The sequence below is a fragment of the Typha latifolia genome, chromosome 13 (genome assembly GCF_019914945.1).
Source record: "Typha latifolia isolate L0001 chromosome 13, TyphaL0001v2, whole genome shotgun sequence".
Taxonomy (NCBI): domain Eukaryota; kingdom Viridiplantae; phylum Streptophyta; class Magnoliopsida; order Poales; family Typhaceae; genus Typha; species Typha latifolia.
Genome location: NC_133098.1, coordinates 4,470,819 through 4,601,878, shown reverse-complemented (window position 1 = coordinate 4,601,878; position 131,060 = coordinate 4,470,819). Strand labels below are relative to the sequence as shown.

Genomic DNA, 131,060 nt, shown 5'->3' with positions numbered 1-131,060 from the left:
ATATATGCACAACGAAATATTAATCTCGTAGTATTTTCTTCTACTTCCCCCAACTCGGTCATTTGATGATCATTAATTACTACTACTTGACTGTCATCCGGCAAAACGGGCAGTAGGAGCTATTCTGGAGCCAAGGAGCGGCGCAGCTCCAATGGAACCGGTGATCGCACGGCAGGTGGACGAGGATGTCGCCCAGCTTGAACTCCTCCAAGCACACCGCGCACTCCGCTTGTTCCACTTCCTTCCATCCCCATCCCAATTTACTCCAGCTGAACTTTCTCATACTCTTCTTGGAGGAGAACACTTCTCTCCTTAAATTGTTGCAATGATCTCCTCCCTCACTTCCACTTCCACTTCCACTTCCACTTCCACTTTCACGTCCATTTTTGCTCCCTCCTAAGCTCCCGGAGGTGCTGTGATGCCTTTTTAATTACCACCAAAGAGATTAAGAAACTCAAACAAGCGGTAGTGCAAAAGATTGATCAGAGAAAGGTATATATAGTTATATATATACATCATGCATCTGAATTTATTGCTACCTCTTGAACTTCTCATCCAACCTCTCCTTTGCCTCGCGAGCAATGCTTCCCAGATCCCAATCACGGAGTTCTTTGTACAAGTTGTTCCTTTGCTAATAAGAGAAATTAACCACAGTTAGAGCTAAGCTATATAGAATTTCTTTTCTTCTTCTTCTTCTTTTGAAAGTGGTCGAATAACTGGATTCTCCTTACCATTGTCCTCGAGCTAGTCATTGCCTCCGTCGAGCCGTCCTGACACAGGCGGCGGCGGCGCCGTTTGCCTTTGACGCCGGCGAGCATCCCCGCCAGGATAGCCATGAGCAGCGATCTTCTTTGTTACTAAGAGTAGAAGATAGGGTTCAAGTCTTGCATCTTAAAATTATGAGACAGTGAACATGAGGAAGAGGAAGAGATGCGTAAGTGCTTGATCAACTACCCAAATGGTGGGTTTTTCTTTTCTTGGGTTTTGGAATTGGAATTTATCTGATCCATTCAAGGGAGTAGATAGGAGGTGGATGGTTTCTTGTGGCCAATTCATGGCCGACAATACCCGGTCCTTTTCTTTGCAGGACCCTGAGACCCTGACTTGAAAATTAACTACTCTTAAGCCTTAGAAACTTAATTTCCACAACAATATTCTTTAATTAATCATAATTAGTCCTAAGATTAGATCTGGCGTGAAGTGTTAGAAGCGCTAAGTTGATATCTTGTTATATATAAATAATTTTTATATAATTGTAACTTAAACAACCTTTTTTTAAATATTAAAATTACTGCTAAAATCTTTAACTCTTCATAAATACAGTTATGGTTAAAATTTAGCATAATATTTCTAACAGATTATTATTAAAGTCAATAAATAAATATAAATGACTTAGTACAATGCTCCATTATAGCCAAAGGATAGGATATAAATGCCATTGGAAAATTTTAAAATATCATAATTGCCACTATATTTTTAGAATATCAAAGTTACGATTAAAATCTTTTGAGTGTCAAGCACTTACCACAATGGTTAAATTTTAATATTTTCCTATAAATTATTATTAAAGTTAATAAATACATATAAATGATTAAAATATCTTATTTAATTTAGTTTAAAGTGTAAAATACGTATTAATAGTTTTGTACTATAGTGTTAGATAGAATTTAAATTATTTTTAATAATTTATGCAAGGGCTAAATAGTCTTTTTATATCTAAATTTATATTTCTATTATGATTAACTAGATTTAGTAATTATGATATTTTTTAAAGAATATAACGACAACTATAATATTTAAAAAGTTTTCGATGGCAATTATATAAAATTTCTATCTATAATTATTTTTTCTCTAATTACATATACTTATGTCGATAATACACTCTATTTTTGATAGCAAGAACACGAGACAAAATAATAGAGGAGAGAAAAATTGTTTGGATGTAATCTTGAAAAGAGAAAAATAAGTTTACTTCATTCAGACAAAAAAAATGAAGAGAAGAGAAGAGAAAATAGCATAATTATTGTTATACCTCTCATATAATATTTAATTATTAAAATGAACTAACACAAGCTATTATATCTATAAGATTACTCTTTAAAATATATACTATCCGACACAAAATATAATATCTAGTATTTGATTATTCTCTTTTAAATTTAATAGAATTCTATAAAATCAAGTAAATAGAATAATAGAATAAATGCATATTTGAAATATTAAAATATAAAAAATAGTGTTTTCTTTTCCCCACCCCTATTTTGGTGTAGTTAGAAGCTCCCAAATTAGTTTAGAAATATCTACCCTCTCGTTCTAGAGTTTAACTTCCCCAACTTCCAAGATATCTAGCTATGCTTTTAATATTTGTACCTAAATATATTATACTAAGTGTCACTAATGTTTATCTTCAAGCATTATGATAGTTTAGAGTTATATTTTTTACTTTCAAGATAAAGTGGTATAGTTTGGTGTTTAGGGATGAAAATTAATCGACTAATATCCAATTTGATTTGATCCGATTTGGTATTCGGAAATGTAGGATATGAGTTGCATAACTTCTATATAGATAGAAATTCTAAAAAAAATAACGGATTACGGATATGGATATATGAATCTCATTCGGATATGGATTAGAATTTAGACAAACATATAAACTTGAAGTCACAAGTATTCAATAAATATTGATATTTTCTAACTCTTATAATGGGATTTAGTTATAATTTATTTTGTGCTTCCATTTTTCATAATCTAAATTCTAGTATTAAATATGGATTATTCAAATATTTGTTTATTATTAAATAAATAAATTAGTATATTACATATCTTTAAATCATCTAGCTCAATCCTTAAAATTAAGAAATATTTAAAATCATTTATTTTTCAAATATATCTAAATCTCTATCTTATTTTTATTTTTATTTGTTTAAGGCCTCAATTGGATTTTAATTTGTATCAAAATCCACTTGAAATCTAGCTTGTTTTGAGAATCCAGCTCATGGTGGTATCCGTTTAAAATTTGATATAGATCTGATTATTTTTCTTATCTGTTTTATTTGGATATAGTTTTACATATTATTATTCATTTAATATCGGTGTCTAAATTTATATCTAGAGTAAAAATATGGATTCGAAAGTTGATTGACTAATATCCGATCTGTATTCGATCCATTTTTATTAAAGTACTAATAAAAGACTTAATTGTTTCTATACCATTAATTATGTATATCAGGAGATTAAAACAATGCTTGATTGAGTCGTCAATCAAGCAAAACATACTATTAGAGCACCAAAAATTTTCATTCAAGTTTATCTTTAATGGTTGCAGTTTATATTTTTCTCTATGTCGTACTAGATGTCAATATTAGTTTAATAGATTAAATCATGTTTGGTTTGAGTCTAAATCCGGAACGTAATTACTTGACGCTATTTCTTAGTCATGGTTTAGCTAGTTTAGCGGTGCTAAAATAATATGGTGTTTAGCTGTGAATTAGGCTAACAATATAATTATTACCTTTGATTTCATATAAAATATTTAAAATAAGTTTTAAGTTCGAATAAAAATAAATAATATATAAAATTAATGGATCAAAATACTATTTGACTTTGATGATATTAGATAAAAATATTATTATTAAATAAAATGAATTAGTTAAAGTTTTAAAAAATATATTAAAAAATCTATATTCTCACTTGAAACCCTGCAAATGCAATTGGATTTGCGGCCTTACATGCTTGTACAAATATTATTTTTTGTTAGATTTTTAGTGTTAGCAATTATGCACAAAATAAGCTAAGTGTTTTTATACATGTACATGAACATTTATACAAGTCTAGAAAGTATTTGAATTGAAAAATTGCAAGATCAAAGGAAAAAGGTTTTCGCGTTCACACCGCGTTCGAACACGCTCTCAGGAGTTCACATATACAAAGGGAACGCGTTCGGGCCGTTCGAATGCAAGTACAAGCGTTCACACATACAAAGAACGCGTTCGGGCCGTTCGAACGCGTGTCCAGGAGTTTGCACATACAGAGAATGTTATTTCTACTGTTTGAACGCAGTCAAGGGTCGTTCGAACACACCCTGCATACCTTCACAGCACGTTCACACATACAGAGGAGTGTTTTTGCACGTTCGAACATAACCTATGAAAATCAAGCCACTACGTTCGAACGTACTTTAGCCCATTCGAACGCACTTGAGAACAAGTTAGGCCGTTCGAATGCACTTAGGTCGCGTTCAAACACACCTACGTAATATGAAAATTTTTGGACTTTCGTGATTATGGATATGACTTGGATTTGGCTCTATCTTGACTACATATATAAGCATCGTGATGCCCTAACTCTAGGGTGGTTGGTGAAGGCAATTGAAGGAAAATTCTTGAGGCTACATCGTTTCTTCAACCAACAAGGTCCGACTCTTCTACAAGGCATTAAATTTTCGTCTTAAGGGCTATCTAGACGAAAGATCAATCTCGAGGGCTACTGAGGTTAAATATTAATCACGAGAAGCAGTAAAATCATGGGTTCTAGCGAGTAAGATTGAGAGGAACAAAGTCGTGGGGATCAATGGGTTGTTTTGTGAGTTAGTCTTGTAATTGTCATTATTCTAGTGATTGATTTTAATCCGAGTTTGAATCCGTAGTTTTTTCTCGTTTTGGTTTTTTCATGTTAAAATCTTGACGTTCATCTTTGCTTTTATTTTTTAATATTTCTTTCGCTTTTTATTGAAGCAAAAGGAGTGATATCATTGGCTAAGGTTTAGATACATACGTGTGTCTAGGTGTTTTTCATTTTTCATATTTTTTTTCTTTTATCCTACTAAGTTTGAGGACTTATAAATTCATTGTTGTTTTATAAGCTCACAATCATACTATAAATAAGGTCGCGGTTGCAAACTACGTCTATTGCTCGCTTACAAGCATTAAGTAATAATACAATTAAAATGTATTGGTCTAGTACGGTCTTATGATTATATCTGAATTAAAATTGTTACTCTTTTATCACACTTGATTAATTCTGGGATAAATTTGAAGATATTCATTAGAGATAGTAAAAAATAATATAGACAAATATACTAAAAAAAACATACATCTATTAAATATCTATTGGTTCTTTGTATCAGAAATTCGATTAATACTATTTTAAATACATTGGAAAGTTTATACCTCTAGTCTTGGCTGTACAAAAGCTTGGTTGGGTTCTCAGGTCAAATCCTTTTGTAACTCTGATCATGATCATGAATGAATTCGATCCATCCACAGACTTTTATTGAAAAAAATATTGTAAGGGTTCAGTCACAATTGGATTGTAATCTGGTTATTCTAGTTGTACTTTTGGGCCGAGCAATGAAGTTGGAGAGCATAACTAGGCCTCATAGAATTGGCTTTGGCCCAACTTCACTTCTTTTTTTGTTGAGGAATATCCGGAGACTTTTAATTTGCATTCCAAAAACTTGTTACATCCACTCGTAGGTGGATCAGTCCATGCTATAGAGTTACAATCTTAGGTAGCTAGACTGGCTAACCTATGAGCCAACTCATTGTTAGTTCGGCTTGCGAAACAAACCCTAACGTTAGGGCAAATTGATCCTCCCACCCGTTAACTGCTTTGATCACTTTGAGCGCTTCACATTGACAATGCTAAAATAATTAGATTCAGGACTTCTAATCGGTAACCAAAACATATTTTTATTTATTTTTATATCTAACTAAGTTTAATTTTTAAAAAATTAAGACTAAAAAATAAGATAAACTAATTAAGTTCGAGACTTAGCCTCAAACCAAATAAGACTTAGAAGCTTGCTAGGGATAGCAATGGACGGCTAGATTGTTTTGCTTACCCATGAAATAGACTCGAATAGTAGGATAAAGAGACATCATCCTATTACATTCCTAGACTATATAGGAGATGACCCAATGACCCAGATAGAGGAGTTGCCAAAGCCATTTACTAATTTGACTAAAACGAGAGAGTGGATAAAGAGCCAAGATTGTCCTTCAAGCAAAGCAAGGGTTTGAAGGAGTCAAGATAGAAATCAACACAAATAGATAACCCTCTATAATCCCCAACCTAGAATGATAATAAAAGGGAAAACTTAGGGTGTTTTTAATAAATTTCTCTTATTTAAAATAAAAGATGGAGTTAGTAATGGTGACCTAAGACTTGCCGACATGAAATAATAATTACAAGCTCGGTCAAGATAGAGTGGTCTTTATCCCTTCTCGAAGGAATTCCAACTTCTATCTTTATCCTTGGAAGCAAGAACAGTGGTGTGATAGTCCAAGGAAGATAGAATGTGCCGAGAGTCATTTTTTGGCAAAGCATAGATTTCCTTATCTTTACCCTGAGGAGGAAAGGGAAATAAAAAGCCTAATTGACTAACAAGTGAAGTCGGTGCTTGGTCGGCAAAACAGAAAGAAAGGAAAAAGCAAAAGAGATTTTTTGAGGAAGAAAGAGACAAATATATATATTATTAATTTTATGATAAAAACTAATTAGATTCCACCTTGGGTTTCACTTTTCATTCACTTTGTAGAATAATAATAGAATAAATATAACCCCGGTCAAAGAAAAGGGTTGGCACGTGCAGCGCATATGCTACCATCTTCCTTTTGCCCCCTCCCACTTGCTTAATAGAGGATCAGGCCAGCAGGCCGCCTTGCACACACCACCGACGTCGTGTGTCTGGAGGCTAGCCTCGGGGAAAAGGTAGGAGACCCCCACTTTCCTCTCTCTCTCCCCTTCTCGCTTATCCTCTCTCCTTATATCTCTTTCTTGGCAATCTATGCTCGAGGGCTCGTCTCATCGGTTGGAGTCGTCGCTGCTGTGGCCAGAGCAAGTGACATTCCCCCTTCACTGGTGATTAGGTTTTATCTATACTTATATTTTTATATAATCATTTTTATATAAACTTTGATAATCATTACCAAACTTTGATAATCATTTTTATATGACCGGATAATAATTATTTTACCAATATTTAGTGATTATTAAAGTAAAGAATAATAACCGCAAAGATTAACTATAATTAGGTTTTATCTATACTTATATTTTTATAATTATATATATAAGCCTCTTATTATTATTTGATAATTATATACTTAGAATACTTTTATATAAAAAGAACAAACCTTTTATTCTTATTCCATAAATAGCATTTTATAATAATAGCATATTTATATTACCATAATTTTATTTATAATTAAATCTAAATATTTGATAAAATATAAAAATAGGAATTCTAAACCTAATAAATCATCATATTTTATATAAATTAATTATAATTGGATAAACGGCTAACATCATACTACTTAAATATTTTCAGATTCTGAACCCTTTATTTGAAACCCCGTGGACCTTGCTAGCGATAAGTTGTAACTCAGTTAATTAGAGGATATGAAGGATACGTGGTTTGCGTCTTCTAATCAAGAGTAAGTAGTATTATCCCCTAGACGTATTTTTCAAATTATGATATATTATGTACATGCATATTTTGGCCTCTAGCGTGATTATATGACTTTATCTAGAGATAATTTCAGTCAAGCATATTTTATCATGTATTTGATTAGGCTAATCTGAGATATGAATACATTGGTGATATATAGAGATGATTAGAGATGATTATACTGTTATGATTTTATACCGAGATGATCTCTAGCATAAGTGTGCATGTGATAGACTAGCAGGAGTATGCATATGTTAGATATATGGTTGAAGTCTGCATTACCTCATTTTCTCTTGGCTTCTTTACCACCTAAATTCCTGAGTTACATTGATCTATTATAATGCTTGATATATGCATATGATCTATCATATATAGAAAATCATAAAAACACTTGTGTATATGATGTGATGGATGGAACAGTATCTGGTCCAGACTAGTACTGGACATACTCTTAGCGTATGGCAGAGTATGGTGATGGCGGATGGTTATACTCTTAGCGTATGATAGGGCACAACTACTATTAATATACCCTTAGCATATGACAATGTATGATTATTTTATTCTGAGATACCATTAGCATATGGCAGGGTATCATTTATCTATAGAGATACTCTTAGCGTATGACAGGATATGCTCTGAGCTTGTGGCATGATGAGTATCGAGTTTGGGGCCGAGTACTATAGTGCATAATGGTGAATGATATTCAGAGTTGAGACGGATGATTGTGATAGTGAGAGATATGTTGATTATATCTAGCTCTGACATATATGGTTATCTAGTGGTTGGCATGTATCATGCATCATCATCGATGTGACTAGTATTATTGGATCATGATTGTTATATATGATATGTTGTTATATTCGATGATGTTATATTATAATTTCATCATGAGATATAATTTTGGTTGAGAATATAATATACTCGTTCATGAGAATTAATTTTATTTATATATACGTCATTGATGATATATATATACATGCTCATACATGGCATTATGCTTTTTTTGATTCATATTATCAAGTACATGATTTACTCTCTATTTGGCATCACTGATTTGGGGTAAGGTTTATTCACAGAGTCTTTTGCTCATGACTCTTTTTATTTTTTTTTCTAACCCTCTAAAATATGTGGTATATGATAGTGACTTGATATATCCTAATAATATATTTTAGATTGATGAGGTGAGCTATATGTGCGAGACAGTATAGATGATAGTTTGTATAGAAATTGAGTTATATCATTGATTGTTATATTTGTACTTTATTGTATTAGACAATAATTTGTATAGTACATGTCAGATTATAGTGTACTCATTTATTAGTTGTATCTTGATGGTTTGTCGTGGCATGTGTGGGTCCTGCCAAATTATGTAGTGGTCTAGTGTATATTATTATGGATTTGAATATTCATATGTTAACATGTTTATTTGGTTGATAATATAATTTATTTGGTGTTGGATTATGTGAGCATAGATATGCTAGCAGGTATTATTTGATGATGTCATAATTGTATGTGCACATGAGTATATCTGTGCGTGACGGACCCGTCTGACCTGGCCGCTGGTTAGATGTCCCTATCACGGGGTGCTCGCGAGGGAAGGAAGGGGACGAAAACCCCTTTCTTTGGTCTGACCAAGTTCAATTGAGCTAGTTGGGATTCAACTAGATTAAGTTGGCCCAACCCAACTAGATTAGGCTAGGTGGTGAGATTTTCAGGTCGGGATGGGCCAACCCAGGGTCCAGGCTTAAGCCTCTCGTTAGCCTTTTTTCTATTTTCATTTATATATGAAAATGTAGGTTTTTACTTAGCCTTTTTCCTTAGAGCTCCCTACAAGCAGTGCTCGCCCCAAAGTAGACCGAGAAAAGTTGTAGCACAGTTGACACTGGTTAGGCAAGTGGACTATCAACCCTTGCTTTTATTGCTTGGTGTGTAGTAGTACATATTTACTTAACTTGTTATCTAATATAATTGTTTTTAATATAATTACTATGCATATCCAGCATGCTTAGGTATGATAGTGCACACACTATTCCATGATAATGGTGCTAGTTCATTTTGTTTATTTGTGATGTATGATATCATGCCACTAGTACACATGCACTACCATAAAAGGGTGACTTCTACATCTCGATAGTACACCACAATTCTCTAGCGAGGATAAAAAGCAAGCAAATTATATTATTATTATATAACAGGCTCATGCTTTAGGTCTTAGTGTAATAACCCAAGCCCAAGTAAAAAAAAAAATTGCACTGCATGGCACAACAGCTCGTGCCATGCAGTGGCAGCAGAGAGGGGCGCCACGCGCCCCAAGCGTCGGCCCGGCCAACCTGGCCAAGCCAGCTGGCGCGGTGGGCCCCTGCCGCCGCCGCAGCCCCCTCCCCACCGCTTCTCTCTCTCTCTCTCTTTCTCTCTCTTTCTCTTTCTCTCTGTCTCTCTTCCGGATTCATTTTCATCTCCCTCTCTTTCTCTCTCTTTCTCTATCAAACACCCCTTCTCTCTCAATCTACCCATTGCCGCCGCCACCTCCACTAACGCCGGTGAGCTTCTCTCTCTCTTTCTCTCCTTTTCTATTTCTCTCTCTCCCTCTACCTCTCTCTCTCTACCTCTCTCTCTATCTCTCTTTCTCTCTTTGTCGGCTTTCTCTCGGACCGCCGGAAGATTGAGCCATCGGCGAGAGGCCGGCCGCTGAGTGGCCACCAGCGGCTGCACCCCTCCCCCATGGCCCAATCTTCTTCTTCTTCTTCTTCTTCTTCTTCTTCTTCTTCTTCTTCTTCTTCTTCTTCTTCTTCTTCTTCTTCTTCTTCTTCTTCTTCTTCTTCTTCTTCTTCTTTCTTTCTTCTTCCTCTCCTCCTTCTTCCCTCTCTCTCTCGGGCCGCACCGCAAGGGTGCTAGGCTCGACCCGCGCGCCCTTGTAGCATTAGGCGCTGGGCTTGGCCCAGCGCCTTACTGTGCATGGTGCTGGGCTGAGCCCAACACTATATATAATTATATAATTATATATATATATATATACATATATGCACAATTAATTTAGCTTAGTTAATTTAATGTATTTAGGTTATACAAATTAAATATAATTATATCATAGTTAGTAAATAATTCTAATTATACCATGTTTAGCAAAACACCTGCAATATACATTACTATTATTATCCTAGGTAGGTAATAGTAATTATTAGGGTTATGTACGTATATTCTTACGTAATTATTTGTAGTAACTTAATTCTTATTTTCTTAATTATCAAGGAGAATAATAGGTAGATAATTGTGTTTTAAATACACTATTAGATAACATAATTATGGTTAATAAATAGCAAAACAATTATATAAATGAAGAGTACATAATTACAACAAGAAACTATCTTTTTGTCGAGTTAATTTTAATTATTAGAAAAATTGACATATTTGTTATAAATAATTTCAGCTCCCGACCCCCCTATTCAAGACCCCGTGGACTTAACTATCGAGGTTTGATCGTTATCGTAGCAACGTGAACAAGTGGTTGTTTGGTATTTTTAGTGGTGGTGAGTAGTCTTATCCCTTAGACGCCTTTCTCAAATTAGGTTATATTATATATTTATGTACATGCATGTTTTGGCCTCTAGCATGATTATATGATTTTATCTATAGATGATTACAGTTGAGCATATTTTATTATGCATTCGATTATGCTGATTTGGGATATGAGTACATTGGTGATATATATAGAGATGATTAGAGATAATTCTACTGTTATAATTATATACTGAGTTGATCTGTAACATGAGTATGCATGTAATAGATTAGCATGAGTATGCATGTGTTGACGATATAGTTGGAGACTACATTGCATCATTTTCTCTTGATTCCTATTCCACCTAAATTTCTGTTATGCATTGACTTGTTATCGTACTGGATATATGCATTTGATCTGACATTTAGAAGGAAAACATGAAATGTGATTGATAAGATAGCTGATAGAAAGCATGAGGATACCCGAGTAGGCGCCAGGGTTAGGGGTTGCCTGGAGTGATGATTATGGTTGTTGATATGCGATATCTCGTGGCCCATGTCCGAGGTCAGTTGAGTCTGTGCGCACAGACAATCGGACACATGTCGTTCGCCATGACATATGTGGCGAGTTATCCTCACAAGGTTTCTATCAACTATGTGGGGTGCCTAGTCTGGATGGAGGTTGATACCCTTAACGGATGGCAGGGTATGGTTTTATTTGAGATACTCCTTGCCGATGACAGAGTATGTTCGGAGCCTTCAGGCATGATGTTGAGACCGGGTACCGGGTGTTGACTGTGCACAGTAGTCTAGTATGATGATATTATACCGGGATGTCGGTGATGATCGTGATGTTAAGAAATGCATATGATTTCATTATTATCTGACATACCTAATTATCGAGTGGTCAATATACATCATATATGATTGCATTTGATATCATAACGTGGTCATGGTCGGCATGCATCATGTGTCATATTAGAAAGAGAGTTATGATGATCATATGACGTGGTGACCTACTTATTCATTGTCGAGGATTATGTATTCTTATCAGTTATGACATGTTATATATATTTCATTTATGTATTATCGAGGACACATTCATTTACTCATTCATGACATGATACTCTTTCTGATTCATATTATCCAGTACTTGATTTATTCTCTATTTGATATCACCGAGTCGAGGTAAGGTCTATTCACTGAGCTTTTAGCTCGTGACTCTCTTTGTTTTCTCCTTTCTCAAAAACCCAAGTGAACGAGAGGAGCATGATTCTCCCTTAGAGGTCTTGCCGGTGAGTGAGGAGTAGAGTGTGATTAGTGTTATATGCCAGATGAGTTATCTTATCTAATGTATCAGTAGACCTTCTCCAAAGTGTATCTGTATCATTATCTTATATTTTAGTAGGTGACTTTGTACTTGTATAATTATGCATATACCTCTGTTGTGTATATGTAGTTGTGAAAAGCTCTTGATGATGTGTTGTGGCCTGTGTGGGGCCCAGGTAGGGTTATCTGTATGATGTTAACAATTAGACTTGAGTTATTCTCGGTCTAGATATTATGGATAAAATTATGATGTTGCTACAGGTTTATTTGATTGTTAGTATCCAACCAAATGGTCTGGTGCTACGCACGTGCCGTATGGGCTCGTGCCATGCATGTGTTTAGGGTTTGAGTGTTACACTTAGTCTATGGATCCTAGCATGCTTCATGGAACAATAAACGATATACTATCGATTGATGAGAGTCAAATTCTTTAGGGTAAATAAGTAAGAGAGCGAATGGTAGAATTTGATAGACCTAGCGATACCCAATGGTGTGGGGGTTAGGGTGTCCATTCAGAGCTGTGTGCTCATGATCCCAATATGTCTGATAATGTTGTTGTGTGCGATGATTCTGTTATAAGCAACGATTCTGCTGTATGCGATGATATTGCTTGAGAGGTATGGTGTGAGCGATTTTACTACTAGGGTATACCTTCCCTTAGGGCTTTCGCATTGTATGTGTATTAGTGATGGCTAGTGGGCCTAGTGGTAGGTGTATTGAGTAGTCATAAGGCGGGTAGATAGAGTTAGCCTGAGTTAGGTTGAACCACACTAACCACATATATGTGTGTGCATTACTTATAATATTTATCATAATGATCAACTATTTATATGTTCGTACACTTTCTATGATAGTGTGCTTATACTCTATATGAACTTCCTTTGAAGCAGCTTGATCTGATCCACAATAATTTTTGTACAAAATTTAGGGCAAAATTATTCGAAATCTCTTAAAATTTGGATATGTTGTCACACTAGAAGAGAGCTTTTCAACAAATCTTTAATGTCGAGGTTTGTTGGCTAGATTTGGAGATATTATTTGAAAAGTGATTGAAGGTCGGAGAGAGTAGGCCTACGATTTGGAGATCTAAAGCTATATTTGTAGATTCTGTGGGTGGAGGTATGGATTCTCAGGTTTTGATGGAGTGATATGGTGGCATCAGTAGTGATGGTGGAATGTTAGGGAAAGTAGAAATGGATAGGATGTCAATCGAGCGAAGAGAAGAATGGAAAGAAAAGGGCTGCCCCTAAGAGATTAGGGTGGTTCGTCGGTCAACAGAGTTAGAGGCGGTGAAGCCGGCTACTACCGTAGGTCAAGAGAATCAGAGGGGAGAAGGAAAGGAAGAGAGTAAGGACAAAAGGAGATCAATTCATTCCATTCATGCCTAACTTGGTTACACTCCATAATATTTATAGGAGGTAACCAACTTAACCCATCCAGCTAATTAAATAAAACCAAACTAATTAATTAAACAACTTAATTCATAACAAACTGAAATTGAAATTAACTCAACTAAGCTAAGATAACTAATTTGATCAGAAGAATTCAATGCCCCTAGATGTGATCCGACCTGACTCGGTTCACATCACACTCATGTTATATAGTGCTAGTTGCTGAGTATTATGCTCATTTATAGTTGATATGTGGTGTAAATTTATTGCCATCATGACATAAACTTAGTAGCAGCTTTATCCATTAGGGCATTAGCCCATCTTTTTCTCTTTTTTTTATGTTGTACTATTTTTTTTTGCGAGGAGATATGTTACCCCACGTTGTATCTTTCTTTTCAGCATACACTCTTATATTTGAGGACACCACCTTTATTATTTTATTCTGGATAGATTTATTGTGTCCTATGGGTCTCTCTTTGCTTCCGTTATCTTGGTATTATTTGGTATTGATGGTATGTTGCTAGTAGACCTCTAGACTCCACATGAACCTTATGTGGGAGGCACATAACGGTTTGAGGTTGTTTCAATAACTATTTTAATTTCTTACACTAAAAGAAGAGAGCTTATATTTAGTATAAGTTATTCTAGTGTTTAGTTATATACTAATATAGTATGTAATAATTATAATTGATGTGATATAAAGTTAATCTTAAAGTAATTGAGAGTAGTAAACTTGTATTACAAATTGGTACCTGTCCCCAAATATCCGATAGTCCTCCTCTTTGCCCCCTCTCCCCTCCATTTTTCTTCTATTATTTTCTCTCCCAATCGTCCTTCAATGTACTCGTCCTTGTTGCCCACTCCGATTATCCGGTCGCTGCTCTAGTTGCCAACTCACTCCACTCATTTTTGTCTTCATTAGCCACAGTTAGACATCTTTCTCTTCCTCGTCGCCCACATCGTTCGCTTTCTCCACCCTATCTCAATCAAGTAATTCTTGGCTAGATCTAGCCGAGAGGGCGATGGTGATCAGTGCATGCCTTTGTTGGAGTCAATGTGGGTAAAGAAGTTATGCCCATTTGGTCCTTTGGCCATTATTTTTCTCTTTTTTTATTTTATATTTTTGTGTAGTGGTCGATATTGTTGGTTGGAGATTCTCCTCTAGCTTTTGGGGATTTGCAGGGCCATGCACTTATAACTATTAGATTGTGATGGAGTCCTAAGCTGATTTTAGTTTTTTTGCGCTTGTGAACTTCTAAGGCTGTTTTTCTTGTTGTATATTGTATAGGGCATAAGGCTTGATACCTTGATTTTTTTTTTGGTTGAGATATTTTACTTATATAACAAGTGTGGGTGGGAGTGACAATTGGGTCGGGTTAGTCGAGTTCGAATCGGGTCGGGTGATAATAATACAAACACGAATATGACCATTTATTAAACAAGTCAAAATTTCTAAATACAAACATAATCTGTGTCAAAATAGGTTACATAGGTCATAAATGGATTATCAGGTGGCACAAATTATTTAGTTTCATATAAATTATTTGGGTTATAAACAGTTTTTAAGTTATAAAACAAGGTTTTTTGAGTTATAAACATTTTTTTTTCGAGTTATAAATGGGATAGTCAAATCATTAATAGGTTATTATGTTATAAACTAGTTATCAGGTCATAATATAGATTAAACAAGTTGAGGTGATAAACACAAATCCGACTCATTTAATAATCGAGTTAAATAGATTAACTAATTTATGACTTGAACTCGATCAAACTAAATCCAAACTCATTTAAATATTGAGTTAAGAGGTTGGCGCTCTATTTCCCCATCTTATATTATATATTAAGTTGTCTTAAAGAGAAAATCTCTGTGTATATGCTTTCCCTTACAAAAGAAATTCAGAATTTCACTATTTTTTTATAAGATATAATTTCACTATTTCTTGTGAAGATTTGGGATGCATAAATTCTCTCTCTTTCTCTTCAAAAAAGAAAAAAGAAGACATAGTACTTGATAAAAAAAGTTTGAGGTAGAGAGCCCATTTTTATTCTATAGATAGGTCAAATGAGTCAGCAAAACTCACTTTTACTTCCTTTTTTTTTGTGAAATAGAGAGCTATATTTAGCCCTCACCCAACTATGTTAGAGGGGAGTCCAAAAGAAGAATATCAGGGTCGATTGGGTCATCCAGCCCAATGAAAGTAAAATTTGATCCAAGAGTCCCCTGGCTAGCTGCTCGATTTGCCTCTCAAAACACATGCACAATACGAACCTTCCTGAATCCTCTCAGGAGGCCAATACATTCCTCCACTAAATTCCTAATTTTCCAAGGACAAGTTTCTTCCTCTCGAAGTATTCTTGCCAGCCCAACGAAGTCCAATTCCAGGATGACGTCCGTATTTGGCTCTCTGGCATGAAGACCCATTCTAATAGTCCAAATTTTTGAAAAGATGGCAGACTCCTTTGGGCATGGTTCCCAAGCTGCCCACATTAGGCCCCCCTTGTCATTCTAGCGACCATGCTTGAACCACCTTGGTATACTTCAATTGAGAATGCCCCATCCGTGTTAATTTTGGTCCAATCCGAACCCGGCGCCACCCACTGTTGCACCTGCATCACAATTGTTCTCGTGATCGCCAGAGTCTCGCTAAAAATCATTGCATTACGTTGCTTCCACACTTGCCAAAGAGTTGCTGCAATGACACCCCTCAACCACCTTGCATGGCCCGCTTCCCCAGGCCATGCAAAGGTATCCATTCGTGTTCTACTACTAGCTCAGACATGTGCAAAGTCTAACATTGCACAGTCTAACATAGGCATTGCCAGACTTATTTTTTGAACTTGCATCGAAAAAATAAATGGCTGTAGGTCTCACTAAAGAGCCCACACAATGCGCAGCTCTCCTTCGGCCTTGTGCACTTTGCTTGGAGGTAGCTTCTTCTTGGTAGCCGGTTCCAAGCAAGTTTCCAGCATAAGGTTCTCACTGTTGGCGTCGTCGAAAGCCGCCACCCCTCCCATCTACTCCATTGCAATGGTGCAAGAGACGCATAGATTGACCTAGCAATCGGTTCCCCCTTTGGGTGCAACCACTAGATCCAAATGTCAGGAGTGGTGGCAGCACCCATAGGGAGTGAGAGGATATTAAAAGCTAGGTCGGGCCCCCTGTCTAGAGTAGTCGATCTAGTGACTAGCTACAACCATCGAGGAGGTCAGCCACGACTAGTTCTTCCTCTAGAAGCGCCAGATGCATGGCTTGGGGTTGTCTGCACCATAGAACCGTAGACAGCTAAGGGGTAGTAGCTACCTTCGTTGTCCAGCTGTTGTCGATGAGCATGCGACATCCTAGTTTCAAGGTCGTTGTAGTCCTGGCTAGGGTTTGCCACACCCAAGAGGTGGCCCTCTGTGCCCTCAGCTCCCGGGGGTCCAAGGGTCATAGTTAGCCAACAAAAGTTGCACCCACAGGATTTTGGTCTGGTTTAATACTTTGAAGACGAGCTTTCTCATCACCGTTGATCCGACCATCCTAACCCTGCGGATGCCCAAGCCCCTATCCTCTTTTGCGCTAGCGATGGTATCCCAATTAGTCGGTGCATGTTAGGGCTGTTGACATTATCCTAGAGAAAAGCTCTTGTCTTGCTCATCGAGGATTTGCTTTTTGTTTTTTTTTTTATTTGAACATTGAGGACTTTTAAGACCAGAATTATTTCAATGCCTAAAATAAGAAAATCGCCGATTGTTTGCTTGCCTAAAATATAGGAAGTTTCTGCATCAACACATTTGGCAGCAACCAATTGCTGCCAACTAATGGTCTGTAGAAATGTTCTACAACCTCGTTTGCAGACGATCTTTTCCCACGGATAAGCAGAGCCGACCCTTCTAAAGCAACTCACCGATAACACTCTGCATGCCATCGTCCACGTGTCCTCCCCCCCCTTATCCTCGTCCTCCCCTATCTTTCCTTAAAGCCCAAGTATTCTTTTTTATATTTATTTTGTGTTTACGGGGGTCCTACCTGCTAAATTCCAAAACGCCATCTCAGCAAATTTGGCAGTAATTTCTCCAAACCTTCGGGCCCAGTGGATACTGGAACTCCTTACCATTCATACGTGCCGGGATTTTATTCGATATCCGGTAAATAGATACTGGTGAGAACAGGGATGGAGAAATTTCCTACATTTCAAAAATGTGTTTGATCCCATTTCAACTGAAACAATTTCTATAACCGTGGGGGTAGGACCGTGGGGGAAACTTCTGTCACGCCATCTTCGTACTTCTTTTTGGACTCTTCACGAGTTAGTGAGAGGAGAAGGAGAGGAATTAGAGAACGAAAAGCACCACCTTCTCCTACTTTGCTGTAATTGTGGAATTCTGGGTTTATTGGCGAAAAAGGTCTCTCCTTCGAGGTTTTCTCCAGGGTCAAAACCCTAGCTTCCTCTTACAATGGCGGTCGATCCCGGCTCCCTTCCCAAAGATCTCCGGCCGCTAACCCTAAATCGGACGTCGCACCCACTCATGCCGGAGACGCTGAGCCCCTCTCTCGCTCCGCCTCCGTGGGCCCCATTTCCATGCGGAGGCGGTGAGTCGACGGAGAAGGTGAAGCTCCTCTGTAGCTTCGGCGGCCGGATCCTTCCGCGGCCAAAGGATGGCGCCCTACGCTACGTGTGCGGCCACATCCGCCTCGTCTCCGTGCCCCGAGACATCTCTTTCGCCGGCCTGATGAAGAAGATGGCCGACGTCGTCAATGGCGACGCCGTCGTCTTCAAGTACCAGCTCCCCGGTGAGGATTTGGACGCGCTCGTCTCCGTAGCATGCCCCGAGGACTTCGATAACATGATGGAGGAGTACGATAAGATGGTTGCGGCGTCCCCCGGTGGCTCTGCTAAGCTTCGCGTCTTCCTCTTCACGCAATCCGATCTCGCCGACCAGAGCCTCGATCTCGGCGCCGAGGACGCCGGGCAGAGGTATATCGAGGCGGTGAATGGGGTGGAAGGTGATGGGATTGGAGGAATCATCCGGAGAAAGGAAAGCGTGGAGAGTGCGGCGTCTTCGACTCAGAATTCGGAGAGTACAGTTGGAGAAGCCGTAGATTGCATAAATGAAGGTATGTCACCACAAATTATTTCTAGTGATGCTGGTTACATGGGTGTATGTTATCCTGTGGGTGGTAATTTTTCGGAATTGGGGTTGAATTATGGTCTTCAAAATCCAAACTTGGTTAGGCCGGAGCAGACCCCGGTGGCTCCATGTATGCCGCAGGCTTATATAGATCCTTACAGAGTTCAGTATATTAATTATCCACAAATGGGGTTGGCCGGTGGCAACCAATTTGTAAATGTAGTTCCTTTATCAGTGAATTCATATGTGCCTGGCGTTCCTATCTCGACCACAGCCGCTATGCCAGCATCTCAAGTTGATTTACATATGGATCCTAATTTAGACAAAGCATATTTTGGGAGGCCATCACAGCTTCCCGGTGATCAGAACCAAAAGGTTTTGCAGCCTCTGACACAGCTCCCACCTTTGGCTCCTGCGAACATCCAAGAACAGAATGGTGAAAGATATGGAATGGGCTCAATGTTGCCTCCTCCAGCAAATGCCCCAGGGTTCAGATACGACGATTGCATAATGTGTCAGAAAGCTCTGCCTCATGCTCACTCGGATACATTAATGCAGGGAAATGCCAGTGCATCTCCAGGCAATTCTGTAGCCAGCCCAGTGTTTTGCAGTCAACATTCAGAGTGTCTGATTGAGCAACCGAGTCGTACTTCACACAGCAGAGCTTCAGGTGACAGTGTGGCAGAAGAGAAAGTTGAGAGCCCCATAACCACCGCTCAGTCAGGGGGGTACGGATTTTCTCATATTCCAGAGGCACGACAGGCCAGCAGAAGACCGGTTACCATTGATCCCCCAAGAGTTTTGCTTCACAAAGATGTTATGGGCCTATCAGGTGATGCACCACTATCAAATGGAGTGGTTCTGGGGAATCTTCCAGGGTCTCATGTTGAGGACCCTTTTCGACAACAACAACAGGGTTGGCAGAACTTGCAACTGTCACAATATCCAGTAAAGCAGGTAGTAGTTTGCAAAACGATTGGTAATGATGCTAGTCCAGTAACAAATTTAAATTCGCAGACAGTGGATCTGATACAAGATTATGTTCCTGGATTTGCACATGACTATGCAAGAGCTGTTGATGCAAGAATGCAGGCGCTTCATGTGCATCCTTCTGTTAATCCTGAATTAAATGGGCAGCAGAAACCCATCGGTTCTCACATTGGTGCCGTTAGTCAAGTGAATGTTGATAGCCCTTCTCTGCTTGTACAGAGTGGCCATAAAGTATTACCTCAAGTTGGAGGGCATTTATATGGTAACACGTTCGCAAGTTCAGTGTTCATCCCTGAAGAAAATCGTGCTAAACCTATCGAACAAGTGCCATCTGCTTGTCCTAATGTTGCTGTGGTGCACAAAGTTCATCCTGACAGAACCCAGGAAGCAATCACGATAAGAAATTATAACCCATTTCCACACAGTTTTGACTTTGAATATGAATCATCTGATCCTAACGAGAGTTTTCCTGTAGGGCCTGTTTATTCTGGTGGTGCAATTCCTGTCTACAGTGGTGGCTCTACAGCCCCTAATGTGGGTAAAAAGGATGAAGCTTCCCAGTTACGTCCAGGGGAGATGCTTGACAACTTATGTGCCCCACCTAGTGCCAATGCTCAATTTCTATTAACAACTATTACTAGTCCCACTCAGCCTATAGAGACTTCTCAGGAACCGGTTTCATCAGACTCTCTTTTCTCCAACCATGATCCATGGAAAGTTCTAGAGAATAAACACTTACTGCCTGCAATGCCCAGCAGATTGGCTAATAAGGAGTCAGCTGTCACAGTGGACTCAATTATAGATCATTCGGGAGCTACCAATAGATCAACTATTGTTGCACTGTTAGAGGAAGGCAATCTTCCCCGCATGCCAGACTTTCCTAGCAAGGAGACTATTTCAGATCCAGTTCAAGTCACAGACGGTTGGTTGACTTTCTTATTTATTTATTTACGACATGGTAATGTGAATTACAATTAAATGCATTCATGCAATTGTAAATAAAATGAACTCTTCAATTAAATATTTGCAAGCTGTATCTTTTCTAAATTCTTTGCTGAATGACTCAGGAGAGGACAGTGTTAAGTTGCAAGCTGTTGCTGAGGGTGTAGCAGCTTCAGTTCTTCAGCCATCTGTGTCACCTGATTCTAGTTTCTTTTCTCATGAAGCTAGTCAAGATACTTCTCTATTTGATAAAGAAGCAGGTCTTCTTGAAGATAACGTATCTTCAAAAGTGGCTTTTGTTGATCCTAAAGTTGAGGTGAATCAAATTGTTCTTTCTTCTTCTATTATCACATTCATTAGTTCTGATAGGTAGTGGCATTTGTTTTAATTTAGGACATAAAGAGCAATCCATCAGACAAGACAAGCCTTGGCATTCAGATGGTGGATGACATTGGGCACCTTCAGGTTGTTAACTAGCTAATTTGAGGATTGCTGGCCCTACTCCTCGTTTGTAATCTATAAGGACTTATCTTCTTCACTTGTTCTGGCTAATTTTGTAGATTATAAAGAACAGTGATCTTGAAGAGTTGCGAGAACTGGGTTCTGGAACTTTTGGCACAGTTTATCATGGGAAATGGAGGGGTTCAGAGGTTGCAATTAAAAGAATAAATGATCGATGCTTTGCTGGGAAGCCATCAGAGCAAGAACGCATGGTTTGCCTCTGCCATTAACTTCTTTTCCTGAATTCTTATGTTCTTAATTTTTATAATTGTGCCAATAAACATTTTAGAGGACCGACTTTTGGAATGAGGCCTGCAAGCTCGCTGTTTTGCACCATCCAAATGTTGTAGCATTTTATGGTGTCGTTCTTGATGGCCCTGGTGGATCTGTTGCAACAGTAACAGAATACATGGTTAATGGTTCTCTTCGACAGGCCTTGCAAAGAAATGACAAGTAAATATTTTATTCTCATGCCCCTTAGACCTGTAACCATTTTGGGCAACTATTAGATGCTGATTTCTTCTGCCAGCAGGGTACTTGATTGTCGTAAGCGACTCGTTATTGCAATGGATGTGGCTTTCGGAATGGAATACTTGCATGGGAAGAATATCGTACACTTTGACCTGAAAAGTGACAATTTACTTGTCAATTTACGGGATCCTCAACGCCCTATTTGCAAGGTACTTTATTCTTGGAAAATGTTAGCTATGAAATATCTGTTTTTGCCATTGAGGGGCTGATATTCTGGATATTTTTTCTGCCATCGTGAAACTATTAGTTCTGGCTTTAGCGGAGGTAGCATTTTGGTAATTGTCAAAAATGCTATGATGAATGTCATGGAGCTTTCAAGTCATCTAAAATGGAGTCAAAACTATTATGCGGTCTTCTTTGATACGCTATCCTACATTATATTGACAAGATTTAACCTTTCTGTATTTGATTAATTGCTGCATACTTGGATAAGTTAGCACCAGAAGTTTTATCAGTTCAGTATGAATAGTAGCAGTCCTTCTAAACTTTAACGATCCACTAGTTTTGACTTTTGTCAAGGTAAAGTTGTTCTTATTCAATTTTTCGTTATTGAGCACGTTTGGTTAACACCAAGAGGTTTGCTACTCATTAAAAAGTGGGAGTCAGTTAGGATGTCTATCATGTGTGTCTCTCCTTTTTTATCCCATATGTTCTCATAAGATGTAAAAGAAAATCACAAATGTGATCAGTTGCTTTATGTTTGGATGGGATAATTATTAGTTGAAGTGACTAACCTTCCTTTTTTTCGAGATTCTGTCTTATCCCTTTGGTCTTATACTGACTACTTGTGTCCTTTTCCTTTTTGCCTGCCTGATAGGGGTATATATTCTGAATAAGGAAATACTACGTGCTTGAGCACAATTCTGCACATTGTGCTTTCCCTTGCAGTATCCTTTATCAAAAGTGTTGAACGGATGGGGTTGATGTTATGTTCTTCTAGACTTCTCAAAAATCTGTTTTTAGGTTTTACTCCTAGGATGAATGTCCAGCTCAACAGATGCCAACATTATTAATGGACCACACTATTTGCACCTACTTATACAGAAAATGTAGTAGAAGAATTAGAGATTTTCCTTCGTGAGAATCCATCAAAGTTTATAGGAAATGTGTTCTACATTTACTCTTTACATGTATCTTTTGCGTATTTAGCGGTTGGTGAGGGATATACCATGGTTATATCCTATTACAACACATGATGGAATGAGCAAAGTTGCATGGCTTCTGATGTAACCATCTCATTTCACTTCTGTAGGTTGGTGATTTGGGCCTATCAAAGGTCAAGTGTCAGACCCTTATCTCTGGTGGAGTGCGAGGAACTCTCCCTTGGATGGCCCCAGAGCTTCTCAATGGCAGCAGTAGTCTTGTATCTGAAAAGGTTGGCTTAGCTAACTTACATGAATGTTCCTTTTTCTTCTATTTTGTTTTCTTAGTCTACTCCGTGTATTTGTAGGTTGACGTTTTCTCCTTCGGAATTGTGATGTGGGAACTTCTTACCAGAGAAGAACCATATGCTGATTTGCATTATGGAGCCATCATAGGTCTTACTTGTTTGTGATGATTTTTTATGTATTTTTAATGCCTTCTTCCCCATATCCGTCTGTGCTGGATCTGATTGATTCCCAAACAGGTGGAATCGTGAGCAATACATTGCGACCTCCGGTGCCCGAGTCATGTGATCCTGAATGGAGATCATTGATGGAGCACTGTTGGTCATCCGAACCGTCAGAGAGGCCAAGCTTCACAGAAATCGCTAACAGGTTGCGGTCCATGGCAGCTTCTGTTTCCCAAAAAGTACAAACTCAAGCACAGAAATGATATATAGGAGTCATTCTGTCTTTGCAAAGGTGTTCTATGACCTGTTTCCTCTTAAATTTTTAAGATGAATCACAGGTCCAGTAAGAAATTGGATACAAAATAATTCCTATCTGGCTATAGTGTCTAACACGGTATGTTGTTTTTAGCTTTGCTAGGGGGAATTTAGAAAAGCCTGTTCTATATGTGAAGCGTCTGGAAAGCTTAATATGTACATGGGGCATCTTGGTAATCTGATAGCACTAGCTTGGAAGCTCATACCTGGGACTACATTGTAAATTTTAATACCCCCCATTACTTGAGCAATAATATTCTGAAGTCTTTATGATAGAATATGACTGAAAATTCTACTAGTGTTCTTGAAGAAAATGCTACTTTCTTAATCATAATCATGTAGGGGATGAAATCTAACGATGTCCTAATTAAATCAACTTAAAGCATCTCTTATACAGTATGAGCTTCTTTACTCATTTGAGCACTATTTTCCTATTCTCCCAATTGGGCTTTGTAGTTCTCTCTACATGTAAGTAAATCTGGTGGAATTATCTTCCTATTTTCCCTATTGTAAAGCTTCTAATCTTTGCTAAGCTATAAAAACCATCTCTCTTCCTCTCTAGATGGTTTCTTTTGCTACCCAAATTGTAAGTGATGCAGAGTCTCAATCTGAATTTTTTTTTTATTTACAAAAAAAAATATACAAAAGAATATTTATACCAAATAAAAGAATGAATCAAATAAATAATTAATTCACTCCCAAGACTTGAATGCTAATTTCATCTCTCTCGGCTGCCAAATCCTTCCCCTCATCAAAATTCAATGCATAGCTCCTGAAGCTATAACTGAAGACCACTTTCCTCCTCTTCAAATGTTCTCCGTCCACCGCCGTCGCCGTCGCCGCCGCCTTCCACCATCTCAGCCGCGCTACCGACTCCGAGAGCTGCTCTTTTGCTCTCTGGCTTCTTTGCTTCCACCATTTCTCGTCGTTGGTATCTTCATGCACTAAAGACCGATAACCCGAACGCCTCGGATTTTCAAGTTGGCATCCGAAGCACAAGAAAGTAATGCAACGAGGCTTCGATGCAAAAGTTTCTTCGAGCTCGTCGTCGTGGAACGCTGCTTCTAGTGTTGTTTCATGAAGATTAGCCATTGGAAAGAGAGAGATATATCGCTTGATGAAGAATGCTTATGGAGAGTAGTGGGTTTTATATATATATATAGAGAGAGAGAGAGAGAGAGAGAGAGGAGAACGAGGAATGACGAGAGATTCAACTAACCGCGTAGACAAATTTAACGCCCATTTGCCGGCCTACTTCCAAGAGTTTTCGTAGACATTAAAACTAAAAGAAAAATTTGTATATATCACCTTATTTTTATGAAATTATTATGTGATTTATATTATACCTTTACTATTTATAAATTAAGCCCTATAATTTAAAAAATATGTGCAGAAAATACTCTGAGTTAGATTTAAACTAACACCGTAAGAATATTCTATTAAGTATAAATATTTTACTTCTAAAATGACTAAAATACTTTCGTAATTTTTGCATTATAGTTTAATTTAATTTTAACTAACAAATCTAACAGCAAAATATTTTCTACACATAATCACTAAATTATATGACTGAATTTATAAATAGTAAAAATATAAGATATAAACCATAATTTTAGTAAAAGATCTACGTGAGTTTGAATTGTCTTATTGCCGTGGCCGATTGATCAACTTGGGAATTATTTTTTTTTTTTTCCTTGGTCAAGAAAAGGCAGTCTCATTCGTTGTTTGGAGGAGGAATTAGTCTATTTGCTAAAATGTTGTTGCCTTGTTGGCAAATAGTTTACGATTGGCATCAAATTTTGGAGTGTTTGACCCAACTTCCCAATCTTCCAAACTTTTTCTTTGTCCAAATAGATCACTACTAAATTTAATACCAAAAATAGTTAATTTTATCCTAATAAAATGCTGAATTTTATTAATATTTTATCTAAGAAAAAAAAATGCTCAACGGTGATTTGATCGGACAACTAAAAAGGAATTAAGATCGACTCAATTAAATTCATCTGTTGTTTATTTAAAAAAATTAATAAATTATATAAAATGCGGATATGATTAGTATTTTATTTCGTTAACTTGTAAATATAAGCAATGAATTTATTAATATTTCTATCTAAAAGTAAAATAATAATTTTATCGGTATTTTACTGATAGCTATAATAGAATAAACTTTTTTAGTATTAAATTTAGAGAATAGTCTATTTCGATAAAGAATAATCTGTGATATAACCTAGTTTGAACAAAAACTCTGTAATTTTGTTCTAGTTTTATAATAATAAGCGAGTCGATCATGAGTCAGCATTTTGAATTCAAACAACATCAGCAGCTACCTAGAAAATAGATAATAATATTGATGATGACCTTTGACTTGATATGAATCTTCTAGATCATGTGCTTTTATAGAGTTTTTTTTTTTTTTGACTATTTTAAGTCTGCCAATTTTTTTTAATTAAAATAGCCTAAATCACTGTAAAATTTCAATACAAAACTAGGCGAGTTAAAATAATTACTAATAAATTATTGCCTTGAAAGTTGCTAAAATTGAAAACTACTTATATAAAATATTTTCTCTCGTAGTAATATTCTGAGTAGTTTTTAAATATCCACGTAAGTTTTCAATCGATGACTTATATTTAAAAATTATAGTTCTAATTAGTAATCTTTTAACTCACCGAGTCTTGTATTTAAGTTTGCTAGATATATAAAAAATAGTTCGGGATGGCTAATTTGGTTAAATACTTGCTTTTTTTTACTATGATACAAATAAATCAATTTAAACTCACCGTTCAAATCGAATTAGCCAAAACCCTACCTCCTTCCAATGACTTGAATTTATAAAAACGGGTTAAATTAAATTCGACGTACCTATTATATATTCATGTTTTGTAAGATATAGGTTAAGATTTCTTTTCCATCTTAATATTTGAATTTATGTATGTATCTCAAAAGTATATATGAATATGGATATAAATACATCTATACTTGACATCTTAACAAATATGGTAATTAAGTTTAGTATTCATATGTTTTATGATTAGTAAATTGCTATTTATTCTTCATTCTAATTCATAGTGTTTAGTTGTAATAGTTGGAATGAGGAACAAAAATGATTAAATTGATCTTATATTGTCTTTTTCTTAGTTTAATATAAATAGATATTTATTATTTCGTCTATTTTTTAGAAAGATAGGAAATATGTTTAAAATTAAATATTAAATTATTATTTTATTTTACAACTATCATATAATTTTATCATGGTTATTTTTACAATTCTTGGACAAAAATTAACTTAACTTAATTCATTATAATTTACACAGTATAAATATCATCCCAAATAGCGTCACAAATTGACATTTCATATCAAAATATTTTTCACTACAAACATATCCTAAGCGATGGGTTTTATATAGAAAAGTGTAATTTGCGTCTTGAAATAAGTGGGGATTCCATAAATTTTATCCCAACCAAAACCTAAATAAAGATATCCGAATAAGGGGTTTTATGCTATTTTTTTTATTCCAAACTCTTATTCTGTAGTTGCCATAAATTTTATGAAAAATGTATTACAAAATGTTTTGTTAGTTTTTATTTCTAAAATTTAACACATAAAATTTATGCAACAGAGTAAGTCTAATTTTGTATTTAGAAAAATAAAGAATAAATATTACTTAATATAAATAATAATAAAAAATTAAAAATTCTAGCTTGTGAAGCATACTAAAGCACAATTATTTTAAAGAAAAATGATGCCCTCTACGTAGAACCACACTTCCTCCAATCAAAATAATATATAGAGAAAAATATTAAAAAAAACTAAGGAAGAGAACCAAAGAAAACTTTGATATTGTTGTTAACTTTTCAGGCAAAGAGAGTATATATAAGTGTTTGAGACTTTCAAACTTCTTCAAACACTTGTAACTCCTAAAATTTATTCAGCTCATTAACCATTATAAATTAACCGTTACAAATCTATTAAAATTCTTGTAACGTTTGAGTTTGAAATTCTTTAATTACTAATTTTAAATTGATTTTAAGTCTGAAATTAACAACATATGTCATAAATGAAAAGCAAACAAAAGTAAGCTCTAAACAGTGTGTATGAACCAATTTCACCAACATAGAAGAATATAAAGTCATATTACATCAATTACATAGTAAGCAGCAAGTAGTAAATAGCTATGTTGCAACATACGCATCCACCTTTTCTATGCAATAATATGTTACTGTAGTCATACAACTTTGATGTTTTCACTTTCACTTTAACACTGAGGCTTCTTACAATTGGATGCTTACATACCTGTAAGACTGCTACAAGACTAGAAACAACTCTACAGCTATGCTGCAAACTTATATGGATCAGAAACTTATACATTATAGTTTCTCCAGATCTGCGGCAATCTTTACTGAACTATCAAGTGCACAGCAATAAAGCTTTCAATGTTGAGTGCTTTAAACCACAAGTCATCATCTACATAGCACATTCACTGTTGATATCACCTGCATTACTTCTCGTTCAGATTTATATATGAATGAAGCTCTTTTACTGTGCATATTTCCTGGAAACAAATATATGTTTTGGTTTACCCTTTTCTTTTACTTTTTAATGCAACGGAGGATGAGGGGTTGCTGTTCCAGTTCCTCTTCCTTTGATTAATGAACCAATTGTTTATCTGCTTCAGCTGCAATCCGGTTTCTTGCACTAATCTCGCTTTGTCATCTTCCTGATTAAACCAAAAAGAATGGCACAACACAAGAATGATAATAAATAAAAGGGAAAAAGACATCAGCCCTAAAATCCAGGAAAGAAAATATAAAGACAAATTGACTATTAGAAGGCAAATGCTCACTGTTGGATAAGGCCATTTAGAGTGAGATTGCCACCAAGCTTTCAGTAGAGATGCTGTGTCACCAGGGAGTTTTCCTGCCCTTCTTTTCCGTAAGATCTCTTCTCTAATGTCCACAATCTTTTCTTTGTAACCCTACATATCGAAAACGTAATTGGTAAATTCTACATGGATAAAGAGCTATAACATATTTCTTCCAAACCTGCTTCAGCTCATGCTTCAGCTCTTGTCTGACGCGCTCTATCAAGGAACGCTCAGTTTCAGTGGGAATAAGAGGACCATATCCCATGCTGTCAGATCCATCAAAACCTTGATCAGAAAAGTTGGTATCACTATCTGCCTGTTCATCCTCATCATCAGACATTGTAGCACCTGTGCCTTCACCAGGAGAGACACCTAAGCATTCATGTTCAAGAATGACGACTTATTAATCCCCCATTCGAATCACAATATCTCACTATGAAGAGTGCACAATTGTATGTTAAGTTGTTAACAGTTCAAATCTATCAATGAAGCAGTTACTCCTCATTAGTCTGCCTAGAGCATAAACTAAATCCTTATTAAGCTACTCAAAATACCATAAAATTGAGAAGGCTTAAGATTTGAAGGCAGAAAATTCTGAAGTACTTATGTCTGTAAGTCATATATCAAGAGCCAGGTAAATTATGCACTATAAGCCATGTAAATTATGTAGTGTTGTGATGCCAAAACTAAGTCTGTACAGGGTTCACAAAGTAGAGTCCTGAGTTGTCTAGGTAAGAAAAGGATAAATGATTCCAGAAAAAAAAAAAAAATCATTGCAATGATGTAATAACTAAACCAAAATTGCTACATGGAGAAACAGAAGATCATCGCAACTAATTGCTTAAGCTTTTAAGTTAATAAATGAATCAAGACTTCTTTTACTGAGATCAGATTCCATTTCCTCGGTAGGACGCTACCAGCATATTAGTACGACCAGAAAAGCAGTGGTAGTATTGACTATTGACAGTAAATAGATATTAGAGTGGCATTAAAATGCATACAGCCATAAAACCAATAGAAAATTTGTTAGAAATATAGACCAATATGTGAACAGTCAAAATCGAAGTCCCAATAATAGAGAGACAAAACTCACCTGTCAGGCTCTGCAGGGATTGCTCAATTTCCCAACAAGCCATCACAGCTTCCATTGCATGAATACGAACATGCTGCTGTAATTGCTCTTTAAAGGAACAAAGGAGCAAGACATAATGCGTCTATAAACAAGGAAACAGACTTCAGTGACTACATTATCCAAATGGACTGCAGCAAATATCAAGAGTCTCTACTTTCTATAATGACAGCATAAATGAAATAACAACAACATTATCTATGACGCAACGGGAAGAGAAAAGAATAACCTATATAGTATGAAATACAAGAAAGCCAAGCAACTTTATTATACTTGGAAGTCACTTAGAGTTGTTGCATATAACTTGAGGATATGCTCAATCATAGTAAAGTTCCTACAAAATATCTTCCATTCAGCTATATAAGATGGCAAGAGCTATAACAAGACTAAATGCGACCCATTCCATAAGAAATGTAGTCAATCACCATATTGCATAAAGTGGAGCACCAAAAAAAAAAAAAAAACTTTTGACTTGTCGCTAGTTATTCATTTAAATCAGGTTCTTATAGTTTACCAGTTGTAAACAGAGTAGGTTTTAGTGTAAGCAACTTGGCTGTTTCGTATAATTAACAAATTCCTACCATGCCATGAGATCTTACGCACTAGTCTTTGTTATCAATTCAACATTCTTCTCCAGACCTCAAATAAATCTGTTTACTTGTATACAATGAAATAAGGCAAAATCTCAAACTATGTGCATGATAAATAGCAGCTTAGCCCTTCAATAATTACATAATTAGGAAAATAATTTGACGATCTCCTCAAGGGTAGCTCATTTCTTGCTCTACTGTGTATAGTTTCTTCACATTACCGTTATTTAGCAGATCTAGAACCAAAACCCTCACCCAATTCCCAAATTAACCCTTTTTCTTGGCAAAATGACAACGAATCGACCTTAATATCTAACTAAATCGTGTTTAATTACGAGCATATAGACAGCGAGGTTGGGATCTAACCATGAATTGGTCGAGCTCCTCATCGCCGGCAGCCCCCGCCGCGAGGGCCGCGTACTTGGCGACGACGTGGTGCGACTGCGCCAGCTGCGCGTCGATCCTCGGGAGCTGGTCCACCGGCGTGGCGATGCGGAGGCACGCCACGTGCGCCGACAACAGCTGCTCGTAGAGCGGGTGACGCAGCACCGCCGCCTTCTCCCGCGCAGCCTCCCCGGGGCGCCAAGCTGCACCGGCAGAGCCGGTTCCGAGCACCGCCGGGTCATCGTCCGACACTTGTTGCTGGTCCGCGTAGTGGTGGGGGTGGTTGTGGAAGGACATCGCGGTCAGTTTACCGCCACCGGTTTTCCCGACTCCGAGGTCGGATTGGGTGTTGTGAGGGAAGAAGAAGAAGAAGAGAGAGAGAGAGAGAGAGAGAGAGAGAGAGAGAGAGAGAGAGAGAGAGAGAGAGAGCTTTAAAAGTTCGATAGCACGAACAGCGTCGTAATAGTATAAGAATAGAAGTCACAAAGTCGAAAGAGAGGAGAGGAGTCTCTATATATATAAAATCTTCTTTCTTTTTTTATGTATAGCCTTCTAAATATCTATCTAATTATTCTAAAAATTTTATTGTTTACAGTTTACACCCTCTTCTTTAGGATATTACAGCTATAATATTTTTAATAAGCTATAAATATAAAATACGCTCTAAATCAAAAGTTATATATAACTCCCTATATTTGGAAGATATTACAAACAACTCCAAGTTTCTACAAGACGTGACGAGAATTAGAATAATAAATAATTCTATATTTATGATCTCCTACCCCAAAAAAGAAAACGAACAAGAAAATGAGACCTTATTATTATTTATAATTTATCTAAGAAATAACTTAGGTTGTTAGGTGGAGTTTGGAATGATATTTGATTGAAGTGATGTTTTTTAATGGTAAAATAATAATTAAATTTTGTCGATAAATATAATATTTGTTTTGCATATATATTCTTAAAAGTTTTCGTATTTATTTATATGTCCTCCTAAAGTTAATTTTCCAATTAAGTCACAATAATTTAGGTTTTCACACATGCATTGTTTTTAAAATAGATTATTTACAGCAGATATTATAAGAGGATTAAGAAGAAATATTTTAGACTCAAGTCTTAAAATAGAGTCTAGCTTTTTTTCACAGGAGAGTTTTACAAACTAGACTGTTATTTAAAATTGGCTATCTAGAACACTTGAGATTGATGGTAGAAAATTGAAGTTTTGGACTAACATCTGAGCGGGGATTGTTCTTTGGCAACTAGATTTCGTAATTTATTTGATGTGGTATGAGATAATGATATTGGAATTAATGATGCATGGATTGGGAGCAACTTGACATCTTTCTTATCGTAGAACCTTAATTGATAGTTTATTGGTTGAGGAGCAATTTTTTATTTTTATGATTGTCTAATTATCAAGTTCAGATAGGTGTTGGCGTCGGCTTGGCTCTTTGCTAGGGTTCGGTCGCCGCCGTCTTCCCATCGATAGAGGGGTTTTTTTATCAGCCTTCACCCCTCTCTAGCTGGGTGCTAGGGGATGGGACGAGCTTCTTCTTCTACTTCTCCCCATAGAGTTTTTTTTCCTTCTCTTCTTTCTTATCTCGCCGGTCTCAAGGTTTGTCAACCCTTGTGCAGCCGGTGATGAGTAGTGGAGACAAGCCACTTAGGCCAAGCCTCATCATCGCTTTCTCCTATGACTCCAGCCCTCTTTTGCCTCCAACTCTGTCAGAATATCATTTCATCCCTCCTTCGCCTTAGTCTTCGATGGCACCTTCCTCCGCCTCTTTTTCGCATCCTTCTCCCTCCGAATCCTTCTCCTTCCTCTCAGCGGCATAGCCTCTTACTCGACCGCCCCTCTCTGGTCATCATCTCTAGTAATGGTTGAGCCCATGTTCACTCATTCCAAATCTTCCTCCTTCGACCTCACTCTCCACCGCCGCATCCGACCCCTTGTGCCGTGGTAACCGTTGGCCTCTCCGGTACCTCAAAAATCCTTGCAACAACTATTGTTTGCCTTCTTCCGCCATTGTTGTCTTCCGTAGCCGCCCACCCCTTTGCTAGGACTCTAATATTGCGGCTGCTACCTAGTAAGAAAGCTACCATGGCTATCAAAGGTGGGTTGCCCTACCGCCTGGTAGTGGTCCACTAGTCGCATAGCTAGTTGTCGTATAGATGCTGACTTGGATTTCTCAGTTAATTATTCGAGCATGATTTGGTGAGTTGTTTGGCCGGTGTTGTCAAGTTGTTTGGCTTCTATGCATGTTGGGTCTATTTTGGACGGGATGAGCCATAGGATGCCGACCGTTTGATGAGAAGCGTTTTGTGTGCAAGTCTTTTCCAACTGTTCTTATTTGCAAGGCAGCATCTCAAAACCAAGAAGGAGGTTTGTTTTAGAGTCGATGTCCTATTCCCTCCGAAAACTTTATTTGCATAAGTACTAAAATTGTTACAAGCTAATGCTCTGAGTTTTTATGTTGATCAGTCTGTCTTTCAGCTAAGAGTGAGCTTTGTTTTAGGATTTCATCCTACATCCTTTTTCATTTGTGTATCAAACTGTAACCGCTTCTTTGAGCTTAATGAAACATTTATCTACAAACTTTCGTCAAAAAAAAAAAAAGTTCAGATAGGTGCCCAGGATTATCATAGAAGCCCAAGATTGTTAAATCCCTGTAAAGTTTTCTAAACAATGGAGGAATCCTGATTTATTGAAGTTGTCTATCTGGTCCTTTGAGAGTGAAAGCCTTCTAATAATAAGGTTTTTGATAAAAGACAATCTTGTGAAGAGAAACTGGGGTGGCAATATGAAGTGCTGCTATTGTGTGAATAATGAAAATATGTCTCATATGTTCTTGAGATCTGCTAATGTTAAAAGGATATCAAGGAGGCTAAAAGTTATTTGGGAAATTTTGCTATCCCAAAGGCTTTTAGTGACATTTAAGTTATTGATTGAAATAGAAGAATGGGTATGAAGAAAACACAATGGTGGAAGATGTGGAGGGCTCCCAATATCTAGTGTATCTATCTGGCTTGACAGAAACATTAGAATTTTTAATTCTACAAATCAAAGGAGGAGCAGTGAGGAGCTTATACATAGAATTAACTCTATGTTTCTATACTGGATAATGATAACTTGTGTGGTGGCTCAAAAGAGATCTAAACTGATGTTGCTTGGGGGCAAAAACTACAAAAATTAAGGGATTTATTTATGCCTAGCTTTTGAGAAGTTGTTATTTATACTTTTAGGGGTTGATTGGTTTTCTTGTATTCGAAAAAAAATATATGTCGTAATAAATATATGTTTCTCTAGACGTTGTATCAGGAGAAACAAAAAACATTGAATGAATTAGTGCTTAAGTTATTACAATCAAATAAACTGAAAGATATATCTATTATAATCGAGTTATGCTGCAATTGGATAAATGAGAGCGAGAGATAAATATAAATTAATAAATGGTTAGTAATTCTGAGAGTATTTAACTTTTTTAAACCTACATTATCAAAAATTCTTATTAAGGTGTATTTTATAAAAAGTCTAAAATATAGGTGGCAACATATAAAAAAATAATTAATTGTATTTTTGACCTCCTCTCTGTATTATATTTCGCCCTCTCAAAAACAAAATGGGACACAAACACCTCCAAAATTATCTAATTGTATAAAAAAAATATTAAAAAAATTGACTAACTAATTTGATGGATAGAAATACTCTTACTTTCTTTTCCCCCTTCCTATTAGAAGTGGATTTTTTTTTTAAAAAATTTAGAGCTAAATAATTAGAAAAGTTGACATAGAATCCATTATTAACTTAGTGGACTAAAGGAAAAAAATAATAGAAGAATATGGAAGAAAGATGAGTACATTTTATGTCCATCTATTAAGTTAGTAAAAGTTTTAAGACCATTTCTATCAGAATCTCTAAGGCATATTGACAAAGGGGGACTTAGTGATATATTTAAATAGTTTAAGAGTGTATCTATCTTACTTTTTTCTTAATTACATGTTTTGTTGAGTGGAATAAGTCCCTTTTATCTAGAATAAACTTGTTTTATTCTGGAATAAGTATGCACCAAACATGGAATACAGTTTTGAAATAAGTAAAATGAATTAAACCTCATGTTTTGGAATCTCTCTATTTTATATTTTGGTTGGAATAAAATTCTTGGCACAAATAACTTATTTATTCTAATACCCAAATGACTCATTTCTCCACTCTGTCGTTTAGATTCAGATTGAATAATGTAATAGGACTATAATATACCTGGTAGTATATTAAAATATATTTGTAGTAAAAAAAAGACTAATATGGGTTGTCCATTTGTAATGCTATTTATAATGGTATTTATACTGTGTAAATTATGATGAATTAATCAAATTATTCCTTGGCAAAGAATTATAAAAATAACCATGAGAATATAATATAAAAATTATAAAATAAAATAATAATTTTATATCTAATTTTAGACCTAATTCTGATCTTCCTAAAAAAATAACAAATAATAAATATCCATTTACAATCATCTAGAAAAAGGGCAATAATGTTAATTTAATTAATTTTATCACTTATTCCAACTATCAGAATCAAGCACTATCTTACCTCATATTTTTATTCTGCACTTATCCACCCTTTCATAACCAAACACAAAATTAGAATTGAAATAAAAAAATTTCTTTATTTCAAAATAAGTCCTCATTTTGTCCCAATTCCAATTGTATTTTTTTTTTAATTTTGTAACCAAATTGGTTCTAAGAGGTAAAGTGATACAAATGGATGGTTAAAATAGTTAATACATAATTAAATAAAAGACTAGCTGGTGTTGGAGAATAGGCTAAATCTTGGTTATTAAGTGAACTACTCACTCTTGTTAAACTATTAAACAGTCTTTAGTGACTCTACTCCTTGGATGGTCTATAATCCAAAGAGTGCTCTAGGTGGATTACTCTAACCAAACGCAAAACTAAAACTAGAATAAAAGATTTTTTACTTTTATAATAAGTTTTCATTTTATTCTAATTCTAATTCTAATTCCAATATTTTTTTTATTCTGTAAGTCACTATTCACGTAGAAATAACGTGTTTTTTAATTTTAGAATGCAACTAGTTATTCGAGAATAACAACTAAACGTCATAATATCTTTTAATTTTAGAATGCAACTAGTTATTCGAGAATAACAACTAAACGTCATAATATCCATGTTCAGGAATGCAAATACTTTTCATAAAAGTTATATTTTATATCACACACTAACATAATTATCAATTTACCCTTGATATATATCTCATCAATATATTTTATATTCAATTAAAAAAAAATATTTATCATAATTTATAAAAAAAATAAAATATTTTTCATCTTTATTGTCACTTTGTATCACATCAAATATAAGTATTACACTATTTTCAGAATAATTTTTTTAGTTTGATTATATAAATAAAAATTATTATTCTTATTTCAACCCTATTCAATATGTGAACGAAACCTAACCAAAGCAAGGCCTTATTTATCTTAGGAATAAAGTCAATTCTACAATAAGCATTCATCTTTATTACTCCTTAAATAATATCTTTATTCTAGAAATAAATAAGAGTATAATAATTATTCTTCATGTGATATAAAATAAAAGAAAAAGATAAAAAAAAGTATATTAATTTTTATAAATTTACCATAAATACCCTAATTTGATATAAAGTAAAAGAAAAAAAAGTGTGTAATAACTATTCGAATGTTTACCTGTTGAACCTAAAATAAGGTCTTTATTTTAGAATAATTATTCATGTGTTCACTTGTATTATCAAATAACTCTTTGATTTAATATAAAGTAGATTAATAGACAGATATTAAGAATAAATTAATAATTAAATTAGTTAATGATATAAAATATAATTTTAATAAATAGTATTCGTATTCGAGAAACGAGGGTATTATGATGTTTTGAAATAAGAAAAAAAAGTTATTCCGTAGAGTGATTCAAAAGGATGTCTCCGCGCATAATAAAAAATAAAGTAGGGACCAGAAAGTAATGGAAAGACAAAAAAAAAAGGAGAGAAACGGAAAAAGGAATACAAGGCGAGCAGCGTGGTCCATTCCGGAAGGGTCACGAGGACGACCGGTGTCAGGACAAGGCGGGGGCCACCAGGACTCGACCCGAGCGAGTCAAGTTGTATGAGCGGAGGTAGGCCCAGACCGAAGCGAGTCAATAAGGAAACTCCCCCCGAGGGGGAAGCGAAGAAGGTGGTACGACACCAGAGAGTGACGTGGCGTTACGCCATGGGTGGGTGTCTGTGTGGGGTTGGGGATGGGGGGGGACCAGAGAGAGAGAGACAGACAGAGAGCGAGCACTAGACGAGTGACAGTGATAAAAAGAGAAAATAATAAAACTTAAATAATAAAAATAAATAAATAGGGCGGTGGTCCCTCACCCTCTCCGGCTACTACGCAGCAGGTGCGGGGCCCACGCCAATTATTCCACCTCTGCCCAAGAAGTCCATCAAAAGATACTCCAAAAGGACAACTACTGTAACCGGCAAAGAGGGGGAGTACCCGAAACAGTACCCTAATCAAACAACTCGTACCTGCCACGTCGATGAAAGGTGACCTTGTCTTCAGGTAATTCTTATTAAGAGTACCTCTGATGCCTTACCAAAATACCGTTGGAAAAGAAATCTTTTCAAAAACACCCTACCATTTACTTTTATTACCGTTTAACACCTACCGTATAGATATTTATTATTGGGCCCCTACATTAATACCTATATTACACTCTAAAATGACCGCAATACCCTTGAATATATTTTTTTTTAATATTAAGGTAAAAATTAATTGAAAATTAGATTTTTAAATCAAATGAAGGATATTTTTAGGCATTTTAAATTTTAATTTTTATAAGTAACAAAATACTTTTGGGAGTGTTTTGAGACATTTAAAGTAAAATATAGAGAGGTGTAATGATAAATATTCATACGATGGATTATAGTTGGACGAAGAATCCTATGTAGGTAGGTCGTTGGATGCACCCAATCATATTCCGTCACAATCAAAGGTGAAGGCAAGCTTTACTTCTAGAGGGGTCATATAGCATATCGAAAATATAATTTTTAATAGATAAATTTGTATACAACACCTTGCTTTATAATATAATTATAATTTGCACCCTATATTTTTACTATTTATAAATTGAGCTCTATGATTTAGTAAATATATGCAAAAACACACTGTGGGGTTAGATTTGAATTAATACCATAAAAATATTCCGTTAAGTAGAGATATTTTATTTCTAAAATAAAATGACTAAAATGACTTCAATATGACTTGGTTGATGGTATTTTAGTAATTTTTTTAGTATAATTAACTTAACTCAAATATTTAGTTAAGTTTAACTAACTGATCTAACACTAGGTGTTTTTTTACACATATTCATTAAATCATAGGGCTCAATTTATAAATAGTAAAAATATAGGGTGTAAACTACAATTTTATTAAAAGACAGGGTGTTATATATAAATTTTCTTTTTAAATAATAATAGGTCTCAACTAAAAAAATATAAAATAATGATTTCAAATAAGATAATTTATAAATATATTGGTTTGAAGTTAACAGGCCGCACTAATTGATACATAATTTTATTTGGTCACCAAGATTAAGAGATTCGTGTGAAAGGATTCCTAATCTAGAAGCTTAATTTTTTTTGGATTAAATTGGGCTTATATTAATATACTTAGATATAGTGAAGCCCTCCTTTGGGGATTCTAAACGTGCCCAAAAGATTTAAAAAATAAATAAATTCCCCATTTTAATAGCAACTTGTCCCCCTGTAGCATAGCCAATCTGAGAGAAGATCTGATAATATAGATATATTTTTTAATTTGAGGCACTAAGAATTTCTCCCTATTATCTTTTCCTCTCTCCATCTCTTAGGAATTTTGCATTTATACCCTACTAAAATCTATTATTCGCATGTTAAAATTTGATCGATTTAATATATAAAAGATAAAAAGAATTTTGAGGGATGAAATATCTTTAAAGTTAAAGGTAGCATTGACTTTCCAATCATTAAAAAATTGTTGAGATTTTAATTTCTAATTCGAAAAAAATAATCTGAAAGATATCCCAGCAAATATAAATTTTATTTTATTTAAACTCCTTTTTGTACGATTTTTCTTTTGCATCTCTTATATTTTTTTCAATCTTAAATGGCATATTAAACCCCTTAATATTAATTTCTTCACAAAGACTAATCGGCAATCAAAGTTAACTATCCAACGATCTGCATCTATTACTATTTCAAAATCAAATGTTAAAAAAAAATAGAATATATATATATATATATATTGAAATTTAATAAAAGAATAAGAATAAGGGGCGATTTAGAGCAGAGAAAAGAAGGGTCAAAATGAAAATAAGACCCAACTAAAAGTAGGAATTTAAATAATTTTTTTAATTTTAAAAAAGAAATTAATTTGAAGTACTTTTAGTGGCAACTACTGGTAGCCAGTAAATATGTACCTGTGTGATGAACAGTCCCTGCATTTAGCTTTAGATGAAAAGGACAATTCCATGTCTCCCTGACATGAGATGCAAAATAACAATAGAAGCACCAAGATTCCTCCTCAACCTATGTCACTGGACCACGTGTCCACCAGGAGTAGTACCATGTTCTATTGGCGGTGGAGTAACCAAAATGTGAGAGAGAAAGAGACAGGGAGGAGGAATGATGGTGGTCCTGCAGACGAGTCGGCAGCAGATCCTGCAGCAGTAGCTGCAGGAATTTCTTACAACCTGTGGTCCTCTTCTACAAATCATGCATCTTGTACAAAAGTAAAATAAAAAATAAAAAAACTAATTAATTAAATTTGACAATGAAAGTGTTTCCACTCTTATGCGGGAATTGGTAAAATATTAAACGGTTAGGTATCAAACTAATAATGTATATCATATTTTTAATGCATCTCTCACGTGCAATTGTGGTTAATTAACTTTAGTAGAGTTGATAAGTACATTTTTCATGACCAAGGAGATTATGAGTTCAACTCTAATCTCAAATAATATTGTTAAAAAATTGTTTGGTGGTTTAGTGGCTTGATTTAACGGTTCGACTCAGTTGATGGCTCAGCGGTGCGGTTGGCTTGGAGGAGCAGCTTAGCAGCGCGACGGTTTGAAGCAGGTCTCTACAGCATTTAGTTCAAAGTAATTATTTGGCAGCGCACATAGGTTGAAGCCTAGACAAGGCAACCTATTATATTAGTTAAATCTTAGTGGGACTTAAGTGCATAAGTATTTAGAGAGGGTTGGTCATTTGTCTAGCCAATATCTAGTTTTTAAACTTGTGTATGACAAAAAAAATAAACTTTAGTATTAGATAATAAAGTAACAATATATATCGTATTATATTTTGATAGTGGTAATCTATTTGACTATTGCTCATTTGCACACTACATAATATATCCAACTATATGAATTACAAACTTCTAGTCTATATGGATGCCACAAATACATATTAAAGATAATCTCTTTGCATGATAGAGATTTTGTCTAATAAAATATTTCTAACTTTATGAAGTGCTTTTTGATATGCAATTTTATTGGTTGAGCAATATAGCCATGGTAATGTTGTCTTATTTATGAGTAACTTGCAGAAATAACGATTATAAATAAAGCTAATAACTTAAATGATAAATTTTCTTAACAGAAGTGACTAAGTTTGCAACTCACAGAGCTTTTGAGCAAACCCTAGCAAAGCACCCTGCTAAGTTTTGGCCTTTTTCCTCTCGCCAAGAGGGCCGCAGCCTTTGGTGACTTGTGGAGGAGAGGGGGTTTTTCTCCCCCTAGTGGGTGCTGCTTCTCTCCTCCCTTTCTCTCTCTCCCTCTCTCTCTTCCTTTCTCTTTTTAATCCCTCGCTCTCCTATTTTGCCACCCATCCCACATCTTTTCTCTTATCCGCGTTGTCGTCGTCCATTGTTGCTGCTTGGGTTGAGTGTCGTGGTACTCACACTATCCCTTCCTCGGCCTCCAGGTCGCTATGGTCTGAGCCGAGGGCTATGGATCTCACCGGTTTCGTTCTCTACCTATCTACACCAGTCGTCGATCCCAATCTCAACCCACTTGCACCTTGCTACCTTTTCGGTGTGCCTCATCTCGACTCGCATAGATTCCAACTCCAATGGTTACTAGGATCAACCATACCTCGCCTATCTTGGGCTATCTTTTTTTGAGAAGTAAATATCTATGTGGATGTAATAGGATGTAATAGGTAGATCTTTGCTCTCTCACCCTCCGTGTTTGTCTTTCTTTCTTCTTCTTTGTTTGTTCTTTTTTTCTGTTCTTAGATTCACAAGTCTACTCAAATTGGGTATTCAGGTGTTTTGTTAAATTTACTAAACTCCGTCACTGGCATGCTTGTATCATGTTTAAGCTTGCTCCTTCGTTGGGTGCTTAGCTATTCAAGACTCATGTTGTTCTAACCTGTAAAGCTGCTATAGTGTTGCTCTATCTCATCTATTTATATTGTGCTTGGGATACTTGCATTAATTGTTGTTCAGTCTGTGTTGTAGCCATGTGTGGGGATTGTTCTTTGGGCTCTTGCCTATTCCCTTTCATATTTTGTATCAAATAATTTTGATCGGTTGATTAAAATGAATGCTATAATCAGTCTATAAACTTTCTTTAAAATAAAATAAAAAAAATTTCTTACCAATTTTTTTTATATTAAAGGGGATTTGTTTTGGCCTGGTCAACTAAATTGATTTTTTTAGTGATTTATATAAAAGATAAAATAGCCCGCTAACAGTTTAGCATTTCTATGAACAGTGAAACTATTGAATTGTATTCATTTTTTCTCATATCGCCTAAGGATAGCATTTCTATTTTAGTTACTTAAGAGTTAAATATTTTGTTAGGCACTTTCATGAACAGTAAAATTATTAAACCGTTCAGCATTTTATCTTCTATATAAACCATCGAATAGTTTCAGCTCTGATTGAGTGACAAATCAGAATGATAAATAATTTACTCAGAAGGCCATTTCATTTATTAAAAGATTTAAAAAAAAAAGACTCAGCAACTCACCTATCTATCTGTCTGAGTATTTTTGTTTGGTTGCAATTCTACATTGCTCTGAAACCCTGCTTCAATTAAAACAAGAGAGAGAGAGAGAGAGAGAGAAAGAGAAAAGAAAAAGGAAACAGAATACTATAACTGGCTTGACAGTGAATCATGGCTTTGCAAGTACCCAAACTGCAGTAAAATTCCTGCAGCTGGTGCTGCAGTGAATTAACATACCCTCCTCTCAAAAGGAATAGCATTTGCAATGATAAAGATTTGATGGTTTCGTTAGTTGATGGGAAGCTTTTATCCCCTCCCTTAGTACCTTGCCTTTGGATCCACGCCTTAAAAGCTCTCTCTCTCTCTCACTCTCAACAATAAAGGACGAATAGTGCAAAACCTAACTGTGTCTCAAAGAGGAGGGAATACTTCGCTGTTCATATGCTTTTTTGCAAAGTCCCTTGGTTTCATACTGAGACTGGGTTCACTGTTTGGTACTCTGGGCGACCCAATTGGGTCCCCCCCTCTCCTTTCTTGAGTTAAGAGCTAAGGCTCTCAAGTCTATGTCAAGGTGACCCAGATCTGGGACAAGGGCCCATGAAATAGAGGCCATGGGCATAATTTTGGCTTGATGTATATCTCTCTTTCTCTCTCTCTCTCTCTCTCTCTCTGTCTTTGTGCTTGTTGTGTCTTTCTCAACATGGGTGGAATATATTAGGGGTGCATGTTGATGGGAATTATTGAACTCTTTCAAAAATATCATTGTCTCAAGGGTTAAAAACTCTACTTAAGAAAAAGAATATATTATCTATAATAGTATTGAAAAGTGAGAGGCCACATTGATACCACCAAGTCACACCTCTATTACTTCTCTCACATTTAATCGGCCCATGTTTCGACCATCGACGGCAAGGTCTATGGGCTGGGCCTGTGATCCGATTGGCATGTTCGGATCCAGCTTGGCCCAAATTAAAAGCTCCAAAGCTTGTCGGATCGGGTTGGGCTTGACCTCATAAAAACTTATCGGGTTTGGAGTTCGGCCCGACTAGAATCCGGCAAAATCCAATTTTCTTTTTACCGCCTAAGCTAATATTATACCAGAAATTAACAATCTTAATTAACTAAATTTTATTTGAAGTTTATGTAGAGTAATTAGATATTAAAAGATTGATTTATTATTATTACTATGCAATTTTATATTAACTTTATTCTATTATTTCTAATACTTTTGGTTTTAGTTCTGATTATTTTAAATTAAACATGACTAATTTGATAATTAATATTTGTTGAAAATTAGTATTTAATATTATTTTTTATATTAAAATACAAAAAAAAATCTATCTTAATGATGCAATTAATTCGAGATAATCAACAATGGTTTAAATAATAATTAATATTTCTGGTTTTCTTTAACGATGATAATAATGTAATTTTATTTTAGTTGCCACATTCATAATCATAATAAACCAAATAGTGAGTCAAAATTGGAACGCGAGATTAATAATCCAAAGAATACGTTATTGGGATAAGCTTAAACATTTCTTATTCCTTCTTATCTAATCCTACAACCAAACCACCATGGAAAAAACGAGAAAAATGAGAAGATTTCTTTACGTTTATGTTTCAGATTCCAAGTTGGCAGGCACAAAAGCGAGAGAGAGAGAGAGAAGATGAGATTAAAAAAAAAAAAGAAGTAACTTTATAACATTTCAGTTGAATTAGAACTTTGTTAGGTGTCTGAAGTACTAGGATTAAAATTAATGGCGAAATAGCTGCAGGAGAGTAAGATTACATCGTGTCCTAAAATCCAGCACATTAAATTAAGTGGGCACCTCACTGTTCCTTTAGAAGTCAGATTAGAGACAAAGATATTGAAACTCAATTAACAATTCTCAGGATTCTTCAAACTTCGACAATAACTGTATATATCGTCATCAATTGAATAAGAATGGACTCATTAATCATCACATACAATTCAGAGAACTCTAATCCCTCAGTTTAGCAGTACTTAGCATTTAAGATTAGACATAGAAATGATGGAATAAGAATGGACTCATTAATCATCACATAACAACTGTAATCCCTCAGTTTAGCAGTACTTAGCATTCAAAATAGACATAGAAGTGATGGAAGTCCCCCATGCTCTCCTTAAGGGGAAGGATATCTTTGCATGCTTGCATGACAACTCCAATGGATATCCCCAGGATTGATGCAAAGCACAGCCGCAGTTTCGATGATACGGCCGACGCCTGATCCCCGAGTCGGCGGCGGCGATGCATCCGTCGAAGACCAAGTGAAGCAGTACATCAACTGCTGCACTGGCCATTGCTAGATCTCTCTCCCCCCCTCTCTCTCTCTCTTTCTATTCTCTATGTTCATCTCTCTTCTTCTCTTATATATGTAGGAGTAGAGATGTGAATATAGACTGACTGTAGAATCGCTTGATAACTAATTAGTCAATAAGGAGGGCTATAAAGAAGGAAAAGAACGAGTCTGGCGTTCAAAACGAGCAAACTGCTGTTCTTTTTTTTTGGGGAGGGGGGAGGAGAATCTACTGCGTATTTGACACTGCAAAGAAAGAATGTGATCTGGAGTTGCTTACGCGGAATGGATTGATAGGCTAAGAATTCTGGTGCGATTTCTCTAGAAGTTACGAACTTGACCAATATCGTCCGGAGAGAAGGACGTGATTGGCGGAGCAAGATTTTTCGTTAGTTAAAAAAAAGGGGGGTAATTAGTATATAACAGCTGCTTTGTAACCTAATTATATAAAATTATGGTTTATACCCTATATTTTTACTATTTATAAATTGAACCTTATGATTTAGCGAATATGTGCAGAAAACATCATGTCGTTAGATCAGTTAGTTAAACTTAATTAAATCTCTGAGTTAAGTTAACTATACTAACAAAATTATAAAAATACTCTCAACTAAGTCATACTAAGGGCATTTTAGTTATTTTAGAAATAAGAGCATTTTAGCTATTTTTAGAAATAAAATATCACTACTTAACGAAATATTCTCACAGTGTTAGTTTAAATCTAACTTAGAATATTTTCTACTCATATTGGCTAAATTATAAAGCTCAATTTACAAATAGTAAAAATATAGGTATAAACCTTGTATATAAATGTTCATAGATAAATTTGAACCCATTTTCACCCAAAGCTCTTAGATTTATAAGAAATGGTATCATCAATAGCATATTTCACTTTATTTGTGAGTTTGAGTGGGGATTATCGAAATAGCCCCTTGAGCTATTATCAGTATCACATTAGACCCTAAAGAATAAAAACATGTAATCTTACATGAGCTATCTAAATTGTAGAAGTTAATTGAAGAAAAATGTGAATTTCCAAACCATTTAGAATAATAATGCTTTCTTTTGGCCAAGAAAGAGAACCAATGATTGGTTATAGGCCCAAATTGAACGTTTGGCCGATGGGGAGAAGGCTCCAAAATCTCTTAACCATCCAGTTAAGTTTTTTCTTTTTCTTTTTCTTTATTTTAAAAATAAAATAAAATTTGTAGACTAATCATATCATTCATTTTAAGTAATCAATTACAATGTGATATAATAGACGAAGGAAAAAAAATAGGATAAGAGACTTAAAAACAAGTCTCACACTTAGCTGTATTACAGACCGTACAATAATTAAAGCATGTATCTAAACAAAGTTGATGATTATCTCATTCTTTCTCTCACTGCCGATTGTGTTCACTCTCTCTCTCCTCCATCCTGCCATAGTGGCTTATTAGAAGGGAGCCTCTATACTTTCTTATCTTTGATAGGTTGCTCTTGGGTATAATGTGATGAGCCTTATGAAAAGAAAAGAAACCAGAACCAAAAAAAGAAAAAAAAAAGAAAGGAGGGGTATGTGGCACTGTAGCTCTTTGTAAAAGTTAGTATTTTACTTTTAAATAAAAATAGCAAAATATTTCTTTTGTCAACTCTTCCGCGGTTTTGTGTTTAGAAAATGCAAATTGAACTTGTATGGAAAGAACTTTATAAAAAAAAATTCATTTTTTGTTTTTTATAATTCTGAGTGCAATAGACTTTAGGGAATTATCATGTCATTCCAACTTATAGAATTATTCCAAATCTCGACATATTTTATGACTAAAATGGACAATCGAGTATAAAGTTTTGATATTATAAACTTCTTTTTATATATTTTTATTTTATTTTTCTCCTTTAGCATTTTTAATAATAAAAAATACTTAACTTTTTAGTATATATGTGTATTTTTTATTTCTAGTAAACAGTTGAAATGTTTGTTTTTTCTTCCAATAAAAACACTGATCAAATCAGTGTTTTATTTTCGAGTCAGATAAAACGCTTAACATTTTAGCTTTTTATTTAGGCTTAATTACACTTTACCCCCCTATACTTTGACTCGGTATCACTTTACCTTCATGTACTATAAAAGCATATAAATACCTCTCTAGATTTTTGAAAAGGTACAACTACACCCATCTGCTAGCCTTCCGTGAGTTAAAAATCATGTGCCAAGCACGTGAAAAGTCTTTTTTTTTTAAATAGACTAAATTACCTCCATGAAGGTAAAAAAATAATATAATTTTTGCCCTCATCTCCTTTCTTATGTTGCCCCTCTTTTTTTCCAACCCATCTCTTTCCCAAACATATTTTAGTTAGATCTACACCTTTGAATTTATCTCTTGTTATAATGATCCAAATAATCCAATCAAGCTTCGTAGGTGTCCTCGTGTATAATTTAATTTTGAATTTATAGCCAATAGAATTGAGCAATAGTATCATCATCTACTAATTGATATACACAGAGCAAGGATTAAAAGTAAAATGATTATTATACCCTCTTCTACTCTATTAAATCATATGAGGGCATTTTTGTCATTTTGAAATGATTTCTCATTACGTAACTAATATTTGTAATAAAAAAATTAAGTGATAATTGGTGGGTAACATATTAAGTGATTATAATTTTTAAAGGTGCATTCAAATATTTGCCAACATATTAACATCCGATACCTCGCCATCTACTTTCTACTCTTCATCTCAGATCTCAAATCGGTTAAGCTCCATTGCCGAGAGCTCCAAATCGAAGGAAATCCCTGTCATCGTGGCCAAAGGTTAGTTCTTCTCCTTTTTCTCTAAAATTTTATGCATTCCAGTGTCTTTTACTACTACTCTAGATCTGCGAACCAACTTGACGTCCAAACCCCAAAGATTTGAACTTTTTTTGATCGGTTTCCTCTCTGGGTTCCCTCCAGATCTGGCCAAGATGGGATTCTTCCGGGGTTTTACGATGTGGGTCTTGCTCGTCTCCTTGTTGCTCCGCTCCGGAGATGGATTCTATCTCCCTGGGAGCTACCCCCACAAGTACCAAGTCGGCGATACCTTGTCGGTGAAGGTCAACTCCCTCACCTCCATCGAAACCGAGATGCCCTTTAGCTACTATAGCCTTCCCCTTTGCAAGCCCAAGGAAGGTATCAAGGACAGCGCCGAGAATCTCGGCGAGCTCCTCATGGGCGACCGCATCGAGAACTCCCCGTATCAGTTCAAGATGCATAGGAATGTATCCGATATCCTCCTCTGCCGATCCGGACCATTGACCCCTCAAGATTTCAATCTTCTCAAGAAGAGGATCGATGAGTGGTATCAGGTGAATTTGATGCTCGATAACCTCCCGGCGATCCGGTATACCAAGAAAGATGATTACTTTCTCCGGTGGACGGGTTATCCGATCGGAATAAAGGTTGGGGATGACTACTATGTGTTCAACCATTTAAAGTTTAGTGTTTTGGTGCACAAGTATGAGGAGACTAATGTCGCGAGGGCGATGGGTACTGGGGATGCCGCCGATGTTATCCCCACTTTGGACAAGTCAGGTTCCGGCTCCACGGGTTGGATGGTCGTTGGATTCGAGGTCGTACCTTGTAGCATCCGGCACGATTCAGAGTCGGTAAAGAACCTCAATATCTATGACAAATTTCCGGCAAAGATACAGTGCGATCCCACGGTTGTCTCGATGATCATCAAGGAAAACGAGCCAATTGTCTACACCTATGAGGTCTCATTCGTGGAGAGCGATATCAAGTGGCCTTCTCGATGGGATGCTTATTTGAAGATGGATGGGGCAAAGGTCCACTGGTTCTCGATACTAAATTCACTCATGGTGATTGCTTTCCTTGCCGGAATCGTTCTCGTGATCTTGCTGAGAACCGTGCGAAGGGATCTGACCCGGTATGAGGAGCTGGACAGGGAGGCGCAGGCACAGATGAACGAGGAGCTTTCAGGGTGGAAGCTTGTGGTTAGTGATGTTTTCAGGGCTCCGAGCCATCCAATGCTGCTTTGCGTAATGGTGGGAGATGGGGTTCAGATTCTTGGTATGGCGTTTGGGACCATTTTGTTTGCTGCACTCGGATTTATGTCCCCCGCCTCTAGAGGAGCTCTTATCAGTGGTATGCTCTTCTTCTACCTGGTTCTAGGAATCGCAGCAGGATATGTTGCTGGTAGAGTTTGGAAGACAATTAAGTGCGGGGATCACTCTGGATGGGTATCTGTCTCATGGCGTGTTGCTTGTTTCTTCCCCGGTATTGCCTTTCTGATCTTAACTACACTAAATTTCCTGCTATGGGGTAGTCACAGCACAGGGGCCATCCCCATTTCTTTGTTCATTGTCCTCCTCTTGCTTTGGTTCTGCATCTCAGTCCCTCTTACTCTTGCTGGTGGATTTCTTGGTGTCAAGGCACCTCACATAGAGTACCCTGTTAGGACTAATCAGATACCTCGTGAGATCCCTCCGCAGAAATACCCGTCGTGGTTGTTGGTTCTTGGTGCAGGGACATTGCCCTTTGGCACTCTTTTTATTGAGCTTTTCTTCATCATGTCAAGCATATCGCGAGGTGGTGTCTACTATGTCTTTGGATTCCTCTTCATAGTATTGATACTCCTCGTTGTTGTGTGTGCCGAGGTTTCTCTCGTTCTCACTTACATGCATCTATGTGTGGAAGATTGGAAGTGGTGGTGGAAATCATTCTTCTCATCAGGGTCAGTAGCTATTTACATCTTTTTGTACTCGATCAACTATCTCATCTTTGATCTCAAGAGCTTAAGCGGGCCGGTCTCTGCTACCCTCTACCTTGGATACTCACTCTTCATGGTCATCGCTGTCATGCTTGCTACCGGCACAGTTGGCTTCATGTCATCTTTCTGGTTCGTTCACTACCTCTTCTCATCTGTGAAGTTTGATTGAGCAAAATCTGTGACAAGGAGCTTCCTTCACCCAAATCATAGTATGAAAATGCTGTCATGAAATATTTGAGACTGATCATCTTCATTAAGCTGCTATAGTTTGGTATATACAGGAACAAATTATGCTCACTAACGAGAAATAGCACATAGGGCTGCTAGGATTCTTTATTGATCATATTGCTAAACTTAACTTCCATGTACCTGCTTTTGAGCAGCTACTAAGGTGTAATAGTATAAATCGAATCAAGCTGTATTCTTATTTTTCCCTTTTTATTTTATTTGTCTATTGTGCTGTAATTGCGCTACTGCTTACGGTTCAAGTTTATATTGATGCTAGGGTTTACATTTTGTTTGTTTTTGGCATGAATAATGATGTAAGTCATGAGATAATATCTACAGCTGAGATTGATTATTATTGATCGTGCAAAGTTTCTAGTTTCTTTCTCTTAATTTTTATTAAATTGCAAGCTAGGAAACGCGGATATTTTTACTCTTGTCCTATCCGTTTTAGGTACCAAATTAGATACAATACTTACTAGATACTTCAGGATATGTATCAAATACTTCCTCAGAAGTATTTGAATTTTAAAAAGTAAAATTAGTATTGTGGATACTTCTCAGAGTGTCGGATACTTTCCAAATATTTCTGAGATTCCTATGAATATGAGTCTAGTTGAAGGAAATTATTACTTTTATTTCTTATCGGGTCTAGAAAGTTTCTCTTTATGAAGAGATTGAGTTTTCTTATTTACTTCATGACCTGTATTAAGAAATCATGTTACTGTGCCCAATGCCTTTTGATTTTGACATTGAATTGCTTATATATCTTACATCTTACTTAGTAATGTACTATGTAATACTAGTTTTTTATGACGAATGGTAGTTCTTTTAATGAAATTAAGATCCCCTTGTGTAAAACTAACATGCAAAACAATAATATAAAGGTTCCTCAACCAAGAGAATGAATGTACACAAGTTCACTAATTTATATATGTTCTATATATATATGATATATGTATTCTTGGCATATCATATTATTTTTGTTAAGATTCATCTTATCAGCATGCTTGTCTCATATCATATTGTATCTGTATACGTGCTTTGCATATTGCAAGTTCCTTTTTATATAAAAGCTTAGATGATCTGAATATCTTCTACGATTTTAAGTATTCGATATCTTATCTTACTTCACATATAACACAAAATAGAGAATTATCAGCTGTATCAAAGCTATCAAACTGAAAGTTCTATATGATGTTAGGACATTGTTACTATTAGCTTCAATCACAATTTGATTCAATATTGCAGAAATAGGATTTTTGAAAAAGTTTCTTCCGCATGAATGTTTAGCAATAGCCTCTAGGTCATTCCTATGGGTGTTCAGCTGCTCCTTTACCAGACAGATCTAAATGTGCATGAGTCACAGAGAACCTTTTGTTTTTCTCTCTGATAGATCGCATATGAGATAATTGAAGATTACGATTGCGCCCGGAATATCCATATAGCACTGCTCCAATCCAGTTTTTAGGTGTTCCATAAACGTAATTGCCCTCATCCATTGTATGGCCTTTTAATCAATGGATTTCAGGTCATTTGCATCTTTTTTAGCTTCTGTTTGTTTTCTCAGCATGTCCCTTAATTCTGCTTTTGTTTGGTTATGGCTGGGAAAGATGGTTTAATTTGGCATGTCCTCCTCTTGAAAATGATAGCAGAATACTATCAAGAAATACAAGTAAGCTGTCAATTTGTTTAAACCCATATGTATGTCAGAAAGATGTCCTACAATCCTCAGCTTCTGAAACCTATTATTCTTGGAAGAAATCATATGGAACCCCTCATATAATCTCTTGTTGCTTATAATTTGATAGAAGTTTCTTTGCCTAATTTGCTGGATTACTCATACATGGGAACCAATTTAGAGCAAGCAATATGCGGCGGAGTAAGTACAAGAAGACGCATATAAAGCTTTGTTTGTGCATTCTTCAACTTGCAAAGTACTCTGATCTTAATTAGTTTGTGCATTCTTCAGCTGAATAATGTTCTGATCTTAACGTTTCCCAGTTCTTTCATGAGTTCTTGTATGTGTTACAATACCTTTCTGTTAATTATTGAGGTTTGAGTATGCTTGAACTCTTCCAGAATGGCCTTAAGGTCATAAACTAGGAGTAGTTAGAGGACTGTAAAAAATAAAAGCTCGGGAGCTCAGATCGTTTAGAGCTCGACTTTGAGCCAAGCCAAATTGAGCTTTTTAGGTCAAAATACTAATCGAGCAGAGCCAAGCTAGACTATACTCAGCTTGAGGTCGGCTCAAATTAGCTTGATATATATAATATTGTCTTGTTTATAAATTTAGAGTAATATATTATTGCATAGTTGGTAATGGACTTTAATGTCAAATACAATGACCAGTTCAAATTATAGATTTTATACGAAAATATTAATTTTTTAAATTGGTTTGATGACAAAGCACTGGTACCAAAGCAACCATGACTATAATTTTTAAAGCCCCATACACACGTAGAATTCTAAATTTTTTTTCCTTAATTTTTAATGAAAGAGTTAATACCACTATAAATTATTCTAATATTTTAATTAAATATTAGTTTAAAAAATAATATTTATATTTGATGCGATATAAAATTAATATCAAAGTAATAAAAAATAGTTCACTTGGCTGGAATAGGGAAGAATAGAGAAAAAGCTCGGGCCAACTACTTCAAATTATTTTGCCGATCTACATGTCTTTTATTTTAGTTCAAAGTGAAGCCTATAGGCCAACTCATTTGACTACCCAACTTACCATTCAGATTGACGATTAAGATATGGGAAGAGTAGTTTTTTTTTTTGTTGATATAAAAAGGCAAATTACCAAAAGAAAAGGTCGAATTTTATTTAGAACAGATTATATCTCTGTGGTGGTTTTACCCATCTATGACCCCTTTCCTGGAAAAGAATAGCCCATATTTCAATTTATATATTAAAAAGGATCCTATATCTAGTTAGGATTAAATTTATGAACTCTATCAATCAACTATTAAAAAAAATCTCAGAAAGATATAATTTTAAGCAACATATTATAAAATAAAAAATAAATAAAAAAAGAGAAGATACAATATTACTAATAACAAGACAAATTTATTCACTAGTATTAATTCAAACACAGATACAGACCTAATTTCCCAACCAAAAGCTAATAATAAGTAGAAACAGAGCCCCTAAAAGACTTGAAACAAACCGCGATCTACGAACCAACTACTTAGAATTGAAACCACAGAGAAGATATCCCTAAAAGAAACAACCTTTTAATACCCTAAATTACAATCATCCATCTATCTTAAAACTCTTTTTTTTTTCCCTTTTTTTGTTGACCATTAAATTCACAAGATACCGTACCGTACCATGACAACTCCTCCGGTTTCTCCACCGATCTCACACCTTCCTTTTGAAAAAATAGAGGATGGATCTGAGAAAAACATAACCGGAGACAAATCGTCGAACACAGAAGAGGGGGGAAGAGAGAGCCAACAAATCTCCGTTCTTCCTCTTCCAGATTCCCACCGAGATCTGATATTCTTCACGCCATCATCGCTTGCGGATCTGGCAGATCCAAACCCTAGCGGATCAAGCCAGATCGCCGAGTCGCAGGAGGCATCGGAGACCCCTGGTCGCGTCCTCGCTCTCGCTCTTTAACCCCAAGCCGCCTGCCTTTCTGAGGAAAGAAGTAGGGAAGGGGAGCGAGCTCGGCTCCGGCGACGAGCCGCAAAACGCCGGACCAGCGTAGATCGGAGCCGAATAGACCGGGAAACTGATTTTCCTCGGCACAACCTCGGGATCCGGCCCGATCGGGTTCGTCGAGCATAGCGGCGAGGCGAAACCCTCGCGCCGCTTTAGGATCGTGACTTCCTCCATCACGAGGGGGCGGCGCTGTTGGTTATCCTTCTCAGGCGACGGTGATTTCCTCCGGCCAGATCGCACCGGGTTGGAACGGCCAGGCTTGGCAGCAGTGGGAGGGGAGGACCGGTTCGGATGGACCGGCCCGGGCTTAGGAGGGGAGGAGGAAGGGGAAGGGGAAGTAGAAGGTGAGGGGCGAGAAGGTCTTCTCCTATGAGATTTCGTCGGAGGTGGAGGGCGGGATCCGAAGGCATCGAGATGGAACTTGCCTTTGAGGCAGTCGTGGGATCGGAGCACCGCCGTCGCCATTGCAAAGGCGAGGTTACCTAGAAGGTTAGTAAATGGAAGGATAAAGAACGAGAGAGAGAGGAGAGGCTGGCATCGCATTATATAGGGAAGGGGGCCATAGAATTTAATATACGCGGACTCCTGATCAGCCGTCCATACGTCAAATCTTGAGTCGGTGAAGAATTGGACGGCTTATGATCGTGTTGCATAACAAATCGTACGCGGTCGGTCGTTGGAATAAGTCGGTGCGCGTTTGGTATTCGGGGGCGACCCCTGAGGTGGCAAGTAAACCGCCGAGGGACGCAATTATCTTCGAACAAAAGTATATGCCCTCGTGATTCCATTAAACTACGGTCCAGCCATCAACTGGAGCACATGTTGTGGGCCCGCTCTATGATGGTGTTGACGTGGACGTTGAATCAACGATTGGATGGCATTTCCGTTATTAATAAAACGTCGAGTGGTAGTTGCCGCTCGGGGGGGGGGGGGCGGTATTATAAATGTATAATAATGAGCATGAGAGATTGGACCAGGTTAAAGCGCGGGACACGAGTCGTCGCCCGTGTGGGGTGACGTGCACGTCAACAACCGACAGCTATGGGTCGGCCCACCGGCCCGAGTGGCGGTTTCGGAGGGGAAACCGATAAGCGCCACGATCCGGTATTGCCGGTGGCCGATCCGGTTCCGTTCCGATACGAACGCGACGTGGTCGCCAATGGAAGCGGGGAAGGCCGGTTGAGAATGAGAGCGGACGCCACGATGGACCGGAGCACGTATCTTTCACGTGCCAAGCACGTGCACGAGCAATGCGCGTAGCAAGCACGCCAAAGGGTGCTTTGGTTATTCTTTAGACCCATCACTTTTTATATACATCTTTTGAAGAAAATTTATTTTTTACACATAGACTCCTAAATTATAATGTATTTTGATATATTTAAATTTCTCGCTCTTCTTTTCTTCTCCAAAATACAAGAAAAAAATACGTCGTATATTACCGTGAACTATCATAAATATCAAAATTCAACAAATCCGGATAAATGTATTTTAATATATTAAAATTCTTTTATTTTCTTTTTTCTAAAATACCTAACTTATGTGTGATAATTTATGGATAAAAAATTATAACAGAAACCTAACGGAAAGAGGTGTTTTTAGATATTTTTAATAATTCAGGGATTTATGTGTCAACAAAAATTTAGGATGGTACAAAAATAATTTGAAACATTATATTCTACCCTTAGTTAATATGATAAGATATCGAGAATAAAAAGTTTATTTCTGTTATATTCAAATTTAGTTGCGTTGAATTTAGTATTAAGAAAACCGTCTCTTATTTTTCAAATGAGGATCCCTTCTAATTTTAAGAGATAATTACACTTAGACTTTTAAGTTATTATTTATATTTAAAAAAGTTTTTTTAATTATTATAAATATTTATTTTCTTAATTATTGCATAAAATTATTTTTAACTTTTGAGGATCATTTTACTCTTATTTTAGTAGAATACAAAAGAGAATAATTGAGAATACTCTTCATAAGTGTCTCAAAAGTTAAATAAGAGACGTTAGATTTTATTTATACTTATGTAGTTAGCAAATTATATTTTTAAATATAATTTATATTCATGTAATGTATCTAAATTTTATGTATGAGCACATGTATAAGTTATGAGATATTTGATGAAGAATATTGAAGTGGAAGATTGATTTTGAAGTTAAAGTGTTATTGAAGTGCTCAACCATTTTGCTATAACGGTGTGTGACGCCCCGTCAAAATTTTAGTCAAAACAAAAGTGTCAAGGATATCCAAAGGTCTAAACCAACATCGTAATAAAACTAGACTCGATGAACACTATCATAAATAGGCAAGACTAATACTTATTTGTTGATGTATTATTAAACAGATAAGTGGTAATCACTTTTGTTAAGGAGCTGTATTGTTAAATAGATAAGTGGTAACCACTTTTGTTAACTTTGAATGGAACCAAAACCTAACTTGTGTCATTATCTAGTTAGGTGAGATATTTAAGACTATTGGTTTTTATCTCCGACCTCCTAGAGAAAATATATTTAGGAATTTTAATAGCTAAGTTTCTTTTTACAGCTTAAAAATTTTATTTGTTAAAAAAAATTAAAAAATAGTGAATTAAAATAAAAGTGAGAATCACAAAGAAATATTATCATCTCTAACTTATTGAATTTTTTTTTTATTTTCTTACATCTACACTATTTTTACTTTGAATTTATTTTATTTTGTAAAGAATGACCAAAGCATCCTTTTGGTTTAAAGTCTAGGGTGTAAATTATTTATCCCTGAATCTTCTTAAGAAAAACTACTAGGTTACATTTCAATCTCAATTGTGACTAGTTATTTAAAACTAATAAAATAATATTTTTGAAGGAGCTTAACGATCTCAGTGGCAATTAGTCGAAGAATATTTTGACAAATACGATCTGTTAAAACTTTACGGTGCCAATTATGTAAGGCCTTGTTTGTTTTGAGTTTAGGGACCCTCCTGAACTGATTCAGAGGATCCGAATAATTGTGTTAGGTCATGAGTCCCATCTTCCTTTTGCTTCTTTTCTCTATCAAAAAACTTCCATTTGGAGATGTCAAATTAAGCCAATTCCTGTCAAATCTGACTTCCCAACTAGGAGGACCCATTGGTTTGATGAAGAATGTTGTCTCCAATTTTATACGATGGAACTCTTGAACATCTAGTTCTTGATTGTGATATCTCTTAAAGCTATTTGGTTTGCAAGCACCTTTCAATTAGTTGTGTTTCACTTGACTAAATGTTTTAATTTTCAAAACTATGTAAAAGATCTTCTTTTTTCTTCTTTTTTTAAATTGCTCCACGGATCATTTGTAATAGGGTCGATATCTAGTATAGCTATTCTAATTTTTTTTATATTAATATAAGAGAGTTTATATTAATATAAGCTACTCTAATATTTAATTATATAAAAGTATAATGCGTAATAATTATAATTAATGTGACAAATTTTTAATAATATTTTAACAAATAACTAACCCCTATTCACTTGTAGAATACGGATAGAATAAGCATAAGTATTCTAATTTTTAATACCAGAAGAAGAGACTAATACTAGTATAAGCTATTGTAGTGTTTAGTTCAATACTAGTATAATGTGTAATAATTTTTAATGCGAGGTTATAAGCCCGCACTACGGTGTAATGCGAGGTTATAAGCCCGCAGTGAGGTATAATGCAAGATTATAAGCCTGCATTGCGAGAAAAGTGTGCGGGCTTAATATTTTTTATTTTTATTTTTACAAAATTTACTAGTTAAAAAAAATCTCAACTATAGGTGAAATGTCTAAAATTTGAAAAAAGAAGAGATAAATAAGAAAGAAAATATAAACTGTAGCTAAGATAACTGATATTTAATAGAAGAGATAGTGAATAGAAATCTCAACTGTAGCTGAGGTGATTTGTAATTAAATATTATATAATCTAGAGACTAAATAGTAATTATAGATTATTATTAAATTATTTTTTAAAAGTTGTATAAAATAAGATGAGAGAGAATGATAAATTAATATACTAGAATAAGATAAAATATTGTTTAATTACTACACCAGAATAAGGAGGCTTATTCTAGAATAAGCTTATTCTTATTTAACAAGTAAAAAGGGCTAAAATACTATTTATTAACAAAGAGAGGAGATAAAAGAGAAAGTCGAAAGAGAGTGGCTAAAATACTATTTATTAACAAAGAGAGGAGAGAAAAGAGAGTCGAAAGAGAGTGATCTTTATGCTTGATGTGACCTAAAGTTGAAACAGCAATTTAACAAATGATTAAAATATTATTTATAATAGATGAACGAAGAGATAAGAGAGAATAATTAAAATAATAATATAAAAATATTGAATAAAAGAGAAGATCAGATAAATAAGCATTACAATACTAACATTGAATTACTTCTTATACTAGTAGAAAGAGACTTATATCTAGATAAGATTTTTCGTATTCTTCTTATTCCACAATAGAACTATCTTTCAGGCATAAGCTAAGAAAAAAATTTCTCCACTCCATCTTTACCTGCTTCATTACAGAAATTACTTATATTTGATCTTACCAAGAAATCAAACATACATATCTCACAAAGCAAACAAGCTCACTACATAAGCACTGCAAAAATTATCACCAACATGCAATCTTGCAGTTACTATTGTAGCTTAAATGTCACAAATAGTGAGATGAAATATGCTTATTTTTAACTATACTATTACACAATGGCTGCAGTTGAAGAAACTTGATTTAGGAAAATAAAGTTTTCCAACTTTACTCAAGGTGGGAAATGATTGGAAAAATTCCCAGCATAGCAATTTAGACAGAACTAAAGCTCAAAGTTTAAAAATCTTCTAGCTGACATTGTGGAATGAATCAATGATAGCATCAGCAAGATATTCACATTTAGACAGAGATAGTCCAGCCAAAGATATTCTTCCATCCTTGGTCATGTACACATGCCATTTGTTTGTCATATTATCACTCTGAGAGAACAAAATACACGATATGAGAGAATATGGAAGAAAAGGTAAAAATCATTGTTTGCAATGGGATGATCTTTGTTGCATCTTGAGAAATAAATACTAAAGCAGAAGATCAGATAATAGAAATAGCAGTACCTGTGCTTTGTTCAATCCAGTAAAGGAAAACATGCCGATCTGTCTCAGAATGAAAGACCAATCCTTTCCACTTTTGTCTTTCTGAGAAAGGCTATCATAGAGTCTCTGCCTGACATTCTTAATACGCCCAGCCATTTCTTCCATCTCATCTTTCCATTCACTGAAGAGAGTTGGATCACCAACAACATTGGCCACTATCCTAGCACCATGAACAGGAGGGTTCGAATACATTGGACGTGCCAACCTTTTCAGCTGGCTCTTTACCCTAATCATGAAAAAGCATGAAGTAATGTTAAATCAACAATTTTGAATGTGTTATGTAAATCACATACAGAAGAAAGCCAGAACAGCACCTGTCTGCAACATCCGGGGATGAGCAAACAACGTTTATTGCTCCAATCCTTTCTGCATATAACCCTAAGTTCTTGCTATAAGACTGAGCAACCAATACTTCCAAACCACGTTGGACAAACATCCTGACAGAGAATGCATCTGCATCAAGGTTTCCGCTGGCAAATCCCTATAAAATTTCAATGTTCAGGAACAAATAATGTAAAAGACAAAGAAAGATATTACTCACTTAGAGAAATATTTTACCTGATATGCGACATCAAAAAACGGGATGTGATTCTTTTCCTGAATGATGTCTGCAAGTTCTTCCCACTGTTCAGGAGTAGGATCTATTCCTGTTGGGTTGTGAGCACAGCCATGTAGCACAACAAAAGAACCATCTGGTGCTGCCTAATTGTGGAATAATTAAATGAATAAATGACAATCAGTAAACTGAAATAAGAAAAGTAATTATTCTATTTTTCAACAAGAAAGAACAGCTTGCCATATGAAGTTACGACGAAGTAACAAATTTATGGACATAAAAGGAAGAAAATGCTCATTAGATACTACCATACTACTGAAAGTGGGCTGCGTATCTCTTAGTTCAGCAAATTCTATTATTATGCTAGTTTCAGTTGCAAATAGGTTGCCAAAAGATTTGAAGATTTGGAACTTGTTAAGGGTTCAAAAGACTAAAATAATAGCCCTTGTTTGCTTTGAGTTGAAAGGGGAGGGGGCCCTTGAACATGGCCAGGGACCCCTAGGCCCTAGCCAAGTTTACTAACAAAATATCTTTTTATCTTTTTTATCTCTAACCAAGTTCACTCCCTAATAAATAAAATAAAAGTTTTAATATATATTCAAATTGATTTTAATTTTAGCCTTGACATGATTTAAATCTATCACTTTTTATATAAAAATCAAAAAGTTTTTTTGGTCCATTAATTTTATATATTACAAAATCAATACATTTTTCACTTTTTTGCATCACATCAAAAGTAATAATTATAGTTTTTCTAGTTTGCAACCAAACACCATATTTCTTAGCCCAGTTCAATATATCTAAATCAAAATTAAAAAGTAGGCTAGCTAATCATGTTCGGGGCTTAACCTCAAATCAAATACAACCATAGTGACTATAGGCTCCTTTTCATTTTTGAGATTTGGAAAAGTTCTTAAACATTTCTATTGATGAATAAAATATAATGCATGTTAGAATATAAATTATAAAGGACTAAAAAACTATGGTTATCTGACAACTTAAAGTTTTAGTGAAGATAGTAAGTTAACATTGTATCAGAACGGGAGATCCTAAGTTTCAATTCTGCCATGCCTGTCTGCCAATTAAATATAAAACCTCCAACGATTAATTCAGAATCCAGGCATTGGGTCTATTAAAAAATCCCAAACCCAAATGTGAGGAGTGTTTAATATAAAGATTAAAAACATGACGCCTTCAAAGAGCTTAAATTTTTAGAGAAGATTGTAAGTTAATAGTGCACAAGGAGAAATTAGTCAATACAGGAGGAAGGTGCCCAAGTAAAAACTGACCAAAAGGAAGAGAGTGGATATGGCAAACCTTTTATTCACAAAGGACAAGAGCTAAATAAGTAGAAATAATTGGGGCCTGTTAGATGTAGAAATAGTCAACATACCTAACAAGAAAGCTAAAAACAGATATGATTCAACCAATCTGGTTTCTTCATGGACTATAATCAGACATGGATAAGGTTTGTCTGTGTTGCTATAGAATCTGGATCGGGTTAAGTTTCCCTATATCCATACACTTAACAAGATAAAGATAACCTAGACTTCCTAGTTTAGCTTCCTAGCATTACAGTTTGTAATTGGATCCTCAATATATTTGTTCTACATACTTCTCTATATGTATTTGATATCTATTCAATCCTGTATCCACCATAAACAAATATTCTTACAAGCTATATTATCCATTTAATATATAAATTCCTACTTGTATTCAGGAAAGATACATGGACATAGACATTGATAAGGGTATGACAATATCCTAGACCTATCTTATCTAGTTCATTCTCACCCAATGGTTTTCTTTTGGTGTAACAATATAAGAACAGTCAAAAACTGTTCATGGCTATTAAAATCTGTGCCTTCTCATTAAAGTGCAACTAGTGATGATTGTGCATAAATCCAAACTAAATTACCTTTATGTCTGCTATCATTCCATCAAAATCCAACCCCACAGTTCTTGGATCATAGTATCGGTATTCAGACCAAGGAACCCTAGCGTCATTGAAAATGTTCTTGTGATTTCCTGTTAAAGTATAGAGATTAGTATCACAGATGCAAGAAACTCTAGCTGCACAGGAGAACATCTTCCACAAATATGTATACCCCAAGTTGGAGATGATATTAAAGCTTTTGCTGCAGGGAAATATCTCTGTATAAATGCCGCAGCAAGGCGCAGAGATCCAGTCCCTGAAAGACCTTGAACAGTAGCAACCTAGATGAGGAAGGTAGCACTCATTAATCATTAGCAGACTGCAAATAAAGAAACAAATTCATATTCATTGTGAAATATTATAAAATGTCAATTATACTAAAACAAGAAAAGACTACATACTTTTCCTTGTTGGATGACTGGATTATCTGCTCCTAACAGTAGCTCTGCAGTCACCTTATTAAATGCGGCCAGACCTTCAATGGGCAGATACTGCATCAGAAACCGTAAACAAAGCTTGTAAACATCAGATGACTGAGAGGAATGACTGCATGATCCATTCAATCGAATGCTTTACTTTCATTGTACCTCCTTGTTTTCTCCTTTCTCCAGCATAAGATTCTCTGCCTACAACATAAATTAAAAACATATTATGCCCTAAGTAACATAGTCAGGATCTGATTGGTTTTTCCTATTTGAGTTTTAGATGGTATAAAAGGAACAAAAGAAACGAACGGTTCGAGAAAATTATAGAATATTGGTATATTCATGGTGCCTTCCTTTGCCTAATATCATGACTTTATTTAATATTAAGTATGTGGCAAAAATCTGTACCTTTTTAACTACATTTAATACATAAGGTTGGAGTTCTTCTGTTCTGTAGGCACCAACACCAAGATTGAGTTTCAAGTCATTAGTATCTGCTTTGAATGCTTCTGATACCCCAAGAATTGGGTCTGGAGGAGCCATAGTCACACTCTCAAAACGAGAAAAATTTAGTGCAACAGCCATGCCAACACGAATAAAAGCCTGTATTAAGAGATAACAAACAAAGAGACTTGAAGCATAAATATGTTGTATGTGTATTTCTTGAGCTAATAGATATAAAAAAGTTGGTGAAACTATTAAAATCAGTTTTAATGGATGCATGGCAACTGACATAAAAACCAAAAGGCAGAAATAATTTTATCAATAGTTTTGTGCACAGGGAGGCTTATGGTTAATTTGAGGATAACACGTATGTCCTTGATCCATCTACAATTAGATTATCTTCTGTGCAACTCATTCCTAACAACGAGATTCCCTCTAGGTCACCAATTTTATTATACTGAGAAATGTCCAGAACTTTGCTCTTTATTTCCTCACTCTTCCTCACCTTAATTCCTTTAGCCATTTAACTTTCCCTAGAAACTTGCCACAAATATTTGCACATCTTGATTATTCTCATTTAATTCTTTCCATCATTTTCACCTATCAAACTGTGGCAGAACCTGATCCTTAATTCTTGAGAATGGTAGTGTTGGTCATTAATAAGACATAGTGTACCCAACTGGTTGTGAACTTGTGATATCAACACTGCTACTGGAAATTGATATAGTAATGATAAATTCAAGTAACAAAAGTTGGTTGATGAAACTAGACATGCTTAGGGCTAAAACATCTCCAAGCTACAATGACAATTACAAAAAAAAAAAAAATCCCTTGGAAAACACCTCAACTGACTGAAAATCATATAAGAATACTTTATGTGAGTTATAAAATGCTAATCTCTTCAGCATTTTATACCAAACACAAGACATTGATCAAATCAATACTTTATATGAGAATTACATACTAATATAAGGATATGCGAAGAGAGGGAAGATTTGATTTGAATTTATCTTATCAAGATTTGAATCCGATATTCTTTTTTCTAGTTTATCCAATTGTAACATGATAAACCTCTATGGTTTATCTCTAGTTTATTTAAATTAACAGTTAAATGCAAATTAAGAAATAATTTTCTCCTTCTCCGTACATATTCCTAATAGGAATAAAGTGCCGAAGATATCAACGTTTTACATTTAGGATAAAATGTTGAACTATTCAACACTTTACAACTTACAAAGAATGTTGATAAGTTCAGCTTTTTCATCCAACACCATGAATTACGGGGGTGGACTATTTGAATAAGTAAATTTATTGATTCACTCCATCTTCAAAACTCAGATTGCCCATTATGCCTTTTTGTTCAAGTCCTGACTTTCAGACCATCTGTTTCCCAAGGATCAATATATGCAAGTCCAAAGGAAACTTGATTTAGTTGAATAGTCCATTTCAGGTGGTATTGTCAACATAGTGCTAGTTACATTTATAGTTTATTTTCCATTGAAACCATAATAACCTTGATAAAAGTTTCATAGCAGCAACAAGTGGAAAACCGAAACAAAGGATAATTACCAGTTAACTCTACACACTAAAGCACTCTACCCAACATTTCTACCATTTCCAACATATCTATAAGATATTATCCTACTACATAATTAAATCACAAATACTAGAATACTAATTCCGTTAACAACCTGTTCATTACCAAAACAAATAAGAAAATGAGCTACCTTTCTCTTCAGAAAGAGATCGCTGCCTCCATTCTTGGCGAATCCAACCGTCTGCTGAATCACGGAGTTCGGATCCAAAATCTCAGCAAGCGATTTGAGAACGTAAAGCATCAAATGAGAAGATAAAAAGAGGGAATGGAGAAATCGTAAAACCTTAGTGTTTAGCCGGAGAGTCACCACAGATCGCGAGGGCAATGAGACGGGAGCAGAAGACAAACTCAAAGCCATTCGTTAGATCTCAGATGACCACCTGGAACGAATCGAAGCAAGATTGCTCTTTGAGATATATAGAGACAGAGAAGATAGGGGTATGATGACCGGCGAGGTCAGCGCTCTGGTGTTTGGTTGCATGTAAGGAAGGAAAGTGAATTAACTAGTTTAAGACATTTGCCATTTTTTATTGTTCGGTTGGAAGAAATTAAAATAGGAAGCGACTTGTTTGACTTTCGACATTGATGAAAAAAAAGTAAACAAATGTTACAATCAGACCACCAGCATGTCGAATTTTGTAGAATTAGTTAATTAGATTTATTTATTATTTTAAATTTAAATAAAGCGAATAATTCGTATAATTTTATTGGGTGGATATGAGATTATTAACGAGGAATTTAGAATTGGGTTTAATTATTTTTATTATTTTGTATTTATCATTCTATTGTAGCGGTTAGATAGTCTTTATCTTTCTAGGAGTAGATCATAATGGTAGAATTCTTCCAAGCTATTAAACCATATATATTCTCTTCAACCATGAGTCACCCAACTATACAGTCGTTCACCACTACCCTTGCCATCCGTCACCCTCTCACAATCGTCACAATGTAGATATTTACCAATCGATCTCATTCTAACATATTTTTACTATTTTATTTTTAACTTTTCACTTCGATCTCAAATTTCCGTGAAACCAAAGCCATTAGATCTCTCTCCCCTTCTCTCCATTTTCACCTCCAAAATGGATCAGAAAACCCTAGGTCACTCACAAACAAGTGCCTATATGGGAGAGGATATGACCACCTATAAAAAGCATAGTGTGCGACATCGTCATAGGTTACAGGAAGGGGGTGCTCATGGGCGAGGCGATATTCAAGTAAGACGACGAAGATGTTGGTTTTGGAGACAAGAGAGTTGAGGTAGGTTGAAGAGGAGGACTCGGCAAAGAAGCCACCATCATGAAAAGTAGACAAGGATGGTGTGACACCCACACTCTGAACACGTGCATAGCACGAGCCCACACGACACGTGCATAGCACCTGACCAATCGGTTTGTTACTGACAATCAAATAAACACGTAGTACATCATAATTTTCTCCACAATATCTAAACTAAGAATAACCCAAGTCTAAGCTGTCAACAAAGCATACGAGATAACCTTACTTGGGCCCCACACAGCCACAATACATCATCAAGAGCTCTTCACAACTACATATACACAACAGAGGTATATACATAATTATACAAGTACAAAGTCACCGCTAAGGTATAAGACAAGGATACAGATACACTTTGGAGGATGTCTACTATTACATCAGATAAGATAACTCAACTGGCATACAACACTAACCACACCCTACTTTTCACGCACCAGCAAGACATCTAAGGGAGTATCCTGTTCTTCTCAATCACCTGGGTTTTTGGAAAGTAGAAAACAAGAGAGTCATGAGCTAAAGGCTCAGTGAATAGACCTTACCCCGAATCAGTGATGCTAAGCAGAGAGTAAATCAAGTACTAGATAATATGAATCAGAAATAGTATCATGTCATGAATGAGTAAATGAATGCATCCTCAATAATACATAATTGAAAAGTAGATAATATGTCATACTGATAAAAGTATACAATCCTCGACAATGAATAAATAAATCTCCATGTCATATGATTATCATAACTCTCTATCAAATATGATATATGATGCATGCCGACCATGAACATACGATGATATATCAAATGCAACCATATATGATATATATTGACCACTCAATAATCAGGTATGTCAGATAAAAATGAAATCATATGTATTTCTCAACATCACGATCATCACTGACATCTCGATATAATATCATCATACTAGACCATTGTGCACAATCAATACCCGGTACCCGGTCTCAACATCATGCCCGAAGGCTCAGAGCATACTCTGCCATCCGCAAGGAGTATCTCAAATATAATCATACCCCGCCACCTACTAGGGTATCAACATCCATCCAGACCGGGCACACACATAGTTGATAGAAACCTCGTGAGGATAACTCGCCACATATGCCCTAGCGAACGGCATGTGTCCGAATGTCTGCTGCGCACACAGACTAACGACCTCAGACGTAAGGCCAATAGGATCGCGACCATGTCGAGCGATCAATCATCCACCAAGTGCGTCCTAACCCTCGCGCCCACTCGGGTATCCTCACGCTTTCTATCAACTATCTTATCAATCACATTTCATGCTTTCCTTCTAAATGACAAATCATATGCATATATCCAGTATGATAACAAGTCAATGCATAATAGGAATTTAGGTGGAATAGGAATCAAGAGAAAATGATGCAATGTAGTCTCCAACTGTATCGTCAACACATGCATACTCATGCTAATCTATTACATGCATACTCATGCTACAGATCAACTCGGTAAACAATCATAATAGTAGAATCATCTCTGATTATCTCTATATATATCACCAATGTACTCTTATTCCAAATCAGCGTAATCGAATGCATGATAAAATATGCTCGACTATAATCATCTCTAGATAAAATCATATAATCATGCTGGAGGCCAAAACATGCATATACACAAATATATAATGTAACCTAATTTGAGAAAGGCGTCTAAGGGATAAGACTACTCACACCACTACAAATACCAAACCACCACTCGTTCACGCTATTACGATATTGATCACGCCTCAATAGCTAAGTCCACGGAATCTTGAACAGGGGGGTCGGGATCTGAAATTATTTATAGCAAATATGTCAGTCTTTCTATTAATTTAAAATTAACCAGACAAAAGAATAGTTTCTTATTGTAATTATGTACTCTTCAAATATTTGTTTTTGTTACTTATCAATCATAATTATATTATTTATTTGTGTATTTAGAATATATTTTATCTGTCTATTATTCTCTTTGATAATTAAGAAAATAAGAATTAAGTTGCTTCAATTAATTACGTAAAAATATACGTACATAACCCTAAAATTCCTTAGGATTAAAATAGTAATTTATATTGCAGGCATTTTGTTAAACATGGTATAATTAGAACTATATACTAGCTATGATATAATTATATTTAATTTGTATAACTTAATTATATTAAATTAACTAAGCTAACCTAATTGCATATATATATATAGAAAGAGAGGAGAGAGAAAACAAAAAAAAACAGAAAATAGAATTGCATTTAGTGCTGGGCTCAGCCCAGCGCCACTTGCAGAGTGCAGATAGAGGAGAGGAGGAAAGAAGGAGGAGGAGGAGAGGAAGAAGGAAGAGAAGAAGAAGGAGAAGAAGAAAGAAAAAGAAGAAAAAAGAGGGTTGGGCCATGGGGGAGGGGTGCGGCCGCTGGTGGCCACTCAGCGGCCGGCCTCTCGTCGACGGCTCAATCCTCCGGCTAGCTCCGAGAGGAAGCCGACAAGGAGAAAAAGAGAAAGAGAGAGAGAGAGGTAGAGAGAGAGAGAGGGAGGGAGGAGAGAGAGAGAGAGAGGGAGGCTCACCAGGAGCTAGAGGAGGTGGCGGCGGCGGTGGGTAAAGAGAGAGTGTTTGGGAGAGAGAGAGGAAGAGAGAAAGGTCGGCGAGAGCTCGAAAGAGAGAGAGAGAGAGAGAGAGAGAGAGAGAGAGAGAGAGAGAGAGAGAGAGCGGTGGGGAAGAGAGGCTGGGGGGAGGCGGTGGGGGCCCATCGTGCCGGGGCTCGGCCGGGTTGGCGGGCCGGTTGGCGGGGCGCGTGGCGCGTGGTCTCATCTGCCTGCACCGCATGGCACGAGTTGTCGTGCCATGCGGTGTGAAATTTTTTTTTTTTTTTAACCTTGGGTTATTACAGATGGGGAGTAGTTTAGGTGGAGGAACATGGTAACCTTTTGTTTTGGCATTTTTCTAGACGATGATTAAGAGCCAATGAGGCACTAGATATTAATATTAATTAGGCGATGATTGAGGGGCTTAATCTCATTCTTTAGTGAGGGTATTAAGTTTAGTTTAGCATCTTGACTTATGCGATATATTTGTCATTCCTTAGTTGTTGCTAGATTTCTTCTTTCTTATCAGCTATGCAAGTGTCTGAAGCTGTATCAAAGAAAAAAAATCTCACTAGGAATGGAACCAACAATGTTAGATGAATATGCTTTTTGGGGGAGGTAGAGGTGAGCGGGAAATTGTGAGATCGATGACAACCTCCTTGGAGGTGACGTGGGTGGTGGGGCCAAGGTCGACAAGAAGGACGAAGGTACCGAGGGGGCACGCGACGCAATCGAACGAAGACGAAAGATTTCAAATGGGTGGAGGAGGAAGAAGAAAGAAATGAAGGAATGAAGTAAGATAAAATAAGAAGGTAGAATAAGGGTATTTATGTACTAATCTAAAATATTTTATATTCTAATGGCATATTTGTCATAAATTCTACCCGCGACTATTTTTAGTTAAAAAATGGGATGACGATATAACAGAAGGGCAACACTATAATGCTAATTAGTTTACGTTATCTAGTTGTAGCGTTTTAAATATTAGGGGATGACTTCGATAATTACCCTGTAAGGGGGTAGGGTTATTAAACCTATTTCTTTTTAAACTTTGGTAGTGATCTTAAACTTCGCTTAGGTACTAGAAAGAGCGACATGCTTTTGAAACCTTGATTGTCATAATATAGTTCTCCACTCTAAAAGTAGATATAGATCTTAAAATAAATTATATAATATCGACATCACTAGCCATAATAGAGTTCTTGTAGCTTACCGGTTGAGATTTTGCACATCTAAAACATAGACATAAATGAGAAGTGTTTATCTCATTATCTATTTCGTAATTACTCAATGCTCTTTTCTTAGGTTTGAGAGAAATATACTAATCACACCAACCACATATATTATATTCGATCTTGTGTTAACCATGCGTTAGAGAAATAAAGGAATATTCTTTATTTCATTTCTTCTTATTTGAAGGGCATTGTCTTGGATTCAACTTGAAATGACCTATAAACGATGTCCTAATTATCGCGGTAATTTTCATATTGAACACCTCCATAACTTATTCAATTAATATTTTTAGGATAGCAACAACTTCTTCGCTTTTCTATCACGCTTCATATTCATGCTTAATATTTTCTTTGACGGTCTCAAATCTTTCATGCCAAAGGATTTGCTTAAATATTTTTTTCTTAATAAAACACCCGTCTTCAACTACATGTGCCCTTCATATGGGTTGAAACTCACCTCAATATATAAGATAAAAACTCAATATAAATACCCACTAAAAGGCTACAATTCATCTAGCTTATTTTACAAGAATAAAATAAATAAAAGAATTATAAAATTAATCTTCGCCAACTTCTTTACGGACTCGAGATCATCTACTAATCTAAAAAAAATTTCATTAAAAGTTGGTGAGCATAAAACTCAATAAGTATATATATCTATAATTTAAAAGTAATGTAAAGAAAGATATAACATGATATACATATGTATATACCAACCATGATCACAATATGCATTACCCCAATTCTCTAAGCAATATCAAACGTCCATAAAACAACACCCATCAATGAGGGAAGACAACTAACGATGATATCGTCATGCTCATTATTCGGCGAATTGCCTAATTGATAGTCTACCACCGTAGACTAAGGACCTCAGTTATAAGCCTATCACTATGAGTTAGCATCATACATTGATATAATTCATCTGAGCCATCAACCTAATATCATCATACCACGTGCAAAAAATATGAGTCACCGCTCAAAGACGCCATGACCTCATGTCGTCAAGTATCACTAGGTTTATCTCTTAATCATAGTTTAAAGATCACTCAATGTTTAGTCTTCGTACTCAATAATGTTACACTTGTTCAAACAAGCGTACGTAATATGTGATAGTTCTGTCTTGACCAAATAACCTTAGACATTGGCTGATATAACTATAGATACTATATGCACTTTGGCCCCAAATCCTAGATTGAATAAGTAAATGGGCACTACCGAGACAGAACTTAACTACATGGAGAAGTGTAAGTTGTGTAGTGATGCAACATCATCAATCACACAATATGCATATAGAAGTTATTATACTCCTAAGAATGCACTAATAATCCATGTAATTATAAAGCTATAAAATAAATATAATTATGCTGAATAGTAAATAAATATATACATATGATATAATATGAATGTGGTAAAACCATAAAGTAAAACATCACTTTAATATTACACTACTTTAAGACTATAAAAAATTTACTTACTTGAAATTGCTTCCTAGTTAATTTGAACGTGAATCATACCTCGTGAAATAAATTTGAACCATTTTAATTAGTGAACCCCAACAAGCCGTACTTTTGCCGAGCTTGAGCTTAAGCTTGAGCTTAATTTTTCTAATCTCGAGTCGAGCCGAGCTGAGTCGAGCAGAGCCGAGGTAAGCGCAGGATCTCGGCTCGTTTACGCGCCTGCCGCGAACGAATTCTTGCAACATGATAGACGTTGGATTACGTCAAGAGAAACCCGAAGCTTTTTTATTATTAAATTTTCCTTTCTCCTTTTTCTTATGTCAGGTCATGTCAAAAAGCATTATGCCATAAATCTTTCAGTGGAGCACGGTCGGGCAAAGTCACTCGTATAGTATAAGTCATTTCCCCCGAACCCAATTGACTCGCGACGACTCCATTTGATTCCTTCTCCAAGTTCTTTGCTTCGCGAGCAAGGCAAGTACCTTTGCATTGTGCTCTCTCCCTCTCTCTATAGACATAGAACGGAAAGAACCAATAAGCTAGCACAGTACTGAGGTGAGAAATGATCTGATCTTTACTCTCTTTTGCAATACTTAGCTTGGATCTTCCGAGCATTCGGAAAATTTCTTCTGTTCTTGTGTTGTTGTTGTTGTTGTCTTCATTAAGTCACTAGTGCCTGTTCTTGAGGGAAATCTTACAGTCTTGATTCGCTCAGAGTAAATGCTAATTGTATTCGAGTCCTATAGCAGACTCATTTAAAATATATAAGATCTCCATCTATTTAAATCAAGCTCGTTTCTTGGGTCTATCAAATGTCTCTGCCTCAAAACTGAAAGAAGTGTTAGAATATAAAATATAAAAATTACCGTTCTCTAACATTTTAAACTTTTTAGAGCAGTTGGTGAGTTAACAGGCACCAACAGGAGCTGCTAATTATGCTGCTAACAAAGGAATTAGTGGTAATATGGCAGCAAAAATAACAGCTCATGGAATGACAAAAGATGGTTGACTAGATTGATGGTTCGGGTAATATAAACTAGGTATAGAAGAGTCTGAAAAGATCATTCAAAATTCAGAACTCTGTCAGGTTACTGTGATCAGTTATCTTGTGACCGTTATTTTGTAGAGAGCAAGAGAGCAAGTACTAATGAAGGATTTTCCGTCGAGTTTTAAGGTTGATGAAATAATAGGTCAAGAAAAGTTCACGAGGCATGATAACATCTTAGTCCAGGGTTATTCAATGTCAAACTCTTGTAGCAGAGATCCTTTACACACTTAAGAATGGTGTCTCAGTGCATGAGGCTTCATGCAGGGTTAGAGGAGGGGGAAGAAGTAAGAAGTCTTTCCCTTGTAACCAAGGCTCTTTCTATGACTCAACCACATGACATCTTTGGACACAAAAGTTGTCTTACTATCACACCAAGTGATGTGCTCTTGATGCACTGATAGGGTGTAAATTGGTACATTGAATTACTCTACTTATTCTGTCGATAAAAATCACCGTTCTCATATAGCTTAAAGCTTTAGAATAGTTGGTGAGTTAACATGTATCTTTTCATGTGTAAATTAACTTCTAATGTTTTAACATTTGTTAACTTATTAAATATTTTAAAGGCTTAAGCAATCGGAGACCGGTGATTTTTATGATTTATATTCAAAAACTTATCTCCACTTTTGAGCTTGAGGTATTTTGATGGGTCTAAGATGTGGACTTGGCTTAAATGGATGTAGGCTTTGAATTTTAAATGACAAATATATCTAGCAGGGATTTGAGCTTAGGATATCTATTCTAATACCATATTAACTTATGAGTTGCTCTAAAAGTTTAAATTGTGGAAGATGGTGGTTTTATCATTTATATTCTAAAAACATTAAAGCCTTAGTTACTCTGGTATGAAAATTTGACACTAAAGTTGGCGGACAAATTGAACTAATAATGCTTTAAAATTAAATGCAGTATCTTTTTTAGTAGATGTGGAAGTTAAAATGCTCACATGACTGTTTTTCTAATTTACTTCTGTATGCTTTTTTGTTTTCTGGAAGTTGGTTCGTCTATCTTTCCTTAATTTATTTGAAGCTGATACACAACCCAATCTGTGAATCTGTTGTTTAATCATATCCTATAACTCGTAGATCTACATCTATAAGGAAGTGCTTTTCTAAAAGAATCTATGGGGGCACAGAGACATCAACAAGGGTGTGCTAGTAAAGGTTAACTTCCTCATCTTATTTAGGAATCTTGCTTTCTCGTTTAGTTCCATAACATTGTTTTCTTTCCTAAAGATTATAGCTTTTATGAAAGTAAACCATTTTTGTTAATTACCCTTTCAGATGAATGCTCAAGGAAAGGAATTCATGAAAAGTTGGTCCCCTCTGCACTTAGAGTACCATGGACAGAAGATGAGAATCCAATTCAGCTATATTTCTATTATCTAAGATTTGTTGCCAACCCAGATGACAGGATGTACCGATTGTTTGGACTATTTCTCAAAGTTCGACTCCCTAAAGAAGCTGAAGAGATGGAAGTTGATCTGCATCTTTCTCATGGTAGGTTTGTCAAGGCAGGAATTGTGCCTTCAGGATCCATAACATTTGACAGACATGAGGTGAGAAACTTCTTCGATTGCTAGATACAACCAAAACTTCATGTGTGCTCTTTGCAACTTAAGCTTTCTGCAGATTGTGCTTGCACAGAACTTTCAGGAGATGTGTCTGAAAGTCATTCTTCACAGATCAGAGTTTTTCGCTGATTTTGTTGATCTAGGTAAGCATGACGGGGCATCTCAACATGGCTTGTCAACTTTTTACCTTTTACTTCCATTAAAGAAGCAGAGCAATGAGGATAACATGGCTATTGATTGGATGACTGTGAGTCTCTGTATGTCATCACCGGTTTTTGGACAGAAAACAGATTCTTCTACAAGCAGTCATGGAACATTTGATACTTTGAAACTTATTAATGGTCTTACTAGCAAATCTCATGTCCTGAACAGTTTAGTTTTTACGCCACACAACCGCAACTTTTATTTCGTGGATGGCATTTATCCTCAAACAAATGGGATCAGCAAATTTAAAGATTCTGCAGATACTACTCATGTGAAGAGCTGCAAAAGAAGGCACGTAATTGTTAGTTCAGTTTTGATGTAGACATGATAAAGCATTTATATCCAAGCTTTAAACATATAAAGATATACAAGAAGAAATGGGCATATTCATGGGTGTGTCTGCATAAATGTATGCATGCATGCTACTTCCGACATGCTATCTCTGGTGTTAATACAAGATTATCGGACCTTTTAGCTGACTTTTGTCAATTTTAGTGCTTTTTGTATCATTTTAGTTTTTGTAAATGAATATTAAAACAATTTCTCCTTTAAGGCTCCTTCAATTTGTTGACTTATTCTCTACACAGCATAACCTCTGTACTGTTTATTGAGCTGATGTATGTGTAGTTAAATATGGGCATGCCTATCTTGTAGGGCCTATCCGGCTACCCTCTCGAGTTATTTTTCCCCAAAAAAACAAGACAAGTGGCTAACAGCTCTGATGTTGGAACCATTGATTTATTGCAACTCAGCTGCATTTCAAACTAGCACCACACCATGTACTCATTGCAACATCTAAATCATACATCTCACTATCTGTTATTGGTTTCTACTTAGACATTAGGTTATATCTGAATCAGACCATTATTGAGATTGCTATGGCACTGAGTATAGGATCTTGATTAGTCAACTTCATATGAAGGATATAGTTGCTATCTGAATACGCAAATATAGCACCTCTTTCCCTAAACATTTGCAAATGATAATTTATCTTCCTGACGTACAACATAGGTTCTTCATATTATGGTGTCTTTGATGCACTTCTATCATATTCTGTCTTGGAATATTACAGCTCTTTTATTTACTCAGCAGATGATATAATCTATTTCTGCAATCATTGTTAATCAGGTATAATTTTCAGCTTTTGTATCCTGAACAGCCTTTTTTAAAGGCAAAACAACTTTTTAAGTTACACAATTTACTTCTCAACCAGATGCCAGTAAACACAGGTAATTCTCTTTCATAGAATGGAAGTTTCTGTCAATTATACTTGTATTTATGGTCCTGGAATATCAATTTGTAGTTTTATACTTTTATTATTCACCATTTGTTTAGCCTAAGGTTATTTATGATGCTAGTTCAAGTATATCCACTACTTATGCAAGATAACATTTAGTATGGAAGAAGCCTCGAGTTTTTAGCAACAAGACAGAAAAGGAACTAATTTCTACATATGACCCTGTTATTCAGTTTAGCTCTCTCTTGGTTCCATAGCTAAAACTTTATGTTTTCACACCCAAGCTTACTTTAGTTGAATGACCAATAGAACTATCTCTAGATCTTTCTCTTAGCATTACATCTAAATTGATAATCTTAGCTGTGTTGGAACTTATATTTTAAGCCTCATGGTCACGTATAATCCAAGGATTGATGTACTAAGGCATGTCCGATACTAGGTCAGCACGGCACGTAGCACAGGGCTTGTCGGCTCGGCATGACACACATTGATATGCCTCTAATATGGTTATTTAGAAAAACATCTTTTATCTCTATTAAAGATTTTAAAGTTTATAGTAGTCTTTTATTCTTATATAATGCTGTAATAACCTATTTTTATTAAAGATATATCAATAATCAATAGTTATATGAATTTCATATTTTGTGAGTGAATTTATGGGGAAAAGCAATAATTTCTAACTTTGCTAAAACTTTGCATTCATATCAACTCATGGAATTAATCTAAATATATTCCTATATCAATTTTGACCCAATTTGAATGAAATTGTCATATTAATTCTAGATTTTTTGAAGTTCAGGAAAACATTTGGGGAAATCAAAATTTTCCTTTGGTTCCTATATTTTAAAGAGTTAATTTTTCATAGATCTAGCACCAAAATGCTAGGTATTATCTAAAAATAATATGAATCAAATCTGGACCCGGTTCACATCAAGAAAAACCCTTATAAATGATCGATATAACAAAATTGAGCTTGATTTATCATTTGTATACTCCAAATTAGTTTTAAAGTGTATAACAAAGAAAATATTTAAGAGAATAAAATAAAAATTTACCTTTTGATGGGATCAATGCGCGCGGTCACCCTAGCGCCTTGGCGGAAGACCGGTGCCAAGGCGGGTGACAAGACGGACTAGTATATTTAATATATAAAAATTAAATTATAATCCCCACACCAAAATAGTAAATAACATGACCACAATTCTCGATCATAATAAAAAGTTAATATCATAGGCATAACAGATTAAAAGTAATTCAACAATCAACAGTTCAAGACAATGAAAAGAGAACTTTTATTTTTCAGGAAACTTAATTCACAAACTAATTAGCAATTATTCACATTTTCAAATAACTACATTTCACAAACTAATTGACAATTGATTCCTCGAATTAATTCCTCTAGCATAATAATAATTCAAGAATCAAGACAGTGAAGAAAAAAATTGAAAAAACTTGGTCTGCCGATGGGATGGGAGAGTGTGAGAGTGATAGAGGGAGAGAAGAGAAAGATTATATCACCATCCGTTTGCTGCTTGTTTAGGAGAGGACGATTGAGAGAGGAAAAAGGGACGATCGAGAGAAGAAGGCCGCCGCTCGCTGCCGTTGGCTATGGAAGAGAGAGAAAGATCAAGAGAGAGATAGGTTTAGGGTTTAGGAGATCGAACGAGAGAGTAGTGCGACTAAGCGAGAAATGAGAGTAAGAGATTTTTTATATAATAGCGAGTTATCAATTTATCAAACCTGATCTGACCCACTTCACCAATCTGACCTGCTTCATTAAGTTAGCATGCTGCCAGGCCTGCATAGTGGTTTTCAGCGCTTAGGCGGCTCACCAAGGCGCCCTCCTGCCTTTCGTCGGTGCCATTTGAGATGGTGGTGCGGCCAATGCATTGCCTAAATCTTCTTGTTTTCTACTTCTCTCACTTCAACGCTTTTTAATCTTTTAGTAAAGTAGATGCCAACGGCCCAAAGAGACCTTAATGGGTTAATGGGTTGGGGTAGCACCCAACCTGTGCTGAATGACACGGTCGACACCCGCCTTTTGCTGAACACACCCGTGCTAGGTGCCAATTCTTCATCGGCACGACCATTCTTGGTACAACCAACATTCTCAAGAACATTATCTCATAGCTTTGTCGACCTCTTACATAGCCCTTGATTCAGGGATCACAATCAAAGAAAAAGAATCCTTTAAGTTGACATAGTTTTATGCTCAATCACTAGCACAAGTGGTTGGGGTTCTAAATCGCCGCTTAGACATAGGAAGAATTTTCTTATGAGGATGATTGGAAGTATTTTGCGATTAGAGTTAGTCCGTTGGACCTATTTTAATGAGAGCATTGACCTAGTTGTTCAACTTAATTATTTGAGAGTGCTGACTTCATTATCCAACTTATAGCCATCGGGCTCTTGAATTATCAAAAAGAAAAAATTGACATAGTGTTGGGTGTGTGCATCCTTATGTGAGATGGGATCCGCCACTTAATTACAATAGAGGAAAGAAAAGTGGAGAGAGAGAAAATAGGGCTTAGAGCTGTATTATAAAAAACAAGGTTCCCAGGCTGATCCCGATCCCAGCCGAAACCCAAACGGCCGATCCCGACCGAAACGGGTGGGAACGGGTCGGATCCGACCTGGGGGACATCAATAATTGACGTCCCCACCCCCCACCTGCCTCTCTCCCTTTTCTCTCTCTCTTTCTCTCTTTTCCTCTCTTTCTCTTTTTCTTTCTTTCTCTCTTTTCTTTCTTTCTCTCTTTCTCACGGATCTCTTACTCTCTTTCTCACCGGCGACTGAGTAGTGAGTAGATCTCCGTCTCTCCGGTGACCTCGACCTCCGACAACCTCGATCTCCGACGACCTTGGGTAAGTTTTTTTTTCCATTGTGTAGCAGCTGCACCTGTAGCAGGTGCTGCAGCAGAGACTTCTCTGCCAGCAGAGCAGCAGCAGACTGCTGCTGCTGCTTCTCAGCACAGCAGCAGAAGCAAAGCAGCAGCAGCAGATGCTTCTCTGCTGCAGCAGCACCTAGTGCTACTTATGTAGTTATACCTCGTAAATTTTAAATTATTTTATATTTTATTTTGATTTTTGTTTATGTTTTTTAGTTGCAGAGCTAAAATATCATGGCTTTAAAAGAGAAGTCATATGATACCGACATTGGGTGGCAACATTGCAACACTATTAGGTGAGATAAAAGACGCGTTAAATGCAACTGGTGTGGAAAGGAAATGAGTGGTGGTGTCAGCCGTTTGAAAGAACATTTAGCTAAAAAATCAATAAAAAAAATGTGGGCCAAAGTTATAGGAAGTGGTAAAAGATGATTGATTCTAGATGGAACAAACAACTACATAGAGATATACACGCCGTATCGGCCGTTCGTATTGGATCGGACTATTTTTTTAATCATATAAAATTATAAATATTATTTAAAAATGCAGAAAAAAACATGGTTACCAGTAGCGTGTATATCTCTATGTAGTTATTTGTTTCATCTAGAATCAATCATCTTCCACCACTTCCTATAACTTTGGCCCACATTTTTTTAATTAATTGTTTAGTTATGTCTATTGCCTCATATAAGAAACCCATCTCAGACTTGTCATCACTGTCTACAAGTCTTAATACCTTGACAAGAGGCTCAAATACTGTGGTGGCAATTGTAATATTATCCAAAAATGTATTTTCAAGAGCCATATTTTTCAAAGTTTCACCTAAAGATTTATCTTTAGGTTTCATATTCTTAATTTTCATAGACCACTCCTGTGATGTAAACATCCGCATAATATCATCCTTATAGCGCATGATACTCTCCAAGGCTAAAAAGTGAGTGACAAATCTAGTGACGCCGGGTCTGATGATTTCCCTACCACCAGTCATCTGCCTGAGTAGAACCCAACCATGGTTATATATAAAATTTGTTAACCTCTGACCTTCACATATGATCATGTCAATTTCAGGCTCTTTTGCAATATCCTCTAACATCAGATCAATACAATGTGCAGCACATGACGTCCAATATAAATGAGGCATTTTAATCATCAGTAAATTTCTAGCAGCTTTATAATTTGCCCCATTATCAGTAACCACTTGGAGTATTTTTTTTTTCACCGATTTCTTGTACCACCTCATCCATCAACTGACAAATATAATCTGCATTTTTGAAATGAGCGTAGCATCTAACAGACTTCAAAAATATGATCCCCATGGCCAGAGTACACTAAGAAATTAATTATATTTTTCTTCTGTTTTGTGTACTCCACCTATCACACATCAGTGTACAACCAAATTCATCTCAATACCGTTTAAATGTCTCAATATAAATATGAAGTTCATCTACCTCTGAGTCAAGATATTTAGTAGCAATATCATTTGAGCTAGGAGGGGGAACACTAGGCCCTACTGATTGTATAGCATCCACCATAGTGTGATAGTAAGGGCTATCAACTACATTAAAAGGAATATGGTTGTAGAAGAAAAATTTAGAGATAGCTCTACCAATGTGTTTCTTTGCATTTTTAATTCTTTTGAGAGCTGTCTTGATGGAAGTCTGTGTACGACCCATTTTTTTCTGAAGATATGTATCCATTGATCTAATATTTTCAGACTCTGCTGTAACACCAGGAGTCCTATGGGTAGAACTGTTGCCCCCATATTCTCTCTCTCATCGTATATTAACTGATCTAGATCTCTGAAAGTTACCATCAGTGCTTCTTCTCATCTCTTCCTCTTCTCTATGCATATTTCTGCTCTCTTTTATTGCCCTCCTCATCTGTCTCTCCTCCTCATCCTCCTTACTTTGCTCACTGCTATCATCATCAATGTGTATAGGATTATGTATCAATTCTTCACGAATCATTGACTCTATTTATTGTGTAGATTGTTTATCCTTCTTTTTGCCAATTAAATGAGCCAACATCTGCTTTCTAACTTCCAAAGACACTTGAGTGCAAGCTGCTATATTTCCTTGTCTTCCAGCTAAATGTTCTTTCAAACGGCTGACACCACCACTCATTTCCTTTCCTCACCAGTTACATTTAACGCGTCTTTTATCTTGCCCAATAGTGCTGCAATGTTGCCACCCAATGTCGGTATCATATGACTTCTTTTTTGGAGCCATTGATATTTTAGCTCTGCAACTAAAAAATATAAAGGAAAAATCAAAATAAAATATAAAATAATTTAAAATTTATGAGGCATAATTGCATAAGTAGCACCAGGTGCTGCTGCCGCTGCTCTGCTGGCAGAGAAGTCTCTGCTGCAGCAACATTGCTGCTGTTGTGCTGTTGCTGCTCACAGCAGCATTGAGCAGCAGCACTGCTGTGAGCAGTAGCAGCTACTGCTGGTTGTGCTGCTGCACTTGCTGGTGCACAGCAGCACTTGCTGCAGGTGCAGCTGCTGCACAATGAAAAAAAAAACTGAAAAAAAAACTTACCCAAGGTCGCCGGAGATCGAGGTTGTCGAATCTTTGTCAGAGAACGTCGCCGGAGGTCGAGGTCACCGGAGAGACGGAGATCTACTCACTACTCAGTCGCCGATGAGAAAGAGAATAAGAGATCCGTGAGAAAGAGAGAAAGAAAGAAAAGAGAGAAAGAGAGGAAAAGAGAGAGAGAGAGAGAGAAAAAGGGAGAGAGGCAGGTGGGGGGTGGGGACATCAATTATTGATGTCCCCCGGGTCGGATCCGACCCATTCCCACCCGTTTCGGCCGAAACGGCCGAAACCCCAGCGAAACCAGCAAACCGACTGGTTTCGACTCGGATCGGGATCAGCCGAAACTGGGAACCTTGCTAATAGCAATAACAAATATCAAAGTCCAACAACAAGTTGGAACTGCTCTAGATATTTCTTTAATCGCACACTAAGTGGGCCCTAATAGCTTAAGCTTTAAGAGTAGTTAGTGAGTTAACATGGTATCGGAGCAAAGGTTATGGATTTAAATTTTGTTAGTCCCATCTAGCATTTAAAATATGAAAACCTCCACCATTTAAATTAAGTCCATTTTTTGGTCCATCAATATATCTTAGCCCCAAAGTGATGGACAGTATTAAATATAAAAATGTAAAAAATCACTGTTATCCAAGAGCTTATGTTTTTGTCGTTGAATTAGCACATATTTTAATACTCTCTCACTTAAGAGGTTGAGACATTTTTGATAGGCTCAAGCAATTAATATGACTTAAATGGGCAGCATTTTTTTTATAATTTAATTGACAAGGTAGGTTTTGGCGAAATTCAAACTCAGGCCCTCCTACTCTAATAGTATATTAACTCACTAAATACTCTTAAAATCTTAAGCTTTTAGAGACTGGCAATTTTCTTATAGTCCAACGATTTTATTCTGATTTCATTTGTACATTGTACAGTTTAAGTTAAAACTATGTCAAGCTATGCTCTTTCCTTTTACACTTCACCTTTGCCTTGATGTTAGAAACTAAGCCATTTAATGCTTACTGGAGGAAAGTTTAGGATAGAACAAAAAAAGAAAACAATGCATTGTTGATGTCATCAGTTCTTTGTTCTCTATATCCACTTAAGAGCCAGCATTCCAGCTCTGATATTGTTCATTTGTATGTGATATACAGCCGTTGCAAAAGAGGAGCACTTTATACCATTGCCTCCAGAGCTCTGCTCGTTAAAAATAATTGGATTTTCTAAAGATATTGGTAGCTCATTGTCTTTGTTGCCTTCGCTGATGCATAGGCTGGAATGTTTACTTGTGGCTATTGAACTGAAGGATAACCTATCTATACATTTTGCAGAGGCCTCTCAAATTAGAGCTAATCGTGTAAGGCCTTCTGTTCTATGTACTGTATAGTAGTTGTGAAGAGATATTTGAGGCTTAAATCAATTAATTACTTATTTCTATACCATCATCATCATCATCACACATGACAAGAAATTACATGCATTGCAGATTCTAGAAGCGCTGACTACAGCGAAATGCTTAGAGAGCTTTTCTCTTGAGAGACTTGAAGTTCTTGGTGATGCTTTCTTGAAATATGCAGTTGGTCGGCACAATTTTCTTTCCTACAGAAACTTGGATGAAGGTGACCTTTCCATGAGGCGTTCTAGTCTCACAAATAATCAATATCTATACGAACTAGCAATCAGGAAAAATTTACAGGTAAAAAGCTATTGATGAAATATTTTTAAAATGAGAGAATCTTTTACTATGTTTCTCAAATCTCTGCAGTAATGATTGTTTTCACATTATCTATGTAAACCACTAGCAAAGCCTTTGATTTATTGCTCTAGTCTAGTGCTTTCACTTATTTTGTGATGGATCTTGGGTGTTGTTGAAGGAAATTACTATTGCCTGTGCTAATATTACCTGCTCTATCAAACTATGATCAGCTCAAAGAAATTTCATGTATTTGACTATTTGTACTTCATAGGTTGAAAAATGCCTTGTTTGATACCAATACCATTTTTATGAGGAAATTATAAATATAGAGAAGCAGCCAATTAGATAGGGTGCAAAGAAAACCAATGATGGCTGTGCCACGGCTGATGCACAGTAAGGCCGGAACGGCTGGCTCTACGGCCGGCCACATACAAGAGAGGGAGAGAAAAAAGAGGAGGGAGAGGTAGCCTCCACCACTGATGATACCCTCCTTGTCAAGCAGTCGTGTCGTTGTAGAGCTCATTTCCTCTCTTGTCAATGCCCTAATGGATGTTGAAAATTATGGGATTAGGCATATAGTAAACAGGCCAAAATTATAAAGGATCTGCTTTGCGGAATCTAAAAGTAGTGTACAATGATGAGAGGAAATGAACTTGGCCGCGATGGGGACGAGGAGAAAGGAGGGATATGGCTTTGCAGCAATGTTCTCCAACATTATTAGGGGGGGTGCCGTGCCATGTGCCAGGACGGCGTCACCATGGCCATCATTGAAGCAAATTGTAGGAAATGTTATTCTTTTTCAACCATACAAATTTCTGTAAACTATAACTAATAAATTATGTATTATTTCTACTTAAAGCATTGTTTAGGAATTAAAATCATTTTGAAAACCTTTGCTAAATAGTACTTAATGCACCCATAAATATAATGTCCTCTTATGGTGTCCATTAGTCCCCAGAAAGTTTTAGTATTAAATGGTAGAATAAGATGACTAACTGATTTCTTTTGGCTTCCTTCTCTCAATGTTGCCTTGACTTAGAATTTTGTTTCCTTGACTTTGAAAGTTTGAATATTGAACATTAGCGGCCAGAATAGGAATCAAATCACATCTTCATTGATGAACCCACCCTATAAATGAGGTAAGGATAGTCAATCAAGATAAGATGTGAGCACTCATTATTATTTTTTTTAGTAAGATGCTTTTGTTTGTCTTACACAATTTTTCTCATAGTTAAAGATGGAAGTTAGGTACTTATTGTCAATTTTTTGGTGATCTTTTTGCACATGTCAAAATCAAATAATGCGAGAAAGGTTATGAAAATAATACAAGTGGTGCATATCATATTCCAGCATGTAGATTATGGATAGGGATACTTATATGACATACCTGCAAATATAAATGTGTTTATATACACAAACATCTGTTTGAAAGAGGGGTTATTTGTGACTGAATACTTGCTACCTTGTCACATGGTTTAACTAGCATCCTCACCATCACAAAAGTAACACCTTTGTATCTCAATATTGGGCTGCTGGAGAAAATGATACATATTGACTTTATCAGTCATTCTTTATTGGGTTATTTTTAAAGCTACAGAAAAGAAAAGAAATTCAGATACCGAGAAAGAGCGTAAATAATCAAGACCATATCGAATCTGAGGTGGATCTTGTAAATATTCCTCATATTCTCATCATTGCTAGAAGCCTAGAAGATAGTGAAAATCTAAAAATATCCTGGGAAAATGATCTACCACAACCTATCAATATAATAATGCAGAAAATAAAGTGTGGAAAACAATCGCGAACATAGATTTTTATGTGAAAAAACTTCTAAAGCCGGAGTAGAAAAAAATCCTATCCAGAATCAAACTTAAAACCAATGTAACAGTTATAAAATGAACACAGACCGCCCATTAATACCTGTGATTATATTTGTAAGGTCTTACTCGCTCAAAGTCATTATGTATATGGTTGGTTCCCAACTTCAGTAACCCTTGAGATTGAATATTTCATCTCAGTAGCCCTTGAGGCAAAGCCCTTCAAGATCTAAAATAGATGGGAAGTGTTGGAAAGCTATTCAGCACGTTCCATCATGAAGCATCCTAAAACCGTGAAGATGATCTCCAAAAGCCTCAACTAAGTCATAGAAGAGATGTCCCAGGGTTAGGTTTAAGTCCTTTTTTATACCTCTATAGTCCATGATGTCTTTTGAAAAGAAAACACATCTTCAAAAGTTTGTTCGAATGTCCCTTGGATTAAAATATTATTGGTCAATTTTCATTCCCAAACTAGTTAGAACCTTTCCTCTTAAAGCTTGGCACTCAAAAAGTCCCAGTCTCTTGATTAGAACCACTTTTTAGTAGTAAGAACCACAATATGAAAGCTTGTCTTTCTCTTTTGAGTTTCTTCCTAAAACCTTAATAAAGCTGTGCATATGCTCATACAAAAATTCCTGATCATCTGTAGAAAGGATAATTTCATAGCCAAGAGTATCATCAGGGGTATCATTACTATTTACTAAGTTAAAGTGCATAGCTACTATCTTTTGCTGTAGAACGGCTAATCCTATCCTCTCCCCTCATCGTCTCCTCTTCTGCCTATATGGCTTGGGCCAACCTCGGGCGTAAGGTTATCTCTCTTAAAGTAATTTTTTTGTCTTTTTACTTTTTACTTTACTTGAAAAGGATCCATTTAGATAAATTCTCGTTTAAGGTTTTGTAGACTATTGATATGTCCATCCATTTATTAATTATTTGAAAAAAAAATTCACTCTGAATATATAACATCAAGACTTATTATGGTAACATCTGATTTTGTTTTGCCTTTATTTTCCTTCTATTGACTATAAAGATACTTCTATTTTGTTTACGGGGTCGGATGTTTCTAAATGAGCAGCATAAATGTTTATATGCAATTTGCATTTTCATTCCACATAAGAGATAACCTTTTGGTATCACTATTCATGACACATGCACTTTCACTAGAAAACAATAGTATGCTAGCTTGTAGGTACAATTGAAACATGTTTTAATGTGTCAAAAAGAGAGAAATGGTCAAGTTTTGGGTCCATGGCATGGAAGAGGAAGGCCTTAAGCCCTCTATTCCCTCTATTCACGTCAGGAATAATTTTTTTTTTATTCTAAAACATAACTCCTTATTCTATAATAATAACTAAACATTATAATAGCTATGACAACCTAAAATCGGAATTATGATTGGCAATATACTTTAATGCACTTAAGATTCACTAAGTATTAATAAATAATTTTCTAAGTCCACCATAATAAGAACTTAATATAAATATTTGACTCCAATAAATGTAATCCAACTTTAATGAAAATGACCAATGTTACCACTTATGTGTCTCCAATCAAACTGAATTAGCTAAAATTTAAAGCATAAAGACTAATAGAATTGAAAAATAAAAGGTGATAGATCCTAAGTGGAGGTGAGGTTTCGGTGCATTACACTTAGTCGCCACATTGACTAGTACTTAAAATGTTAGAAGAGGGATTCTATAAACCAACAACTATAGCTCAATGGGTGAATCCACTCAAGCTAGAAAATCATTCTTTATCTAATATGATATATTAAGTGAAGCTCAATAATTAAAACAATAGCTAATAAACTCATAATATAAATAATAAGCATAAGCCACAAAGCATGCAATTAACAACCTAATATCATACTTTACTTTATTATGTAACCCTTCTCAATTTCATAGTGCTAATTATCTCAACTTAGGACTATACTTGGGGATCCACATCAACTAGAAGTTATCTTGAGATGCGCTCGAGTATTTTTCTATACCTAATCCGGTTAAGGTAACTAGGAGGTGTCACTATATAATAAACACGACCTGTCTTTTCTACTAACTATAGAGAGAGAGAGATTAGAGTCACCTTAGGGAAAATTTTTGTTTATCTTGGGATTGTTCTCTAACAGTGCCACAGTCACCTAAACGGATCACGTGCTAATTATGTATAGGTCTGTTATCTGGACTTCAAGGTAGACTTAATCACGTTAGAGTCACCTAAATAGATCATATGCTGATTAGATATTAGTTTGTTCACAGGACTTTAAAATAGACTTGAGTCATCACAAGGAGATGCACGAAGAATATCTAATCTAGTATGCTCTCAAAGTCATACCAAATATCAATTTAAAATAGACTCAAACTCATTAATATAAAAGGGTTGGCTCGGGTTGAGCCCGAGCCCAACCCTACCTTCTTCCTCGAGGAGATAGACAAGAGAAAGAGAGGGAGCACCGGTGATCACCGTCGCTAGAGATCCTCCGACAACACCGGACGACTCCTCACCATCATAGCCACATGCTTGAGAAGAAAGGAGGTCGGGTCGATTGTTGGCGGTCGATGTCAACACCATGGCCGGTAGGGATCCGAATCACGAGGGCTCTAAAGGAAGTACCCATGACACAAGGCCAACAATGCGGAGCTTCCAGAATAGGAGTGGTGGCAACCCAAAGCCGCTAGCTGACGCACTTCGCTGAATTGTAGACGCCCAAAATATTAGGTATTTATTTTCCACCCTATGATACCTAAATTAATTTCATGGAGCAAGAGAGCACTCACCGGCAGCTTGCTTGGAGAGGAAATTTTACTCCGGCAATGCTCCGACGACCCAACCCCAGCAATGGCGACTTCAGTGGTGAAGGAAAAAGAAATCTTAGGAGAAGAAGAAAAAGATGGAGAAGAAAATCCCAATACCTATGGAGGAGGGGTTTGCTAGGCTTTATAGCTATCGCGTCATGGAAAATCCGATAATCACCCATAACCCGAGTTAGAGAAGGAAAGAAGAGAAGAGAAGGAAAGGAGGAGACCGGTGAGGCACATGCCTTGCATGTGACATACCTTATTTTTTTAATATTACAATAGCCCTATTCTAGGATACAAATATTAATCATTAAAATTATATTTTATACTACACACTAACTCAATTACTAATTTAGCTTTAAAATTTATCTTAGCAATCTAGTTTATATCAAATCGAAGAGTTTCTATTGGAATTTAATAAAAAACAAAAAAATATATTTTTTTATCTTTTTTGTCATTTTATATCACATCAAAGATAATTATTATACTATAATTTCAGAATATTAGTGAACATAGAAATAGTTATTCTTAAAATAAATCCCTTATTTTGATAATAACAAATAAGAGTTGCTATTCCTATTTAACCTTATTCCACATGTGAACGAGGCCTAAAAGTGCTAATACTCGTAGTGGTGGTGTGATGACAGTGAGGTTTATATTTAGGATTTGGATTTGGGAGAAGAGGAGGGCAATACATTGAAGAAAAGGGCATTTGGGCCTATAATAGGGTCATTTGTTAAACATGCGATATATTCTGTTAAAAATATTAATGGTAGACTAATGGAAGGACTTATTCGATCATTTTTAATAGTTAAGCTGGTCAAGTTGTAGAGTTTGAAAGATGAGGAGATAAAAGTGAAAATGACCTATAGTTGAGGGGGTCAAAGTTAATTAATCTTTTTTGTATATGAATCATGTCAAATTGTCTGTTTATTTACCAGGGAACATTAACAAGCTGGTTACTTGATCAACTTATGGCATTGTCTACATTATAAATTGTTAATCTGAAGCAGATGGGTTGCTAGATATGAAACTCCCAAATTTTTAGTTGCACCAGCAAATTCTCTTTTCTTATTGATCTATTGCTATGCAAGTTATCCTCTAAATCATTATCATGATTGGGAGTGGTATACTGTTGACTGTAACCATTTTACTTTCAATTCTACAGGTGTATATACATGATGAATTATTTGACCCATCCCAATTCTTTGGCCTAGGTTATTCCTGTGTTGCCCTTTGCAATGAGAATTCACTAGAAGCTATACAATCTCCACATGGAACCAATGATGTATCAGCCAATAGTGGTAAATGCACTAGATCCTTCCGTTGGCTGCAAAATAAGACAGTCGCAGATGTTGTGGAAGCCCTTATTGGAGTTTTTCTTGTGGAAAGCGGATTCAAAGCCGCTGGCACATTTCTCAGATGGATTGGAATACCATTTGATTATAGCATTTCAGATCTCTATAAAGTTTGTGAGGAAAGCAAAAGTACCATGTCACTCATTGAATATGTGGATGTCGATGCACTTGAGAAATCATTAGGTTATACATTTCAGCATAGAAGTCTTCTTTTACAAGCATTTGTACACCCTTCTGTTGGCAATCTTTCAGGAGTATGCTATCAGGTTTGTATTACACATATGTTGAAATTCTTCTAAGCAGCTTTAATTAATAAATGACAGTAACTGCAGATTCAAAATTGAGATATTATTATATATCAGTATTAGACTATGCCATTTTATTAGTAATGTTTCTCTCTGTTAAACAGAGGTTAGAGTTTCTCGGTGATGCTGCCTTGGACTATTTGATAACGTCATACTTGTATTCAGTTTATCCAGACATAAAGCCGGGCCAACTAACTGACTTGAGATCGGCGGTTGTTGGAAATTATTCCTTTGGGCATATAGCAGTTTCTAACAGCTTTCATTCATATCTAATAAATAATTCAAATGGTCTAAAGGAGGCAGTATCTAAGTTCGAGAATTTTGTGCGATTGCCCGACTCAGAGAGGGACCCAAGTGAGGAGCCGGAATGTCCGAAGGTATGCATTCAATACTTGGTGCTTCTAAATACATTGGATTGATGTACTAGCTATCATACATTCATACTGTTATAAGGATACTACTAAAAGTCTGAAATAATATGGTTAAGAAAACTTTTTGTGATAATTTATAAATTATAGTACTTTTAAAATAGAGTTAAATATATTTTACTCCCTATACTTATGTCCAAAATCACTTTACTCTCCTGTACTTTATAAATTGAAACTATCAGTTTTTCTATCAAAATTAATTGAGTGCACTCAAATGACCAAAATACCCTTATCGTGTTTATTATGCAAAATAGATGAGTTTCTTATCAGAAATTTTTTAATCTAATATTTGTCTTGTTCCTAGATGTGATATAATTATTAAATTTTATAAAAGACCAGATTTTATAAAACTTATTATATATTAAGCACAATTTAGAAAGTAAGAAAAGAAAATATGTGAGTATTTTTTAAAGAGAAAGAATGCTTATATAAGAGGGGAAGGACATTTTTGTCTATAAAAAAATAAAAATGGAGGAAATTCAGCCCACCATTTAATTTTTGAAATTTTCCGGGCATGCTTCGTTAATTTGGATGAAAAAACTAACAGTTTCATTTTAATAAGTATAGGGATTAGTTTGAGACTTTTTGAAGTATACGAGGGTAAAGTAAGTTCGAGCATAACTAAGGGAGGGTAAAATGTATTTAACCCTTTAAAATATTAGGATGGTTCTGGAACTTTTATGTAAATATTTTGTAATTGCTTAAATATTAAATAAGTATCAAAATTGAAGAAGTTTTTTATTTCTAATATGTGTCACTTATTCAATTTGCATGCATCATTAATTTTATACTAGATGTAAGCTTTGATATAAGGCTAATGTTAAAATTTTATTTCTAATATATATCACTATGTGCGCCGTTATTTTATAATATGTGCATTAATTTTTTATAAGTGTGCATCGACTATTCTGATAGAGGACTAGTTTCTACTAAAATTTTATTTCTAATGTGTATATTTTATTTAATATGTGTGCATCATTAATTCAAAATATGTACATTAATTTTTTTATAAGTATGTATCGACTTAATTTGTAGTAGACATAAATTTTGGTAGAAGGTTGACCTCTGTTAAAAATATTTTTATAGCAGACATAAATTTTAGTATAAAGTTGACCTCTATTAAAAATATGTTTAATGTGCATTGCTTATTTAATTTGTGTGTATCGTTAATTCAAAATATATGCATTATTTTTTCAAAAGTGTTCATTGACTTGTTGATATAAGACTAGCATATATTAATATTTTATTTCTAATATGTATCGGTTATTCAAGTTGTGTGCATCATTAGTTCAAAATATGTGCAAACTAGCCAAAATGGTTGTGATGGTGCTTAGGTTGTGAGGTAGTGGTAGTTAAATTGATAATAGTGGTAGTTAAGGTGAACAGGATAGTAGTGATGGTGGGATGGTAGTGAAGCTGACGGTGAAGGTGATAATGGTGATGGTGGTGGTGGTGATCGTGGTGGTGATGGTAGTGATGGGGGTGGTGATGGTAGTTGTGAAGGTAATGATAATGGTGATAATGAAGATGATAATATTGGTGGTAGGGTGGTTGTGAACTTGGTAGAAGAGGTGAAGGTAAAAATTTGGCAGTGGGATAGTAATGAAGATAGTGTTGGTCGTGGTGAAGGTGGTGGTAGTGGTAATATGGCCATGATGAAGGTGGTGTGACGTGTGGTGGTGGTGGGGCCATGCTCTCATTGTGGTAGGTGACAGAGGGTGGTGATGCTGATGCGAGAAGAAAATGAGAAAAGATATAAGTAAGATGATTGTGGTGGTGGGGTGATGGATTTGTGAAGAAGATGGTCATGGTAGTGGTGGTTCTTGATGTTGGCGGAGGTGGCAGTGTTGGTGGTGATGGAAAATGAGAGAGAGAGAAAGAGGTACAGAAATTGAAAGAGAGATGGAGAGGTAAATTTTGAAATTTTAAATTTTTTTGACATGGGATTTAATTTTTTTATGACACGTTGTTACCAATTGTAAAATGAATTACAATTAAGCTGCGAAAAGGCCCCAAATCTGGTGGTAGTTGAGCAGATAAGCATTTGAGCTAATTTTCTTTGCCACCTTACATGTACCAAACATCCTTGACTTGAACTGTCATAAGTTCCTCTGGAAGCCTTGTCATATTAGATGCATGAAACCCTATTGTATTCTTCAAATTCCTTTACTCATTGTAATGGTTTGCTTTTGTGGCATAATTTTATTGCTACTCTGACTCTTGAGTTCATTCCTCACTTCTTCACGTACTTTTGAAATATGGTTAGCAAAGCCTATCCATCATCACTAACTTGCACTTCTTGTGGCAGTTTGACTAAATCCAAGATGTCTATGGTTTTAGCCTATAAAATGCTTCAAATGGTGCTGTTTTGGACCAAATTAGCCCTCCCAATATTTCTTTTACACATCTAATACACTTCAAAACTTAAATACAGAATTTGGTGAGTTTTGCCACATTAGCAAAACTGCTGATTGAGATGGCGACTTCTAAATATAAGTCAATGATCATGGCAGCAATTTATATGGAGATTTGAAAACCCGTTATGAAAATTGCTAACTCTTGGGGAAGAAATTTACATATAAGTCATTTTTCGCTTCAGCGATTTTATATTTGAAAATTGCTGAACCGAAATCTGGAATTTCTCTCATAATACTTAATAATTTTCTTAGTGGTTTTCAAATTTCTATATAAGTCATTGACCCCAATCATTAACTTATATTTGGGAATCACTATCCCAGTCAACGATTTTGTAAGTCACCTAGTCTCGTATTTAAATTTTGAGGTGAGTTTGATATGTGATAAAACAATTTGACAGACTTAAAATAGTCAGTAACTCTCAAATTGTGCTTATTTATGATTTAATTTATTGACTTGTAAGGAAATTCATCGAAGTATGACAAAATCCCAAGTTTTTACATGATTCCCAACAAAGGCATTTGAACATGTTAGCAAAGCTTTGATTAACTACTTCAATTTGTGGATGGCATGTGCTGGGATATTTCAAGTCAGTTCCAAAGTTTTTGGTAACTCTGCAATCATACTCGTCAATAATCTGATGTTATTCTCATTGTGCGGGAAGCTCACTCGTCCCTCTAAAATGTCTTATGGACCTGACATTTCTATTAGAAACAATGGAAGATGGAAGACCATCTAATCTCACCACTTTTGAAAAATAGTTTAGCAATGGGGGTAGCATCTGAAGTCTTTGGGAAAGGAATAAGCTGCACAATTATGGACTAACAATCAACCACAATAGGATCGAATCATACTTTTTGAAGTCTTTGACAGCCCCAACACAAAATCCATACTTAATGGGGCCAAGGTTCATTTGGTTCTGGCAAGGTGGTAATGGTGTATACAAACAATATGTTTTTGAACTTCCCATACAAATTGGCATGCTTTGCAGCACCTTTCCTAACTATACACATCTTTGTACATTTCTGGCCAGAAATAAGGTTATCATTGCCAATGTCTTCTCTCTGCCAAAATGCCTTCCCAATCTATTTAGCATGAAGCTCCCTTATGATCTGCTCATGTAAAGACCTTGCTGGTATCCATAAATGATTTCCTTTGAATAAACAACCTTCATGCAATTTGTATAGGAGAATAACACCTTGTTGGTTTTTTCACTTGGGCGGTGATTTGACCAAAACATGGATCATTTCATACTGAGTTTTCAGATTTTTGAAGCTAATAATTTTTGTTGCCATCACAATTAGGAAGTATAATTCTTCTGCTTAAAGCATCTTAACTTTATTTGAATTGCCAGTTCTATATTTATTTGAAAAGATTCACTCTAGAAAAAATCAGCTTCACTTTACATCATGATCATTCAGCTTCTTTTGAGAAGTCAAATACCTCAGTGTCTGATGATCAGAACAAACTACAAACTCTTCATATGCCAAATTCTGTTGCCAATAATGAATTGCTCACATCAAAGCATAAAATTCCAAGTCATATATTGAATAGCATCACTTGGCATCTATCATTTTCTCCCTAAAGAACTCCACCAGTCTTCTTTCTTGACTAAGAATGAACTTTATTTCCGAGTGTGAAGCATCACGTTTCAGAATAAGTAGATGCTCAATATCTGGTAGTGCAATAATTAAAGCTCTTGTCATCATTTCATTATCTGTTCTAAGGCACTTTGTCACCAGTCATCCTTGCATTTTAGGATCACAAAGCGAACTCTAGCTACAAACATGCTAGGTCTTTCTGCAAATATTTAACATGAAGTTTGTAAGTTCTAGCCCATATATACTTATGGTACATTTATATGCATATGTTTGAAACATTCAATTGCAAGGCATTTGGTACAAGTTCAAAGAGATGAAGCCAAAGTGACAGCCAATCATGGAAATGTCCAAACTTTAACAGACTATGCTTTGTCACCAGGACAACCTCAAGTGGACATTCAATTTCTTCTATAAACATTAGTCATTTAACTACTTATGCTTCAAAACAGAATCGCACTGATGCTGTGACTTTGAAACTTGGAATCAAGGTTCGTAAAATCGGGATCATGATCGGCCTTCCAAAAAGACGATACTTATCGATCGGATTGGCCATATCTGTTGCTCGAATCGGATCAAACTTTTTTTAATTACATAAAATTTTAAATATTATTTAAAAATGCAGAAAAATTTCTAAAAATTTAGAAAATATGACAAAAAAATAAAAAACTAATAATTACTCACATATGAGCTCTAAAATTTAAACAAAAGTACTTGCTCAAAAATCAAAACTTCGATGAATACCTAGCTGGCTCTCGTAAATCCCTATGGTCGTCGTCATCATAATCACACTATAAGTTTGTAAAAAATAACGTCTAAGGTCTGGTGCTCCAAAGAGTGATTGTGTTATATCATTTATATTAAATGGATCTTGTTTTTCTCGAGGTGGATAATAATCAATATGTGAATTCTATGCCTAAGGATACTGAGGAGGATAATAATTAGCATATGGATCATGTGATGATTCCAAACAATGAATACTTGATGAATCATAGTTTGTTGGAGTTTGCCGAAGTTCATAGGAGTTCGCCAGAGTTCGTTGGAGCTAAATCTCTCTATTAGAAAGTGAGAGTGAAATGAAAAGGAGAAAGAAGAATTGAAAGAGAGAGTGAAAGAGTGAGAAGAAAAGAGTAAAGAGAGAAAGAGAAAGAGCCTGGGGACATCAATAATTGATGTCCTCGGGTCGGATCGATCGGCCGATGCTGGCCAATCCAGTCATTTGACTGGGATCGGGTCTGGATCGGCTGATCCGACAAACCTTGCTTTGAATTACATTCAGAAAATCATCATAGAAATGCTTCCCTACTCCTTGCCCTCTAGTTTCATAGTTTATTATGCAACAATTATCTCCACCGAAGTGAATGTTTTTTACCTTTTGAGTATCGAACTACGAAACCTCTCAGATTAGTATGATGATACTGTAAACATATAGAAGACAATACCTTTTTCAGTTTACATCACATTATTATTCAAATATCTTTCCTGCATTTAAATTTGTGAGCTTAATGTTGAATTCGGTGGTCTTAGTAATTTCCATCACGTTATTATTCAATTATGGATCGACATGAGTATTTAGTTTGTCATCTTGTTGTAAATAATCCTTCACAGAACTAGCACATTCTTGTATGCTTCCCTATTATTTTAGATCCATCATCTTTCTAATTTGGATAATCACTTTAATGATGAAATATATTTGTGGTTTCATCAGGTACTTGGAGACATAGTTGAATCTTGTATAGGGTCTGTACTTCTAGACACAGGATTCAACTTGAAAGAACTTTGGAGAGTAATGCTCAAACTATTGGATTCACTTCTGAGTTTCACCAATTTGCAGCTCATTCCAATTAGGGAACTTCGAGAACTATGCCAGAGCAATGGTTTTGAGCTGGTGCTGCCAGATATAATAAAAGATAAGGGAGGTTACTTAGTCAAGGTGGAAATTGACATGAAGGGCGAACCATTATCTTTTAGTGCTATCAACCAAAATTCAAAATCTGGTAGAAGAATGGCTGCAAAAAAAGCACTCTCCAAACTGAAGGTAAGAGAAATTCTCTTCCTTTTGCCTTCTTTTAAGTTGTTATGAATTTATGGTATATCCTTGCATCCTCAGTTGACAACTTATGCTCCCGATTTTTGTTAGCCACAAATTATTAGAATTTGGCTACTTGAAAAGAGGGTCGAATATAAAATATAAGGATCATTGTTCTCTAACAGCTTAAGTTATTAAAATAGTTGGTGATTAATACGGTAATGGAACAGGGCTTTGGGTTCCAATTTTGCCAGATATTTGTTGTTTAAAATATAAATCTCCACCCAATTAATTCAAGTCCATTTTTAGGCCTATCAAAATATTTCAAGTCCAAAATTAAATGGGAGTATTATAATAGAAAATATAAAGATGTTTTTTAAAAGTTTACGCTTTTAGAATAGTTAATGAATTAATAAAAAATAAGGTAAACTGGCCTGAAAATGATAATGCACTCTCTTTTGGCTATGCTGATTCACTGATTTTAGCAACAAATACGGAGCAAGGGCATAGTGGCATACTACATTCAACATTTTGAAGCTTGAGTGTTCTTAAATTTCTTTTGAAGACACTAGAAGCTAATGATCGCATCATATGTAGGCATAGCTTGGGATCAGCCTGAGTTGGATTTCAAGTCAAGAATTTCTTTGCCATTTGCATTGGGTGTGAGACACTTGTCATGGCATGCTATGCTGACTCACGACATGATCCTACCAATGAAATGACAAAGATATGGGATGGGGTGGGGGTGGAGAGATAGAGAACTTATAGTACCACGCAATCTTGTTGTCAAGGCCCACCACCCACTCAATACCTGAGCCGGTATAAAAAACTACCTTAAAAAGGAATGGTTTATTTTTTCATGGGATAACGATACCTAGACTTCGTGTAACTGTTGGCCCATTTTTTATAAGACCCTTTCATTTATTTTTTATGACACATTAATTTTCTTAACTATAAAAAACCTTCGAAATACTCTTTCCATTAGTTATTCGTTAGGCTCTTTATTATGCGAGAATCACATAATCAATTTTAAGCTCTCTAAGGACAAATTTATCCTTATTTTATAGGAAAGAAAGAGAAAAAAAATGAGGGTAAAATGATCCTTTGACATTTTCTGTCATCGTGAGATTTTTTATAATTTAGAAGGTTAATGTGTACCAAAAGAAGATAAAGATGTGTGTGTGTAAATTGACAATAGTTCATGGGGTCTTAGATTCTTGGATTAATTATCCCTTATTTTATTGCCTTTAATATAAATTTCAGGAAGAGATTGATGGCAATATTGTGCATAAAATTACAACAGGATGATTAAAGTGAGAAATACCTTATGTAGTGCAGTACTCATTTACTGTAAAAAGAAGAAACATTATGTAAGGCAGCTAACTTATGCATCTGAATACTGGTCAACTAGGAAATAATCTTTATAAATTGAGTAATGCCTGATGTTATTCATATCGATGAGTTGTTGTAATGCACATTTCCTTTTGAATGTCTGGAATTCCGAATGGAAATTCGCGGGTTCTGTCATTCGGATGCATTTTCAACGATTTATGAATGACTACTCTCTAGACAATCCGTTTGAATGGCTCAAAAGCCTGTTCAAACTTCAAATGCACTATTGTGTTTTTGTAGTTACGGGTTGAGTTCATTCAAATGCCCTCCCAGTCATTTGAAGGCCCATAGCAGTATATGTCCGAATCGGATTTATTTTTGAGAGTTTGTTTTAGATAGGAGTTTGGTTTCATCTCACTAGTAATATTAAAGTATAATGTTATTCTTATTCAATAAAGATCTTTTCTTTCGCATTATGTGAGATTTAAGATGAGCTGCCTTTACTTAGAGTGATTCTAAGTGTGAGATTTGGTGAACATCAAACTCTCGGATTGTTAAGATGCCTTCTAATTATCATATCCTGTTCTTGAAGAGAATCATTCAACGATCCCTTACCGTCTGTGCCATGCTGTTTATACAAGAGATACAATGATTAGCTTTATTCGGACAAGTTAGGAGAAATGCCTTTAGAGAATAATTAGAATGAGAAATTAGTTGATTGGTTCTTAGAAATATCAAACAAAGACCATATAGTTCACCAATATGGAGGATGGACATTTTGAGTACAAAATTTCTTGAGGAAGCATAGTATGATCTGGTATTTAAATGTGAAAGCAAATTACTTAGGTGCCTGTAGCAATCAGTGGTAGCAGTGCAAAGCAATCCATGAGGACTGTATGCATGATTACACTGCTCCAATGAGATGTGTTTGGTAATGGTTCTATTCATTTGGGGCTGCATTACATTGAGGAAGCTATGGATCCAGAACATGCATAGCAGTATCAAAGCCACTGGTTCTCTATAGTTACCATTTGCTTTTCATAAGGTGTGCACTTTTCTGCTATGTGGAACCACACGAGATTGTACATGTTCTAGTTGATAAATATCCTAGGACCCAGTGGTGAAATCTGGAACCATATAGTGAAGTAGAGAAGGTGAACCAAACTTCAACCCTCACTGGCTCCATAGTTTCTTTCATACCCTTTTGTAGGTTGGAATACCTTACCTGCTTAGGCTTCCTTCAAGATTTTCTACCCTTATTCTTTTCCACAATTTGTTGCTTCTGTGAGCATGTAGGCAGTATGTTCTTGCATTTCTGAATTCAACTTTATCTAGGATACATTTTTGTTAGCTTCTTGTTCAGCTCCACCTGATCCTAGAGTCAGCATTATCAGGAGTTCAGGACAATCTTAGGCTTTACTACTGTTCTTGTTTAAGACTTGCATGAAACTGTGCATGCACCTATCCTTTATCTAATGTCTGTACAGGCTCTGGGGTACAAGCATAAAAAATTTGAGTCTCTGGAGAAAATTTTGCGGTCAGCTACAAAGCAGAAGCCGGAATTGATAGGTTTTGACGAAGAGCCTATACTTATGGATTTTGACTCAGAGCAATATGTAAAGTCATCACAATACCCAGAAAAAATCCCTTCTGGATCACATCTCCATAATGTAGAAGAGTCTTCCTTCTCAATCACTATTGAGGATTGCATCGGCTACAATTGCCAAGAGGGTGTTCTTGTAGGTAATCCAATGGGGACCATTGAAGAAGCCAGTTTTAGCAGTCAAAGAGAAGCCAATAGTAAGATTCTGAGATCATGCTGACTTCCTTTTATGCTTACTTCTTGAATAAATAGCTTAAGTGTCAAATTGTTGGATCAACTTTTTGGTGTCTATAGGAATTCTGGTAGAGACGTCAGCAAGGTCAAGGCTGTTTGAGATCTGTGCTACCAACCATTGGGACCCTCCTTCATTTGAATTGTGTGAAGAAGGTCCTGTTCATCAAAGGATGTAAGTTTGTGATTTATTGCAACTGCTCATGCATAAGTTATCAATATTATTGCAAGTCGTTGAATTCCCCAGGATGGTATTATCATGTAACCCCTGCTTTATCATTCATTGCATGAGCCATATATGAACTTTATAGGGCCTGAACAGCTAGTTAGCAGAAGTCCACCACAAAATTTTCTTGGTTTTTCCAGTTCGGTTCAAAGTTCTCTGATCTTAATAGAAGTCTTTGCAACAACTTGGTTGACACTTATAAAACACACAAGAACGGTATAAATAAGACTTAATAAAAGTCTTTGTAACATGGTTGACACTTATGAAACACGCAAGAATGGGGTAAATAAGACTTAATAAAAGTCTTTGTAACATGGTTGACACTTATAAAACATGCAAGAATAGTGTAAATAAGAAACTGTGCAAGCCATTTAAGCTACAAAATCTTACTCTTCTCAGCTTCGACTGATCCTTACATTTCTACAGAGATGATCCACTGAAAGGCACCTTGTATAAGAATCTCCCAGCTCGAAATTAATAGTATTGACTCAGAAATAAAAGTATATTCTTCTATGCTCTAAATTAGGAGACTTGAACTTGTGATTTAGGTAGCTGTTGCATATATTTTCTTTACTTTACTATATGTTTGTTTTGAAACTCTGTAGATTCACCTGCAAAGTTACCATTGTAATGGGTTCAATCACCATTCTTGAATGCCTTAGTGAACGTAAGCCAGAAAAGAATGCTGCAGAAGAGCATGCCGCGGAAGGAGCAATATGGTACCTTAAGCATTCTGGACATTCATCTCGACCTGACTGCAAAGATTTCGTCGGTTTAAGCTTATCTTAGCACGAGGGAGAAGTTATCTCTTGCAGAAACTATCGGTTATCTTTTTGGTTATTATGGTTGTAAATGATCTTATTGGTTTCATTTATACTGATCTTATTGTTTGCATATAGAATTGTTGGAAATGATGCTATTCTTCTCTAGCAAACTGACTTGCAAAGACAAGACAATTGGAGTGCCACATTACCTAGTGATTTGCTTGCTGACTGGGGCTTCTGCCTGCAGAATGTAAACATGAATCAGTGCTAAGGAGTGGATAGAGAAGGCATGGCTCAATAATCTCCTATTGGTTGGACTAGCTTAAGGTAGTTATTCCCCGCCGCTTTGGGAGGGCTTTAGATTATTTTTTATGTATTTTTTTTGTGGTTAATTTGGACGGAGAGGAATAAAAAAAATTTTTAAGTCTGAGACGCCTATGTCTCGCTTTCTCCTCCTTTCTTTTGATGATTCATGAACTCGAATACTAGATATAGATCGGACAAATGGTCAATCCTTTTTAGATATAGAAGTATTTATGCCCTAACAAATTTTTAGTTAATATAGTAAATTGTCTAGTCTAGGCTTTAAAAATATGAAGCCACATCCTACTGTTTGATAGATAGCTATGAATGATCTAACACGATCATTAGATTAACTTAAGTATAAAATAAATCAAGCCTCCAAAAGAGTTTGGAAATAAATTGCAATGAAGATTTATACCTATATCAAGCTTCAAGAACACTAATTGCATTCAAATATCAAATCCAAAATAATAATAATAATCTAAACTGCTATTGTAAGGTTAAACCTTACTCTAGTGTGGCTTGGTATATTCTCAAAAAAAATTTCTACAAAGTAGGAGCTCACTTTGTAGATAATTAAAATTTGGGTTTTATTTATATAGTATTACAAAGGGCTAAATACATGTTACCTTCATATACTTATGTTTAAAATTATTTTACCCTTTTGTACTGCAAAAAATCTTAAACTAATCCTTATATTTATGACTAAAGTAAACTATTAATTTTTTTGTTAAACTTAGCTGAATAACGTCAAAATGATCAAAATGCTCCTACCATGTTTATTAGAGAAAATATACAAAATTTGATATAATACAGCAAAATTACCAAGATAGGCATAGTCCTCAGTTAAATTTAACAAAAAAACTAGCAATTTCAATTTAGTTATGAATACAGGAATTGATGCGATACTTTTATAAAGTAATTTTGAATATAAATATAAGAGGTAAAATATATTTAACCCTATAACAAAATATGAAACTCTTGAATTATTTCTCTCCGTTTGCTTTTTGTTGCACATTGGCCCTAACTATTGTAAAACCTCTAAAGTATCCGTTCCATTCTTTTTAAATTTATTTGTTAAAAATAAATATGTGATCGATCTGAACTATTTATCCTTATTTTAAGGGAAAAAAAGACCAAAAAAAAAAAAAGAGAGAAAGATGTTCATTTGCCGTTTTCTATTAATATATGACAGTAGGTGGGGTCTAGATGTAATTAGCCTATTTATAATATAATCAAAACGTATTTTAGGGTGTTTGTAATTGTCTCTAAAAAAAACGAATTAATTACGATCAAAATTTATTATTTATTCCATCATTTTTTTTTTCAAAATTCACCCCAAATTTCGTGCTGGGTTAGGGCCTGGTTGCTTCTAGGCCCAAATCTAGAACCTAGCCCAAGCCCAAAGCCCTTAATTAATTATTAACATCGTTGCCAGCCGGCCACAACCCTCGTTTCCCGCCAATTCCTTCTCTTTCCCGCTAAAACCCCCGCTACCTTCTCCCTTTCCATTGCGCGCAGAGAGAGAGAGAGAGAGAGAGAGAGAGAGAGAGAGATGTCTGGTTGGGATGAAGGAGCCGTCTTCTACAGTGACCAGGCCCAGTTCCCACGCGGCGGCGGTGACCCCGACCAGTCCTCTCTCACCAACCACACCGCCCTCCGCAAGTTCAAGGAGTTCATCCGTGGCTTCAATGGCGACAAGGGCGACTTTCCCTACCGGTAACTCCTCCTAATTCCTCAAAATATCCTCAGCTCCCCTCGGCCTCCCTAAAATTTCCTCTGTCGCAGAGAAAGCCTCGTCCACAACCCCGAACACCTCACCGTAGCCATGGAGGATCTCGACGCCTTTGACGCCGTGCTGTCCGACAAGATCCGCAAGTCCCCCGCCGATTACTTGCCTCTGGTAGGTGTTTTTGATTGAATTCTCATTTGGGCTTTCTTTTCTACGCGGTTTTGTTTAAAAGGCGTCTCCTTTATCCCTGCGCAGTTCGAAACGGCAGCTGCCGAGGTTCTCGCTAGTATTAGATCTAAAGTTGAGGGCGACATGGGACAGATGGAGGAGCCTGTGACTGGAGAAGTGCAGATCCTTCTGTCTTCTAAGGAGAATTGCGTCTCCATGAGATCTATTGGGGTTTGGTTTCATGATCTCCTGTTGTAGTCCTTATCTCATTTGAAGCTTTCTAACTTAAATCTGTTTGTCTCGGGTGATAGGCCGAGTTCATGTCCAAGCTGGTTAAGATTGCCGGCATTGTGATAGCAGCTTCGAGAGTGAAGGCAAAGGCGACATATGTGACACTTATGTGCAAGAATTGCAAGAGTATTAGAATTGTACCTTGCAGACCGGGGCTCGGCGGTGCCATTGTTCCTCGTTCGTGTGACCATGTTCCTCAGGTAGCTATCAACAGAAATCTTGGTTTTCCCTCTCAACATTTCATCTTCTTTTCCACCTTTCTTCTTGTAGTCTCTTTGATTGTTTTGTTTTCCTTAGCCTGGAGAAGAGCCTTGCCCAGTGGATCCCTGGATTGTGGCTCCTGACAAGAGCAAGTATGTAGATCTGCAAACTCTCAAATTGCAAGAAAATCCTGAGGTAAGTAATTGGAGAGGCATAATTTGATATTTTCAACTTTAGTTGCCTTTTACTTATCTAATTGCTCTGTTGGATTAAAGGACGTTCCAACTGGGGAGCTTCCAAGGAATGTGCTTCTTTCAGTGGATAGACACCTTGTTCAAACCATCGTGCCAGGCACGAGGTTAACTGTCATGGGCATCTATAGTGTGTACCAAGCATCAGCAGCGTAAGAAGACACTAAGCAGTGGTGATTGACTCAGTTCTTATATGCTGGGGTTAACAGTTCGTCTCATCTGTGTTTTCGCAGCCAGAAAAGTTCAGTTGGAGTTAAACAGCCTTATATTAGAGTGGTAGGATTGGAACAAACTCGTGAAACAAATTCGACCGGTCCCTCTACCTTCACACTAGATGAGGCAAGCTTTCTTTATTGGAATATCATTCTAGTGTTGTTTAACACTTTAGCTTGAATGATTTTTGTTTCTCTTCATCCAGGAATTGGAATTCAAAGAATTTGCTCAAAGACCAGATGCATATGTTAAGATATGCTCCATGATTGCTCCTTCGATTTATGGTCATGTTGATGTCAAGAAAGCCCTGGCTTGTTTGTTGTTCGGGGGATCGAAGAAGGTAAAATTTCTAATCCAATTGCTTGTTATGGAAGTGATATCGTCTCCCAATGGTTTAGTGCATCTTCTTTGATATGCAGAGACTGCCAGATGGTGTTCGATTGAGAGGGGATATTCATGTCCTGCTTTTAGGTGATCCATCTACAGCAAAATCACAGGTAAATCTTGTGAATTTCAGATAATCTTCACAAAGCATTGGGATAGTTTGCAATAGCCCAAAAGCAGTATATCTTATCTTTCTCTTGCCCCATAATTGAATCTATGTCCTACAAGGGTCACATGACCTGGATATATATTTTAGCTGGTATGTAAGTATTCCTCACTTTACTTTGATGAAAAAGTAGACATAACAACGGTAATCTAAACTGACAATGCACCGACTTCTACTTTAGATAAATAAGGATGAAATCAAATGGCTTGGTGTCTTTAAATATTCTGAGACATGAGGCTAGATTAATGTAAATCTCTGCAAATCTAGAGAATCACTTCCGTATCGTACTCATTTAAGACTTGAACTTGACATCTGCCTGTTTTTCGCCCATTGGTCAATTGATTTCGTTGAGTACTCTGTAAGAGAATTACTCAGATTCAGTCTATACAGCAATCAAATTCTAAAATATTTGTAATCTGTGATATCAACTTTATAGAATTTGTTTTGATATCAACTTTATAGAATTTGTTTTGTCTTCCTACATGTTTTCATGCACTTTTTCCATTAGTGACTACAAAATATTTTTTATATCTCTAGTTTCTCAAGTTTGTGGAGAAGACAGCACCTATAGCAGTTTATACATCAGGAAAAGGTTCATCGGCTGCTGGTCTTACAGCATCTGTGATACGTGATAGTAGTTCAGTAAGTTTTTCATCTCATCTGATAATTAAGCATTTCATGCTTGATCATGTCTTGTATGAATTTTTTGTTAGTATTAAGAACTTCCTTTCCAGCTTCTAAATAATTAAAATTTGATTCTCAATTCTTTCAGCGTGAATTTTATTTGGAAGGAGGAGCTATGGTTTTGGCCGATGGGGGAGTGGTCTGTATTGATGAATTTGATAAAATGAGGCCTGAAGATAGGTAAATTAATTTAATATTTTGGCTGTTTCTTTGTTTGTCTCATGATACTTGAGCTTTCCTTTCCTTTCTTGAAGGCCGCTCTCTTAGTTCCTTGCTTACCTCCTTTGGTTTTTGGTAGAGTCGCCATTCATGAAGCCATGGAACAACAAACTATCTCCATTGCAAAAGCAGGAATTACAACAGTACTTAACTCAAGAACATCTGTGCTTGCCGCTGCTAATCCTCCTTCAGGGCGCTATGATGATCTTAAGGTCCTTGTGAATAGATTGTTATTCTACTGCCTTCTGACCACTGATCTTTTCCTATAAAAGTCTGAAGGAACAGTTTGGTTGCTAAAATGGAACTTTATTCTTTTCAGACAGCACAGGAGAATATTGATTTGCAGACAACCATCCTTTCCAGGTTTGATCTGATCTTCATTGTCAAAGATATCCGAATGTATGAACAAGACAAGGTATGGATCAACTTGTTTCTTTTTCTTTTTTGTCAGTTCTTACTTTTTAATAGAGTAAGATGCATTTTACCACTTTGGGGTTAGGCTCAAAATCAATGTATGCAAACCGTTGGATTTTGATTTGTTGCAATTAACCCCTAGGATTTCAACAAGCAGTCACTAGTTCCATGAAAGAATGTTCAAAATGACCAAGAACCATTGTTATTATATGTTCAAACGACCAACATGCTAGGAAGCATGGGCACTTCAAATAGCATGTCGTGTTCGTGTTAGACACTTGTCAAATATCGACACTCATCATACACTCGTTAGACATGTGTTAGACACTTCTAAGAAGTATCTAATATTTTTCAAAAATATGAATAAAATATAGGCACTGGTTGAGCATTTGCAAACACTCTCAAGATCATGGATCCTAGTTTCGGCTATATCCGATCCTGATGTGGGCTAAAACCAGCCAGTTTTTAGGTCAGGATTTGCCGATACGGCCGATCCCACTTGAAAATGTTGCTGCTATAGTGGCAATAGGGCAGCCACAGTAGACAACTATTGGAGCCGCCTATTGCAAGAAGAGATAGGGAAAGAAAAAGACTGAGAGTGAGGGAGAAAGAGAGGGAGGCCTACTGCAGCAGGGAGAGAGAGAGAGCAGGAAGAGAAAGTGAGGAGAGAGAAGGATACAATAGACCAGTAAGAGAGAAGGGAAGAAAGAGGAAGGAAGATTTTTAGGCTTTATATATGAGTAATTATTATTATTATTATTATTTTTTATAATTTTCTTAAATTTCTAAAAATTTATGAACATTTTTTGAATAATATTTAGATTTTTATTTAATTAAAAAATAGTTTGATCCAATACTACCGGTCGATATGCTGATATATATCGTTTTTTCGGACGGCCGATCTCGATCCCAATCCCTAGACTGAGTTTTGGAACCTTGCTCGAGATATATTTTAGATATGAGATTTATCATATGCTGCAGAAATTTATAGCATAAATGATCTTTTGCAGGAATTTCCTGCATATATGACAGAAATCACGAATTAGTGCATCAGAGAAAAATAAGTCTTAATAGTGCAAAAATGAAAAAAACATCCGGTATAGTAGTAATTTGCAATCTTACAACTTGTAAATATAATATATGAAGGGAAAAATAATGTTAACCTATAGTTTTTCAAGATTTGCCATGACCGTATCGTATCGGATTAGTATCTTTTGTTCGTTTTTGTGCTTCTTAGCTGACATGTAAACAGTAAAGGATGAGATGCTGGGCCTGCTGTTTCACCCCAAGTAATGTGATGGAAAAGGTGGAAGGTGGTAGGAGTGATGTCTGGGATAAAGTACAATAGAAGAATTGGAGGATGTCTTCAACGGAGAAAACTGAAAAGAGCATTTTGGTCCTTAAATCTGTCTTTTGGAGGGAAAGTAGCCTGCCAAAGCCTCATGGTAGTTGTGGTGTGTCGGTCCGTTTAAGTTGCGAGTACTAACATTTGCATAGAGGTTGAGACTCCACGTGAGGTTAAATGTAACCAATCAAAATTAGGGAGGTTATTTTATTTTGGGCCTAATTACCAGGGGGTAACATGCATTTATAAAAAATTTGCCCATATCTAGCTGCTAAATTTGATTTTTTTCTGCATTTAGCGAATTGCCAGCCATATCATTAAAGTGCATGCCAGTGGTGCTGCAGCCTCCAAGAGCACTGATGTTACTGAAGGAGAGAATTGGCTCAAGAGGTATGTTTTGCAATTCATCTTGTCTACCTACAGAATACAAGTAATACTTTCAAAAATGTGATGCCTAGTTTCAACTTGTCAAGGTACATCGAATACTGCCGCTTGACCTGTCAGCCACGACTATCAGAAAAGGCTTCTGAGATGTTGCAGAACAAGTATGTCGAGATCAGACAGGTAATGCAACCGCATATTTAATTAATTTAGATAATTATCTTACGTTGTCATTGCTAGCTTTATAATTAAAATTTCACTCTAATTTTGTGTTGCTTTCCAGAAAATGAGGCAGCAAGCCCATGAGACAGGCAAATCTGCTGCAGTTCCCATTACTGTGAGGCAGCTTGAAGCTATAATAAGGTTGAGTGAGTCGCTAGCAAAGATGAGACTGTAAGTTCTACAAAACATACCAATAGCTATATGTTGAAATTCATAAGAATTATTATTTAATTCCATTATGTGGCTTATTGCTTAAATAGTTGTAACTGAGCTTTATATCTACCTTTTTTCACCTTGCGTGATAGTGGACATGCTTGTTTTTAGTCTTTATGTTAATGAACTTCTACTTTAGGACCCTTGTTGCAACACAAGAGCATGTTGAAGAGGCATTCAGACTGTTCAACGTATCCACAATGGATGCTGCTCGGTCTGGAATCAACGAGCATTTGAATTTGACCCCTGAGATGGCAAATGAGATCAAGGTAAAAATAGAAAAGTGGATCTCTATCTTCTTTTTCTTTTTTCCCCTTTTGCTTTTACCTAATTAGCTCTCTACTGCTTTTGATTTTCCTAAACAGCAAGCAGAGTCACAGATAAAGAGAAGAATGGGCATAGGAAGCCATATGTCGGAAAGACGGCTCATCGATCAGCTTACTAGAATGGGAATGAATGAGTCCATTGTGAGGAAATATAAACTCAGTACAGTCTCTTAACATTTGTTTCAAACCAAAACAGAAAATCTCACATTTGTTCTCCTCTTGTAGGTGAGAAGAGCTCTGTTGATCATGCACCAAAGGGACGAAGTGGAGTATAAGAGAGAACGTCATGTTATTGTTCGCAAAGCTTGAAGTGGCAAACATATATAAGATTGCCTAATGCCTCCTGGCTTTATAAGTTCAATAATATTCTGGTGCGAGGACTGCAGACAGTAATTTGAATCTGACACCACCTTGCAAAATACTGAAGAGGAAGTTCCTGGGAGGTCTTCAGTTTAGATAAAAATATTACACTAGCTCAAGAACCAGTAGTTTAGCATGGGCTGATGCAGTTAAGCTATGTTTAACCTTTTATTATCATTTGGAATGTGGTTTGTATATGTCTCTTGCCACAAATCTTTTACCAAGAAGGATGTGCTTTAATTTTTTTTCTTGGAATTAGATGTGCAATTTATCTTTTGGATGCTATCCTTTTAGCCTAATGTTAGAGCTTAGTGCTGGTTGTCCACAGGTAGGAGAAAAAGTGTAATACCTTTATAGTTTAGATTAATATAAAACTGCTAATTTATACATCCAAACTTACTAGATAAAGTATAAATTACTATTAATAACCTTATTATTTGAATAAATGAGTATTCTACCCATATTTATAAAATAAATGAAATTTTTAAGTTTAAAGAATAAGATAAGGTTAGTAAATATAACCGAAGGAAAATGATAATCATAATATTTTAATATTATGGTGGGAAAATTCTCTTTAATAATTTTTTAATTTTTTTATAAAATTTGGATTTCAACTAAACTATTTGGCCACATAAACAACGTTATACAAAGGTAACGGACAGTTTGATTTTAGGCAAGCAATTTGTAATTTACCCATTTTAATAATTTAGGAGAAAAGGACAAGAATACCCTTAACTAGGAGAAATATTTGAATAGGAATTTTAAAGGGTATATATGCGAAAAAGAAAAAAAACTCATAAAGAGAAGCAGAGAGCCAAAATCGCATTTTTATCGTCCCGCAGACTCGCATTCCGTCTGTTCCTCTCGGCTGCAATCGTCCTAATCTCATGCCTTCCGCCCTCCACCTTCGTCCTTGCTTTCACTCCCATCCAAATGTCACACCGAGCCCTAACCCTAATCCCAGGAGCCCTCTTCCTCGCAGAGCTCGGCGGTCCCCAAGAGGAAGAGCGACCTTCGCGAGCTCGCTCTCCACTCCCCAGTCGCTTAGAAGTAACCGGTCTTCGAGGTACGCCGTCCTCGGCGCCGGCTTCGCTGGCTTATCTGTCGCTTGGCATCTCCTCAAGGTTGGTAATTTTGCTCTCCGAAGCTCTTGTTTTGTTCTTTTGGTCGAAAGGGAGTCCATTTATGTCCAAATATTGGAACTTGGTATTCTGGAAACATAGTGCGAAGGCCTTCTCTTCGTTCCCTAGAAGAGTTATAATATAGGGGGCACTCAAACTCGTAGAAGATCTTGAATTTGTTTGTTCCATTGAGCCAACCTAAGCTTTCGTTTGATTTGCAAGTCAGTAATTTTCAACTGTTTTCTTGTATTTTATGACTTGAATTTGTACTGTACAGCATAATGCAAAGGAATCCCATATCTGCGTTGATATTTTTGATGAAAATGGAGTAGGTGGAGGTGCTTCTGGCGCTTCAGGAGGGCTTCTTCATCCTTACTCCCCTAAAGGTCCTCATATCCATCTGACAGTTGGCATTCTAACATTGCTTAATTTTGTAAATATCCCATTTTTCCTTATTTGTGTTCTAATACTTCAAAATGATGGTTCCTTTTTTGTAATTTGTTATTGCTGACTGCAGCTAAGCTTCTGTGGAGGGGTGCTGAATGCTGGAAAGAATGTTTACAGCTATTGACCATTGCAGAACAAGTGACTGAAGCCACAGGTCCAAGTAGGATAATTGAAGATTCTACATTCAATTTTGATAAAACGATCGTTTGGAGAAGGCAATTATTTCTCCTCTTAAGTTATACCTTTAGTTTTCGGCAAGTGACTAGTTGTTAAACATATGAGGAACTAAGGACCATGTGGAAGTAGCATTATTGTATTGCATCGTTGTATTTTATACTTTGTCAAAGAAAATAGTCATGCCTATCTCTGTAGATAAATGCTAGCCAGATGTTTATACTTTAGCAAAGAAAATAGTCATACCTATCTCTGTAGATAAATGCTAGCCAGATGTTTAGTTCTCTTATAGCTGTATATAACTGATGCTCTTATAGTTGCTATCTTTCAGGGGAATATTGCGACCTGCAACAAGTGAGAAAAATGCTGAGATTTTGATGGAGGTATATTTCATTTTATTGTGACAGGATACAGTCCTTACTATTTAACTTTCCTTGATGGGTTGTTTGATTGCTTTATTGCTATTCAAGTGATTAGAATGCTCAGAGTTGCCTCCAGAGTTGCAGTTTGGAAGCTTTAAATAAGGAAGCAGTTGAATGTCTAATACCTGGTTTATGTGTTCCATTAAACTTTGCTGTTTATATGCCCCTAGGAATGAACATCCATCCCAAGAGATATCTGCAGGTATCTTACTTTTCATGCTCTTATCTTTTTCTCTGAACCTTCTTTATATGCTTTTTTTGGGGTGAGTAACTAGTCTTCTTTCTTATGTATTTTACAGGCCTTGTTTGTTGCATGCCAAAATCTAGCCGATGAATTATCTGCATCAAGCAGGAAAGAAAGAGAGATCAACTTGTACAGAAAGTCTGTAACCAACCTCCATCAATTAGCAGGTAACTGTCAGTCGTTTGTGTGCATGTTGAACGTAAGAAGGCTTGTCTACAGGCATCTTTTGTATTATATTTGTCAATTTCTTGCAAAAGGAAACAAACCTATGAGTATGCAGTGTCTACTTCAGTTGTATAAGTTGAATCTGTTTACAAAATTTTGATGATGGCTACATCAAATCTTCTTTGTTTGAGACATCTAATTTTGAATAGAGTAGAGAGGTCTACATCAAATCTTCTGTATTTGAGACATCTACATCAATGCTTCTGTACTTGAGATAGCTATAAGTTGAATCCTGTTGTCATTTGTTTTATGATATGGGGCTTCATGGTGAATAATGTTTTTTCTTATTATTTTGCTAAATTTAAGGCCTTCTCATCTTATCTACCTGATACCTTTTCTACCGCCTGATTATGATTATTTACTTGAGCAATTCTCTGTATAAAAAGGGTACTTATGGTCTCCAAAGGATACTTGAGCAATTGTTTAAAGAATAATGGCTATTATCTGAGTATGATGCCACATGATATGTTTCTAGCCATGCTTCCTCTTCAATTTGCTCTTTACTGTAAAGCCACCCCATGATTGACCTAGATCATAGATTAACAGTACTCTCCCTTAGCTATATTTGTCTGTAGATCTGCTATAAGATCCTAAAAACAATCAGAAGGGAATCTACTTAAGATGATCAGTATTCTACTATTCTTGCTTAGATAAAAACAACATGCAGCATCTTCTATAAGATGCTAAAGTAATAGAGGGTGAATCTAATGAACTGCATCTATGGAATTTCCATTACATTATTTATTTACACTGGTTAGACAGAGTGTTGTTACTTTTTGTGAGAAGATTATGGTTGAAAAGTTGATATCCTCATGGATATTTAAATTATGGAGTTAAAAAATTTCTTAGGCTTGTAATAAAGGTGACCAGCTTTGAATATATCCTTCATTTTCATGGTAATTAATAATACAACTTTTTGAATCTCTACATATATCTAATGTAGGCAAACTGCTACAAATTCCTATGATTTTTCCAATTTTTAGGTCTACTTTTAATGTGTTGTTGTGCATGCACATCTACTTTATATAGTTGGAGTCTTTCATATGAATATATCTGTTATGACCCCTTTTTTTCGGCTTTCCCATTTAAGCAACTGTTGCTTGCTAACAACTTTGGAGGTCATATGTATGTTCTTGTTAATATTTTCTTTTCTCTTTTCTTGGAGTGCATCTAGTTCCCCATGTTTTTCCAACAATTATCTTTTCTGTAGTAAGTTCTTAGGTGCAGTGGAGAAAAGAATTCCTGGAAGTTCATAAGAATAGTGACAATGTGCAGGGGAATATGATGCTGTGATCATCTGCCTTGGCGCTAAAGTGGATATGCTTCCAGAGCTTGAAGGAAAGCTCCCTTTAAGAACCTGCAGAGGCGTTGTTGCAGAGCTTCAGTTGCCAACTGATATGGGGTATGATTGTTCAACTCCATAGGCATTTATAAATATATAATTTCTAGCCCACTGTGTGACACAGCAGTTAAACCATGTTCTCACTTATTCCATATATTTAATAGTTTATAAGATTGATTTCCTTGCAGAGGGGAGGTTGGTTACCGAAGCCCTTCAGTTTTATCTGATGCATGGCTTGCATTCCAAGAGCCACGCCGTGTTTTTGTGGGATCAACATGGGAGTGGAAGTCTAGAAACTATAAATCAAGTGTCTCTAAAGAAGAAGCTTCAAGAGCAATGGAAGAACTCCTGCCGAAAGCTGCTGCTGTTTATCCAGAAATAAGAAAATGGACTTTCACTGGAGCGAGGGCAGGTTTAAGGGCGATGCCGCCAGTGACTCCACATGGATCACTGCCACTCTTGGGATGCTTGAACAACACAATAGGGGAGAGGGGGAACTGCATGTATTGGTTGGTTGGTGGCCTTGGTTCCAGGGGACTTCTTTACCATGGTCTGGTAGGGAAGTTGACTGCTCAAGCTGTAATTTCTAGTAATGAAGATGTAATACCCTCTGAATTCACTTCATGGAAGAAGATGAAAGCTTGAACCACAAAAGTTCTCATAAATTCTTACTTTTGTACCAAAAACCGAGCAGTGATAAAGATCCACAATTTGACTCTATTATTACTCAGGTTGTATAAATCTTCTTGCAATAATAGATCAGTTCGGACAAACGTGACAAACTTCTCAGCTTGCAGAAGTAATGCTTATATGTAAATATATGATGGTTAGAAGGTTGAACTAATACTTAAGAGTGGAATCAGGTGATTAGGGCTCATGAACGGTTGTTGTTTGTAGTGCTAAATTGATATTTATTTATATTTTGTGCATATATACCTCTGCAAAGTACTTATTATCGTTCCAAAATTTTCCAGTCTAAATACCTGATCTCTATATATACTGGACAAAATCTTTGAATCCTCAACACCTTAAAATTCATATGAATCCGAGTTTTGAGTACATTTTTTTCAAAGCTAGTTTCTAAGAACTTAAAATTTTAGCTCGGAATAAAATCAACATGCTGTCAGAGCTTTCTTTTATGGCACTTAATCCCCACGTAAATAGTACTTGACAAAAACCACCTTATAATATAACAACCAATCGTCTACTTTAGATGGCCTAGGAGGATCAATTAGGGTACCTCGATCGAAGTCATCAACTAGATTTAGAACCCTTTGTGACACCTTGTGGCTTGGGCCCATTATCTCTATCATCTCTCTCAACTGCCTTATGCTTCAGGGGCTCCTCTTGCCCTGACTGGGTCGTTTAGCCTTTGAAAGGCCTCCCTGGGGACATTGCCTTCCAAGGTGAAGACATTGCTTTGGCTATCCTCTGCAAGGTCCATACTGGGCTTCTTATCAGAAAAGGCTTCTTTAGTCTATTCCCAACCAACTTTGCTGTAGAGTTTTTGAGGTTTCTCACCCGTTGTTAGCATGTGGTTACATTAGAACTTTTTGAGGCTCCTTCCTTCTGCCCTTGAGATTGTCTTCTCTCCCACCATCCCTCCATGTACTCGCTTTAAGATCTGATCTTCTATTTAAAAATTAACTGTATCTATTTAGTTAGAGTAGAAAACTATGGAAAACAGAAGATAAAATGGAGAAGAAAATGTCGGAAAAAATTGTTCTGTAAGTGAAGAAACAACCAGAATAGAATCCATATTCAAATTATCTGTAAGAGTATTTGGGACTTCTCCAATCATAGGAGAGGGTCTGCCATGTACTATTACTACTAGATACCGAAACATGCATTAAGAGCCTTACCAAGGTTACCTGAAGTGGCAATCAAATGTGAGGCTTCCCCTCCCTCGACTCCACCTCTTTTTAGAAGCTTACTCCGTCGTCTCCCAATCCATCACTGTTCGTTGCTGCAGCTGCTTTGCTACCGCTCACTGCCTACCTTCTCCTCCCTCGTCGACGAGGGTGACGACCACAGTTGGTGGCCGCCGAGTCACATTGTTCTCTTGATGATGGTTATTTGATATTTTTGTAGCTTGAAGCTACGTCGCATATTGTTCTCCCAATCCAAGGTTAGCTTGTTTGTTTGCTTGATCGAATGAGTTGGGTGTACTTTATTTAGATCTCGTATGTCTTTAGGGCTTAATGCTTATTTTTTCTTGTAGTGCCGGTAGAGAGGCTATTCAAAATAACTCCCATTTCCTTCATTTATCGGTCCATGGACCTTCTTTGAAAAAAAAAAAAAAAAAGGCAGCCACGGCAACAGATGCATTGTGATTGGGCTTTGAGTTCAGATTGCTAGGTGCCTTGGTAGGATCCCACCAATCTGGAGCTCCTATCTCATAAATGTGATTGGGCTTTGATTTGAAGTCTTGCCTTGCAGCTCCTATCTCATAAATGCGATTCTATGATCGAGATGATCGATTTTAGTCTGTAGCATGGTTTGGTCGCCCTGATGCTTGAGCAAATTTAGAATTGGGATGCCTGATGTTTCGACAGATGAGCAGATGACTACTAGTCTTAGTGGCATTTAGTTTAGAGCAATTGTTCGGCGACTCATATGGCTTAAAGCCTAGACTAAACAGCTAAAAGCTCGGTAGAGCCTAAATGCCTCTGTATCTAGAAATGATTGGCCATTTATCTAGCCCATATCTATCCTTCGAGCTCATAAATAAGAAAAAAAAATTACCATGGTAGATAACTCTACGTGGTCGGGTTCTCCATTTCAGTGTTGTTCTACAAATAGCATCACCACGAACATATATATGCATAAGTTTCTTCAAGATCCAGGACTGGGTCCTTGGTGAGAATCTCACCTCGGAGTTGTTCAAATTCTGTATCAAGCCCATCCAAGAAGATGTGCACACGTAATCGTTCGTTATATGCCCCATAGCATCATCTGGATCTTTCATTACAATCTTATCACGACGATCTAGTTCTTGAAAAACCTCTACAAGATCACCATAATAAGTAGAGAGAGGTTGACCAACCTATTTGATAGAGAATGCAGGTTGATTCAACGCAAAGACTTTCATGATTTCTGGTGACATAAATGTTAGCAACCACCCGTTACCTTCTGATTTTCTGCATATAACCAATCAGATAAATTTTTTAAAAAAAAGTTTTATGTTTGATATATATTATATATACCGTTAGATTTTAGTAATATCAACACATTTAAATTTTTTTTTATAGTAAATGCACATATTTTTATAATAAAATACACACAATTTATATGAAAGACACGGTTACTATATTAAAAATTTTAAAAAAAAAATTTGTAGACGTGCTCTGTATTCCAATACACATACATATCCGAATACAAATGGCCCCAAAGTCCAGTGTGAACGTTTGAGAAGCTAACATGAGAACATTGGTCTTGCCCATGGTGTGGTCATTGGTATTGGTGGATCCCATCATATTGGGAATTTGTATTTATAAGTATCAGTGAAGCTATTAGATATTTAATTTAAAATCCAATTCCCAAGTGAGATAGCATTGACTACAAAATTAACAAAAAAATTAAATCAATTAATAATAGGAAACCAAAAGTGGGGAGCACGATGAAAAGGTGAGAGAAGCAATTGATCCAACCAAATGGAGGGAACGAGGCCATGCATTGAAGGATGTTGGGATTATGCTTAATTCTTATCTAACCCTCCAAATACTTATATATATATATATATATATATATATTTATATTTTAAGTTACATGAATGTTAAATTACTAGTTGTCGGGTATTCGTTTGGTTTTCACAGAGCTACATAACTCTGATCAGGAATTGTATTTGTGCTCTTATAAGAGTTTACTTTGTTAAGATTTTTCGGCCTCTCGAGTCTTTTATTGTGCTCTTTCTATGGTGCTATTGATGATAGCAAATTGAGAGTCATGTTTTCAAGGTTGTTGCTCTACTTCTACTGTTTCAAATTATGTATGTGTATTTATAATTATTATTATATATTTAATGTTATGATTTTATTATGGTCTAATATACTTCTATGTAAATATGAGGCTTATGTTAAGAGATCGCTATATCTCTTGTTTGATTATTTGCATGTCAAATTATAATTGAATGATAAATTAATAAAATAATATGCAGGCTTTTTTTTAAAAAAAAAAAGATAAACCAAGATTTTGAGATTTAGAACTAATCATTGTCACATCACTTTGGAATCTTGTTCTAGGGTGGCATTGTAATCATGAGATTTTGTAGACTTTTTCTTTTGAATGAATTGAAATACGGTGCCGTCAATATAACTGAAATGTATCATCATTTTTTAATCTATTTTTCAAGAAACAGTTGCATGGGTATAACTATAACATGATTTGGGAGCCATCCTTCCAATAGAGTATAAGTGTTGTGATTGGTTAGACTTTGAACAATTTTTTGTTTTTTTTTTTAATCAAAGAGAGCTTACTTAGCTATCATTACCTCAGATGAAGAAAACTCTATCTCAATCAAAACTTATAGATCGAGAGGAAGTGGCTCGCCACTTTCTAGGGCCACAGTCTAGGAGACACACATTCCTCGCTCACTACCCAATCAGCGGTCGCAATCAGCGGTCGCATTACCCTTTCTACCTACATGGGACACACAACACCCATCTAATCCCTTAATTAATGTTTACACTCGTGTATAAGGTTATGGATCTGACATGGGCAAGCACATTCCTCCTTTAAGATCTTCACAAGTTGCTCTGAGTCCGACTCCACCTCCACATGTACATCCAAAGTCAACAGACTTAAGCCCAGTCCCATGGCATACGCTTCAGCGTATCGAGGTGATACCACCTCCAGCAGCACCCATGCAACCGTCAAGACATTCCCCTGCTCATCATCTTGAATAATAGCTCCTACGCCAGCTTGGCATAAACCTTCTTTGTAGGTTCCGTCTATGTTCAGCTTAACCCACCCTCTCTTTGGTCTAGACCATCTTGTCCCTTCAATTGGTACCACTTGTGGCTCCTTCGCAATGACGATGGCGTAGCTTTCGGTCATAGAGACTGCTCGCCAAGCCACCACACATGCAACTTTCTTGTACCCATCAAAAGCATGTCTACTCCATTGCTTCCAAACTTCCCAGCACGTGGTCACTATTAGCGCCTTAGTGAGACCGTCCTCCCCATCATTCGCCCCCCCCCATCTCCCACCCATGATGCTTTGTCATCCAACCCTGTTCAACATTACTCCCCTCACTATAGTTGGTCACATCTTCGCCACTAGCTCCCACACCTCCTTAGCAAAGTGACAGTCGTACATCAGGTGGTCCCTTGTCTCGACGAACAGTCCACAAAAACAGCACCAATCATCACTCCCTATCTAGAAGGAGTGCAACATTACCTTCGTCGGCAGCCTGTTCCAGGTTACTTACTAGCAGAATAGTTGAACTCTTGGTGCTACATGAAGTTTCGAGAGAATTTGCCATTCCCGCCTCTATTCCTTGCACATGGGGTTTAAAAATTTATAGATAGATCCTGCCTTCGGAGTACCCGTTTTATGTTCCCATCAGATCCATTAGTTAGTGCAAGAGGCGTCGGTTAGCCTAATGGCCACAGCGCTATAGGCCAACTCCACCCCCCGACCGAATGATGCCGAGATCATCAACCTCTCTCCTATGTTTTAGCTTAGCCACCGTGAGAATCTCCTCCATAAGGTTTGGATGAATGACCCGCGGTTGCCACCTTCAAGGAACCGACAAGGTCCATGGGTCATCCACTACACTCGTGTCCCTCCCATTGCCAATGAATTTTCGGCAACCCATCATGAGCTCCTCTGCAGTCCGGCATAAGGCTCGCCACAACTGCGACGTGTCTTTCCTTTTGCATTGCTTCCAGGGATGGAGTGCTCCATACTTTGCTTTCAAGATTTGGACCCAAGGAGAACTATCGTTGTTAAGGATTCGGAACACATGTTTCCCCCATTAGGCCCCATCTAGCTGCAACTAGTTTGCACACTCCGAGCCCGCCGGCACTTCGTAGCTGCGTTACGGTGTCCTAGCTCACGAGGTGGAGACCTTTCTCTCTCCTATTATCCTAGAGGAAGGCCCTTGCCCCCTTATTGATAGCCTCAAAAATGGTGCCAGGCACCCACGAGCTGTCGAGCCAATAAGTTGGGATCGCCATTAGAGCTGCATTAAGGAGTGTTAAGCGCCTAACCAGAGAGAGGCAATTTCTTTTCCACCCGATCAGTTTCCTAGCAACCCGCTTGACCAGCCAGCCATACTCTCTCACACTCAAGAGATGGGTACCTCGAGGCACACAAAAGGCATCTTAGCCATACTGAGACCTAGCATCGCACTGAGTTGGCCTGCTAGTCTTGGCTCAATCCAGTCTAGTAGGAATAGCTCCGATTTTGCCGTGTTCACCTTTTGGTTGGTGATCTCTTGATAGGTATGCGGATAGTCTTGGATTACCTGAACATTCCTCTCTGACACTTCCATCGTAACCAGTAGGTCGTCGGCAAATAAGAGGTGTGATAGTTGCACTAGTAGATCGCCTCTAATAGCTTGGAGTTGGGTTTGGAGCTGACTAAGTAACACGGCAAAGGGATCCCCACCGATTTCGACCCCATATCAGCATTTTTAATGGTGCAACTGTCACACCTCTTGTCAGCATTTTTATTAAAAAAAAATACTAAATAATTTAGCACTTTATTAGAAAAAGATGATATATATAAAATGCTGAAAAACTAAGCATTTTATTATTAAAACCACTAAATAAGAAAGATATAGGTAAAAATATAAATGTAACGTCATAACTTTGTGCTCGTTTATCTATTTTAGTCATAAAATATATCGTCATGAAATAAAAAATCGTAGCTCTTCCAAATTTTACTTTTATTTTTTCTAATACAATGCTCAACTCTTCGATATTTTTTAATATAAAATATTGATATGATCAACGTATTACTTTTGTCTGAGTAAAACGCTAAAGTTATAAGTATTTTATGTAGAGATACGGTGGCCAGTGACCCATCTATAGTATTAAGTTTAAGGCCGCATCTATTTGGAGAAATAAGTTTGAAAAGTAGGGCTGGTTTGGTCAGAAACTTGTATACTAACCTCAGGTCAGAAATAGCTGCAGGTGTGTGTGTGTTTGTGAGAGAGGGGAACCCTCACTTAGTTGAACAGTTCATTGCCTTTCAAAATTAGGACGGTTTCTAATTTATTTGTGATTCTTACTTACAGGCTTTTCTATTACTTTGAACTCTTTATAAAAGCCTATAAAATATAAAGGGAGAGTAGGAGAGTTTAAAAATAACACAACAATATAATAAGATAGTATGTGAGATGAGTAGAGGGCAAAATATAGACGGCATTTCTATGGATATAGCTCATATTGGATGAAGTATATAAAATTCTTGTATCTCTTGTATAATTGCTTCTGTATTAATTTTTCTTGACGTTTTTCTCTTTTGAACTCTTGCAGCTCTGTGAGTGAGTAGAGGGTGGCGGTGCAAAATATAGAGGACGTAAGCCTTATGATTTCTTTCTTATATTCTCATTCTTATGATCTATGTAGTAAAACAAACGAAATCTTTATGAATCTAGCCTATATTTGGTGATTTCTTTCTTGACATTCTTTTTCTTAAACTCCTTCACATAAAATAAGGATGAAATATGTATAACTACTCTAATTTTTAATATAAAAAAGAGAGAGCTAATACTAGTATAAGGTAATAATTATATTTGATGTGATATAAAATTGATATTAAAGTATTGAAGTATAATAAAATTTTATTGGGAATTGGTGGTATTTAAATCAAATGACGGAAATATCTTTAAGTATATGTTAAAGTAGTATTAGTAAATATTATTTTTTTTGATATAATATTATTATTTATTATAACTACGAACTTAAAATACTTTATATACCTATAATGTGAGAATATAACTATGCACTGCAAGATTATATGCCTACATTTTAGAAAAATAACTATGCAATAGAGAATACAAAAATGCACTACAGGATAATGCGGTGTTAAGAGCTCACATTCTATGTAAAAATATTATACACTAGAGAAAATAAAGAAGAGAAGATGAGAGAGAATCTTAACTGTAGCTGAACTGATGCATTATTAAGTATTATCAAATTTATAGGCAAAATAATAATTATGGGCTATTATTAAATTATTTTTTAATGGTCGTATAGAATAAGTTACTATACCAAAATAATATAACTTAATGTTTTAATTACTATACCCAAAATAAAAAGAGCTTATTTTAGAATAAAATTATTCCTATCCCATAATAAGTGAGCAGAGGACTTATAACCTTGTGAGAGAGTAGAGGGTGGCAGTGCAAACTACAGAGGGCCTGAGCCTCGGTGATTTCTTTGTTACATTCGCAATCCTCTTACGACGAAATCTCTATAAATATAGCCCAATATCGAGTGGAGTATATGAAACTTTTAATATCTCTTGTGTTGTTGCTTTTGTATTTTTTTTTCTGGACGTTCCTTCTCTTGAACTCTTGCAACACCATACTAGGTGTTTTTTTTTTGAATAGAAAGCTAGATTCAGCTGTGTCTATCCCTTCGCCAGGGATGAGACATTGGCAACAATAAAGTTACATAACTCAAATGGGATGGCATTCGAAGGTCCCAACCTAATCGGACCGAGCTACCCTTACCGTGTTGGCCGCCCAGTCCGCAGCCTTGTTACCATCGCGTCTAACATGTGACACATGATTATTTACAAAAGAGCTCAGTAAGACTTTACACTCGGCAACTACTATCGCACCATATAGTGTAAGGGTAAATTAAAAAGAAAAGCAAACAGAGCTCAAGTCAGAAATAGCTGCAAGTGAGAGAGCTAGGAATCCTCACTCCTTGCCCACTTTCTTTATTTTTTATTCTTTTTATCTCTTTCTTGGGGATTGATTGTTTAAAGGAGAAAGCAGCGTCTCCTCTCACATGGAACGAACAGTTTGTTTCATGCTGCCATTACCTTCCAAAGCTATGAAATCCACATCCCTAGATCTGTCTGCTGATCTAGTCTTAATTCTTTGAATATGCTTGCTTAGGTTTCCTTTCTTCAGGCAGCATGACATGGGCATGCACAAACTCCACATCCCAAGGTTCAAACTTCTAAGTATGCATGGACTTCTGTAGGTTGTGAATTTTATAAAGTTCTTGGGGGCATGGTTCATTGAACTGAGTAGATAGATAGCCCAAAAGGCGAGTATTGCTAATGATAACTCTATTTATATTAAACATATATAGAGTGAAAGAGAGAGTTTACATAGACTTAATTAGTGATGCAAGAAAAAGTCCTAAAAGGGTTAAATGGTTTGTGTTAGAATTACTGCATTGGAGTTAAACCCATGGGAAAGCGAACACCCGTGAAAAATTAATACGGAGATGAAAACAAGGTGGTAAAGAGAGGAATTGGATGAACAAAGAGTCCTTGTGGGACCCAAAACTAAATTTTGGAGTAGAGAATACATTACATTGTGGGCCCACTTCCTCGTTAACAATCTACAAGTATCCAACCTCTCTCTCTCTATCCCTCTCTCTCTCTCTATTCAACCTCGTTAACACTTCCATTTCTTCCCCTTAGACTGAGAAGCTCTCCCTCCTCCCCTTCCTTCCACTCCATTGCCAATACAAAGAAACTTACCATCTTCTTCTTCTTCTTCTTCTTCTTGTTCTAGATCTCATGGCTAGACCGCAGCAGCAGCGATACCGCGGCGTTCGCCAGCGGCACTGGGGATCCTGGGTCTCGGAGATTCGCCATCCTCTCCTGTAAGTCAATTGAACACTCTCTACTCCATTGTCAGTAGTATACCAACTCATATGTACTACTAGTTTCACTTGCAGTAAAAATGATCTTCTATTGCCTCGTTTACATTTTTCAAGCCTTAGAAAAAAAAAAGGAGAAAATTCTGATGTTAATTAGAGTTCGTTTTAATTTAATTATAAATATTATATGCTCAAATTATCCGTGCATTATCTCTGACGAGTATGTTAGGCATTTAATGTTGTCTCCTTTTATAAAGAGGAAATATAATAGGTAGAAAAATTCAAGTTTCTTATTATTTATGATGATATTTTTTTAACAACCAATAACCATCCATGTAATTAAATCAAGAAGGTTCATTCTTACAGGAAGACAAGGATATGGCTGGGAACATTTGACACAGCTGAGGATGCAGCAAGAGCCTACGACGAGGCCGCGAGAATAATGTGCGGCGGCGCCGCCAGAACAAACTTCCCTTCTCCATCGTCGTCGTCGTCGTCGTCATCTTCTACCTTCTTATCCGGCGCTCTCACCGCAAAGCTGCACTACTTCAACATGGTATCACGAAACATTAATGCCATTGACAAGAATAGCTTGGATAGTAGTGCTCGCGATCGCAAGAAGAGGAGCAACGCGGCGGAAGAGAGTGGCAGTGCTAGAGAGGTGCAGTTTCGTTACCTTGAAGACCATCATCACATTGAGCAGATGATAGAAGAGTTGTTTGATTCAAACCTCTCCATGGAGTTCTGCTGATCTCTCTCACACATACTACTCATGTTATGATCTTCTCATACACTTATCCATTCCATGTAAACTGAGTTTCTCTATATTGCTAGTATTAATGATGATGCAGTATCTTTCTAACTAGGAGTTGGATTTAATTAGTTTTTCAAGCTCTTGTTAGCTTTCTTTTTCAGGGTTTATCTTAGAATAAGAGTTTTACTTTTCGAAGCTTAGTTGTTTTAGATTTTTAGAGATATAGAGTTTATAGATAATGTATTAGAGTCTTGTGGTAGGAACAATGCTATCCTTATTCAATAAAATTTTATTTTTCACATATTGTGAAAGATTTGAGATGAAACGTCTCAGACTTAGAGTAACTTTAAGTGTGACTTTTGGTGAGATGTCAAGACTCACGAATTTGTGAGATGGCATTCATCTATCAAATGTGAGTGTTGATGAGACGTTAAACTCTCCCATATCCATCTATTTTATCCCGTTCTTGAAGAGAATCACCTGACGATCTCTTATCGACTATGCTAATTAAGTTGCAAGACTAATTGTTTAATATACTTAGCTATATATATACACAGTAATACATTATAAATAGAATGTATGGAGCTATTATCTTAGAAGTAAAAGTGAGGTTTCAGTTACTTAACGGGCTAACCCTTAGAAAATCTATAAAGAAGATTACTTAATGAGAATCCATAACCTCTACAGTGGCCCATTCAGCACAAATTATAACTAGAAACAATTCCTCTAAGAGTAGGAAAAAATCACATATTTCTTTAATAATTTTGAGAAAAAGAAATTAATTCATAAATACAAGTCAAACATTTCGGCTGCTTTTCTTTTTTCTTGACTTTTGCTTTGCACAAAGCATCCAGGCCAGAAAGAAATTTGGTTTATCTCTGTCTTTTTCTTTTCTTTTGAAAGAGAAAGTCCATTAGACTGGATTTATTCATGCTCAAAAATTACATAAAGCTTCAAGAGGTGGGCCGGACTAGGCTTCTAGTTTATCATATGATCGAGTGAGTATGAGCACTTCACCAAAGGAAAAAGATTAAAAGAACTTTGACTCAATCTATGCTCTCTAGGATTGCCTTTGACACTGTAGAACTTTGTCTTGGAAAATCATGAGAAATGGTCTAATTTTATGTAGAAATTGTCTCAATGGCATTTGCACCTTTTGATCAAAAGCACTGGAGTGATTCATTCTCTCATTAAGACCCTTTCCATGCTATAAGAATGTTGTTCATCTCAAGTGAGAAAGTGGAGGACTGCAGCTTTGAAGTTTCTCACAATACAAAGTCTCTTTACCTCTGCCTTTAGAGGAAAAAGAAGAGGAAGCGTGTAGAAGTTTTCTAACCCCATACAGAGGAATGGAACTTTACATTGGCGACTTCCTTTTGAGGATTCCAGGGCTCATCCAATTCACTTTATGTTAGACTTTAAAAGATGAGATTTATTTTTCTATAATATAAAGCTAGTTTATGTTTTTGAGTTATTGATTGCTTAAGGAAGACAAGAAAGCTTCCTTTATCTAGAGGTTCTCTATAAATTATTATGCTTCGTTAACTTAACTTGTAGAATAAGATTAATTCTAAGAGAATTATTCTAATTTTTTATATTAAAACAAAAGAACCAATACCGATAAAAGTTATTCTAATATTTAGTTGTATATTAATATAAGTAGTAAATATATTTGATGCGATATAAAGTTAATATTAAAGTAATAGAGAATATATAGTGAAATTATATTAGAAATTGGTAATATTTTATACCGAATGGCCAAAATACCCTTAATTACATCAATACTTATGGTTACTTTTTTTATTAACCTGCACTACAAGTTAAGAACCCTACTCTATGGAAATAACCTAGCAGTGCTAGTAAAAACCATACTCTACGGCTAGTTCATCCAAATTGTAGATTTATTTTCCTGCACTACTAGTCACTAATGGCTAAATTTTGAGAGAGAATTAATTGTAAAAGAAGTGACGTGTGAATTAGTGTTGCCCTATCAAAGGGTAAAATAGTAATTTATTATAATTATAATTAAATTAAATTAAGTTGTGCGTATGAAGTGAGAGGAGAGAGCCTACGCGATTATTTAGTTGCTATACTAGTATAAGAGGACTTATTTAAGAAGAAACTAATTCTTATTCCATAAGTGAACGGAGAAGGCTGAGAGTTTTAGGTGTCATTTGATTCGTGCATTATACAGTCTCTCGTGAATACGATCTCCTTTAAATATATTTTAACAAACAAATATTCACCATGCATAATTTAGTTAATCATTGTATAAAATAAGTCACGCGGCGAGTTATGTTCAAAATCTTAGCACAATTTGAAGGGCGTGATTAATTTATGCACATTTTCTAAGCAAAATTTATATTAGCAAAAATAACAAAAACATCATCCTCTATATCTAACCCTTTTCAATTAATATAAACAAATAATCAAAACACCCTCCTCAGTATCTAACCTATTCCCATGTTTTCTCCATCCAAATGCTCTAATCTCTTTTGAAAAGTTTAATTTGTGGTAGTAGCACCAATTTTCATCTAAAATACTTGTGATTTATTAAAAGTGACCTGAAAAAAATAATCATCTTGATATATCAAGTTGTAACTATTTATCTTTCAGCTTCACACTATCTTTTTAAGAACATTTTAGTCTTTTTCTTTTAAAATGATCTTGTTGACTATATTTATTTATAGTTTAGTACTAAATATAAATTTTTATATAAAATTATTTAAGACGGCTTTATCCATATTCGATGACCAAATAATAAAATGCAAGTAAAGTTATAGATGCATCTTATTTGCATTTAAGAAATGTATAGTTATTTTTAAAAAAAAACCCTTATGCATAAACCAAATGAGGCATTTAGGGTTTAATTCTAGGCCAAACTTAATTAATTAAATATAACTTAAGCTTGGCCTAATCAGAGCATTTGCTTTAGCCCATCTTGGGCGGTCATTAGCCCAAGCCCAAAAATATTTACTATTATACACATATATTTCTATATTTATTTCAACAAAGCATTGGAACTTTAATCTAAAAAATATATTGCGATAATTCAACTACAATTCGGATCCCTAGATACAAATTGCTTATATAATAGCTATGATATAAGAAACATGAATATGAGATATGGATATATACAACATGATATGAAAATAAAGAATAAGATACTATATATTTATGACAAGATAAATAAAAAGTCACAAATGGTAAGGATGATACATTAGCCTTTCTCCTAGGCATTTACTTTGCGATTTTATGTGTTTTATTTCTGCGGCATATGCAGAAATTTTTTAAAAATTCATATAAAAAATTTGGTGTTGGAAACGTGTCCCGAGAATGTCTGCGAAATTTAGTTTTAAACTTTTCTAAAGGTTAAATATTTCTTAGAAGTGTCTTAACATGTGTTCGACATCAGTGTCAAATAAATGTCAGACACAAACACGACATGCTATTTGATAGGCTTCGCGAAGCAAACTAATGCAAGAAATGCATGCTTTTGGGGAATGAAATGTAAAACAGAAGTATACAAGCTGAAAGCCTAGGGTGTCAAAGCTACTAAACTAAAATTTTGTTGTGCTAAACAACTCTTCTAGAAGAGACTTAGCTTAAGTAAGTTGGACAAGTTAGTAGAAAGAAGAACATGGTAAAAAAGAAAAGAAAACTATGATTGCTTGAGTGAATTAACAATAAAGTAATTAAAACTAGCTTTTGAAGTTGTTGGAAGTTTTAGTAGACAATTTATATCAATGTGCCAAGGTTGGTTAGTAACCTTAGGGTTTCTTGTTCCAGAATCTTAGCATTATATATGACTGAATTGCATGCAAAGGCAAGTTGGTTGCTTCCTGATGTAGATGTGGAAACCTCCAAAGAGACACCAACCCTGGGAGTTGTTTGTGCAAACAAATGTTTCTGGTCACTTTCTAGATTCATAACATATCTATGGATCTAAACTATTCTATTTGGATTAGATCTATTATACAGTAGATTTATAGACACTAAATTGCAACTATTTTAGCATGCAGGTATAGTATCTATCGTTCTCGTGGATTGTCTTAGTCCCCCCGTTAACTTGTAGAATAAAAATAGTCTTATTATTGATATAGTAATTTTTTTTTCTCCTCTCTCGCTTCATACATCATTTAATTTAATAATAATAGTAAATTACTACTTTGCCCTTTGATAGGGCAATTCCTATTTCTCTTTCTAGGTAATTTTGTTCTTTTGATTTAAAATCTTACTAATTCCCAATTTTATATCACATTAATTCTAATTATAATACTACACTAGAATAGCTTATATTGGTATAAGCTTTCTTCTTCTACTATAAGAAATTATAATAGTTATTCTAGTATTGATCTTATTTCACAAGTGAAAAAAAAAACGTAGGAATCTTATCTACTCAATGGATAGGGACTCAGTTTAGTCTACCCTATGCGCCAATCTAATGATCACGTACATTCGATAGCTCTAACTGCCACCTAGTCAAGTAATGTTCCCTTTTGACCGCGATTGAAGCGACCGAATATTAATAAAGAGGGCAGAGGGGGGAGGATAATGGCAAGATGCATGTCCTTTTCCTACCACAACTTTGCTCTAGCTGGCTTGTTTATCTCTATAAGCCACACCCAAGTGCTCACAATGTGATATGGTTGTTGAGATGTAGAAGTCAATTAAGAAGTTGTACAATATGAAGTGTACAATTAAACCTAACTAAGATATATTTTTGAGGATGATGTTGGTTAGGGATAAAGATGAAGCCATGGCACATGGGTGGTCTAGTTTAGATTGTGAAAGTTTCTCTATGTCACTCACTCTCTCTCCCAAAGAGCATATATGGGGCCTTTGATATGTCCATAAAGAAGCAACCATGGAAGTAAAAGAGCAATCCCTATGATGGGGGCTATGGCTACTTTGGTTGTGGAAAGAGCCATAAGAAGAGAAAGGAAAAGGGCAATCCATGTGAGTTCCCTTGAGGGAGAAGGTCATGTCTTTGGGATGACAGCTAATGTCATGGGGATTAGGATAGCAATGAGGTTGGCAAGAATTGGCTATCCAATGTCCTTGAATAGGACTCTTGTGTACCCTCTTCCCATTCTTTGAACCTTGGAGTATTAATAAAGCATGGAGTTTTCCATTTAGATAATTCTTAAGCCTTTTAAATTTTTTTCTAAATAGTAAGATTATGCCTTTTGTGCGCGCAACTTTTATATAAATTATGCATACTCTATTATAGAAAGATGTGGATCTAGTGTAGAAAATTAGTGCACTCAATTTTTAAGAGGTCAGTCTTATTATTAGTAAAATTTAATAAGAGTTTTTCTTGTGCAAATGTCCTTTGTTGATTCGATAGAGAAACTATGGACCTTCCTCACATTTGCTGATATATTGATCGTGGATATCCAACAATCTTGATCATACTCATTCTAATTACACGGACCTCTTGTATTCTTTTTGGGTGTGGTAAGAATCGTCGTATACGTATAGTTGTCATGCATCTTATGCTATGTACTTCACAGGATTGGCCCAACGATCTCTTGATTACTGGGGTAGGAGCAAACCATACTTAAAAAATGAGATTAAATTATATTAAGGTTTGATCCGTAAACAATAATCACTACTTCCTTGAAAGAAATTTATAAGACTGTTTTGTTTGTTAGTAATCATAACGTATATAATATATGATTGAGGTTATTAATCTTATTCTTATTTTAATATTTTGATTATCTTAAATAAAGAATAAATAAAAGTTTCTTCTTGATACAAGTACAAAAACTATTCCGAAAATAATTTAGACCTAAAAGAGTTTTTGACCGAACTAATCATATTCCAAACTTTATTTATCAATATAGACTGCCCCTCGTATTTATTACCAAAAGGAAATCTATGAACTCATAAGCATTTACTTCTACAATAGAAATGCTATCAAGATAAGTGTTTTATATAAAAATAAAAATTTAAATTAGGCAGTTGGAATATTAAATTAAATAGATTCTTATAAATAAAATGCTAAAATATTAAGTGTTTTAGCGTCAGATAAAAATGTTAAACTAGTCGACGGTTAGGTAAAATCGTAAAAAGATTATTACTTTAAAGATTTAATGCTACAGTGAAATAGACTTTCTTTGATAATAAATTTAAAGGAACAATCTATTTTGATAAATAAAATATGAAACACTACTAGTTTTAGTCAACCACTCACAAATAAGCCCTAGAATGGATTTATCCTGACCATCAATCCATCAGCATTAAATTGTTGACCAAAATACAAGGAGCACACTAAATTGGCGGCTTGAAATCTTTGAAGCATAAACACACGACCAATCTCACCAATAAGTCTAATCAGAGGAGCTGCCAAAATCTAACAACTTTGATTTAATCATGAATTCTCTAATGCTTTTAAATAAAGTTCCTTAGATTATAAATTGACAAAGAAAATAAAGAAAATATATTTTACCTCCTTGTAATTAAACTGAATCTTAAAGTACATCCTTGAAATTTTAATTATGTCACTCAACTCTTTTATAGTTTTAATCTCTGTGTATCATTAAATTCTCTCTTAATTTTTTATCTAAGACTAACAGTGAAAATAATCATTAGTTAAAACAGTTTTCTATTAAAAATATAATAAAGAAAGATTGAGATGAGTCATTTGGTCTTTTTATCTTAAAATTATTATCATTTGTCAAAGAACTTTCTATTAAGTGAGATAAGTTATACAACCAAAAGTCCATATATTCAATCTATGTAAATTGTATTCTTATTTAATAAAATTCTCTTCTACCTGGAGATCATTAACCAATATCTTGTTTCTATTGCAGCTATATATATATATATATATATATTGCCCTTGAATTCCACTGTATCTAACTACATCAAAGTCTCACAAATAGATTCTTTATAGTCATACAAGCATTAAATATTGTCTAAACTCAGAAATTTTTTTAAGGAAAACACATTCTATGTGTTAAAACTATCAATTTTCCTAATGGAAGCACACAGTTTCTCTTACCAAGTTATTCAGGAAGAATCAACTGAGACCATGGGAGTCATAGTATTTGAATTTTTCCCAAAAACATAGTGCATTTTGCTTTTATTATCGTAACACTGTATTATATTAATATTTATCATTCGACTCCTATATTTTTGTCGGAAATGCCTCAAATATATAGGTGAGTTAAAGATATATAACTAAAATGACCATAATTTCTTTGAAAGACACAATGTTAAAATTTCCAAAATAAAAATTCAAGTCAGATCTCTAAAATTGATTTGGTCTCCAGACATTTAAACCCAATCTCTAGTTGACCCTTCAAACCTGCCTATGCACTACAAGGTCAAACCCAACACCAACTTTGACCACCATTTCCTCCCTCATTTCCTAATCATAAGAATCTTAGAAAACTTTCACCCAGTCTCCACACATCCACACCAAATCAATTAAACCCCACCCCTCTTCTAAGCTAATCCTCATCTCATAATTTCTTTTGAATTGAATCATCTATTATTAAAGTAATTAATCAATCATCCACCTCTCTTATTATGAGATTAGTATAAGGTAGGACCCACCTCCTCCCCCACCAATTCTTCCTCCCTGCTTGTTACGGTCACCGACTCGGTGACTTTTACCGTTGCTATCTGGCATCTGGATATTTATTATAAAATACCCTCTCTCCTCGGATTTATTTCCTTTTATCAAGCAAAGAAACCACTCCTCTCCATTCCACACCAAAAGCCATCTTCTCTCTCTCCCTCTCTCTCTCTCTCTCTCTCGCCTTTTGGTTTTTTGATCGCTAAAACACGATTAATACGAGAATCCGAGGAAGGCCAAGAAGGGGGAAGACGATGCCTGACCCGATTCCGACGTGCTTCCGCGGCGGCGAAGCGGCGGAGGCGACGACGACGACCTCGGTCTACGAGACCCATCTTGGGCTGGTGGCTTTAACTTGGTCACGCAACGTCCTCGGCCTCTCCCTTCGCGTCGATCTCCGCGTCTCGCTGGACAAGGAGGAAGGCTACTACGATGAGGAGGAGGAGGTGTTGAGGTTCCGAATTCGGCCATGGCTGTTGTGGAAGCGACGTGGGGGGAAGCGCTTCGAGATCAAGGACCACCCCAGCCGCCGCCACGTGCAGTTCATGTGGGACCTGACGCGCGCCCGGTTCCCCTCCGGCGGTGGCGGGCCGGAGCCCACTTCCGGGTTCTTTGTCTCCATGGACGTCGACGGCGAGATGGTACTCGTCGCCGGCGATCTCCGCGAGGAGGCGTACAAGAAGACGAAAGCGCAAAGGCCCCCCAACCCGTTCTTCTCCAAATACCCAGTCCTCATCTCGCGGCGAGAGCACGTCGTCTTGGGGGAGTCCACCTCCGCGAAGACGTACAACACCACGGCGATCTACAACGGGAAGGAGAGGGAGATCTCGATCGACCTCGGCGGCGCGAAGGAGAAGGAGAAGGAGAGAGGCGATTCCGGGATGTTAATCTCCATCGACGGGAAGGTGGTCCTCCAAATTCGGCGGCTGAAGTGGAAGTTTCGCGGGAGCCAGAAGGTGGAGGTCGACGGCGGCGACCGGATCCAGGTCTCATGGGACCTCCACAACTGGCTCTTCCGCCACCCGGAGCCCCCGTCTCAGGGTCCGTCCCCGACGCCGCAGACGGCGGCGGTGTTCGTGTTCCGGTTCGAGGGGGACGGGGCGGCGGAGATGAAGAGGTGGGAGGAGGCGGAGGAGGCGGAGAGGTGTTCTGGAAAGAAGGGAGGAGGAGGTCTGGGGGTATATCGAAAGATGGTTGGGGGCTATTTTGGGAAGATCAATGGGAGGAATTGGAGCGAGAGTAGCAGCGGAGGTGGGGAGAAGAGGAAAGGGAGGAAGAAGAGGCTGGTGAAGACGAGCTCGTCGTCGTCGATGTCGTCGATGTCGTCGAACACGAGCAGTTCGAGCGTGATGGAGTGGGCGAGCGCGGAGGAGGTGGAGATGCAGAGGGGCCAGGGGTTCTCGCTCTTGGTGTACGCTTGGAAGAGATAGGGGTATTTCGGTAATTTTCAGTTGAAAAATGTATGTGTTGATGAATTAGTTTCTTTTCTTTTTTTGGGGTGTTGTGTAATTTGTGTTAAATTGAATTTTTGGGGTTTGATATAAAAAATGTCAAACTGATTACTAATTTGTTGATGGATATATAGCTGAATAAAGAGTAAAACAAAAAGGAGATATTTCCCAAGATTTATTTTATTTGTAGCCTGAAAAAAAAAACCCTTTATCTCCTTTTTTTTATTTGAAGGGATTTTATAATTTAATTTATATTTAAGTTTTTTTATTTTTATAATAATAAATTTTAATGTGCACTCTATGTTGGATGTCATAATTTTTTTTATATAATTAAAAAAACTGTACATATTTGCACATTAATTCACACCTCAATTTGTGATCTTTAATAAAGTCATATGACTAAATCAAGACACTATTTTATGCTTCAGTTTGCAGTAGTAATACTAATCTGATGATGTATAACTAAATTTGAAGAAAAGTGACCATAAATTCATTTTATATTTTACATACAAATGACAGAGTACATATCTTCCCTTTTTTGTGACATTCTTGGTAGGATTTTAGTGATGGTTGTTTGCACAAACCTTATATAATGCCTGGAGTAGCAGTTTCTCATTAATGAGGGTTGAAGCAATTAATAAAGAATCAAACTCATTTAATGAAGTATCTCTCACTCATCTTAGAAGTGAACAGTGAACTCATTCAATTAGAAGGAGTAGTTTGGATTCAATCTGGGATCCAATCCTTAAATAAAAGTCTTAAAATCATATATCTCTCAATTGGGTCAGTGAACACTGCATGTGAGGTGGGGCATCCAACTTTGGGCCTCTCTTTTGACATCTTCTATGTGTGTTTTGTGTGTCTTTTGCTTCTCTCTTTCTTGCCATTCTTCTCTTTGCCAGAAGAGAGAGAGAGAGAGGTGTGTTAGATGTACAGTTTGACTGTTGATTTATTTATTAGGGAGGGTTAGCTGAGATGCAAACAGAAGGCAAGATTAGATTCCATGTCCTTTTGAGTTGGCTGTCTTCATGCATATCTTAATCTTATCTTTTCCAATCAAAATTTTCTGTACATGGGAGTGGATTGCAGAGCAGAGGTGATTCATGTGAAGGGGATCTTGTACTTACTTGTTAGTCCAACTTTTTTACATGGTATGTTTGTTTATTGAAATAATACATTAAAGGGTTTAATCTAATAGACACAAGTCAAATTAGTTGGATCATTTGTTCCACCTAAATTTTTTATTTTTTAGTTTGAAGATATCTTAAAGACTGATGGCATGATGTAGAACATTTCTTCTTTTTATATTCAAAGTTAGTGGGATACATTTGGTCAGTTAAAAGATGGCTTAATACTAATAGCCCTTTTAAACTATTTCACATATATCTTTTGAATATATTTTTAACCACATACACCCTTAATCTAAGAAAATTCTTTATTCAGAGAGTAAATATAGTTTTATTTTTCTTAATTGAGGGGTCTAGGTGGATATATTTCTTTGTTCAGGAATCCTATGGAGATAATAAAAAAAAGTTTAGATAATATATGTGGAAAACTATGATAGTTCATTAGGATTAAGTATAATTATCTCTAAAAAATTTCAAATTACTCATACTTACTCCTATCAACTTTCTACATCCAACTAATTTTAAGTTCAGCCCTATATAAAGTTTTAGCTGCTCTTTTTCTCCTCTTTACTAAAGAAGTCTTTTTCGCTGTTAATAAAGTTTCTCCCTCCCTTTTCTCCTAGCTTGAGTAGCTAGGAGAGATGAGTGGTCTTTCTCCCTGTTATAGAGGTTTTTCTCCTTTTTTTTTTCTCTTCCTCTTCCTCCTTCAAACATTCCATTATTTAATCATCTCTCCTCCTTTGTCTTCCGATCTATACTCTGCCCTCTCTCTTCATCGTCACTCATGTTGCTATTGATATTAGCACTAGCTACTGTTGTCGCTCTGCCACTTCTACCATCACCGATCTCTGCTCCGTCAAATCCACCTCTCTTCTTTCTCCTCAATCCATCTCGCCCACTCCAAACTTCCTTTTTCACTATCACCACCTCCCTCCTCCCACTATCTTCCAACCTCTACCTTCACCGTTGCCCATATAACTTACCGAGATGAAAGAGAAACAAATGCAATAATTTTGAAGCTTAATCTAACCTCAAATAACTTTATACCCAGTTATCCATTCTAATCATAAAAAACATACCGCTACGAAGATATGAAAATACCGAGCTATTTAGCATTTTCTATAAATTAAGACGTTGAACTAATTTCTTAAAAAAAAACTCTATAAAGTATGTCTTTATAAA

The 131,060-nt window shown here is 36.0% G+C and overlaps 10 protein-coding genes and 1 long non-coding RNA gene across 18 annotated transcripts in view; 7 read left to right on the top strand and 4 right to left on the bottom strand.

The window, feature by feature from the left end:
* Nucleotides 1–1,130, bottom strand: part of LOC140800028 (probable E3 ubiquitin-protein ligase RHY1A) — a 1,239-nt gene extending 109 nt beyond the window's left edge. The window contains exons 1-3 of the mRNA XM_073154654.1: nucleotides 732–1,130; nucleotides 540–631; nucleotides 1–422 (exon numbers count right to left, since the gene is read on the bottom strand). The exon at nucleotides 1–422 is cut by the window's left edge and continues 109 nt beyond it. Of these exons, the coding sequence (XP_073010755.1) occupies nucleotides 83–422; nucleotides 540–631; nucleotides 732–836 (537 nt within the window). The 5' untranslated portion in view covers nucleotides 837–1,130 and the 3' untranslated portion in view covers nucleotides 1–82. The remainder of the gene's footprint in view (nucleotides 423–539; nucleotides 632–731) is intronic.
* A 16,823-nt stretch (nucleotides 1,131–17,953) lies between these two features.
* On the top strand, nucleotides 17,954–23,883 carry LOC140800192 (uncharacterized). Of its 2 annotated transcripts, none has more exons than XM_073154862.1 (9): nucleotides 17,954–20,686; nucleotides 20,832–21,022; nucleotides 21,100–21,171; nucleotides 21,267–21,419; nucleotides 21,497–21,660; nucleotides 21,740–21,887; nucleotides 22,991–23,113; nucleotides 23,189–23,276; nucleotides 23,366–23,883. In XM_073154862.1, exons 1-9 carry the CDS (start codon nucleotides 18,100–18,102, stop codon nucleotides 23,551–23,553), a joined length of 3,714 nt encoding a protein of 1,237 aa, XP_073010963.1. In that variant the 5' UTR covers nucleotides 17,954–18,099; the 3' UTR covers nucleotides 23,554–23,883. The 2 variants fall into 2 exon arrangements, with proteins under 2 accessions (XP_073010963.1, XP_073010962.1); XM_073154861.1 differs by having other exon boundaries at nucleotides 21,737–21,887.
* Nucleotides 23,884–27,701: 3,818 nt separating this feature from the next.
* Nucleotides 27,702–31,051, bottom strand: LOC140799976 (homeobox protein knotted-1-like 3). Its single transcript, XM_073154578.1, has 6 exons — nucleotides 30,556–31,051; nucleotides 29,564–29,684; nucleotides 28,649–28,842; nucleotides 28,450–28,581; nucleotides 28,200–28,323; nucleotides 27,702–28,099 (listed from the first exon to the last, which is right to left on the bottom strand). The coding sequence occupies exons 1-6, from the start codon at nucleotides 30,868–30,870 to the stop codon at nucleotides 28,071–28,073; spliced, it is 915 nt and encodes a 304-aa protein (XP_073010679.1). The 5' UTR covers nucleotides 30,871–31,051; the 3' UTR covers nucleotides 27,702–28,070.
* Nucleotides 31,052–46,608: 15,557 nt separating this feature from the next.
* On the top strand, nucleotides 46,609–49,277 carry LOC140800454 (transmembrane 9 superfamily member 11-like). Its single transcript, XM_073155259.1, has 2 exons — nucleotides 46,609–46,724; nucleotides 46,866–49,277. Exon 2 carries the CDS (start codon nucleotides 46,877–46,879, stop codon nucleotides 48,848–48,850), a length of 1,974 nt encoding a protein of 657 aa, XP_073011360.1. The 5' UTR covers nucleotides 46,609–46,724; nucleotides 46,866–46,876; the 3' UTR covers nucleotides 48,851–49,277.
* A 7,825-nt stretch (nucleotides 49,278–57,102) lies between these two features.
* Nucleotides 57,103–63,203, bottom strand: LOC140799558 (aspartate aminotransferase, chloroplastic-like). 2 transcript variants are annotated; one of them, XM_073153926.1, is made up of 11 exons: nucleotides 62,965–63,203; nucleotides 62,812–62,865; nucleotides 61,049–61,243; nucleotides 60,803–60,841; nucleotides 60,617–60,706; nucleotides 60,388–60,496; nucleotides 60,198–60,307; nucleotides 58,282–58,425; nucleotides 58,038–58,204; nucleotides 57,685–57,949; nucleotides 57,103–57,549 (listed from the first exon to the last, which is right to left on the bottom strand). In XM_073153926.1, the coding sequence occupies exons 1-11, from the start codon at nucleotides 63,037–63,039 to the stop codon at nucleotides 57,418–57,420; spliced, it is 1,380 nt and encodes a 459-aa protein (XP_073010027.1). In that variant the 5' UTR covers nucleotides 63,040–63,203; the 3' UTR covers nucleotides 57,103–57,417. The 2 variants fall into 2 exon arrangements, with proteins under 2 accessions (XP_073010027.1, XP_073010028.1); XM_073153927.1 differs by having other exon boundaries at nucleotides 62,812–62,862; nucleotides 62,965–63,180.
* Nucleotides 63,204–69,641: 6,438 nt separating this feature from the next.
* LOC140799773 (endoribonuclease Dicer homolog 4-like) lies at nucleotides 69,642–97,740 on the top strand. Of its 4 annotated transcripts, none has more exons than XM_073154229.1 (13): nucleotides 69,642–69,782; nucleotides 71,361–71,438; nucleotides 71,559–71,833; nucleotides 71,922–72,343; nucleotides 73,181–73,281; nucleotides 79,868–80,070; nucleotides 80,200–80,409; nucleotides 86,193–86,648; nucleotides 86,792–87,064; nucleotides 92,837–93,166; nucleotides 95,977–96,289; nucleotides 96,387–96,498; nucleotides 97,155–97,740. In XM_073154229.1, exons 2-13 carry the CDS (start codon nucleotides 71,399–71,401, stop codon nucleotides 97,336–97,338), a joined length of 2,919 nt encoding a protein of 972 aa, XP_073010330.1. In that variant the 5' UTR covers nucleotides 69,642–69,782; nucleotides 71,361–71,398; the 3' UTR covers nucleotides 97,339–97,740. The 4 variants fall into 4 exon arrangements, with proteins under 4 accessions (XP_073010330.1, XP_073010331.1, XP_073010329.1 ...); XM_073154230.1 differs by having other exon boundaries at nucleotides 71,907–72,343; nucleotides 97,212–97,740; XM_073154228.1 differs by having other exon boundaries at nucleotides 71,907–72,343.
* Nucleotides 97,741–99,106: 1,366 nt separating this feature from the next.
* Nucleotides 99,107–105,441, top strand: LOC140799571 (DNA replication licensing factor MCM5). Its single transcript, XM_073153944.1, has 19 exons — nucleotides 99,107–99,335; nucleotides 99,405–99,519; nucleotides 99,604–99,747; nucleotides 99,828–100,007; nucleotides 100,105–100,203; nucleotides 100,284–100,411; nucleotides 100,493–100,598; nucleotides 100,678–100,812; nucleotides 100,892–100,969; nucleotides 101,560–101,664; nucleotides 101,795–101,886; nucleotides 102,005–102,137; nucleotides 102,245–102,340; nucleotides 103,983–104,074; nucleotides 104,158–104,248; nucleotides 104,349–104,458; nucleotides 104,640–104,769; nucleotides 104,866–104,967; nucleotides 105,052–105,441. Exons 1-19 carry the CDS (start codon nucleotides 99,172–99,174, stop codon nucleotides 105,133–105,135), a joined length of 2,184 nt encoding a protein of 727 aa, XP_073010045.1. The 5' UTR covers nucleotides 99,107–99,171; the 3' UTR covers nucleotides 105,136–105,441.
* A 549-nt stretch (nucleotides 105,442–105,990) lies between these two features.
* LOC140799597 (uncharacterized) lies at nucleotides 105,991–109,934 on the top strand. The gene is made up of 8 exons (XM_073153976.1): nucleotides 105,991–106,310; nucleotides 106,585–106,693; nucleotides 106,825–106,969; nucleotides 107,260–107,311; nucleotides 107,406–107,552; nucleotides 107,650–107,761; nucleotides 109,095–109,221; nucleotides 109,350–109,934. Exons 1-8 carry the CDS (start codon nucleotides 106,074–106,076, stop codon nucleotides 109,804–109,806), a joined length of 1,386 nt encoding a protein of 461 aa, XP_073010077.1. The 5' UTR covers nucleotides 105,991–106,073; the 3' UTR covers nucleotides 109,807–109,934.
* Nucleotides 109,935–110,172: 238 nt separating this feature from the next.
* On the bottom strand, nucleotides 110,173–111,380 carry LOC140800222 (uncharacterized). Of its 3 annotated transcripts, none has more exons than XR_012111149.1 (2): nucleotides 111,024–111,380; nucleotides 110,173–110,808 (listed from the first exon to the last, which is right to left on the bottom strand). It is a non-coding gene; the product is annotated as an uncharacterized lncRNA (long non-coding RNA). The 3 variants fall into 3 exon arrangements; XR_012111148.1 differs by having other exon boundaries at nucleotides 110,173–110,793; XR_012111150.1 differs by having other exon boundaries at nucleotides 110,173–110,793; nucleotides 111,033–111,380.
* Nucleotides 111,381–118,735: 7,355 nt separating this feature from the next.
* On the top strand, nucleotides 118,736–120,023 carry LOC140800117 (ethylene-responsive transcription factor ERF003-like). Its single transcript, XM_073154780.1, has 2 exons — nucleotides 118,736–118,961; nucleotides 119,325–120,023. The coding sequence occupies exons 1-2, from the start codon at nucleotides 118,876–118,878 to the stop codon at nucleotides 119,707–119,709; spliced, it is 471 nt and encodes a 156-aa protein (XP_073010881.1). The 5' UTR covers nucleotides 118,736–118,875; the 3' UTR covers nucleotides 119,710–120,023.
* Nucleotides 120,024–127,403: 7,380 nt separating this feature from the next.
* Nucleotides 127,404–128,923, top strand: LOC140799566 (uncharacterized). The gene has a single exon (XM_073153938.1). It carries the CDS (start codon nucleotides 127,555–127,557, stop codon nucleotides 128,728–128,730), a length of 1,176 nt encoding a protein of 391 aa, XP_073010039.1. The 5' UTR covers nucleotides 127,404–127,554; the 3' UTR covers nucleotides 128,731–128,923.
* The last annotated feature ends 2,137 nt before the right edge of the window (nucleotides 128,924–131,060 follow it).

Excerpts from the sequence above, each read along its gene's own strand:
- LOC140799571 (XM_073153944.1), top strand. The coding sequence starts at position 99,172 with ATGTCTGGTTGGGATGAAGGAGCCGTCTTCTACAGTGACCAGGCCCAG. Across the intron at positions 99,748-99,827 it reads TCTCCATGAGATCTATTGGG|GCCGAGTTCATGTCCAAGCT; the intron begins GTTTGGTTTCAT and ends CTCGGGTGATAG. Across the intron at positions 104,770-104,865 it reads AGATGGCAAATGAGATCAAG|CAAGCAGAGTCACAGATAAA; the intron begins GTAAAAATAGAA and ends TTTCCTAAACAG.
- LOC140799773 (XM_073154228.1), top strand. The coding sequence starts at position 71,399 with ATGGGGGCACAGAGACATCAACAAGGGTGTGCTAGTAAAG. Across the intron at positions 71,834-71,906 it reads TAACATTTGACAGACATGAG|ATTGTGCTTGCACAGAACTT; the intron begins GTGAGAAACTTC and ends AGCTTTCTGCAG. Across the intron at positions 80,410-86,192 it reads CAATCAGGAAAAATTTACAG|GTGTATATACATGATGAATT; the intron begins GTAAAAAGCTAT and ends TCAATTCTACAG.
- LOC140799558 (XM_073153926.1), bottom strand. The coding sequence starts at position 63,039 with ATGGCTTTGAGTTTGTCTTCTGCTCCCGTCTCATTGCCCTCGCGATCT. Across the intron at positions 58,205-58,281 it reads TTTTTGATGTCGCATATCAG|GGATTTGCCAGCGGAAACCT; the intron begins GTAAAATATTTC and ends GAAATTTTATAG. Across the intron at positions 57,950-58,037 it reads TCCCCGGATGTTGCAGACAG|GGTAAAGAGCCAGCTGAAAA; the intron begins GTGCTGTTCTGG and ends TTTCATGATTAG.
- LOC140800192 (XM_073154861.1), top strand. The coding sequence starts at position 18,100 with ATGGCGGTCGATCCCGGCTCCCTTCCCAAAGATCTCCGGCCGCTAACC. Across the intron at positions 21,420-21,496 it reads CATCAGAGCAAGAACGCATG|AGGACCGACTTTTGGAATGA; the intron begins GTTTGCCTCTGC and ends TAAACATTTTAG. Across the intron at positions 21,888-22,990 it reads CTCAACGCCCTATTTGCAAG|GTTGGTGATTTGGGCCTATC; the intron begins GTACTTTATTCT and ends TCACTTCTGTAG.
- LOC140800117 (XM_073154780.1), top strand. The coding sequence starts at position 118,876 with ATGGCTAGACCGCAGCAGCAGCGATACCGCGGCGTTCGCCAGCGGCAC. Across the intron at positions 118,962-119,324 it reads GAGATTCGCCATCCTCTCCT|GAAGACAAGGATATGGCTGG; the intron begins GTAAGTCAATTG and ends TCATTCTTACAG.
- LOC140799976 (XM_073154578.1), bottom strand. The coding sequence starts at position 30,870 with ATGTCCTTCCACAACCACCCCCACCACTACGCGGACCAGCAACAAGTG. Across the intron at positions 28,843-29,563 it reads ATCCCTGCAGAGCCTGACAG|GTGTCTCTCCTGGTGAAGGC; the intron begins GTGAGTTTTGTC and ends ATGAATGCTTAG. Across the intron at positions 28,324-28,449 it reads CTAAATGGCCTTATCCAACA|GAAGATGACAAAGCGAGATT; the intron begins GTGAGCATTTGC and ends TGGTTTAATCAG.
- LOC140800454 (XM_073155259.1), top strand. The coding sequence starts at position 46,877 with ATGGGATTCTTCCGGGGTTTTACGATGTGGGTCTTGCTCGTCTCCTTG.
- LOC140799566 (XM_073153938.1), top strand. The coding sequence starts at position 127,555 with ATGCCTGACCCGATTCCGACGTGCTTCCGCGGCGGCGAAGCGGCGGAG.
- LOC140799597 (XM_073153976.1), top strand. The coding sequence starts at position 106,074 with ATGCCTTCCGCCCTCCACCTTCGTCCTTGCTTTCACTCCCATCCAAAT. Across the intron at positions 107,553-107,649 it reads ATCCCAAGAGATATCTGCAG|GCCTTGTTTGTTGCATGCCA; the intron begins GTATCTTACTTT and ends TGTATTTTACAG. Across the intron at positions 109,222-109,349 it reads CAGTTGCCAACTGATATGGG|AGGGGAGGTTGGTTACCGAA; the intron begins GTATGATTGTTC and ends ATTTCCTTGCAG.